This window comes from Leucoraja erinacea, chromosome 8, assembly GCF_028641065.1.
Source record: "Leucoraja erinacea ecotype New England chromosome 8, Leri_hhj_1, whole genome shotgun sequence".
In the NCBI taxonomy this organism is placed as follows: domain Eukaryota; kingdom Metazoa; phylum Chordata; class Chondrichthyes; order Rajiformes; family Rajidae; genus Leucoraja; species Leucoraja erinaceus.
Genome location: NC_073384.1, coordinates 38,520,285 through 38,664,463, shown reverse-complemented (window position 1 = coordinate 38,664,463; position 144,179 = coordinate 38,520,285). Strand labels below are relative to the sequence as shown.

The window sequence follows — 144,179 nt, the reverse complement described above, 5'->3', positions numbered from 1 at the left end:
TCCTGCACCCTCCTCTACCACCCCCTGGAAGCTTGTTCCAAGTACCCACAACAAAAACTTGCCTTTCAGATCCTCTCTAAATCTTTCCCCTCTCTCCATAATCAATGTCCACTAGTTTTGACTCGATTACCCTGGGAATTAGATTGACAACCAACCTCTCATGTTTTATTAATACACTTCTACAAGGTCACTCTGGGTTTCTTCAAGTCCAACCTAACCACTCTCTCCTGATAAATGCAAGCCCGCCTGTCCCGGCTACGTCCTTGTTAAAACAAATGTTTCACCCGTCTCCTCTTGTCTCAATGATGTCCTTCCTGTAGAAAGGCGACCAGGACTCAGCGGACGATATATTCCAGGAGCGTTCTCACCAAAGTCCTAAACAACTGTAAAACTTGAGGTGCCAACTCTTGTACGATTATCGCTGCTCCTCGGTTCTATATTTGCAAGTAAAGTGAAGCTTAGTAAAAATCAATGAGTTATTTATACCACTTGTTCTGACAGCATTAACCTCAAATTATTTTCAGAAACAAACCCTTCTTGTTAAAAATAAAAAGGCCGTCCTGCCCGCGATGTTCCAAAGACGTTGAGTGTAGAATGCTCTAGGTGATCTCACTGTCTCCCTGAATCTTAGCCACTTGGACTGCAACACCGCAATCACAATTGTAAATAATTTATTGATTTGAAATGTCCCTACGCAATTTTTATGCTTTCAGAGGCCGTTTGAAAAATCTCCAGCTCCGTGCAGGAGCAATCCGGTTATTTCTCAGCCGTCCGTTTCATTTACTTGGAGAAACAAGGAATTGCAGATGTTGGTTTACTAAAATGGGCACAAAGTGCTGGAACAATTTAGCGGGCCAGGCAGCATCTCTGGAGGACATGGATGGATAGGTGACGGTTCGGGTCTGAAGAAGGGTCTCGGTCCGAAATGTTGCCTATCCGTGTTGTCTTGAGATGCTGCCTGACTCGTTGGGGTACTCTAGCATTTCTTTTCAATTACTGGTATCTTTGCTTTGCATTGGAGGGGGTGGGATGGTTGAGATTCGATGCCAATTAAGCTATTTATGAAAAGGGAAGCGTTTTATATTACTGGAGTAATCTTGACCCGAAACGCCACCCATTCCTCTTCTATCTAGAGATGCTGCCTGTCCCGCGGAGTTATTCCAGCATTCTGTGTCTATCTTCGGTATAGAAACATAGAAACATAGACAACAGGTGCAGGAGTAGGCCATTCGGCCCTTCGAGCCTGCACCGCCATTTAATATGATCATGGCTGATCATCCAACTCAGTATCCCATCCCCGCCTTCTCTCCATACCCCCTGATCCGTTTAGCCATAAGGACCACATCCAACTCCCTCTTAAATATAGCTAATATAAACCAGCATCTGCAGTTCCTTCTTGCATATTTTATATCAGGCTGTTCGTGGAAGGGTGACACATGGCGATTATTAAAGCGTTCGGCGAGAGAGTGGGATTGTCAATATTGCTAGCGGAGGGCAAGAGATTCGTGTTTTAATAGTCTTGTTAAGAGAAGAGATAGCAGCTATTTAGCCACAAGGAACTGTTGATCTGATGATAGGAATCAGGCAACGCAGCTATGAATCAGTCAAAACAAACAGCAATATATATATTTGTAACATACAATCACGCGTTGACGCGCGGCTTTCCCGGAGCTGGTGTTTAGTTTACCTTGGAGATTCAGCGTGGAAACAGCCGCTTCGGCCCATCGAGTCCGCGCTGACCAGCGACCACCCGTTCACATTAGTTCTATCCTACACACTAGGGGGCAATTTGCAGAAGCCATTTAACCGACAAACCTGCACGCCTTGGGATGTGAGAGGAAACCAGAGCACTCGGAGAAAACCCTCGCGGTCACAGAGAGAACGTGCAAACTCCACACGGGCAGCGCCCAAGGTCAGGGTGGAACCCGGGTCTCTGGCGCTGTGAGGCCGCAGCTCTCCCACTGCGCCATTGTGCCGCACATTTGTTTGGGCACCATGAATATCCGCATTCCCACTCTGGATTCGGGAAGATTGTTGCCATGGCGAGCAGGGTTGGCATCTGAAAGTAGACTTGCTGCCGGGAACCCTTTGACAATAGACAATAGGTGCAGGAGTAGGCCATTCGTCCCTTCGAGCCAGCACCGCCATTCAATGTGATCATGGCTGATCATCCTCAATCAGTACCCCGTTCCTGCCTTCTCCCCATATCCCCTGACTCCGCTATCTTTAAGAGCCATTTCCAGCCCTCTCTTGAAGGTATCTAGTGAACCCGCCTCCACCGCCCCCTGAGGCAGAGAATTCCACAGACTCACAACTCTCCGTGAAAAAAGTGTGTCCTCATCTCCGTTCTAAATAGCCTACCTTTTATTCTTTGCTTTTGAAGCAAGTCTTTGCTACTACTTGAAGATTTGCATGAAGAGGGAGTAAAATGCAAAGGGCCACCTATACCGCGTGCAGGTTCGGAAGCTGCTGTTTCAACTGAAGTGAAAAAAGTTCCATATAACATAGACGCTGCCTCACCCATTGAGTTACTCCAACATGTTGTGTCTTTCCCCTTTAGGCCATAATGGTGCTGACATTAGCCAGATAAACTGATTCATTATAGGCCACAATTACAGCACGGAAACAGGCCCTCTCGGCCCTACCTGTCCGTGCCGAACAACTTTTTTCCCCTTAGTCCCACCTGCCTGCACTCATACCATAACCCTCCATTCCCTTCTCATCCATATGCCTATCCAATTTATTTTTAAATGATGCCTGCCTAAACTGGAAGCTCATTCCACACAGCTACCACTCTCTGAGTAAAGAAGTTCCCCCTCATGTTAACCCCTAAACTTCAGTCCCTTAATTCTCATGTCATGTCCCCTTGTCATGTCATTTATGCTTTCACACAATCCATATCCCTCCATTCCATGCATGTTTGTGTGCCTGTCTAAAAGCCTCTTAAACGCCACTCTCCAACTGCCTCTCTCCCACCACCCCTGGCAGCGCGTTGCCCACTCTGTGCATAGAACGTGCCCCGCATATCTCCTTTAAACTTTTCCACTCTCACCTTGAAGCTATGTCCTCTGCGGTTTGACATCTCCACCCTGGAATGCCTACTTCCAGCTGGGCGTTGCTGGGGCTCCCGTGGCTTTAATGTGTTCTGGAAATCGAAAGACAGCTCAAGCAAGTTTCTTCAGCGTTTTTTTAACGGTTGGTTAAATCCTTCCCTAGTATTGGAGTTAGGGACTTATCGCTCAGTCTGTCCAACCGTCCCGCTATAAACAGCTTGGGCACATTCAGAGCCGTTCCATTTTGAGATGAAGAGGTTTAAAAAAATATTAATCCTCGATATATCAAGAGTTAAGGGTGTTTAATTGTCACATGTGTCAACAGCGGAACCATGAAATTCTTACGCAACAGCTTAGCAGGGCCTTGAACATTTTTTAAAAAGGGGGTATTTTAAAGCGTGACAGCTTATTTGACAGAATATTGATTAATACGGGTGTCAGGATCTATCTGGAGAAGGCGGGGGAACGAGGTTGAGAGGGAAAGCAGGTCGCCATGATTGAATGGCCGAGTTGACATAATGGGCCGGATAACCCAATTCTGCTCCTTTGGACGTGTGTAAACGCAATAGCACACACATAATATATAATAATTTCTAAATACTCAATAAATTAATAATCATAATCCCAGTGCAAACAAAATGAAGTCCTTAGTGCAACCACAGACACAGTCCATCGAAGTTCATAGTAGCTATGGTTAGTGATTTGTAGGAAAGGAACGGCAGATGCTGGTTTATACCGAAGATAGACAGCGTGCCGGAGTAACTCAGCGGGTCAGGCAGCATCACTGAAGTATATGAATAGGTGACGTTTCGAGTCGGAATCCCTCTTCTTGGGTCGTGTTGTGCAGCGTTCAAGAGCTTGCTGGTTGTTGGGGAAAGGTTTTTCTTGGACTTGCTGGTCTCTCTCCAGCCCAAGTATGAAGGTGGTGTCAACAATGAAGAGTTAATGGTGTTTGATTGTCACAAGTCTCGAAACGGGACAATGAAATTCTTACTTGCAGCACCACAATAGGTTTGTAAACACCGTGCTCAATAGATAATATCACAACCAATCAAACAAACTAAGTGCGGGGTCGGCGGGTTATGGTTCAATATTTTCACTTCACTGGGGATTCACAGCCCTTGATCCCAACGCACGGACCACAAGGCCCACAGAGCTGATCTCGGTCTGCAAACCTACAGCACCCTTCAGTGTGCACCTATGACTTTTGTTTTATTGTGCTAACGCTGTGTTATAGTGCTACAGCCATACAGCATGAAAACAGGCATTTCGGCCCAACTTGCCCACGCCGACCATTGTATCCCATCTACACTAGACCCGCCTGCCAGCGTTTGGCCCCGTATCTTTCTAACCCTTTTCTATCCGTGTCCACCTGTCCAATTGCCTTTTAAATGTTGTTATTGTACCTGCCTCAACTACCATCTCTGGCAGCTGGTTCCATAGACCCACCACCCTTTGTGTGAAAAAGCTGCCCCTCAGGATCTTATTAACCCCCCGACCCCTCTTCTCCTTAAACCTATGTTCTCTGGTTCTTGATTCCACAACTCTGTGCATTTACCATATCTACATGATTAATGGTTATTAATTTATTAGTTTGTTTTGTTTATTATATATTACTTATGTGCTTTGTGTTTCTTGCATGTTAAGTTTGCTGCAAGTAAGAATTTCATTGTTCCGTTGTCGGTACATCTGACATTTAAGCACATTTAACTATTAACTCTATGTAACCTAAGGGGCTTTAACGAGTATGTGAGTCCACAGTTCCCACAGGTTTGTTTTCAGTGTATGGATCAACAGCTTTAACGCGCACCCCCATGTCCCGAATCTCTTCCCGGCCCGTTTGACCAAACCACCCGCGAACTGTTTGAACAACAGCAAACCTTGCATTTGCCTCTGACGCTCCCTATGTTGTGGACTCTCTCTTCTTGCAGGTGAATTCGGACCTGTTTTCCCTCATTAATCCTCTACTGACGTTGAAAAATTAACGTCGTTAACAGGTTCTTCAATCTGAAGAAAGGCCCCGACCCCAAGCGTAATTCAAATTCAAGAGTGTTTTGTTATATTTCCCGATAGAACAATGAAATTCTTACTTGCAGCAGCACAACAGTATACGTAAACATAGCACACTGTAAACAATATAATAAACGAGAGAGAAAAAAAACAGTGTGTATAGTAGACGGACAGGACCTTTTTTGACTTCAGGATGGAAAAATCAAATACTTGAGGGCGTAGCTTTAAGGTGAGAGTAGCAAAGTTTAGGGGAGATGCGCTCCCACTATCGTTTTGTCTCCACCATCACACCTGGAAGCGCTGCCGGGGGTGACGGTGGAGGCAAATACGATAGCGGCGTTTAAAATACTTTTGGATCGGCATATGGATATGCACGAAATGGAGGGAAATGGATTATGTGCACTAAGGGCCACGGAGTGTTGGAGTAACTCAGCGGGACGGGGAGATATGTGTTGGTCTTGGCATCATATTCAGTACAGACATTGTGGGCCGAAGGGGATGTTCTTGTGCTGCTCTGTCTATGTTCTCTGTTCCATTTCAACGTTATGTTCTATGTTCTGTTCCATGTTTGACACTCTATGTTCTATGTTCCACGTTCCATGATCTATGATGTATGTTCTGCGTTCTACATTCTATGTTCTATATTCTACATTCTATATTTTACGTTCCAAGTTCTATGTTCTATAATCTACGTTCTATGTTCTATGTTCTATAATCTACGTTCTATGTTCTATGTTCTATATTCTACGTTCTATGTTCTACGTTCTACGTTCTACGTTCTATGTCCTACGTTCTATATTCTACGTTCTCCATTCTATATTCTATGTTCTATATTCCATATTCTATGTTCTATGTCGCCTGTCCATTCCCTCCACCGACGCTGCTGATCCGCTGGTCACTACAGCACGTTGTGTTTTGAGCAGACCATTCGACTTCACCGTTCAATCAGGTCAGGGCTGGTCTACATGGCTCCAGGCTGTGGCCTGGTCTCCCTCAAACCCACCCACACAAGAATTCTGCCACCAGGCTCCGTCTCGGCAGCTTTGATTGTCCCCGGATATGGAGGAGATTTCTATTGTTATGGAAAGGAACTGCGGATGCTGGTTTACACCGAAGACTAAGAGAGACACAAAATGCTAGAGTAAAGACGGGTCTCGTCGCGAAACGTCACTTAGTCATTTTCTCCAGAGATGTTGCCAGTGCCGCTGAGTTATTCCAGCATTTTGTGACTATCTTCTATTTATAGGATTTCGTTCACCACCCATCCCCAACGCACTATCATCTTCTCCGCGGTTCTCGATGCGCCCCCAGCTCTAGGGATAATTCCCCACTCTCTGGCTATCCAACCCTTTAGCATTTCGAACAGATCCAACCAACTCAAATATATATAAACCTGCAATCTCTCGCTCTGAATTTAGCGTCCCTGTTTTCATATTATATAAATGGCTTAATATCAAATATTTGCAATATTTTTAAGTGCACTCAAACGAGTCGATCTCGAACAAAAAATATGGTGGAGAAGGAGGTAATAATTTTAGAGATTTTGTTGATATTACGACAAAAGTATGTACTGAGAGTTATTTAACAGAAGGTGACGAATGAAGACGGGATTATATTATCTGAAGCACGGTTTCGACCCGTTGCCTGTCCATTTCCCTCCACAGATGCTGCCTGCCCCCCTGAGTTCCTCCAGCGCTTTAGCTTTTGCACAGGATTCCAGCATCTGCAGTTCCTTATGTCTCCCATATTATTTATCACCCTGGCTTTCCTTTCCTTAATTACAGTGTTACTTTCCCCGGCAGTCTGGGTTCGCTTTTTTATCTGTGAAGTAGACCCATAACCATATCTGTTGGCGTGAATGAGCGCGATGTGTTCCCTGGCATTTGTGGGGACGACTCTCACCAAACTCGGCCGAGTCAATATCTTGGCGCTTCACGCTGCTTAAAATGTCCACAGCGTACACACACATTCTAATAACGAATTGTAAACCAAACCGATATGCCAACTACAAATTTCAAATTAATGGTTTGGTCCAATATTATCTCAAATTACTCTAGCTTTAAAACACATCAAGATTTATTTCCAAATCGTTTATTCTAGTTTATCTCCGTTTAGATTTATAAATCTAACGAGAAAATGTGGGGATCGATTCGACAGCAGCGTGGGGTTAGTGGGGTTAGTGTCAATAGGCGCGGTTATAAATGATAAACGTCCGCTTATTTTAGGAACACGCTCTGACTCAGCCTCTGAGTATATACCTCTATGACTGGATAAACATTGAGCGTTGGAAAACCTAGTTTAAGGGGCTTTTGGATAGGCATATGCATATGCTGGGAATGGAGAATTGTGGATTGTGCGCAGGTAGATAAGAGATGGTCTCTGCATCATGTTCGGCACAGACATTGTGGGCCGAAGGGCCCGTTCTAATGCTGTACTGTTCTATGTTCACGCAATTCCAGGTACTGACCATCAATTGTGACAACTGTCCGTTTGAGGATAATTATTGCGACAGGAAAGAGGAAGAGTAAGAAGAGATTAGCTTGAAGTCCACTTTAGCAGCGGGACTTGCTCCACCTTTTCATTATTTCTGGTACCCAGGCGATACATTCCCCACTCAGGAAGCGCCAGAAGCCAGCGCTCGACTCCCTGTCTCAAGATACGTGGACGTTCAGTCTAGGCATTCACCACTGTTAATTGGAATGATTCAACGTCATTAAAAACATGACATTACAAAATGATGATTCATAGGAAGCATATTAAAGATTATTTCGGCGTATTTGGAAAGTATTGGATCGATAATAAATAGCCGGACAAAGCAGTGTCAGAATGATTCTGAATCAAAATGGAAGAGAGCAGGAAATTGGGCCAGAATGATATCTCTCTGTGTGTGGCGAATTATTTAGCCAGGGCCTGTTCGACTGTCAATAACCGGTGAAAAGTTTATGTTCAACAAAAGAAAAGCATCTTTAGCAAGAAATTAGCTCGGCTTATTTAAAGAAACACCACTTTTTTTCCTGTTGGACCCATTTAATATAGATTATGAACATGTATATAATTAATGTCAGGGACGCAATCTGGCTTTAATTATAGCCAGATAATTGGAAAAATAGGTAAAAAAGATCATCTCAGTAGAAAATTGAACTGAGTGTGAAAATTGACCACCGGCAGTATTTCATTTGAACACAATCAGAAGATAAAATATCGTAAAGCGGGTTTGCGGTTTTAAAATTCCTTAATATAGGCGCTAATACACAGAATCAAATGTTTTCATTCTTTGATGATATCCCTCTCATTTTGCGACTTACTCGTCAAAAAACAACATGATTCATGAATTTTGAAAGGCGCGGAATTTTGAAAAACATTGAATGCTGCTGACATTAAATGTTTGTTCCATTTCTGCTACATTACAAGCAGGTAGATCAGAAGGGCTATTTATTCTGTGTAGGAAGGAACTGCAGATGCTGCTTCAAACCGAAGATAGACACAAAAAGCGAGAGTTTATAAGCGGGTCAGGGAGCATCTCTAGAGAAAAGAAGGTGACGTTCCGGGTCGAGACCCTTCTTCGGACTCAGGCTATTTATTCTGCTGTGTGTTTGGATTTTACAATTATTAAAGGGTGGAGGAAGGACTTTTATGAGACTGTTTTATGTATAGTTATAACCCCAGAATGATCAGCAATTATCCAAGTTCCGAATTTATCTGTGGAGAGCGGAACAGAAAAAAAATAAGAGAATGCTCCAATTTCTGTTATTTAACAACAAAAAAATCTTCTCCAGTGATTGCATTAGAATGAATAGAATGTGTAGGGAAGATATCCTGAACATATTTGGGAAGAGGTGAATTACAGCCCATATCCCACTCCAATGGGGGGGGGGGGGGGGGGGTACAGGGGCGGACAGGGAGCGGACCTCGGTTGCATTGAATATAACAGGATTTTTAAATATGGTTTTTAAATATGATTTAAACATTTAAAACTGTCGTTCGCTTAATGTTGCTGCCAGTGCTCTATGCAATGCCCACAATGAGGCGCGTTAATGTATTCAATGGCCTACAGCAAGGATTCATCCAAAAACAGACACAGACAGCAAATGCATTTCCACCGTCGTTTTTTAAAGTAATTCTTCCTATTGGGTAATGAACATGTCAATTTATATTTCAATATTTCAAAGTTGCAAAATTACTGCAAATCTGTACACCTAGGTTTTGTTATTACACACACAACCCCTTACGTTTTAATTGATCATCTAATTCTACCAATACCCCAAATGCGTTGTTCTAAGTGCTGTATCTTTTAAAAATACTCAAAATAAAGCCCACAAATGTAAAAAATCTATCTAGTGTAGTAAGTATGCGAGGTAAATTGGTACGGATGCGGACAAAAGAACACGATAGTCCCTTAAAATAACCCGGCAGTCTGGCGTGTGTATGTGTTGCATTAAACTTGTCAGAGTGGTGTAGGAAAAGTCCAAAGACGGATTAATGTTTTGGTTTGGACTAGGCACATCGAGACTTGAAATGAAGACTGAAAGAAAACGATTAAAAAAGATTTCTGGGGGGGAAAAAAACTTGTTTTTTAAAATTGCTCTCCGTTTAGTGTTGACACTAACTCTGTTAGTTTAAGGACATGACTCAAAATTACACAGTATTGAGCCTCGGGCTTTCAGTCAGATTTCTATAAATAAGTAAACACTCTCAGTTGCTCATATTATGACGGGGGGTAAAAAACAAGTCAAGTCTATTCCCTTTCCCTCTCGTGGACAGACAATAAAACAATGTTTTGAAAGCTGATTGTAAATCTGCATTTTAATGTGACTGTGTGTGATGCAATCTCGCCACCGACATTGCAGGGAGTCTGAAAGCGGGAATGCTCTCCCTCGGATTGCCCTGTCAACAACGTTTTCCATCACATCCCATGTTTACGAGGCTCAATGCACCGTGGATGGGAATGTGGGTTAGCGGGTGCGGCGGGGCGCCCTCCATGGCAGTCCGCTCGGACCCGCGAAGCAAACCGCTGAGACCTCCAGCGACAAGAACAAAACACATATCTAACGGCAGTAAGCGGAGGTCGAGACTGCGGTAGGATCATTTCCACCTCATGCATTTTCCAAGATTCAGTGTGTGGGGACCTCGATCACAATTCCCAAAGTTTACCCCCAAATATTCCCTGGCTTGCATTTATATATTTACGATAGCCAGAGCTCTGATTTCAATTATGACTGAGGGAAAAACCACAAACCTCGTTAAAATAATTCTCCTTTGATATGAAGATTGTGCCAACACCGTAGTCATGTCGACACGTGATCCTTTGGACAAAATATGCGGAATATTATTGGCCATTTGACCGGGGCTTCCGCCATTCCCCGGTTGGGGCTAATTTTAATTCCTTGCATTTTCACACTTTAAACAAAATCATCACAAAGGCCACCGCTGGAAAGCATGCTAACCCGGGTCAAGGGACACGCTCCATTGCAACAAAAATATTTATGTTTTAAGCCATTCGTTATAAATCAACAGATTTTGACCTCTTCAAAGGCCGTGCGAGGCTCTGCGCACCCACGAAAATGTTTTGTATTTGCAATTTTGTTTCTTGCATCAAATCCAAAGCACTTTTCAATTGTGTTGGAGACTTTGCAATACACCCACACACAACACACATACAGGCACACGAAAAAAAAACGATGTACAAATAACGTGAAATGTATATGATTTATCTGTTTTTTTTCTGTTGCAATAAACCCGCGGCAGAACCCTGAGCAATGCAAACATGGTTTCGGCAATTTCAGATTGTACCAAAGCAAAGAAGAAATAAATATTTGCACAGCGGCCCAAGTTGTACAGAAACCCTGTTTGACTGTGTTTATTAAGGCGCTTTTATAGTGAGTAACGAAGCAAATGATGCAACCATTTTAGGCAGGAACACAAAAAAAGTCACCATATATTTTGCTTACTACTTCCAATATCATTAATTAGCTTAAAATAATTAACCTAAAATGGTCTGGAGAGATATTGTGTACCATATTAAATTATGAATACATATATGTACATTTTTTTAAATAAATAATAAATATTGTGGATCACTCAAAAAAGAAAAAAAAACAACAAAACAACATCCAACCGTTTCGGATATTTTGGATTATACGTTAGTGTTACCTTTGGTTAAAGAGAAATCCAGATTTCAGACTAAAGATAACGGTTTCCCTTTTTTGCTGAGTTTATATTACAAAGCAAACCGGTTGCAATGTTTTTTTTGCTCTCCATTTAAATTAGAAAAAGGCAGACTTTTTTTTGCCGATCGCAGTAGAAGCTGTGCAAGGTATCTTCGACTTTAATATTGTTACGTTTACACGATGAGACTACAGCCTGGAGTTTCTTTCTTTCAATCATTGTTTTTTCCCCCAGAACATGAATTTAAAGTCAATTTTCGGCTATCACCAGAAATAATAATCTAGCAAATGTATCAGCCCGGGCTTGTTGAAGCAAGGTGCAGCTGTGGTTTTTGCATAGCGTTTTTTGTTTTGCTCGGCAGGGGCCTAGATCAGTGCAAAAACGCGTTGTTGGGGGCTCCTGCGTTCTGCTGCGACAGGTAGCTGGTAAATCCAGCGGCCAGTCCGGATGGGAAGGTGGAAAGGGACGGCCTGAGGGTCTCGGAGAGAAGGGAAGTGGCTAGTGGAGGTGAGCTGGAGGGTGCACCCGGATTCCCCATCCCGGGTCCGTTCTGCTGCTGCACCGCCTGCGTGTGATGCAAGGATGGGAAGAAGTAGCCGGCTTGCCCCGCCAGCAAGCTGACGGAGCAAGGATTCACCGTGTACCCGCACTGTACAGATCCCCTCAATAACGGGTGAGAGATATCCGCGCTCGCCATCTGCTCCACCCCGGATCCGCAACCGCTGAGCAACGAGCTGTAACTGGGAGCCTGGTTCAAAAAACTGGAGGCGGCGCTGGAGTAATTGAGAGTGTTGTGCGGATGGTGCAAGGAAAGGAAGGGTGACAGCGGCCAATACAGGGGGTTGCTGCGTTCCACCAAGCCCAATCCAGTCGTCGAAAGGCGAAGCCCCCTCTTGAAAGCCAATTTGCCCCGAGACGTGACCGACCTCCGGCGAAGTTTGCCCGTCGTCCCGCCGATGAACACGTCGTCGCTGGACGGGTCCAGCATCCAGTAATTCCCCTTGCCAGGGTCGTCGTAATGCCGGGGCACTTTGACGAAACACTTATTGAGGCTGAGGTTGTGGCGGATGGAGTTCTGCCAGCCTTGCTTGTTCTCTCGGTAGTAGGGGAAATTCCTCATGATGAACTCGTAGATCCCGTTGAGTGTCAGGCGCTTCTCGGCGCTCTGCCGGATTGCCATCATGATCAGGGCGTTGTAACTAAAGGGCGGCTTGTCATATTTCCCCTGTTTCTTCTCCTCCTTCTTCTGGTCGCCCCCCTCGCTGACGACCTGTGTCTCCGGACGCTCCTGATACTTGAAGTCAGCTTTGACTGCCCCGCTCTCGGTCTCGCCGCCTTTCCCGCTCGAGAAGTCGCTTCTATGGGTGCTCTCGTTCTGATGAAAATCTTCGGGGAGCAAAAGGTTCTTAATGCTGAAGGAGGTGGATTTGGGAACCATTTTCGGCTGCTCCTCATCTCCCATCCTCGGGATGACGCCGTGCTATCCCCTCTCTCTCTCTCTCACTCTCTTCCTCCCCCTCTCTCTCCCTTCCTCTCTCACTCTCTCGATTCCAATCGCCGTTTCAGACAATTAAAGGCAAGGTCAAGAGGAGCAGAGGAGCGCGGAGGAGCGACCGGAACGCGACAGGCAGCGAGGAATAACGTGGGGCAACCTCCATCAAAACAGGTAATTAACTGAGGGGAGGGAGGGGGGGGGGTAGTAACGCCTCCATCAATGTTACTTTAAACATATTACACCCCCCTCCCCTAGACATGTCCAATCAGGTGTGAGTGGAAGGCGCTCTAACCCGCCTCCTTCTGGCCAATCAGCTTAAAGATGTATGTGTTTGGGTCGTGAAACTGATTTGAAATTGACCAACGCGGTCTGGAGCAAAGATGTCTGGAGGGTGAAGCGGCGAGGGGAGGAAAGCACCGGATCACACAGGTATTGGATCGATTACCCTCTTGTCATGTATTGAAGATGGTTTTTGTTGCGGGGTTTTTAACTGTATTTGTGTTTCTGGCCCTGGCTGGACCGAGTCGGAGGAGAGACAATCAAATGATGTCCTGGTATATGTAAATACAAGGAGCTACAGATGTTGGTTAATACACACAGCCAGAGTTACTCAGCGGGCCAGGCAGCACCTCTGGAGAACACGGATAGGTGACGTTTCAGGTCAGGGCCCATCTTCACTCTGATGGTAAAGTTGGGGTGGGGGCTGGAAGAGAGGTGGGGGCAGGACAAAGCCTGGCAAGTGATAGATGGAAAGAAGGAACTGGTGTTTTGTAAACCAGATGTTGGGTTACAAAATAAAAAAACACAAAGGGCTGTTGTAATTAAACGGGGCAGGCAGCATCCCTGGAGAACACGGGTCGGTGACGTTTCGGACCGGGGCCTTTCTTTAGATATTTTAGGAGGATAATGGGAGCTGGGAGAGAGGAGAGGCAGGACAAAGCGTGGCAGGTAATAGGTTCTGGGAGAGATGTTCTCCAGAGATGGTGTGTGAACAGCTGAGTAACTCCGGCACTTTCGGTGTTTTTTTTAATCCTGCTTCTGCAGTTCCTCATATCTAATGTTCTGAGAACATGAATTTATGTTTTTCTAAACGTACTAAGTTCTTTAGTTGAACAATCAACTTTCTATGTTAAAATGCATCCGTTAATGGTTGTGCCGCGCTATTAACGTGAGCGCGCCCGCAAGGCTTAACAATTAATCTCGGGGAGATCAACAAAGCCTCTCAAATTAGACAGTGCAAGGAATTACAGTTTTTTTTAAGAGGGGCCTTTTGTCTGGTGCTAATTGGGGCGAGGAACACTCGGTCGTGGGTCAGTGCTGCTGATGTTGCTGCAGGAACCCTTGATTCGGCAAAGGCCTCTGCCTTTGTGTGTGTGTGTGTGTGTGTGTGTGTGTGTGTGTGTGTGTGTGTGTGTGTGTGTGTGTGTGTGTGTGTGTGTGTGTGTGTGTGTGTGTGTGTGTGTGTGTCTGTGTGTGTCTGTGTGTGTGTGTGTCTGTGTGTGTGTGTGTGTGTGTGCGTGGGCGTGTGTGTGTGTGTGTGTGTGTGTGTGTGTGTGTGTGTGTCCGGTGTTCATTTCCCAATCCCACCGAAGCAGCAGATACTTAAAGTAGATGCAAGGAAATGCAGGCACATAAAAAATGGCGAAGTGTTGGTGTAACTCAGCGGGCCAGGCAGCGTCTCTGGAGAACATGGATAGATGAGGTTTCGGGTTGCGACCTTTCTGGCTTAAAGTAACAAGACGGGCCACTGTGATTGAGTAAGACATAGAGCCATGCACAAGATGAGAAAAATCGCGTGGAAATAAATCTCCCGTACTCCGGGTTCTCAATTTGCTGCTAAAGTCTAAAAATATAAAAATCGAATAAATTGCAACGGTGACCAAGAAGGTGTCTGTGTGTGTATGTGTATATATATACATGTGCATATATATACATGTGCATATATACCTATGTGCACAAAAAATTGCGGATGCTGGAATCTTGAGTAAAACGCAAAGTGCTGGGGTAACTCAGCAGGTCAGGCAGCCTCTGTGGAGGGGATGGACAGGCGATGTCGGGATCCTTTTTCAGAGTGGTAATAGTGCACCTGTTCTGTAATGATTCCGGTTTGGAATCATTTCATGTTTTATGGGGAGGGCGAATAACTGAAAACTTATTAGAACAAGAAACAAGAGAATAATTGACGGGAAGTAAGGAAGAGCATTAATTTCGATTATCTCATATGTGACAATCGGAGATAGGCAGAAACGCGGCAGTCATGTTTACTGCTACAGCTGCAGCATAGTCGCCTTCTATCGATCTCGAAGCAATGGGAACGCGACCCTGTTAAAAAAACGTGTAGAGAGGAACTGCAGATGCTTGTTTAAACCGCAGACACAAAAGGCTGGTGTAAATCAGCGGATCAGGCAGCATCTCTGGTTAAAAGGTGACGTTTCGGGTCGAGACCCTTCTTCAGACTGAGAGTCAGGAGAAAGGGGAAGGAGAGATATGCACCTAGGAGAAATTATGCAAAAAAAGCAGCGACAATCAAGGACATGTGGGGCACACAATAGGCCATTGTTGGTTGTGGGACAGGTGACAACGAGTAAAAACGCGACGGCATCGTTTAAGAGAGTAGCGAGTGTTATATATTGCAGCTGCTACAGTATGATTCCGATATACGCGTGACGATTTACAGATTATTTTTTAAAGTCAAAATGAGGCTGGAATTAAGGCCTACATATCTCTAGACGTTCAGAAAGCGAAGCGCCGTTTATCATTCGACAATAGGTAGGAGCCTGCGATTGAAGTTCTTAGATGATAAAATAGAAGGGACAACATATTGCACCAAAATCTTCAAATTTAGAAATCCCATCTCCTAATTATTTTCCAAATTAAAAAAAAATAACCCATTTGCTCTTCCCCTTCCCATCTAAACCTTGATCAGGAACAGTTCAAAAACATTTCCAACATTAACCCAATTTAAAATGCTTGGGATATTGCTTGATATTTCCGTTCAAGAAACTCTGGAAAATTAATCATAACTAAATACTTTATGTTTATAGCGAACAGCTACGATTGAGACTAGCCAATTCAGACGAGTAAAGTGCGAGTTGGTATAAACATATTTAGATGCGTTCTACCCCATAGCTAATGGCGATTAAGTGAAAACATTAATATTTTCTTAAGCATCTTCAAACAATTCAAGTCAAATTTCAATATTTTCAAAGAAGTTTTAAAGTCAATTTCAAATTACATTTATAATTGTTAGTAGGCATTTTGAATATTTAGTCGAAAGTTTATTTTATCGGGGTGTATCTTAAAACAATCCATTCCAACATATTCAACCTGAACTTTACAACCATAGGGTCCTGAAACAATGTTTTTTGAGGCAGTCGCTGCCTCAAAAAGGCTGGCAGTATCATCAAAGACCCACACCATCCTGGCCACACACTCATCTCCCTGCTACCTTCAGGTAGAAGGTACAGGAGCCTGAAGACTGCAACAACCAGGTTCAGGAATAGCTACTTCCCCTCAGCCATCAGGCTATTAAACCTGGCTCGGACAAAACTCTGATTATTAACAACCACTTTCTGTTATTTGCACTTTACCAGTTATTTATTCATGTGTGTATATATTTAGATCAGGGTATATGGACACATTTATCTGTTTTGTAGTAAATGCCTACTATTTTCTGTGTGCTTATGCAAAGCAAGAATTTCATTGTCCTATACAGGGACACATGGCAATAAACTCACTTGACTTGACCAGAAAGTGACTTCAATCGGCTATTAATTCTAACACTCTGATAAGAGAACGAAAAAGCAATTGAATTGTTTATAACCACGTTAGCACTGAACTATACGGAATATAGCATTCGCCAATGCGCCAAATTCTGGCGAATGTAGCATATGGACTGAGTGGGCTGTTTCCATGCATGGGGATTGTCTTTATGTATGGCAATAATCTCACTGATCAATGTATGTTTCACTGTACCTTGGTTTCTTCTACGAAATGTATATGAATATTATTAAAATCAGGTAGAATTTGCAACAGCTCATTGAAGTGAAATGAAACATGAAATATTTGTGTTTGAGTGAGTTTATTTCATTCCACTGTTAAGGTTCGGATGGAAGTTCTATTTTTAATTTGCTTGCTTGCTCGCTCGCTGATCTTCAGAGTTCTTTCGTTGTAAACCCTGTCGCCTCGCTTGTCCTCCTCTGTGCCATTTATCTTTCTCGGTATCTGTCTGTCGCTTTCTAACTGTATACACGCCCGTGCATCCAGAAAGTCTTCCAAGTGCATGTTTCTCAGTGTGTTGCAAGAATATAAAGAGTCAGGTGTATAGCAATCCGCTGAAGTTCCAGTCTAGCCGACACCACACTCCGTCCCTCGCCATTTGCTGAATGGACAAGATTATAGCACTCCTGTTCGTTACATTTGTTTCAATCATATCGTTATTTTGAAGTGAAAACTTGCCTCTTCGATTTGTATTTTTAAAACTCTGCTTTGTAGAACCCCTTATTAAAACAAACAGTGTTCTGGCAGTAAATTTGACCAGTGCGATTGGGTAATTAAGAGGCGAACTAGTTCCAGGGAACAGAGTGTAGAGGGATAAATAGACTGGTGTTTTTGGGACGAGGTACACAGAAATAAATGATCAACTCCGCCGTCCCGAATCGTTTGAGTGAGAATGTGTTAAGATTAGCTGAACATTTCTTCATTTGAGACCTGACCCGCTGAATTACTCCAGCATTTGAGTCTATCTTTAAATCCTCACCGTTAGCGGCGTGCACACTCGCTTAAAGATTCAGATGTGATCCTGGGTCAGACAGATAAAGGCAAAACATATGCAAGAGAGATAAGAGTCTGCAGATACAGGGATATTGAGCAAAACACAAAGAGCTAGAGAAATCCGAGAACCAGCGGACACAGGTATCAGGTGGGGGGCTAATACGAACCTGAGGGGTAACTTTTTTACGCAAAGAGTATTGGGTGTATGGAACGAGCTGCCGAAGGTAGTAGAGGCAGGTACTTTCGCAACGTTTAAGAAACAGTTAGGCAGGTACATGGATAGGATAGGTTTAGAGGGCAGGCAGGTGGGACTAGTGTAGGTGGGACATTTTGGTCGGTGCGGGCGAGTTGGGCCGAATGGCCTGTTTTCACGCCGTATGACTGTGACTCTATGACAATATCTCAGCCGGTCGGGCAGCATCTGTGGGGAGAATGGACAGACGACTTTTCGGGTCGGGATCCTTCTTCGTTCCTGGCTTGGAAGGTCACCTGTCCATTCCCTCCACAGATGCTGCCCGAACCGCTGAGTTCCTCCCGCGCTTAATGTTTTGCTCATAATCTTATGACATATATATTCACTCAGATTAATATAATACGCACGCTTCGCTCTCCCCTAGATCGCCAGAGGTGGGTGAAGATGCGTGTAGTATTTATATTCTCATTGCCGCCTGATCTATGGATTTTAAACCAACCCTTATCGAAATGGTATTCAATGTTTTTTAAATCGGTGTGTGCGCTCCTAATGACGCACAGAAATCTCGTTGTACATGGATTCAGGGAATTGTCAGCCTTTCCACCCAACTATCAAATTACGGCCTTACGGGGACCCGTGTACCAAATGAGAATTCATTTCGAGATATGTTTTTACGTTAGCGCGGCCTCGTTGTTAAATCCTGGCCACGACACTCTCTCGGATCAGCTCATTGAACTGTTTTGACCGGTGGCGTTTGTAAGAAGGGTCCCGACCCCCAAACATCCTCTATTCCTTTTCTCCAGAGATGCTGTTTGACCCGCTGGGATACTCCAGCTTCCTGTGTGTGTCTATCTTCGGTTTAAACCAGCATCTGCAGTTCCTTCCTAACGCCCATGCAAATCCTCCAGAGATGCTGCTGGACCCGCTGAGCTCGACCCGGCACTTTTGTGTCTTTTTATTGTAGATTTTTCACACACAGAGTTGTGAGTTTGTGGAATTCTCTGCCTCAGTATTCTCTGGATAATTTCAAGAGAGAGCTAGATAGGACTCTTAAAGATAGTCAGATGATAGATAGCAAGGGACGACAGATAGCACAATGGGCTAAGAGTTCGGCTGGCGACCGGAAGGTAGCCGGTTCAAATCCCGCTTGGAGTGCATACTGTCGTTGTGTCCTTGGGCAAGACACTTCACCCACCTTTGCCTGTAATGGAATGTACGGCGGCAGGCGCGGGCACACCGCGACGCCCTGTGTCTCCCTTTCAAGGGAGATGCTAAAAATGCATTTCGTTGTCTCTGTACTGTACACTGACAATGGCAATAAATTGAATCATCAATCAATCATCATATGGGGAGAAGGCAGGAACGGGGTACTGATTGGGGATGATCTGCCATGATCACATTGAATGGCGGTGCTGGCTCGAAGGGTCGAATGGCCTACTCCTGCACCTATTGTCTATTGTCTATTGTCTATTGTAGATTGACTAATTTCCCTCAACCTCCGGCCACAGCCCAGGAAGATCCCAACCCCTCTCTTTCCAGCTTTCTCCACATTTCCGCCCCTACTCAAATCAGTCTGAAGTTGAGTCCCGAAGATAGACACAAAGTGCTGGCGTAACTCAGTAGGTCAGGCAGCATCTCTGGAGAAAAATAACGGGTGACGTTTCGGGTCGGGACTCTTCTTCAGACTGAAATTACTGTGGAGGGACCTGGAGGTAAGAAAAGGCCAGAAGAAATCAAGTCCGGCAACAGATGACTAAGGAAGGGTGGAGCCCACAATGGGCCATTGTTGGCTGGGGAAGAGGTGAAAACGAAGGGATACAAGGATGCCAACAGTGAAACTAGTAGGATGACTAGGGTGGGGGAGGGAGGAAGGAAAGAAATGCAGGAGTCACTTGAAATTAAATAAATCAATATTCATAGGGCTGGGTTGTCAACTGCCCAAGTGAAATATGTGGTGCTGTTCCTCCAATCTATTTGTGGCCCCACTCTGACAGTGGAGAAGGCCCAGGACAGAAAGGTCAGTATGGGAATGGGGATAGGAGTTTAAATGTTTGGCAACCAGGGGATCACATAGGTCAAGGCGGACTGAGTGTAAGTGATCAGCAAACCAATCGCCTAATCTACACTCAATCTACCCAACCGGATAGGTCACCCATCCATTGCCTTCCCAGAAGCTGCTAACCTTTTTTAAGTGTATCGCTGCTGGCAAATTCATTTCACTGCAGCTTGGGGTGCATGTGACGAATAAATTTGACTGACTTCTGTGTTTGTCATATAACCATATAACATATAACCATATAACAATTACAGCACGGAAACAGGCCATCTCGGCCCTACAAGTCCGTGCCGAACAACTTTTTTCCCTTAGTCCCACCTGCCTGCACTCATACCATAACCCTCCATTCCCTTCTCATCCATATGCCTATCCAATTTATTTTTAAATTATACCAACGAACCTGCCTCCACCACTTCCACTGGAAGCTCATTCCACACCACTACCACTCTCTGAGTAAAGAAGTTCCCCCTCATGTTACCCCTAAACTTCTGTCCCTTAATTCTGAAGTCATGTCCTCTTGTTTGAATCTTCCCTATTCTCAAACGGAAAAGCTGATCCACATCAACTCTGTCTATCCCTCTCATCATTTTAAAGACCTCTACCAAGTCCCCCCTTAACTTTCTGCGCTCCAGAGAATAAAGACCTAACTTATTCAACCTTTCTCTGTAACTTAGTTGTTGAAACCCAGGCAACATTCTAGTAAATCTCCTCTGTACTATCTCTATTTTGTTGACATTCTTCCTATAATTGGGCGACCAAAATTGTACACCACACTCCAGATTTGGTCTCACCAATGCCTCGTACAATTTTAACATTACATCCCAGCTTCTATACTCAATGCTCTGATTTATAAAGGCTAGCATACCAAAAGCTTTCTTTACCACCCTATCTATATGAGATTCCACCTTCAAGGAACTATGCACGGTTATTCCCAGATCCCTCTGTTCAACTGTATTCTTCAATTCCCTACCATTTACCATGTACGTCCTATTTTGATTTGTCCTGCCAAGGTGTAGCACCTCACATTTATCAGCATTAAACTCCATCTGCCATCTTTCAGCCCATTCTTCCAAATGGCCTAAATCACTCTGTAGACTTTGGAAATCCTCTTCATTATCCACAACACCCCCTATCTTGGTATCATCTGCATACTTACTAATCCAATTTACCACACCTTCATCCAGATCATTGATGTACATGACAAACAACAAAGGACCCAACACCGATCCCTGAGGCACCCCACTAGTCACCTGCCTCCAACCCGACAAACAACCATCCACCATTACCCTCTGGCTTCTCCCATTCAGCCACTGTTGAATCCATCTTGCTACTCCTGCATTTGTACCCAACAGCTGAACCTTCTTAACCAAATTAAGTCCTTTGATCCTTCATGCCTGCTCCACCTTGTAGAGGGATTGTGGCTGGTCACCCATCTGAAGCAATTTGTCCAACCATTTCCTCTCTTTCTCTCCGTCCCACCCCCACCCTCATCTTCCTGCTGGTTTCACGGTTCGGTATCACCTCTTCCACAGCCAGCAATGGACCATTGTGGACTTCACCATTCCTTGGTCATCAGTGCCAGCTCTGATTTGTTCTGAACCTGTTCATACCTCTAGTTTCCCTCTTCCCTGACTCTGAAGTAGGGTCTCGACCTGAAATGTCACCTACTCCTTTACTCCAGAGGTGCTGCCTGATCCGTCGAGTTACTCCGGCATTTTTGGTCCATTATCTATATCCCATAGAAATATAGAAAATAGGTGCAGGAGGAGGCCATTCAGCCCTTTGAGCCATTCATTCTGATCATGGCTGATCGTCCCTTATTAATAACCCGTGCCTGCCTTCTCCCCATATCCCTTGACTCCACTAGCCCCTAGAGCTCTATCTAACTCTCTCTTAAATCCATCCAGTGACTTGGCCTCCACTGCCCTCTGTGGCAGGGAATTCCATACATTCACAACTCTCTGGGTGAAAAAGTTTTTTCTCACCTCAGTCTTAAATGGCCTCCCCTTTATTTTAAGACTGTGGCCCTTGGTTCTGGACTCGCACAACATTGGGAATTTTTTTTCTGTATCTAGCTTGTAATGTCCGGAAATCTTTCTATCCTTTAGCAAGTCATCACCAACCTTACCGGCAGAGTCATCTCGACCACCAACACCTTCATTTATAATCAAAAAACCGTTTCCTTTAGATCCAATGGACATTTACTGCGCTATCTGCCTCATCAAAGGCCTTGGTAAAATCTGCACCTACTGTACCAAATGCAGATACAAGGAACTACACAGATGCTGGTTTACAAAAGAGGACACAAAGTGCTGGTGTAACATCTCTGGACAACATGATAGATGATGCATTACCTAATTCACTGCTCCCCCTTCTCTTACATTCCTTCCTCTGGCCTCACCATTCGCAATATTCAATCCTGTCTCACACCCTCTGGCCTTTGTTCCAACTATCTGCCTATCAAAACCCGCTTGCCTGTGTTCACTATTGCTTGCCTCTCCTCACTCCTAGCTTTCTCCCACCCATTTCAAATCATAGATCTTATAGCTCTGCTATATAGCTTATAGCTCTGCTATAAGATCTTTGCTTCAAATCAGTCTGACCCAAAACATCACCTATCCATGTTCTTTTGAGATGCTCCCTGACACACTGAGTTACTCCAGTACCTTGTGTCCTTTTTTTGTGTAAACCAGCATCTTCAGTTCCTTGTTTCTATATTTCCAGATAAATCTATGTCTGTGGTTTTGGAGTCAGTGTATGTCCTATAATCAATTAACCCATCAATTGCAGGGTGGGAGACAAGTGTCAATGTTTTGAAATGCAGACTAAGGAACTACAGAGGCTGGTTTACAAAACAAAAGACAGAAACCTTCTCCCATCAGACAAGAGGTACAGAATTTTGAAAACGCATACCTCCAAATTCAGGGGCAGTTGCTTCACAGCTGTTATCTGGCAACTGAACCATGTTCTCACCAGCTAGAGTGCAGTCCTGACCTACCATTCACCTCTTTGGAAAGCTTTGAACTATCTTTAATCAGACGTCATCTTGCACAAAACATCATATTCTTTATCCTTTATCTGTACACTGTGGATGGCTTGATTATAAATATGCACAGTCTTTTCTTTGACCAGAAAGCACAAAACAAAAGCTTTTCTCTGTACCTTGTTACACAAGACTATAATAAACCAAACCAAACTAAACTAACTAAAGGGGTCAGGCAGCATCCCTGGAGAACATGGATAAGAGACTGACACGAAATGCTGGAGTAACTCAGCGGGTCAGGTAGTATCTCAGGAGAAAAAGAGTAGGTAACATCTCAGGTCGAGCCATTCTTCAGATCCAAAGTGTCACCTATTCCTTTACTCAAGAGATTCTGCCTGACCCATTGAGTTACACCAGCATTTTGTGTCTACCTTCGGTGTAAACCAACATCTGCAGTTCCTTCCTACACATGGATAGGAGACTTTTCAGGTCAGGACCCTTCTTCAGACTTGGAAGATTTTAGAAACTGCTTGCTGGAACTGTAATGAGCCTTTTCTCTCTCCTTATTGAAACATTTTTAATGTTTTAGTACAACAGCGCAAGAAGCATTAGCTCACTGCCGGATCAATATCACTGCTGTTATTGGCAATCACAATGTTATAAAACCCTGCTGCACTTACTCAGTGCACTGATCTATATTCCGTTTGCAGAATGTGGAACTCTATCAGAGGGATTAGTGACTAGTGGCTGGAAAGCAGATCAGATGATTTCAAGAAACGTTCTAGTGCAGGGTAATTAATAACACGGACCTCTGCACAAAGAGAAACAAGGTCATCTTGGATGCTGCCTTTAACCAAGAAATGTGTTACCACCAAAATATATTTTAAGGGCACATTTACTGATCATTTTGATGTAGAGTTGACAGATGAACTACAAATGCAGATAAAGACACAGAGTGCTAGAGAATTTCAGCGAGTCAGGCAGCATCCCTGGAGAACATGGATACCTGTATGAACCTATCACTTGGCAGGCTTTGTCCTGCTCCCACCTCTCTTCCAGGTTTCGGCCTGCTCCCACACAATGTCTAAAGCAGGGTCTTGACTCAAAACGTCACCTACCCATGTTCCCCAGAGATGCTGCCTGATCTGCAGAATTAAGGGCCTGTCCTACCGCATGCGGCAAGCACGACCAAACCAGAAGCGGGGTCCGCGCGGAGGTCAAGTAATCCCGTACGAGTTGACGTGAAATTCGAGCGAAGGCGTACACCGTCCAGACGCTGCATACGGTGTCGAGATGCTGCGCACGCCCGTCGTGGCGGTGCGTACGGCCTCAATGTGGCGGCAGGCCGTTGCCGAGCGGGATTTTTGGACAGTGTCAGTTTTTCGGAGCCCCACGCGATGTCAGGACCAGCTCCGCACAACTCCATACGGCTCCGGCGATCGAAGTGGGACCGGCCCCGCGAGGCCGTATGGCTCAGGCGACCACGTTGGGTCGCGCTTGCTGCATGCAGTCGCATGCTCGTGGGACAGGCCCTTTACTGCAGCACTTTGTGTCCTTTTTATATCAATAACTATTGTAAGTGAAAGGAGTAGACAGACCATTTGGCCCATCAAGTCTACTCCACCGTTCAATCGTGACTAATCGATCTTCCCCTCAACCCCATGCTCCTGCCTTCTCCCCATACCATCTGACACCTGACACCTAATCAAGAATCTATCTATCTCTGTCTTAAAAAATATCTACTGACTTGGCCTCCACAGCCTTCTGTGTCAAAGAATTCTACAGATTCACCACCCTCTGACTAAAGAAATTTCACCTCATCTCCTTCCTAAAACGACGTCCTTTAATTCTGAGGCTTTGACCTCTAGTCCTACCCTCTCCCACCAGTGGAAAAATTGTAAAGATGAGTCATAACACACTGTGTCTTTACTACTGTTTATTCATGATACACATACGTTGCTGCCCTAGCTGTTCGTGGTCTGTCACCGGAACAAGAGAGAGGGATCAATGGGTGGGAAGGTTGTAATTATACTTGTGATGTGGGGAGTGGTTAGTAGTGGTGAGGTCACTATGTCAAAGGTACATGCACATGTCATCTACAAAAATCCTCTCCACATCAACTCAATCCAAGCCTTTCACTATTCTGTATGTTTCAATGAGGTCCCCCCTCATTCTTCTAAACTCCAGCGAGTACAGGCCCAGTTCTGACAAACGCTCATCATGGGTTAACCTATTCATTCCTGGGATCATTCTTGTAAACCACCCTGGACCCTCTCCAGAGCCAGCATATCCTTGCACAGATATGGCGCCCAAAATGGCTCACAAATATCTCTGATGAATATGAAAGTGGGAACCACAATTGTGTTCAAGGAAAGGTAAAACTCCTGTGACCTTGTAATGAAGGGGAGCATGATTGTCCAGTTTGACCCAAAACATCATCTATCCCTTTTCTCCAGAGATGCTGCCATTTTGTGAGAATGCCCCATTCATGTTTTCCTTTCTAATAACTGTTGAAGATTAATTTTACTTTTTATTTTCAGATTCTAATCTGAGCATGAGTAAAAGATTTGAGAGTGGTGCTAGCAAGCGCAAGAGAAAGAGACTTGAAAATGATAAGGTAAAGAAGTTAAGACCAATCACGGCTTCCTTGCATCAGCCACTGACAGAGGCAACAAGTGCCAGCGGTGAAGCAGATACATTGATACTAACACAAGGAAATCAGTGTGGTGGAGCCATCCAGCCAACCACTAGCATTCAACCAGAAGAAAACCTCTCTGAAACAGAAACAGTGAAGCAGGATGTGGAACAGCAAGCTGAATATGAGTAAACAGCGATGATGCCGGCTCAAAATGAAAATATAGAACTAATTCAGGAGTCACTTAATGGACATGGAGAGGCTAAAGAGAGACAAGAAAATAATGTGGATAGTCAGAATTTTCCGCTCACACCTGGTAAGGGAGGTCAAGTCCAAGGTATTCCAAACTCAGATATAGATGATGCTAAACATAGATCTACTGTAACAGAGGTAGACAAAAGTGCTGGAGAAACTCAGCGGGTGCAGCAGCATCTATGGAACAAAGGAAATAGGCAGCGTTTCGGGCTGAAACCCTTCAATTGTAACAGACGTTGGTTTGTGGACAGAATTATCACATGAGGACGTATCCTATTGGGTAGAAAGGGGCCCATCTCAAGTTCAGCATCGTTGTGGACCATTTTCAAATTCCAAGCGAGTATATAAAAAGCAGTCTAGGTTTTACCGTGAAGGGTCTTTTTTATTCACAAAAGTTAATGGAGAAACATATAGCCAAGAGTGGCTTGTGTATTCTCCCTCAAAAGGCCAGATATATTGCTTTGTTTGTAAACTCTTTCCAAACATTTCATCTTCTGCAACATCTTTAGCTTCAGAAGGGTTTGATGACTGGCAAACCCCGGTCTTATCCAAACTCATGAAAACTCAGAGAAGCACAGGAATGCCAAGTTGACCTCCTTAACAAGAAAGCGAGGGCAAACGTTAACTTCAAAGCTGGGATGGGGGATTGGGAGGGGCTTCACAAGTGGAATAGCCTAGGGCCTGTCCATCTAAATCCGGCACTGGTTGGTTGGTGTGGGCAAGTTGGGCCGAATGGCCTGTTTCCATGCTGTATGGAGATTGCATACTGATTGCTAAATGTGTGAGTTTGATACATTCAAAGCATTCTCTTTGATTTACATTCTGATCTCGCAGTGTGACTATGTGAGTCTGAACACTGGAAAGAGATAATGAATCCTATGAATGATGAATTGGGGCAGCACAGTGGTGCAGCGGTAGAGATGCTGCCTTACAGCACCAGAGACCCAGGTTCAATCCTGACTACGGGTGCTGTCTGTACGGAGTTTGTACGTTTGCCCCCGTATGACCATGTGGGTTTGCTCTGAGTGCTCCTGTTTCCTCACACTTTCGAAAGATGTGTAGATTTGTAGGTTAATTGGCTGCTGTAAATTGCCCCTCGTATGTGGGGAGTGGATGTGAAACTGGGATAATTCACCCAGTGAACAGTTGATCGATGGCCGGTGCAGACCTGGTGGGCCGAAGGGCCTGTTGCCATGCTGTATCGATAAACTAAACTATGCTGTATTTTCTGGAACACGTTACTAGTCTGAAGAAGGGTACCGACCCGAAACATCATCTATCCATGTTCTCTGGGGATGCTTCCTGACCTATTGAGTTACCCAATGAGTTACTACAGCATTTCGTGTCTTTACTAAGAACTTCAGATGTTTTTTTAAAGCGCTATGTAGGAACATCAGATTCAGATTCAAATTAGTGTCACATCAAGGGGCGATTCATTAGTCACATGAAGCACACAAAGTAAACAGTACTCAGAGAACAGTGTAATGAATGCAATGAGTGCAAAACAGCAGAATGGAAAAAAATTGTAGTACAATGCAAGGTAGACAAAAAAGCTGGAGAAACTCAACGGGTGCAGCAGCATCTATGGAGCGAAGGAAGGCTGGAGTAATTCTGCGGGTTAGCAAGCATCTCTGGAGGACGTTGTCAGGTAATGTTTTGGGTCGGAACCGTTCTTCAGAATGCTAGCAAACCTAGACTGAAGGTGAGATGTAATATGCACAGGGCCATACAAAGTAAGCCATGAGTTCTTAAAAATGTTGCTTCAAACTTCTACAATGCTGTTAAAATAAACATAAAACTGCAGATGTTATTAAGATTCCCTGTGACAATCTGATCTGACTGCCTATTGAACACTACGGACTCCAACTAAGCTCTGATCTCCAAACTGCCTGAGTTGCACTAGGGACTTCGGGCTTTGTTTTGTTTTTTGTATTATATGGGCCTGTTTTTTTAGTTGTTGAACTCCCTTTTTTAACATTTATTTATTATATCATTTATTGAGTACTGTGTTTACAATCCTGGTGTGCTGCTGCAAGAGAGAATGTTGTTGCTCTGTTTCAGTATGTATGACAATAAAATGCTCTTGACTCACTTGCCTTGACTCGTAATATTACACAAACAGAAGTTGATTCTTGTACTGCCAGAGTGAAGATTATTTCTGGATTATTTTTTCATTTATTTTGATAAATTAAACCAGCTATTTCCAAGCATGAGTCATTCTTGAAGGAGGACCAGGTCTACATTGTCCCAGGAGAGCTCGTTGCTGGTCATTTCTAGGGGAAACCAGGAGAATGATGGACTGTGACACAATCAAATAAATCAGATACTTGTCATCATGAGGATATTGCCAGGACTCGAGGGCCTGAGCTATAAGGAGAGGTTGTACAGGTTAGGACTTTGGAGGATGAGGGGTGATCTTTTAGAGGTGTATAAGATCATGAGAGGATTAGATCGGGTAAATGCACAGATTATTTTACCTAGAGTTGGGGAATCAACAACTAGAGGACATAGATTTAAGGTGAGAAGGGAAAGACTTAAGGGCCTGTCCCACTTGGTGATTTTTTCGGCGACTGCTGGCGTCATATCAGTGTCGCCAAAAGATTTTGAACGTTTCAAAATCCAGCAGCGACAAATAAAATGTTGCCACACATGAAAAACAACCGCGCGTCATACATCGTCACGCCGCGTTACGCCGCATCACGCCGCAAATGTTTTGGGTGACCTGATACGTCAGTCAATGATGCCGGCAGTCGTCGGAAAAATCACCAAGTCAGACAAGCACTTAAATTGGAACATTTTTTACACAAAGGGTGGTTGGTGTATGGAAGGAGTTGCCAGAGGAGGTATTTGACGCAGGTAATTTCACAATGTTTAAATAACATTTGGACAGGTACGTGAAAGGATAGGTTTAGGGGGATGTGGGCCAAACACAGGCCGGTGGGACTAGCATAGATGAGGCGTGTTAGGCGGCGTGGGCAAGTTGAGCCGAACAACTATATTTGAAATACGGCGTTTACAGACCTGCGATACTGCTGCAAGTAGGGATATCATTGTCTCTTTTCAGTACATATAACAATTGTATGACAATTATATGACAAGGGTAGCATGGTGGCACAGCGGTAGAGTTGCTGCCTTACAGCGCCAGTGACCTGGGTTCGATCCCGTCTACGGGTGCTGTCTGTACGGAGTTTTGTACGTTCTCTCCGTGACCACGTGGGTTTTCTCTGAGATCTTCGGTTTCCTCCCACATTTTAAAAATGTACAGGTTTATAGGTTAATTAGCTAGGGTTTTGTATACTTGGTATTAGTGTAAGTTGTCCCTGGTGTGTGTAAGTTTGTGTTAATCGTTTGGGGATCGTTGGTCGGTGCAGACTCAGGGGGCCAAAGGGCCTGTTCCCACGCTGTATCTCTAAACTAAACTAAATTAGACACCCTTGAACTCTTGAACATTCTTAACCTCAACTATGAATTTCTATGGACTTATTTCATAAGTTATAGGAGAAGAATGAGGCCATTCGGCCCATCGCATCTACTCTGCCATTCATTCATGGTTGATTTATCCTTCTTCTCAACCCTATTCTCCTGCCTTCTCCCCATAACCCCTGATACCCGTACTAATCAAGGATCAGTCAATCTGCAGCTTAACTATCCACTGAAGCCTACACAGCAATAATTTTCCACGGATTCATCACCCTCTGACTGAAGAAATTCCTCCTTCTCTCCTTTCTAAAGGTACGTCCTTTTATTCTGAGACTATGGCGTCTGGTCCTAGACTCTCCCACTAACGGAAGCATCCCTTTTTTCTCACTAGTGGAAACATCCTCTTCACTTCACTTTATCCAGGCCTAGGATAGGAAAGGTTTATAGCCAAACACAGGCAGGTGGGACTAGTGTAGATGGCCAGCATGGGCCTGTTGGGCTGAAGGGCCCGTTTCCATGCTGAATGACTCTACCTGAAGATGCCAAGCAAAGCTGGGATGTCCATTTTACAGTTGTGGATGTGAGCTTCATTAACCTGTTAACAGTTGACAATTGGACTATGATCAAGCAATATGAACAGTTGTACTTTCCTGCAGGGGTCATTGGATGGTCACTAGGATAGGAACCTGGATGGGGTAGCCCTGTCCTTAGGCTGAGGAAGGTGAGGCCAGTTTTAGTATCATCTCAACCAGTCTTTCCTGAGACAGCCCCAAGCCATATTTAATGCATTACCTTGACTTCTTTTATTTTGAAAGTCACAGGATCCAGTACCTTTATTTAACTGAGATTAATGACACTTTGATCAGGATCTTATTGCTTATTTACTAAGTTGCCCCATCTGTCTTTCTATAAGTATCACTGTTCCTCCAGTAGTGTCAAATAACTTGCATATTAAATAAAGAATTGGCTTGCAAAGCCAGCCCAGCAAGGGTTACACAAAATAAAAGTCTGCTGTTTATTTTGCCTCTTCACTGTTTTCAACCTACAAAGCGTAAAGTTTCAGCTCCTTGTAAATGATCACAGCGGCTGTGGTGGGAGCTGGAGTCGACATTTATATGGGGATATAACGAGCCATCCACCCATCACCCCTTCCGTCAATAACACAACCTAGGCTATGTAGTTGAACACTTAACTCAATTAATCCTAAGAAGCAATTCTGAGCAGTTTTTTTCCCCTTCAAATATAGGCACAGTGCGCAGCAGTAAGAGTCACTGCCTTAATGCACCAACGACCTGGGTTTGATCCTGACTATGGGTGCTGTCTGTACGGAGTTTGTGCGTTCCCCCTGTGACCTCATGGGTTTTCTCCCGGTGCTTCGGCTTGCTCCCACATTACGTAGACATACAGGTTTGTAGGTTAATGAGCTTCTTTGAGTTTGAATTTGAGTTTAGCTTATTGTCACGTGTACCGTGGTATAGTGAAAAGCTTTTGTTGCGTGCTAACCAGTCAGCGGAAAGACAATCCCATCCGTCTGAAGAAGGGTTTCGGCCCTAAACGTTGCCTATTTCCTTCGCTCCATAGATGCTGCTGCACCCGCTGAGTTTCTCCAGCATTTTTGTCTACCAGCGGAAAGACAATGCCTGATTACAATTGAGCCGTCCACTTTGTACAGTTACATGATAAAGGGAATAACGTGAATAACATTCAGAGCAAGATAATGCAAGTAAAGTCCGATCAAAGACAGTCCCAGGCTCTCCAATGAGGTAGGTAGTAGTTCAGGACTGCCCTCTAGTTGTAACTGTTGTGGTTGTTCTGCAATTGTCCCTAAGGTGTAGGATAGAACTACAGTGTATGAGTGATCACTGGTCGGCATTAGCCCGGTGGGCCGAAGGGCCTGTTTTCACGCTGCATCTCTAAAACTAAACCAAAATTCTAAACGTAAAACATAGAACAGTATAGTAAAAGAACACATCCTTTAGCCCACAATGTCTGTGCGCACATGATACCGAGCTAAGCTAATCTACCTGCCTGCACATGATCCCTATCCCTCCATTCCCTGCATATCCATGAGCCTTTCCAAAAAACCCTCAAATGGTTGCAATGTGTCTCCATCCACCACTGCCCCTAGCAGCCCATTCTCAGCTCCCACCCCTTATAAACAAAACTTGCCCCACACATCGCCATTAATCTAGGTCTTTTTCACCGTAAAGCTATACATTGAGAAAGCCTGTAAACTTTAGTTTGAAGTCCTCCTTACTGTGATCTTTCATTGACTGGTATTTTTAGTCTTGATACTTGGACGCAATGGATCAGAGGAATTCAGTCATGAGTTCAGAAGTTTATGTCATAGGAGCATTCGGCCCATCAAGTCTACTCCACCATTCAATCATGGCTGATCTATCGTTCCCTCTCAACCCCATTCTCCTGCCTTCTCCCCATAACCCCTGACACCCTTACTAATGAAGAATCTGTCAATCTCTGCCTTGAAAATACCTAATACAGCCGTCTGTGGCATTCAATTCCACAGATTCACCATCCTCTGACTAAAGAAATTCCTCCTCACCTTTCTAAAGGCAGGTCCTTTTATTCTGCTATGGCCTCTGGTCCTAGACTCGTAGACATTGCTGAACTCGGAGTCCCGCCGATAGATTTCTCCGGTCCCTCCGTCCCCATTGTTTAATTATACTGTATTTTTTTATTATTCTGTATCTTCTCTCTTTCTATTTTTTTTTATTTCTTTATGGACAACTACTACGGACTGACGCAAAACTGCATTTCGTTGTACTCATACTTGTATTTGTGCGATGACATTAAAGTTGAATTTAATTGAATTGAGACTCTCCCACTAGTTGACACGTCCTCTCTGCATCTACTCTATCCAGGCCTTTCACTATTCGGTAAGTTTCAATGTTAAATTGCCCTAGAGCGAAAATGGGATAACATAGAACTAGTGTGTGGGTGATCGATGGTCGACGTGGACTGGGTGGGCCGAAGGACCTGTTGCCACGCTGTGTCTGCAAACTAAACTAAACCAGAAACGGCCTACAGCCTAACCCATCCATGCTGACCAAGATGTCCCAACCACACTTGTCCTATTTGCCCCAGTTTTGCACAAATCCCTCTAAATCTTTCCCATCCATGCACCTGTCCAAGTATCTTTTTAATGCTGTCACAGTACCTGCCTCAACTACTTTCTCAGGCAGCTCATTCCATGTATCTATGACCATCTGAGTGAAAATAGATTTTAAAAAAACAATCGGATAGTGTTGGATAAATTGGTGTGTTGGGGAAATGATTAACCAAACGACAGCAGCATACAGAGAATAGCTCATTCACTTGTGGCTACTGGGCTTCGTCAAGGGATTGACAAGGTGAGGGCAATGCAGCATGCAAATGCTAATCCGAGGCAGCAGTCTCAAAGGTCAAACATTCTATCTTTTTTATGTTAATTACTCATTAGTTTGTAAAATCGGTAGTTTGTAATCATAACAAACAGGTGCAATTAATCTATACTCCTTATTCTCACAGGTCCTAGTTTGTTGCCAAACAAGTTTATGACCACACTGAGATGACCTACGGCCCTAGTGTGCTTCATGTTTCTTCATTCACCAGGTTTAGGACTGAGATGAGAAAAACATTTTTCACACAGAGAGTGGTGAATCTCTGGAACTCTCTGCCACAGAAGGTAGTTGAAGCCAGTTCATTGGCTATATTTAAGAGGGAGTTAGATGTGGCCCTTGTGGCTAAAGGGATCAGGGGGTATGGAGAGAAGGCAGGTACAGGATACTGAGCTCAGCCATGATCACATTGAATGGCGGTTCAGGCTCGAAGGACCGAATGGCCTACTCCTGTGCCTATTTCCTATGTTTCTATGTTAACTTTGGCGGAATAGTCCACAGCCCTAAACGGCGCAGTAGAGCTGCTGCCTCACAGCGCCAGAGACCTAGTTTCGGTCCTGATCTTGGTGCTGGCTGTATGTGTGGAGTTTGCATGTTCTCCCTGTGCTTGGGTGCACCAGTTTCCTCCCACATCCCAAAGACGTGCAGGTTTGTAGGTTTCATGTCCCGAAGTGTGCAGGGAGTGGATGAGAAAGTGGGATAACGTAGAACTAATGTGAAAATGTCGGCGTGGACTCAGTGGAACAAAGGGCCTGTTTCCATGCTGTATCTTTAATCTAAGAGTTGGGACATCATACTGCAGATGTGTACAAAACATTAATTAGACTGCACTTGGAGTATTAGGTACAGTTCTGGTCACCACATTACAGGAAGGATATGGTGGCAATAGAGAGAGAGAGAGAGAGAGAGAGAGTAGAGGAGAGATTCACCAGGATATTACCCTGAATGGAAGGCTATAGTTATACGGGTAGATTGGATAAGATGGGGTTTATTGTCAATAGAGCATAAAATGATGAGAAAACAATGCAAAACCTCATTTGCAGAACTATTGTGGTTTATCTTCTATTAATAAAATGATATTGGAAAACAAAGATGAACGAGTGGATATGAAGGGCTTCACGTTTTCTGCTTTAAACATTATCAAACTAAACTAAACTAAACTACCTAAAATATCTAAATAATTGGCCAGCCATAAGCCTCAACAAAATGAGTACCACAAGAGGCACTTTGGTGCCATATGACTGTACTTACTTCTAATAAAATAAAATATTTTTTTTAAAAAACATGGTGGTGCAGTGGTAGAGTTGCTGCCTTGCAGCGCTTACAATGCCAGAGACCCTGGTTCGATCACGACTACAGGTGCTGTCTGTATGGTTTGTACGTTCTCCCCGTGACCGCGTGGATTTTCTCTGTGATCTTTGGTTTCCTCCCACACTACAGGTTTATATGTTAATTGGTTTGGTAGAAGTGTAAACTGTCCCCCGTGTGTGTAGGATATTGTTAATGTGTGGGAATCGCTGGTCAGTGCGGACTCAGTGGGCTGAAGGACCTGTTTCCGCATTTAGCTCTAAAACAAAACACCTAAAACAGTTGAAAAATATACAAATTATATGGATAGGAAAGATTCAGAGGGATATGGGCCAAATGGAGGCAAATGGGAGTGGCATAAATAGGGTATCTTGGTTGACGGATGACTGGGGCCAAAGGGCCTGTTTCCTCCTTGCAATAATTCAATAGAAGATATAAATAGGGCAATGATACAATTCTGTAGAACATTATTTTATAATTTAAATTAAAAGAATATGACATTTATATTTTCTGTCTATGTTCTGTATTTCAATAAAAATACAAAGGCAGACAGCATCGGTGGAGTGTGAACTGAATTAAAAGTTTCAAGTCCTATCGGAAACAGTCAGGACCATTTTCCCGTTTGTCAAGTACAAGAGTGCATAAGTTTTACATTAGTCTAAAGTTTAAAGGAGATGCATGGGCCGTTTTTTTACACAGAGGGTTGTGGGTGCCTGGTACATGCTTCCAGTGGTGGTGGTGAAGGCAGATACGATATCCTTTTAGATATGCAAAAAATTGAGGGATATGGATCACGAGCAGGCAGCGGAGATTAGTGCGCACGCTGACATCGTGTTCAGCATGGACATTGTGGGCAAGGAGTTTGCTTCCTGTGTTGTACTGTTCCATGTTCCATTAGCCATCATCAGAACTGGGAAAACTGCGCGAACATGCGTTAATATTTTCCCTTACCCTGCCCCATAACCGCTTTATTATTAATGGTTTACCTTTTGGAGATTTAGAGAGTTTTGGGAACAGGCACTTGAGTCCGCGTCGACCAACGATCACCCGTGTACCAGTTCAATGTTATCACAGTTTTGCATCCACTCATTGGGGTCAATTACAGGAGCCAATTAACCTACAAACCTGAACATCTTTGGAAAGTGGGAGGAAACCGGGGAAACCAGAGAAAATTCACACGGTCACTAGGAGAACGTACAAACTCCATAAGTCACACCCGTTGGTCAGGATCGAACCCGAGTCTCTGATGTTGTGAGGCAGCAACTCTATCCCACTGTGCCACCATTGTTTAATTCCTAAGCAAGTACAAGACCGGGGAAGAGACTAGAAAAAAAAAGCAATAGAGAAGGCAGGGAAGTTTAATTGGTGAAAAATAAAGACATTGAGATAAATGAAGAAACATGTAATGATCCTTTGAGGAGATGCCATCAGCATTGCAGGCCAATCACCAAACTTCTTTGATTTTTGGTCTACACACTTTGGAAAACAAATTGAAACCCAACTGAGGTTTATCAATATGCAATAGTTGAGGACAGTTCCAATTAAATTTGATGGATCTTCTTCCTGATCGGGATCCAACAACCTGTCTCTGCGACCGGAATTTCAATAAGAGCTTTGTACAGGGTTTCCAAGTGGGTGGAGATGCAATTTCCATTCACCATATTATATGTCTGCATTTTCTACAACAACATTTAAAAGACACTTGGACAGGTACAAGGAAAGGAAAGGTTTAGAGGGATATGGGCCAAACACGGGCAAGTTGGGCCGAAGGGCCTGTTTCTGTGCTGTGTGCATCTATTACTCTATTTACCTGCACAATATATTTCATAATTCTATTCTAGTATAGGAGAGCTTCAACTGCCGGCTCTGTGGTCTGCGGTGCTTCTGGCTGCGGCGCGAACTTTAAATCGTCGACCGCCGGCCTGCGGCCTACACCAGCCTGAAGCCGCGGTCTTCGGTGGGGAAGAGCCAATTCATGACATACCTGGACTTACCTTGTCTGAACATCTGGACACCCACAGCGGCGACTGCGGAGGGTTGAGGTCCCGACCACGGGGGAAAATGGAGGAGGACTGACCACATTTTTGTACCTTCCACCACAGTGATGAATGCTGTGGTGGATGTTTGTGTTAAATTTTATTGTGTGTGTTTTGTGTGTTCTTTATCATTGTACCGCTGCTGGCAAATTCATTTCACTTGCACTTTATGTGCAATGTGATGAATAAAACCGTATTGTATTGTATTGCTTCAGTATGTTGGGCACTTAGGCGTCACGACCATTTGTTGTCACGACTATTAACTTGAATACTTTATGGGCTCACAATCCCAGCCTTCAGTTTTTTTTACTATCTAATGTCAAGTTGGATCATTCCAGAAACCAGGGGAAAAGTATTTCAAGGCCATGTACGTGCAGAACGGACGCAGCCTGCTGCGGACTGAGCGGAAGCAAAGCGAGGAGATAGAAACATAGAAATGCTGCGGAGTAGGCCATGAGCGGCGAAGCACCGCATTCAATATGTCATGGCTGATCATCGAGTATCACCTGTTCTCTCCATGGCCCCCCCTTAGCCACAAGGGCGACATCTAACTCCCTCTTAAATATAGCCAATGAACTGGCCTCAACTACCCTCTGTGGCAGAGAGTGCCAGAGATCACCACTCTCTGTGAAAAAGTGGGACCCCCTTATCCTTATGGCCAAGCAATCTTCGTGCATCTAGCCTGTCCAACCCCCTAAGACTTTTGTAAGTTTCAAGATCATTTTTTATAAAGTCTATCCAGTATAAGACAACATCCCAGAATCAGTCTGGTGAACCTTCTCTGCACCTATGGCAAATGTGATTTGGAGAACAAAACTGTACGCAATACTCCAGGTGTGACCAAGACCCTCAGAGTCCTATAGCATGTCTCAAGGCATAGGGCGATCGTGGACACCAGGCCCAAACATTTTTTATAAAGGGTACGGGCACCAACTTGCTCACACCCACCACCAACATGTCCCATCTACACTAGTCCCACCTGCCTGTGTTTGGCCCATGTTGCTCCAAACCTGTCCTATCCATGTACCTGCCTAAATGTTTCTTAAACATTGCGATAGTACCTGCCTCATCTCCCTCTACCGGCAGCTCGTTCCGTACATCCACAACCCTTTGTGTGAAAAAGTTACCTCTCAGGTTCCTATTTAATCTGGGAGCAATTTACAAATATGAATTAACTTACAAAATTGCATGTCTTTGGGATGTGGGAGGAATCTGGAACACCTGGAGGAAATCCATGCGGGAACAGGGAGAAGGTGGAAACCTCATTCAGTTAGCATCTGAGGTCAGATTCGAACCCGGGTCTCTGGCACTGTGAGGCAGCAGCTCTACCAGCTGCGTCACTGTGCCGCCCCTTGTTCTTTCAGGAAAATGTGATACTTTTCTCCAGTATTGCATGGAACTAGGTCATGTTTTCACTTCGGAAAACCACCATTACATCTCTATTGGGTTTTTATGTATTTCCCTAAAGCTATTGGCGATAAAACTGTCCCTAGTCACGGCCTGACAGCTTACATTACAGTTTCTAGTCAAGTACATTAGCGAATGTGGCCTGAAGCTATTGTGGCTAGTGTACTTTAAACATACCCGACGATGTCTGTTGACTCTTGACACGGGGTTCCTTTTTTGTGCACCAAATGTCACAACCATTGACATCAGACAGCCAATTTGTTAAACATTTGTGACGCTTGTGTTGATGTCTAATTACATGCGTCTGAGTACATTCTGAAGAAGAGTCTCGACCCAAAACGTCACCCATTCCTTCTCTCCAGAGATGCTGCCTGTCCTGCTGAGTTACTCCAGCATTTTGTGTCTACCTTTGGCCTACAGTTCTTTCCTATACATTTTGTACTTACGTATTTCGTTAATCCCTCGTGTGTGTGTGTGTGTGTGTCATGCTGAGGTCTATGCGTAACCATCAACCATGGGTAATATTGATGGTACGATCCAGAAATCCACATGCTCTTGGAACCGGAGAATGAAAACGGTGTCAAAATCAGCCAAAGGGCCAAATGTAGGCAAATGAGAACAGCTTAGATGTGATACCTTGGTCAACATGGACGAGTGGGCCCGAAGAGCCTGTCTCCTTGCTGCATTAATTCAAAGAAGGATATAAATAAGGCAGCAATGCAATGCTGTAGAGCATTATTTTATACTTTATATTGAAAGAATATGATATTTATATTTTCTGTCTGTGTTCAGTACAGGTATTGCAATGAAAATACAAAGGCAGGCAGCATCGGTGGAGGGTGAATGGAGTAAAAGTTTCAAGTCCTATCAGACCTGTCAGGACCTGCGTGCATGGAAATCCAATTCTTCTGGTAAAAATGAGAGGTTGACACCTCCCCTGGATGGACAGGCTTCGTAGCAGAGAGGAGGAGCTAGAGCAGTTTACAAGGTTGTAAGGACTTCCGCTTTAGCAGGAAACTAGTGGCCTTACCGAGGCAGCGTTGTGTAGATTAAGTTAATGGAAGGGAGGTTGGTTTTTGTGATGGTCTGGGCTGTGTCCACAATTCTCTGTAATTTCTTGCGGTCTTGGAAAGAGCTGTTACCAAAACATGCTGTGATGCATCCTGATAAAATGCTTCCTATGGTGCATCTGTAGAAGTTGATGCGAGTTGTTGGGGACGTGCTGAACCTCTTACAATACAATACAACAATACAGTTTTATTTGTCATGTTGCACATAAAGTGCAAGTGAAATGAATTTGCCAGCAGCGGTACAATGATAAAGAACACACAAAACACACTAAAAATTTAACACAAACATCCACCACAGCATTCAACGCTGTGGTGGAAGACACAAAATTGGGCCAGTCCTCCTCCGCTTTCCCCCGTGGTCGGGACCTCAACCCTCCGCAGCCATCGCTGCGGGCGTCCAGATGGTAAACGGACAAGGTAAAAAGTCCAGGTAAGTCTAGAGTCGGTTCTTCCCCACCGGAGACCGTGGCTTTAGGTTGGTGTAGGCCGCAGGCCGGCGGTCGAAGATTTAAAATCCCCGCCGCGCCGCAGCCAGAAGCATCGCAGACCGCAGGGTAGGCGGTCGAAGCTCCCCTCCAGGGGTGATGGTAAGTCCACGCCAGGCCCGCGGTAGAAGTAGGTCGCAGGCCGGCAGTGGTGGCTTCTTCTCCTCCCGGATCCCCCACGAGGGATCTCAGGCTGCGGACGCCGCGCCAGCTGGAACTCTGCAGACTGCGGCTTCAGGCTGCCGGCTGCCGCGGGCCAGCGAAACGGAGCACTCCCCTCCGGTGAGCCCCAGCGAGTGCTCGCCCGCTCCATGCCGAGAGTCCGCGCTGCGCCCGCCACTGGAGCCCCGGGCGCGTCTCTGGGAAAGGCCGCCCAATCCTCGATATTAGGCCACGGGGGAGGCAACCTGGAAAAAGTCGCCTCGCCACACCAACGCCTTCCAAGGAAGTAGAGGCGTTGGCATGCTTTCTTAGTCTATGCTTCAACATGGCTGGCACAGGACAGGTTGCTCGTGTTATTTACTCCTAGGAAGAAGCTTTCAACCATCTCTACTTCTGCGCCGCTAATGCAAACTGGGGCAAACAACATCGCTTCCTGAAGTCAATCACTATCTCTTTTGTCTTGCTGACATTGAGGGAAAGTTTGTTGTCTTGGCACCAGGTTACGAGATTCCCAATCTCCATTCCATCATTATTTGAAATCCGGCCCACTACGGTGAGTGACATCTGCAAAATTGTAAACTGAGTTGGATTTGTATTTGACTGCACAGTCGTGGGTGTATAAGGAGTAAAGAAGGGGGCTGAGAATGCATCTTTGCAGGGCACCAGTGTTGAGGAACATTTGTCCTTTATTCTCACTGATTGTGGTCTGTTGGTCAGTAAGTCGAGGATCCAGTTGCAGAGGTGAGTGCGGAATCCAAGTTCCATGAATTTGGAGATGAGCTTGGATGGGATAATGGTAATTGAAAGCATCATCGTCATCGGCGGTCACTCGAAACGAGTATGACTGTCCTCTCCTCTTAGGTGGATTCCCTATAGGGAGGACACCTGTGCGTGACTTTGTTTAACATGGGGAGCCACCCCACGGTCCTTGACAGATCTGAGTCAGGATGCAGTGACATGGAGTCCAAGACGACCCAGGACCCTTTTCTGCTGCAACCTTCATCCGCCTTCTCAGCCATTGTGATGCTCCACTAAAGTCAGCCATCATCCTCCACCATTGAGGTCTTAGTTGGATTGCTCTTTGTCAGAGACCTCCCCCTCGACCTTACCGCCATGGGTGACCCTTCCAGGAGCATAGCTCCAAACGGCATCGCTCTCAGGATCTCAGGACCACACAAGCTTGTCCACCACAACAAGGTGACAATACACGGAGAAGGGTATTGAAAGCAGTGCTGTAGTCTCTGAATAGAATTCTGACGTAGGTGCTAATCTGCTTTTGTTGTTTATTTTGGTGTTTACAGAATACTATGTTTACATATCTGTTGTGCTGCTGCAGGCACAAATTTCTTTGTTCTTTTTTGGGGCCAATAAAATATTCTTAACTCTTGACTCTTGACTTGGAGTGGTTACTCCTCCTGTCAGATGTGGGAGACCAGGGATCATACTGCCCATTACATTTGCAGGAAGTGTGTTCAGCTGCAGCTCTGCTCAGACCACATGGTCCGATTGGAGCATTTGAACACACTGTGGAGCAGACAGAGGGCAGAGAGGGCTATAAGCAGAAGCTACAGGAGATGGCCACAATAAAGGTTCAGCCAGATAGATGGGTGACCACCAGGGGAGGCGGGTCGTGCAGAATTCTCTTGTGGCTGTCTCCCCCTCAAACAATTACACCATTTTGGATACTATTGGTGGTGAAGGCCTCTCAATGGCAATTAGTGTCTGCATCCAACATTGTGGCTTCATATCTGGCTCTGTTGAATAGCAAGATAGGTGTCAGTCCAGGAGTCAAAAGTGTTTTATTGTCACATGTCCCAAACAGAACAATGAAATTCTTACTTGCAGCAGCACAACAGAATATGAAAACATTATAATAAATAAATAAAAAGTATATCTATACACATAACTCTACATACATACATAAAACAAACAAACAATAATAGTGCAAAACCAATGCCCCCCAAGTCTATGTGGTTGAGAGCTTATTTGTAGATTGTAGAGTTTAATGGCCCGATGACTGTAAGGAAAAAGTTGTTCCGAAACCTGGACGTCACAGTTTTCAGGCTCCTATCTCTTCTTCCTGAAATAAGTGTGTGGCTTGGGTGGTGTGGGTCTCAGATATGTAATGATAGAGAACTCCATAGTCAGGGGCACAGACAGGTGCTTCCATGGTCACAACGAAACTCCAGGATGGTCTGTTGCCTCCCTGCATATCAGGGTCGAGGATGTCCCTGAGCAAGCTCAGGACACTCTGAGAGGCAAGAATGAGCAGCCAGAGGTTGTGATCCATATTGGTACCAATGATGTAGGTAGGAAGGCAGATGGAGTCCTGCAAAGAGGATTTAGGGAGTTAGATAATAAGTAAAAAAAAAAAGAATTCCAATGTTGTGATCTCATGCTAACTGTGTGCCACGTGCTAGTGAGACAAGGAATAGATATATTGTAGATACGTAGAATTTAGACTTAGACATATGGCGCAGAAACTGGCCCGTCATCCCACAGTGTCCGCACCAACCAGTCATCATCCCATACACTAACACTATCCTACACATTACGGACAATTTACAATTTTCTACCAAAGCAAATTAACCTCCCAACTTCTACGTCTTTGGAGTATGGGAGGAAACCGGAGCACCCAGAGCAAACCCACAAGGTCAGATGGAGAATGTACAAACTTTACACAGACTGCACCCGTAATCAGGATCGAACCAGGGTCTCTGGTGCTGTAAGGCAGCAATTCTACCACTATGCCACTGTGCCCTAAAGGAACTGCAGCTGCTGGTTTATAAACAAAGACACAAAGTGCTGGAGTAACTCAGGGGGTCAGGTGGTATCTCTGGAGAACCACTGGGCAAGAGAATCAGTGCATTTACCCAATCTATTCCACTCATGATTTTGTACACGTTATGAGGTAACCCCTCATCCTCCTGCGCCCCAAGGAATAGAGTCCTAGCCTGCTCAACTACTCCCTATAGCTCAGGCCCTTGAGTCCTAGAAGCATCCGCATAAATCCTCTCTGCACCCTTTTCAGCTTGATAGTGCAGTTTTAACATGTGGCTTAGGAGCTGGTGCAGGAGGGAGGGTTTTAGATGTATGGGATCATTGTGCTCTCTTCCAGGGTAGGTGGGACCTGAACAAGAGGGACTGTAAAGCTACAATTGGCAGAGAGGTTCGCTGGGTCAACCCAGGAGGTTTAAAATGGGAGGGGGGGCACCTGAGTAGCAGGTTAATGTGGAAAGATTGATTGGAAGATAGAATTCAGGGCCAGTAAGTCTCAAAGGTAAGACAGGCAAGGTGAAGTTAAATAGGTTTAGCTTTATTATTGTCACATGTACCGAGGTACAGTTAAAAGCATTTTATACTGTATTTTAAATACAGTCAAGTCAAACTCAGGTACAATAGGTAGAGCAAATGCAAAGGTACAGAATGCAGAATATATTTCTCAGCATTGCAGTGCACCAGTTCCAGACACAAAATAAATGAACGATCTAATCAAATCTAATCTAAAAGTCCAATGTTCACAATGGGGTCAAGGTGAATCAGACAGTACCCTAGCTTATGGAAGGACTGTTCAGAAGCCTGATATCGGAGGGAAAGGAGCTGCTCCTGTGTCTGGTGATGTGCGCTTTCAAGCTTCTGTATTTTCTGGCAGATGGGAGCAGGGAGAAGGAGAAATGTTTACTCCAGCCTCTCTTCCAGATTCCCCCCACTACACTCAGTCTGAAGAAGGGTCTCGACACAAAACATCACCTATCCATTATCTCCAGAGATGCTGCCTGACCCGCTGAGTTACTCCAGTACTTTGTGCCTATCTTTGGTATAAACCAGCATTTATTTTCCGTCCATGCAGGTTGTTGAGCTCGTCCAATTTGTCTGCATTTGGCCCATATCCTTCTAAGCCTTTACTGTCCGTGTACTTGTCTAAATGTTTTTTAAACATTGCAATTATACCATGCTGTGTCAATAGACATTGTTGTTGTTGTGGAGATAGTTTCTGTGACTTAATGATATTGTTTGAGTGATAGATGTTAGTTGGTTACCAGGGGAAATACTATTCACCTCTTCAAATAAACACCATGGGATGGTTAATGACCACTCAAGAGTGCAGGCAGGTTCAACATCTCAATCAAAAGGTAATCAGTTCCAACAGTGCCCCCTCCCTCTATATAATGCAAGTTTCCAGAGTTGTTGGTGGAGAAATGCTTCCAATAGGCCAAGGCTGACACCTGCTGACGAGTTAGTTGATATCTGAAGATAGACATAAAAAAGCTGAAGTAACTCAGCGGGACAGACAGCATCTCTGGAGAAAAGGGAATAGTTTTCGGGTTGAAACTCTTCTTGAGACTGTTCAACGAGGAGGATTAAAGATTGAATTTGGATCTGTTTTGTGCAGTTCTGGTCTCAACTAACTCAGCCTGCAAATACTTGTTCTTGAGATCATCCTCCTGGAGATAAAATAATTCAGATTGCTGAATTTTACTTTGGTTTACTTTACTTTAGTAATTTTACAGTGTGGAAACAGACCCTTCGGTCCACCATGTCCGCGTGACTGTCGATCAGCCGTTCACACTAGTTCTATCCTACACTCTAGAGAGAATTCACAATTTACAGAAATTAATTAACCTACAAACCTGCACATCTTTGGAGCATGGGAGGAAACCGTAGCACCCGGAAGAAACCCACACAGTCACAGGAATAACGTACAAACTCAGTACAGACAGCACCCGTAGTCAGGATCGAAGTGGTCAGGCAGCCACTGTGCCACCCCAATGTAAGTATTGAGGAAGAACGAACATTGAAATGAATTATTTGTTTAAGAAGGAACTGCAGATGCTGGTAAATCGAAGGTAGACAAAAGTGCTGGAAGTCTGAAGAAGGGTTTCGGCCCGAAACGTTGCCTATTTCCTTCGCTCTATAGATGCTGCCGCACCTGCTGAGTTTCTCCAGCACTTTTGTCTATCATTGAAATGAATAAATTATAATTGAAAGCAATGTCATAGATTCACGTTCTAAACACATGATTCATGTTCTAAAAACAAAAATGCTGGAAATAGTTAGGAGATCAGGCAATATCCATGGAGAGAGAAACAGAGACATAAGGAACTGCAGATGCTGGAAGCTTGAGCAACACCGAAGAACGGTGCTGACCCGAAACATCACCTGTCCATTTCCTCCACAGATGCTGACTGACCCACTGAGTTCCCTGTGGCAGGTCATGCTTTGTCCTTTCTACAAAAGAAAAAGTTCAATTAGTTAAAATCATGTACAGACACAAAATGCTGGAGTGGGTCAGACAGCATCTTTTCAGAAAATGGATAGGATAAAAATCGTGGACATCTAAAGGGATAGGAAAAGTTTATAGGGATATGGACCAAATGCAGGCGAATGGGACTAACTTGGATGGGGTATCTTGGTCGGCAGAGGTGAGTTGGGCCGAATGGCCTGTTTCTGTGCTGTATGAGTCTGTGACTCCACACAGAGAGTGGTGAATCTCTGGAACTCTCTGCCACAGAAGGTAATTGAGGCCAGTTCATTGGCTATATTTAAGAGGGAGTTAGATGTGGCCCTTGTGGCTAAAGGGATCAGGGGGTATGGAGAGAAGGCAGGTACAGGATACTGCGTTGGATGATCAGCCGTGATCATATTGAATGACAGTGCAGGCTCGAAGGGCCGAATGGCCTACTCCTGCACCTATTTTCTATGTTTCTATGATGGTGTTACAATTGTAACCTGAACGTTCCTCAAAGGAATAGTTGGTTCCGTGTCAATTCCCCATCCGCCGTTAGGGGGAACTGTGGCGGCCTGACGTCATCAGCTTGCCCACTAACAAGATGGCAGCGGCGCGGCTTCAGGGCGCGCTATTCAAGCGTGAGTTTGCCAGCACGGGATTTCACGTGTTTAACCTCGCGAGGTTTGCAACCTGCTTGCCGGTCGGTCAGCATGGCGGAGTGACGGTGGCGCCGCCGCAGGCCATGAGGATATAGGGGTTGCGGGGCCGTGGCAAGGACGCTGATGCTGATGGCCGCGTTGCTGCGCGTCTGCCGCCCGGGCTGTGCTCGGGATTTCGGGTCGAGGGTAAGGGCGGCCCAGGCGGGGAATAGGTCAAAATGCGGACACGACCAACTGCTGATTTACAACAAAAACGACACCAAGTGCTGGAGTAACTCAGTGGGTCAGGCAGCATCTGTGGAGAAACAGCACCTATCCATGTTCTCCAGAGATGCTGCCTGCCTGACCCGCTGAGTTACTCCGGCACTTTGTGTCCTTTTGTAGAAAGATGGTGTAGTTTAAAAATGTGGCTAAGGAGCTGGTGCAAGAGGGAGGGCTCCAGTGTTGTGGATCTTTGGACACTCTACCAGGGTAGGTGGGACCTGTACAGGAGGGACCGGTCTCACATGGACTGGAGGGGAATCAATATCCTTGCAGGGATATTTCAAGTACGCTCTCGTAATTTTGTCCAGGTTAAAGTAGTTGCCGGACTATCAGTTGCTGGAAAATCGACGATGGACCTGTATTCCACTGTAAATTGCATGGATTATAGGGACTTCAAGAGAAGTAAATATCAGGCAAATTACTTTTTTGGAGATTTTGTATCTCTACAGTTAATGCATTATGTATTACTTTTATTATATTATGTATTACTGTATTGTGAAGAAAGCAAATGGCATGTTGGCTTTTATAACAAGAGGAGTCGAGTATAGGAGCAAAGAGGTCCTTCTGCAGTTGTATAGGGCCCTAGTGAAACTGCACCTGGAGTATTGTGTGCAGTTTTGGTCCCCTAATTTGAGGAAGGACATTCTTGCTATTGAGGGAATGCAGGGTAGGTTTACAAGGTTAATTCCCGGGATGGAGGGACTGTCATATACTGAGAGAATGGAGCGGCTGGGCTTGTACACTCTGGAGTTTAGAAGGATGAGAGGTCACCTTATTGAAACGTATAAGATTATTAAGGGTTTGGACACTCTAGAGGCAGGAAACGTGTTCCCGATGTTGGGGGAGTCCAGAACCAGGGGCCACAGTTTACGAATAAGTGGTAAGCCATTTAGAACGGAGACGAGGAAACACTTTATCTCACAGAGAGTTGTGAGTCTGTGGAATTTTCTGCCTCAGAGGGCAGTAGAGGCCGGTTCTCTGGATGCTTTTAGGAGAGAGCAAGATAGGGCTCATAATGATAGTGGAGTCAGGGGATATGGGAAGAAGGCAGAAACGGGGTACTGATTGGGGATGATCAGCCATGATCACATTGAATGGTGGTGCTGTCTCGAAGGGCCGAATGGCCTACTCCTGCACCTTTTGTCTATTGTCAATTTGTGCATCGTGTCAAGTATGCCTATATTTCAACTTGTTCTGTTTTCATGAATTGAATTTCTAATTTACTCCCTTTGTATCCAACAATTTTTGTTTGTTTTCCATTTTATCTTTCCTCCTATCTAAACTATCTGTCATTCGTGGCGTTTTTAGAATATTTTGAGTCGTACAGCAGGGAAACGGGCCCTCAGCCCAAGATGCCCATCTACACTAGTCCCACGTGCCTGAGCTTGGCCCATATCCCTTTATACCTTTCCTATCAATGTATCATGCAAGTGTTGTTTCAATGTTGTTATAGTATCTGCCTCAACTACCTCCTCTGTCTGCTCGTTCCATAGAATAAACTCCTCGCCTGCTCAACCTCTCCTTATGCCTCTGGCCCTCAAATCTGTGTTCCTGGCAATATCCTTGCAAATCTTCTCTGCACTCTTTCCAGCTTGACACTATCTTTCTTAAACTGAATACAATGCTCCAAATGCGGCCTTACCAACGTTTTGTATTTGTTAATTATTTTTTCCTGACTTCACAATGATAGCTGCAATTTCTTGGTAAGTAATTTTTAATAAAGAGTGACTTTTTGTAAGAAAGGCCTATATTTATCGGATATCATTCATGATTCCTCAATTTGCAGTAACAGTATTTTTCTAAAGTAAACACAGTTGTAATTGGGAAATTGCCAATCACTTTGCACAAAAATCTCTCAAATGACAAGGTAATATTGACCTGTTAATTTGTCTTGACGATGGCTAAGGGTTGTCATCCGGAATGTTTATGAGGACTTCTCTGCTTTTCAGGTCTCAAAGGATCTTTTACATTCACCTGAGAGGTATCTAGGAGTACACGTGCATAGTTCTTTCAAAGTGGTATCACAGGTGGATAGGGTGGTCAAGAATGCTTGCGGCACATTGGCCTTCTTCAGTCGTAGTATTGAGTAAAGAAGTTGGGAGGTCATGTTACAGTTTTATACAAGATGTTGGTGAGGCCACATTTAGCTGGAAAGGATATTGACTCAACGTTACCCATTCCTTCCCTCCAGAGATGCTGCCTGTCCCAGAGATACTCCAGCATTTTGTGTCTATTGAGGCCGCATTTAGAATATTGGGTTCAGTTTTGGTCGCCATGTTGTAGGATAGATGTCAAGCTTGAAAGTGTTCAGAGAAGATCTACCAGAATGTTGCCAGGACTCGAGGGACTGAGCTATAGGGAAAGGTTGAGCAGGTTGGGGCTTTATTTCTTGCAGTGCTGGAGGATGAGGGGTGATGTTATAGAGGTGTACAAAATCTTGAGAGGAGTGGATCGGGTTAACAAAGTGTTTGCCAGGAGTAGGGGAATCGAGAACCGGGGACATGGGTTTAAGGTGAGGGGGGAAAGATTTAATGAAAACCTGAGGGGTATCTTTTTTACACAAAGGGTAGTAGATGTATGAAACAAGCTGGAAGTATGGAGGTGGTAGTTAAGGTAGGTACTATTGCAACGTTTAAGAAATATTTAGGTAAGTATATGGATAGAATAAGTTTAGAGGGATATATGGGCTAAAAGCAGATGGGACTAGTGTAGAAGGGGCAAGTTGGTCTGCGTGGGTCGCAGGGCCTGTTTTCACTCTGCATGACGGTAGCACTCGTGAGTACAAGAAAGCTTGGTTCAAGATGCATCTCTGCCAGAGCAATAATTTCCCGAGAATGCATTTTAACATTAGAGTCTCAACGTTGAAATGTAACCAACTGTATTCTGATCCTGGAGAAATATGCTACCTTTGGGCCAGAGATGACATTTCTCACCACATATCTGATGATATTGTTAATAATATTTCCAAGTCTCTTTTCCTGGATAATTAACCCATCCATCATATTGCAGAGAAAATATCTTGAGGCAGAGGATAAGATCTGTGCTTATGCAAGCACAATTGGCTGTCTAGACCACTGAAATTTTGTCTCTCTTATCACTGTCAGACATTCTGACCGCATCTGATAATCTGCACAAAGTATGTCAGTTAGAAATGTATAAATTAACACATCCATTGACTGCAGTCTCTCCCTTTCCCTCTAGTGAGTCCCAATTTTTTTTGGGGGGGAACCTTTCCCTGCCCACTCTCACTGTCCTGCAAAAAAACATCCTTTAGAGGTACAGTGTGGAGACGGGTCCTTCGACCCACCGAGTCTGCTCCAACCAGCGATCACCCATACACCGGTTCTATCCTATACACTGGGGACAATTTATAGAGGCCAATTAACATACAAACCTGCATGTCTTTGGAATGTGGGAGGAAACCAAAGCACCTTGAGGAAACCTACATAGTCACGGAGAACATACAGGCAGCACCCATAGACAGGATGGAATCCGGGTCTCTGGCGCTGTAAGGCAGCAGCTCTACCTCCGCCACTAATCAAATAGTTAGTGATAAAAGAATCCAGTGCTGGAGCAACTCATTGGGTTAGGCAGCATCTCTGGTGAACATGGATAGGTAATGTTTCAGGTTGGGACCCTTCTTCAGACTAGTTATTCAGTTAAATAGAGAATGTGTGTCTGAAGATAGTGGGACTGTGCACATTTTACTGTTGCATTGATTGAACATGTTCTTTTGTGCTCTTGAAATAGTTGGTGTCCGTTCTATCAGGAGGAAATGAGTTGCCAGCAAATCTCCTGCTCCAAACAAACATAATTAAGAAAGAAAGGAAAGGTATGCTATTCAGTATTGTTTAAGCTAATATAACTCTTAAGTGCATGTTTGGATCAATATAAAAAGTAAAATACCACTGGAAGAATCTCTGCCTTTTTGTTTCTGAGTTTGTAAGTCACAGGAAGACACAGGAAATTGCAAAACATTGAGCAAATCACAAAGTGGTGGAGGAACTGAGTGGGTCAGGCAGCATCTGTGTGGAGGGAATGGACAAAGTGACAAATAAAATTGGCTTCTTGAAGGGGGCTTAAAAACAAAACAATCTATCTTTTCTCCAAAGGATTCTGATTTCAGTAACTTGGTTCTTGGTCATTAACTGTTGCTAAAGGTTCAAAAGGCTGAAGCTTACTTACTAGGATACCCGTTCAGCATGAAGTAATGTGCATTGTTATGTCTTTTTAAAAAATCTTACAAAGTACATAGGTGGTATTGCTTTCAAGAACAGCTGTTATAGAGAGAGAGTCATTCAGCATAGAAACAGGCAAAGGGTCTTGACCCGAAACATCACCCTTTCCTTCTCTCCAGAGATATTGCCTGTCCTGCTGAGTTACTCCAATATTTTGTGTCTACCTTCAGCTCACCTTATCCATGCTGACTAAGATGCCCCATTGTTTGCCCCAAGATGTCCCATTTGCCTGTATTTGGCCAACCGTCCATTGATCCCTTCCCATCCACGTACCTGTTAACTGCCTTTTAATTGCTGTTATAGTACCTGCCTCAGATGAGTACCTGCCTCAGATGTCTCCTCTGGCAGCTTGGTCCATATATCCATTCACCCTCTGAGTGGAAATGTTGCCGCTCGGGTTCCTATTAAATCTTGCCCCTCTCACACTAAACCCATGTCGTCTGGTTCTTGATTTACATACTCTGGGTAAATAATTCTGTGCATTTATCCTATCTGTTCAATATATTTCAGGACCCGCCCCAATTGACGCTGGACAGCCTGTCTTGAGAAAGTGTGAGATTGCTATTCCTTCACATCTCAAGCCCAGACAAGCTTGGCTGGAGTCTCTACAGGAGTTTGATGAGAAATTGGGTGTCGTTGAATTACATCCTGATGTCTTTGCAGTCCCTCCAAGGTATTTATTACATTTTAAGATTAAAATTGAAATACAAACTAAATTGTTTAAGATTATCTTCGTGACTTTCCTTCATCTTTTTATTGGTTTGGCAATACTGGGTTATTGCCGAGATTCAAAAGTTTGACCCAATATGACAAGTTTGTTACCCAACAAAATCAGGTTTGTGTCGGTTACACAAATAAATGTGAAAGCAAATGAAGACAATGTTTGATTAATACGACCACTCTAAAGCAATTAGAACATTAAAAAAAATTTGGAGATACATTTGGAAACAGTCACTTCGGCCCACTGAGTCCACACTGATCATAGTTCCCCCGTTCACACTAGTTCTATGTTATTCCACTTTTGCACGCACTCCCTACACACTAGCGGAGATTTAGAGGCCAATTAATCTACAAATTTGCTCATCTTTTGGATGTGGGAGGAAACCCATTCCATCGCAGGGAGAAAGTGCAAACTCCGCACAGACAGCACCCGAGGTCAAGATGGAACTCTGGCCTCTGGTGCTATGAGCCAGCAGCTCTACCAGCTGTACCACCCTGCATCATGTTGAATTCATAAATTAGTCCCTGTCTAGAGTACAAATAAATTGAGCACACAAGCTGTAAAAAGACTTTAAATTTAATAATTGAAAGGGCCTGGGGTAATGGGAGATTTCAAAAGTACAGCGGCACATAGCATTCGGTGGTACTGCTGGTATAGCCTTTGCTTCGCAGCGCTAGAGATCCAGGTTCGATCCTGACCTCTGGTGCTATGTTTGTGGAGTTTGCACCAGATGTTCAGGTTTCATCACACATCCCAAAGATGATTGGGTTTGTAGTTGAATTGGTTTCTGTAAATAGCCCCAATTGTATAGGGAAAGTGGGATAACATAGAACTAATGTGAATGGGTGGTCAATGGTCGGCATGGTCCGAAGGTCCTGTTTCCATGTCGTTCATCTAAACTAAACGAAGTGGGTGAAATTTAAGACTCTGTATCTGAATGTTTGAAGCGATATTAAATAAATTGGTCATTGATACAAACACAGCTAAATTATCTAATACCCTCTGCAGTGATATGGTTGAATGGTATTAGAGGGTACAAGATAAAGTAGGCCATAAAAAATCCCCTCAACTTGCATCTTCTGAAGAGAAGTGGCTACATTAGTTGTGATTTTCCAGAATTCATCTTCTGGTCATGTCTGAGCAGATTAGCTAACCAAGCGCAGGCTCGGTGAATGTTTCGCTGAACACTTCCGCTTAGTCCATCGTAACCTACTGAGAAGGTCATCCTTCTCGGCCCCTCGGACTCAATCAAAACGATAGCAGGCAGCCTTGGTAGCCTTACCCCATTACTCAAACCTCACGTCAAAAACCTTGGCATGATATTTGACTCAGCATTGAAATTTGACAAACAAGTCTATGCCGTGGTAAAAGCTAGCTTCGTCCAGCTTCGGACGATAGCTAAAATAAAACAATTCCTCCAGTTTGATAACCTCGAAAAGATCATTCACACATTTATCTCCTCCCGCCTCGATTACTGCAACTCCCTTTACACAGGCATCAGCCAATCTTCCCTGTCCCGCCTGCAACTGGTCCAAAACGCCACAGCGAGACTCCTGACGGGCACCCAAAAAAGGGACCACATCACCCCGATTCTGGCCTCTCTCCACTGGCTCCCTGTGCGGTTCCGAATAAATTTTAAGATCCTTCTTTATGTTTACAAAGCCCTTAACGGGCTTGCCCCCACCTACATCAAAAGTCTGCTTACCCACCACACCACCTCCAGGTCCCTCAGATCGGCCAACTTGGGGTTACTGAACATCCCGCGGTCTAGGCATAAGCTCAGGGGCGACCGCGCCTTTGCGGTTGCAGCTCCTAGACTGTGGAACAGCATCCCTCTTCCCATCAGAACTGCCCCCTCCATCGACTCATTTAAATCGAGACTTAAAACTCATCTTTACTCTCAAGCCTTTCTTGACGTCCTCTGAGGGAGGGCTATGTGTATGTATTTATGTATGTACTTAATCTATGAACCACTGTTGTATAACGTTAGTACCTCCACCAATGTAAAGCACTTTGGTCAACGAGAGTTGTTTTTTAAATGTGCTATAGAAATACAAGTGACTTGACTTGTGGGTCAAGTCAATATGAATTCCATAGTTTGCGACTTTCATTTCGCATCATATTTTTAATGTGCACAGTCAAACAGTAACGCAATCAAATCAACACACAAAACATTTTCTAAAAAAAGGTTTTATTTACTGCAAAAACTTACAGTATTTTATTTGCAGTGTTTGCATTCTCCTTTATAACATTTTACATTTTACAGTACAACTTGATTATTAAAACAAGGACGGTTTCAATTCTTGATTTTTAAAAATGTATACAACAATGACTCCAATCATCCCATTCCAACCACTCATTACGCTTGACTAAACCAAAATTATTTCTGAAATATTGGTCATAAATTTGGTGCAAAAATGCTCCAAAATAAGGCTCAGAATGCACCAGAGAGCATCTAAAACCCCAGAGCTTCTGGACCCCGGCCACAAGGGTCTTTGAGCTTCGCGCGTGCATTTCTTTCACATAAAATGTTTGTAATCATGCCATGCCACCCCTCTTTTTGTAAAGCTTAATACACGCCTGGTGTATAATATTTTTGACACTGTCATAGGCCTTTCTTACATGTGCTGTCACAACGCACTGTAGTCTCTAAACAACAATTCAGTAATTTTCCATGCCCAACATTTCAGAATATTCCCTTCCCAGTTCCCCGACTAGTCCTATTGTCTCAGCCTACTTTCTATCTTTGTCCCACCCTTTCCCCGACATCAGTCTGAAGAAGGGTCTCGACCTGAAACGTTACCCATTCCATCTCTCCACAGCTGCCTCACCCGCTGACTTACTCCAGCTTTTTGTGTCTACCTTAGGAATATTATTTTTGCTATTTTAAAAAAGTGAGTAAGAAATCTGAGAGTAGCAGATGAGGAAAGCTTGGTCAGTTATTGAGAAATGCTGAAATCAAGGTTATCAAGGAATAACTGAGCACATACAAAATCATAGCATGATTTATGCTGAGTCAGTGTGGATTTCTGAAAGGAAAATGATGCTTCACAATTTATTAGAGTGCCATAAAGTCAGGTCTCACAGATCTGCTCAGCTTGACCCAGCCCGATTGTTGGAGCTAGCAGGAGAGAAAACTCGTGGAAATGCCCTGTTTTTCCTCCACCCCACCCCCAGTAAATTTGAATAAGTGATTTCCCAAACACTTATTCATGTGTAGGAGTCCATATTCGGGTGTAGGTAATCCCGATAAGATCTGATCTCATTAAAATAGAAGATTCTTGGAGCTTGATACGGTGAGCACTATGAGGAAATTTCTCCTGTCAATGACTCCAGAGTCTATATTTACTCTTTGGCTCATTACTGAGGGGTGAAAGAGAATTAATGATTATATTCAGTCTTGGAAAATCCAAGGCTTGCATTTGGTTTGTTTTGACAGTCTCCTTTATTTTCCTTGAACGATGAGGTTGCGTGTTGGGGCATGATGCCAAAAGTGGCTTAATGAGTTGCTGCAGTGGATCTTGGAATTTGCTTACACTGTAGAGGTGATTTACTGATGTCAGAGGAATGTAGATGCTTGGACTCATGGATGAGGCGCTGATCAATCTTTGGAGTTTGAGGGGAGGGGGATGATGCCGAAATTGGCCAAGGCAATTCTATAAAAAGTAATATGCTAGAATACAATTCTTGGAAAATATCTTGCATATTTTATCCAACGCAATGCTATTGTTATTATGTGAAATTATGTTGGGCAACATTTTTATTGACTGATGCTTTTTAAAAGATTTTTAATTTGCTTTTAAACAGAATTGATATTCTACACGAAGTTGCAATTTGGCAGAAAAACTTTAAAAGAATAGTAAGTAGTCTTTCTTTAATTATTTGTCCAGGATGCAGGCAGTTGTGCTCAGAACTAAATTTGGTCTTGAGTCGGAGTGTTCTAGAAATACAGGAAAGCAAAATAGCTAAAGTATAGAAACAAAACTGCGGATGCTGGTTTATACCAAAGATAGATGCTAAGTGCTGGAATAACTCAACCGGTCAGGCAGCATCTCTGGGGGGAAAAAGGATGGGTGATGTCTCCAGTGGTGCTGCCTGACCTGCTGAGATACTCCAGCACTTTGTGTCAATGTTAGGCAACATGGCTGCTTGAATCTGTTTTGGAATTTAGTCAAATCATAGCTGATCTGTGCCTTAATGTTACTTTATCTCCTTTGCTCCATACAAAATGTAACCACCTCAGTCTTTAAAGATTCAGTCGATCTAAATCCACATCCTTGAATTCCTAAGATTTACTACATTTTGAGGAAATAATTTATCTGCATCTAATCTGTTCCAAATGTAATTTTAAATTCAAGAGATTGCAAGATGCCATCGACATTTAACGTTGAAGTAAATGAGTAGACTAAATTTCAAAGGGAGAAGAAATATGGTTCTTTCATGTTTTAATATTTGTAGAGTCATGCCAGAGTGAAGACTCGAGCTGAAGTAAGAGGAGGAGGCAGAAAGCCCTGGAAACAGAAAGGAAGTGGTAGGGCTCGGCAAGGAAGTATCCGGTCACCAGTATGGAGAGGAGGTAACCATCTATTGTTTAAATAATCCATATTCATCGCAGTAATTCTGTTGAATTGCATAAACTTTACCTTGTGTTCATTTTGGGATCTTACATTCCAATGATTTACTATTTTGTACTGAAATATAAGTAGTTATAAAATGAACATGTAATTTTACTCAAAATAACATCCTTCTTCACCTCTCTGATCACCTTCAGCACCATTACCAAATCAGATGGGACACCTCCCCTAGACGAGTCACTCAATCCAATTGATCTTGCAAAGTCAGTCATAAGGACTTGTCTAAACTGAAATACAGGGATGAGGCTGGCAATTTATAATGAGATTATGACCTTTTCAGCACTGATTGCTTTCAAGCGAGTGTTGGAAACATATTTTGAGTGCTAAGTGAGGAATGGACATAAAAGCTGGCATTGCCCATCTTTATTAATTCCCGGGATGGCAGGACTGTCGTCTGCTGAGAGAATGGAGCGGCTGGGCTTTGTATACTCTGGAGTTTAGAAGGATGAGAGGGAGTCTTATTGAAACGTATAAGATTATTAAGCGCTTGGACATGCTAGAGGAATGTTCCCGATGTTGGGAAAGTCCAGAACCAGGGGCCACTGTTTAAGAATAAGGGGTAAACCATTTAGAACGGAGATGAGGAAATGCATTTTCACTCAGAGAGTTGTAAGTCTGTGGAATTCTCTGCCTTGGAGGGCGGTGGAGGCCGGTTCTCTGGATACTTTCAAGAGAGAGCTAGATAGGGCTCTTAATGATAGAGGAGTCAGGGGATATGGGGAGGTGGCAGGAACGGGGTACTGACTGGGGATGATCAGTCATGATCACATTGAATGGGGTGGAAGATTGCAACCTTCACTTGGTCCACCCTGTTTCGACGAATGCAATCAACCCGGTGTGCACAATCAAATAGATCAAAACAAATTGTCCTACAACTTTAGGCTGTGCACGCCTATAGGGGGGTGCCGTCGAGTATGGCTGCCCTGCCAGCAGCTGTTAGTCTTTTGACCCTTAAAAAAAAAAATTTTAGTTAGTTAAAAGTGTTTGTGTTGGATGTCTTTTAGTCTTTTTATGTGGGGGGTGGGGAAAGGGGGAAGCTATTTTTCTCAGCCCCTACCTGGTTGGTGATGCGGCTTTTCTCCGAGCCGTGTTTTCGCCCCTTCCTCGCGGCCTATGGGCAGACTGGAGCGACGTTTCCTGCCAGGACTGGCCCGGACTTCAGCTTCGGCGGCGGCTCAGCGCTGAGGCACCATCGTGGAGCGAGCGATGCCTTACCTGAGTCGCCGTGCAGTAAGCTCCGGAGTGCTGGGATCTGTGATCTGCGGTTTGCGGAGCTTCCAGCCGCGGGCGGCACTGAACTTTAAACACCTCGTAGCCTGGGATCTCACAACGAGATCTCCAGGGTCGGAGCTCCGACCATCGTGGCCCGTGGACTCCGGGAGCTGCAGTCTCCGGGGAGGAAGCGGCTGCGCCAGACACTCCAAGCCGCTGAGTGTTCACCCGACGCCAGAACTCCATCATCCGGCGAGAGGGCCTGAAGCATCGGGCTGCCGTATAGGCAACTGCAGAGGCCTCAATAGGCCCGACTATGGGTGAAGAGGGGACGGGACTGGACTTTTGCTGCCTTCAATGTTTTTATGTTTACTGTTAAATTCTTTGATGTTGTGTCTTATCTTTATTTGTGTGCTGCAATGGAAAGTCAAATTTCACTACACCAATTGGTGTATGTGATAATAAATGTCCTTTGTATCCATAAGCAAGATCACATTGAATGGCGGTGCTGGCTCGAAGGGCCAAATGGCCTACTCCTGCACCTATTGTATATTGAATAAATAAAAGGCAATTTTTAAAACTGCTTTAAAAAATATGATTCTTTTAACCATTGTTTTCAAAGAAGCCCATCTTTTTTCCCTCCTGTTTTATCCCTAGAAGAGTGCGCAAGCTACAATTCCTTAAAAAATACGGATTAAATTAACAGAAGATTTTTTAATGATTGGAGAAAACCAGGCTTTTAAAATTTGAATAATGTTATTATTTAGATTAATGCACCATTTTGGGATGAGTGCAGATTTTATATTTTTTAAAGTAGCAGTGCTTTTACCATTTTCATGTAAATTCCTTTGTCTTAAAATGTAAAATCATTTTTGCTATTGAAACAATTGTTGCAAGGCATTTTTAGAGCACAGGGTGGAGGAAGAATTCAGCCAGTGATATGCTGGGCAAAGATCTGTTCCAAGCATAAAATATATTTTGTTTCACAGGCGGTATTTCCCATGGTCCTCGAGGACCAACAAGCTACTATTATATGTTACCCATGAAAGTTCGTGTAATGGGTCTGAAAGTAGCTCTCACCATGAAGTTTGCTCAGGTAAGTACATTTACCCTGATTTACAAATTTAACATCTGCTTTTTCACTTGTGTGGCTGCATGCCTGGTATGCTTTTCTTAGTTGTGACTAGGAATTATATTCTTCATTGCTCCTCTTCTTGTATCCGGTCCACTAACTTCTTAAGCATATTGTACAGATTCCTCAAGAAAGCATGATCCAAATTTACTTGATATGTGATTGAATTTTTTAGTAAAGAGCAAAGTGCAGTTTGAAAGAAATATCTTTGGTACAAGTAGTATTTTAATCAAACTTTTTTAATATATGTAATCAGATTCTGCATATTACCGTGTTATATACAAAATAGAACTGTTTTATGCTGTGATTTGAGCTGCGAATCATCTATATTATAATTGCATACAGAATTTTTTTTATTTAATAACCACATGGCATCTGCTTGGTGTAATGTCCTTCAGTTGTGATGGGTTGAAGGGTGGCACAATGGCTAAGTTGCTGCCTTGCAGCACCAGACCTGGTTTAAATCCTGACTACAGGTGTTGTCAATAGAGTGGTACGTTCTCTCTGGTCATGTGGGTTTTCTCTGGGTGCTCTGGTTTCCTCCCATTTCAAAGATGTGTTAATTAATTGGCTTCTGTAACTTGCCCCTAGTGTATGGAGTGCAAAACTAGGATAGCATAGATCTAGTGGCTGCAAGATCATTGGTCGGCGCAGACTCGGTGGGCCAAGGGCCTGTTTACATGCTGTAGCTCTAATCTAATAATCTGCGTAATCTGTTATATTGACTGATTTATATTGGTGGCTCATGTTGAATAAATGGTGTGCAAGGTAGTTATAAATATTTACGTTTTTTGCCAGTGTAACTATTGGATATGCAACATATTGTAAGGATGTTCCATCACTGCCTTTTGACTTTTAAAACATCATGTAGTGTTGCAATTCCCATTAATGTGATGGCTTGCTTCTCAGGATTACCTTCATATTATTGATTCCTTGGAGATGCCCAGTCCAGACCCTGAATATCTTCGTGACCTGGCATTACATAGGCACTGGGGAGACTCTGTTCTTATTGTTGATGTGTGAGTACTTTTTTTTTGTTGTTCTTGCTACAAAGTGTGAATCATTTACAACCTGTAGTTATTGGATACAACTGGCTTGAGAATTAGTAAAAGCCATTTAATCCCATCAGAATTTAAAATTAACTCTTGTCTCTATACATATTAACCAAAAAATCTTTCAAAACAAGAGGAAACAATTAAATGGCCTCCACATCATGAAATGGAATAACACTTTTTTATTCCTTTTAGTAATGAAGACATGCCAGAAAATATATTGGCAGCAACAAAAAATTCCAAAACAATAACAGTGATTCCTGTTTTAGGTAAGTATTTATTTTATTTAATTTATTCATATTGATTGGTCAGAGTAGTCAATGTTCAGTGAAGAGGGAAGAAAAGCAAATAGCAACTACCACCTTCTTTCAAGTCTCTCCACATCAAAACACTCTTAAAGGAGAACAGTAGATTGCAATTTGCCATATGTTTTCTCACAATTGATATAGATTTTAGATGTGCGAAGGCTTTATCTCGCTTTAATAGATTCGTCATTCATAGATTAGCCTTTATTTCTATTCCAGGACAATGTGTTATATGGGAAAATAAGATGCAGAACCTGTGTATATAAATTCCTGTCTGTAAAAGGTCAGAATTCCCTATTTATTCAAAAATAATACCATTTATTCAGTAATGCAAGTTGGGCCAGGGGTGTGTTTCCATGCCAACCAAGATGTCCCGTCTATAATTTGTCCCATTGCCTGCATTTGGCCCACATCCCTCAACCTTTTGTCTGAAGCTTAAATTATAGTAGTGTGGACTTGTACTTTATGCTAACTTGATATAACTACAAGTTAAATTATTTTTTGCTGCATAAGTTTTCTGAAATGTTGCTGTTTTCTCTTTCAGGGCTGAATGTGCATAGCATGCTGAAACATGAGACCCTGGTTCTTACGTTGGATGCAGTCAATCTTCTAGAGAAAAAACTCTTGTGGCATGATACCAGATTCTCCCCCCTTTATCCATTCAAACTACCTTATAGAGACTTTCCTTAAAAATAAATGTAAAGGTGTTAAAAAGACCTTTTATTTTCTTATTTCATTAAAATCACAGGCATATAGTTTGTACTGCTACAATGCGCAGAAAAACTTCTGTGGAACAGTTCCATGTGCTAACTCGTGTCTTATTTGCCATCGTAAAGCAGATCTTTTCTTCTCCGTTGGTACAACATAATTATTTGGAACGTAAATATGTTGAGGTTTCTGAACGGAAAAATTATTGTTGTTATTGTTATTGTTGAAGTTATTGCTGATAAAGTACTTATCTAGAAACTTATTTAATACCCAGATTGTCAATTCAAAATGGAAATCATTTTTCAGTAAGCGATTTCAATTAATTAACTCATTGCTCTTGGCAAAGTTTGCAATTAGAAATACTGTAGATACTAAAACAATATGGATTAGAACTCATTACTTTTTTGGAAAGTGCTTAAATTTTGTAAATCTAATTAAAGCGACAAACACTGTTCTGCAGTGCTTGTGCTGCAGAAAAGATTGCAGGAAAACAAAGATTACTTACCAGAGGTAGTTGACTTTTATAAAGCATTTGTTCCTGATAAAACAGTGATGATTGAGAGGTTAGTCCAAGAATTTAAAATGTTTTAGAAATTGTAGCTTTCCTTATGAAATAGTTGCATACATACCCTTATCCCCCATCGTAATTCTTTCCTATCTTTTTCTCCAGGTGTTTTGAAAGTTTCCCAGTTTCGTTTGTATTCAAAATATCTGAAAATAAAAATAAAATCTATGCCCGGAATACTATAAACATTAACATTTGCGCTGATAAATTTGTCCAAATTTATTTAAGGGCCTGTCCCACTGTACAAGGTAATTCAAGAGTTCTCCGAGTTCTCCCCTGATTCGAGCTCGTGGATGTCTCGTAGCGGCTCGTTCGAGTAAAAAGTAACAATTTTTTTAATCACGTATTTTTTTACTCGTGGACATTTTTCAGTGTTGAAAAAACGTCACGAGTTTACTGGATTTCCAGAGTACCTGCCGTTACTCGTACGAGCCGCTACGTGACATCCATAAGCTCCTACGTACATGACACGAGCTCGAATCGGGGGAGAACGCGGGAGAATTCTTAAATTACCTCATACAGTGTGACAGGCCTTAACTTAACTGCAGCATGAGATGCAGAAAAAAAAATGAATTAAAGCTTGAATTTGTATTGGTAAAAATGAACAGGATTAAATAATTTAAACATCTCCAGTAAATGCTAGTTCTTTTGTTGCATACATTGATTCAAGATGAGGTACAAAAACTAACTTTAAATTTAAAGTATAAATACTGTGGAGTGGAAAAAAGATTGGCTGCACAGTTAACAAATGGAAAGAAAACTGATCTATTTTCCTTCTCCCTCATCAAACTGCTAGTCTCCTCCATGCCCAAGAAAATGAAAATGCCAGATGCCGCTTGCACCAATAGATAATCAAACCCACCGACAAGAGAGGTGCCGTGGTAGTCTGGCACACAGACCCCTACCGGGCTGAGGACAGGTGACAACTCTCAGACACCTTCTCCTTATCCTTGGACCGTAATCCCACAAACGAGCATCAGACCTTAATATCACACCATTTCTGATTTAATTACTTCTGGCTGTCTGCTCTCCAACCTTATCGTTCCCCAGCCCCGCACGGCCCGATTTTTTTTATTCTCCCCAAAATCCACAAACAGAACTGCCCTGGCAAACCCATTGCTTCTGCTTGTTCATGCCCCAAAGAATTAATTTGTAAATACCTCGACTACGTCCAATCCGTCCCTACCTATGTCCAAGACACAGCACACGCCCTTCGTCTCTTCAATGACTTCCTTTTTCCAGGCCCCACTCCCTCATCTTTAATATGGATGTCCAGTTACTCTACAGAAAGGTCTTAAAGCCCTCAGTTTCTTCCTCAACCAGTACCAGCTGATTCTAACACTGCTCCGCCTAGCAGAGCTGGCCCTCACCCGTAACAACATTTCCTTCGACTACTCCCACTTCCTCCAAATTCAAGGCGTAGCTATGGGCACTCGCATGGGCCCCAGCTATGCCTACCTCTTTGTTGGGTACCTCAAACAATCACTGTTCCAGGTGTACACTGGCACCATCCCTGAACTCTACCTTCATTGCATTGACGACTGCTTTGGTGCTACCTCCTGCACCCATGCAGAACTCACTGACTTCATCAACTTCACAACTAATTTATATCCTGCACTCAAATTCATTTGGACCATCTACGATATCTCCCTACCGTTTTAGGATCTCACCGTCTCCAACACAGGAGACAGACTTTTTCCCGAACATCTACTACAAACCTACTGACTCCCATAGCTATCTCGACTACTCTTTTTCCCACCCTGCTTCCTGTAGACTATCCCCTACTCCCAATTCCTCCATCTACGCGCATCTGCGCCCAAGATTAGGTTTTTCATACCAGGTCATCGGAGATGTCCTCATTCTTCAGGGAACAGGGGTTCCACTTCTTCCATTATAAATTAGGTTCTCACCAGGGTCTCCTCGATATCCAGCAGCTCCGCTCCCCCTCCCCCCATTCGTAACAAGGACAGAGTCCCCCTTGTCCTCACCTTCCACCCCATCGCACAGCATATAATACTCCAACAATACTCAAATCGCCAACGGGATCCCACTACTGGCCACATCTTCCCATCTCCACCCCTCTCTGCTTTCTGCAGAGACCGTTCCCTCTGCAACTCCCTGGTCAACTTCCCATCCCACCGAAAACGGCCCCTCCCCGGGTACTTCTCCAGCAACTGCGGGAGATGCAATACCTGTCCCTTTACCTCCCCCCTCGATTCCGTCCAAGGACTCCAACAGTCTTTTCAGGTGAGGCAGATGTTCACTTGCAACTCCTCCAACCTCATCTACTGTATCCACTGTTCCAGGTGTCAACTCCTGTATAACTCAGTCCACCAAAACGTTCCTGATCTCCCGGTTGCTCAGCATTTTAATTCCCAATCTGACCTTGCTGTCCTGGGCCTCCTCCATTGTCAGTGAGGCCTAGCGCAAATTGGAGGAACAGCACCTCATATTTCCTTGGGTAGCTGACACCCCAGCGGTATGAACATGGACTTCTCTAACTTCAAGTAGCCCTTGCTTTCCGTTTCCTCCCACTTCCCAGTTCTCCCACCGGTCTTGCCGTCTCCAACTATTTTATCTCCACCGTCCACTCCCCTGACATAGTTTGAAGATGGGACTCGACCTGAAACGTCACCCATTTCTTCTCTCAAAAGATGCTGCCTGTCCCTCTGAGTTACTCCAGCATTCTGTGTCTACCTTTGATTTAAACCAGCATCTCCAGTTCTTTCCTACAGCACCAATTATCAATCTGAATCAATAAATGCAACTCAAGTTGTGTTTTCAACTGCAGAATTTCGGGTCGGGGCCAAAGTTGTTTGAACGAAAGGGTGATGCAGAATGCTGCTGCTCAATTTGATCTTGGCTGCCATTCGGGGCCAAAGTTGGGACTCCGGTCCTAAAAAGTAAGTAGGCAAACATACTACACTCATTTGGTCACAGGAAAAACAGAAGAGATTCAGTACAAACTTCCATGTACAGACAACGGAATCAGAAAGTTCCTGATTGTTAATTTTGGATAGTAGTTTTAGAGAGGTTCTACTCTTCCGTCCACCAAGTCCATGCCGACCAGCAATCTGCCTACACTAATTCTATCCTACACAGGGTCTTGGTGAGACCACACCTGGAGTATTGCGTACAGTTTTGGTCTCCTAATCTGAGGAAGGACATTCTTGCCATAGAGGGAGTACAGAGAAGGTTCACCAGACTGATTCCTGGGATGTCAGGATGTTCAGATGAAGAAAGAATGGATAGACTGGGTTTGTACTCGCTAGAATTTAGAAGGTTGAGACGGGATCTTATAGAAACATACAAAATTCTTAAGGGGTTGGACAGGCTAGATGCAGGAAGATCGTTCCCGATGTTGGGGAAGTCCAGAACAAGGGGTCACAGTTTAAGGATAAAGGGGAAATCTTTTATGACCGAGATGAGGAAAACTTTTTTCACACAGAGTGGTGAATCTCTGGAATTTTCTGCCGCAGAAGGTAGTTGAGGCCAGTTCATTGGCTATATTTAAGAGGGAGTTAGATATGGCCCTTGTGGCTAAAGGGATCAGGGGGGTATGGAGAGAAGGCAGGAACAGGATACCGAGTTGGATGATCAGCCATGATCATATTGAATGGCGGTGCAGGCTCGAAGGGCCGAATGGCCTACTCCTGCACCTATTTTCTATGTTTCTACGTCAGGATTGAACCCTAGTCTCTGGCATTGTAAGGCAGCAACTCTACTGCTGCGCCACTGTATAACCCTCAATTGAGCACTGAATATACCTAAATTGATTCATGAAATTGTAAATGAACAAGTTGCAGAGTGAAGTTCATGGGAGGATCAGATCAGTTCCAAGGTAGCATGGTTGAAAGCAAATTTACGATTTGTATATGAAATTGAAATAATTATGAATTCAGCACTCACTTTGCCACAGGATCAGTTTTCTTTAAGTTTCTTGTATGAGGATGATCCATTACCGGTCTAATAACTGCCACACATAGATTTGAAAAAGTTAATAACAATGAGCAAATTTGGTTCGAAAGTGTAAACTTCCATCACATTAAAATATCTTAAAGCATAGTTAATTTAAAGCTTAGTTTTATAAACGACCAGGATGAATGCCCAGTTAAGCTGTCTTTGAGGAATCAAGAGAAATTTCCAAAAAATCCATGGTGTTACAGGATTTTATGCCCAATTTGTCATGCATTTGTCTCAGTACAATTTCTTAGGGAAAATAGCACCACTGGCATTACTGAAGAGTACCTGCTACGAGTTGAAGTGCAAAAGCTTTTTATACAAACCACCGTTATAGTTTCTATACTATTTCCATGGGTCAATAAACACACTACACAATCAATAGCCAGTTCCAGAGTGCAAACAAAAGCACCATCATTCTGTAAGCAAAACTAAAAACAAACATATGAAACTGGTTTAATTTTTGGTCTTTGATTTCTAATAATACTTAATTAGAATACATCTTTTGGATATTATTATATTTGTACAAAAATGTGGTGTTAAATTAGAAGCTAATACATGTTAAAAAAAATTAATCACTTACATGACTTTGGAGCATTTGAGGGACAACTGTACCCTTCACCTCCCAAAAGATTTTCGTTCCACTGCAGTTGAGAGGGAAATATTTCTAAATTATCATATTGTCTTATTCATATGTTCTCGACAAACCAGGGAATAATCACCTGGTTTCATCAGTACAAGATCCCTTTACCATGCATATTAGTGCTGAATGCACACAAGATTAATTGAGATTAGTCAATGCACTCCATAAGGTCTCTCTCATCTCAAAATGTGATTAACCAAAAATCAATTGTGTTTAGTTCTGTAATCTAAAAAATAAAGATTAATTCCACATTTTAAAATTACAATAAGAATTTGATCTTGCATGCCAACGAAATGAAGGTTCAATATCGTTGTCCCAAATGGCAACAATAAGACAGTGTTAGGAATATTTACCAGATTTTTGGCAAAGAAAGTTTGGGTGGAATTTGGTCGCCTTCCAAGTAGACCGAAGAATTCTTCACTTTCTGTGTCAGATTCTGCTTTATTGCGAAGGACATCAAATTTGCTGATCTTCTGTCCCAATTCACTGCCTGCATCTTTTAAAGTTGCCAATCAAAAGAGTTACATTTACAAAATAATACAAAAGGCCTCCAGCATTTCTTGTACAAGTACAATTGGCTTTAAGCAATAAGGAAGAACTCATTTCTCCAAGTGCATGAATAAGCAGTAGATAGACTAACAATCTTCCTAAATTTTGCCTACTCCATCTGAAGTGAGAAGGTTAAGAAATTCTTTACAATTTTAACTAGCTGTAGAACTTTCATGAAGGATCATCATTATAGTGCTATCAGTCTGTACAACTTGGTGACTCAATTATACGTGTTAAGATAGAGCTTGCTTACTTACTACTTAGAATAGAAACATAGAAAAATACGTGCAGAAGTAGGCCATTCGGCCCTTCGAGCCAGCGCCGCCATTCAATATGATCATGGCTGATCGTCTAAAATCAGTACCCCGTTCCTGCTTTTTCCCCCATATCCCTCGATTCCATTAGCCCCAAGAGCTAAATCTAACCCTATCTTGAAAACATCCAGTGAATTGTCCTCTGCAGCTCACACAACTCTCTGGGTGAAGAAGTTTTTCCTCATCTCAGTCCTAAATGGCCTACTGTGACCCCTGGTTCTGGACTCCCCTAACATCGGGAACATTTTTCCGGCATCTAGCCTGTCCAATCCTTTAAGAATTTTATATTTCGATAAGATTCCCTCCCATCGTTCTAAATTCCAGTGAATACAAGCCCAGTCGATCCATTCTTTCATCATATGTCAGTCCCGCCAATCCGGGAATTAACCTGGTGAACCTATGCTACACTCCCTCAATAGCAATAATTTCCTTCCTCAAATTAGGAGACCAAAATTGCAAACAATACTCCAGGTGCGGTCTCACCAGGGCCTTGTGCAATTGCAGTAGGACCTCCTTGTTCCTAAACTCAAATCCTCTTGCAATGAAGGCCAACATGCCATTAGTGTTCTTCACTGCCTGCTGTACCCGTTTGCTTACTTTCAGTGACTGATGTATAAGCACATGCAGGTCTTGTTGCACGTCCTTTTCCTAAACTGACACCATTCAGATAATAATTTGCCTTCTTGTACTTGCCACCAAAGTGGATCTCACATTTATCCACATTATACTGCATCTGCCCACTCACCCAACCTATCCAGGTCACCCTGCAAACTCATAGCATCCTCATTGCAGCTAACACTGCCACCCAGCTTTGTGTCATCTGCAAACTTAGAGATGTCACATTTAATTCCCTCATCTAAATCATTAATATATATTGTAAATAACTGGGGCCCCAGCACCGAGCCTTGCGGCATCCCACTAGTCACTGCCTGCCATTCTGAAAAGGACCAATTAATTCCTACTCTTTGTTTCCTGTCTGCCAACCAGTTCTCAATCCATGTCAATCCCCAACCTCCACTATCATGTGCTCTAATGTTGCACACTAATCTCTTGTGTGGGACCTTGGCTCTCCCAATGAATGGACCATATTCTACTTGTTACATCCTCAAAGAATTCCAGGAGATTAGTCAAGCATGATTTCCCCTTCATAAATCCATGCCGAACTTTGACCGACTATGTCACTACTTTTCAAATGCGCTGCTATAACATCTTTAACAATCGACTCAAGCATCTTCCCCACTACCGAAGGCTAACTGGTCTATAATTTCCCATTTTCTCTCTTCCTCCTTTCTTAAAAAGTGGGGTTACATTGGCTACTCTCCAGTCCACAGGAACCGATCCAGAGACAAGAGAACATTGGAATATGATCATCAATGCAGCCACGATTTCTAGGGCCAACTACTTGAATACTCTGGGATGCAGACCATCAGGCCCTGGGGATTTATCTGCCTTTAGTCCCAACAGTTTACCGAACACCATTTCCAGACTAATGTAGATTTCCTTCAGTTCCTCCTTCCCACTAGATCCTTGGTTCCCTAGTATTTCTGGAAGATTGTGTCTTCCTTAGTGAAGACAGAACCAAACAAAGTACTCATTTAACTGTTCTGCCATTTCCTTGTTGTCCATTATAAATTCACCCGTCTCTGATTGCCATTTGTCTTCACTAATCTTTTCCTTTTTACGTATTTAAAGAAGCTTTTGGAGTGTTTTTATATTTCCCGCAAGCTTTCTTTCATGCTCTTTACCCCCCCCCTCTTAATTAACCCCTTTGTCCTCCTCTATTGAGTTCCAAATTTCTCCCAGTCCCAGTTTGTAAATGAAGTTGAATAAATTCAAAATAGATTTGTGAAAAATATTTAAATGAAAGAGTGAAAAACCAGTTGTAAGTCACTTAAGGGCAATGGTGGCATCAGACAGAGCTGATTCATTCCAATATTGTGTTGCATAAAAACACTACCAGTTATAACACTGCCATGCAGTAGAATTGATCTACAACTTGGTGCTTTACACATTTGCGGGTTTTTCTTGCCTCATATCATATTTGATAGGAAACTAAATAGTTTATTTATTGTCACATGGACCGAGGTACAGTGAAGAATTTTTGATGCATGCTAACCAGTCAGCGGACAGTGTACAGATACATGATAAAGGGGATAACGTGAGGAACATTTAGTGCAGGATAAAGCCAGTAAAGTCAGATCAAAGATAGTCTGAGGGTCTCCAATGAGGTAGATAGTAATTCAGGACTGCTCTATAACTGTGGTAGGATAATTCAGTCACCTGATAACAGCTAGGAAGAAACTGTCCCTGAATCTGAATGTGTGCTTTTTCACCTGTTGCCCGAAGATAGAGGGGAGAAGAGGGAGTGGTCAGGTTGGGACTCATCCTTGGTTGTGCTGCTGGCCTTGCTGAGGCAGCATGAGCTATACATGGGGATAATGGTTGGGAGGTTAGTTTGTGTGATGGCTTGTGCTGCATCCAAAATTCTATGCAATTTCTTGCCATCTTGGATGGAGCTGTTCCCAAGCCATGTTGTGATGCTTCCCGATAAAATGCTTTCTAAGGCACATCTGTAGAAGTTGGTAAGAGTTGTTGGGTTCATGCCAAACTGCCTAGGCCTGCTAAGGAAGTAGAGGCATTGGTGTGCTTTCGTGGCCGCTGTTTCAATATGGGTGGTCCCCTAGGTTGTTGGTGAAGTAGTTCTGTAGCTTGTAGAATAGTTAAACTCAGATTGTTTTAACATGTAATGCCTATTGTATCTTTCACTTCAGAATGAAGCACATTTCAGCATTAGTCACTAAGTTTTTGGAGAATGAAGCAGATATACTTTGATCTAAACATTGTGCCTATACGTGTGTGACCTGGCAGTCCCTAATGCCAATAAACAAAATGGACACCATTGCACTCCATAGCACTTGAAGTCCCTTCCCTCATCTGGAATACAAAACTGGAAACAAATCTGGCCACGTGGTTTTATATTTAGTATCCATATGTCATGACCTTAGACGGGGCACAAAGGTTCCAAACTTGTCATTGCAATGCATTGACCTTCCCATCTTACACTTTTAACCACTAAAAACATAAATAGTTTTCATAAATATAACCCAGAAGCTCTGAACATTGCATTTTACATGCATTTGAACCAAAGAAATCAAGTATGTGTAATTAAGCTATCAAGCCACCTCCCCCCCCCCCCCAATAAATTATCATCATATGTTCCCAAAATACAGTTGAAAAAAGATTCATGTTTACTGGGAATGCAATGATGGCTGAATAAATCTGTGTTCGAGGACAAACTTTTCAATTCCATTCAGTGCAAGTAGGGATCTCTGGTTAACGTATAGTTGGTTTAAGCCTGTGAATCTATCTTGTTTTGACTCAATGATGGTCTAGGAAGCCTCTTCCTTCGACATCTCCAAAGGCTGGGGAGTATAATCAATTACTACAAATTGTTTATTCGAAAGCAGGTTCATTTTTTTTTTTTTTTAATTATCACTGCCATTGTATTGATTTATACACGATTTCTTAATTAACAACCAGTCTATCTTTCTATTTCACAGTAAGCAACACATTTCAGCAGATGGACAGGCTTACTAGCTCTTTCACAAGGAAAATAACAGAGTAAGAGGCTTAGAGGAGGATTTGAAGGATTCAATTACTGTAGAACCAATACTTGAACAGAGAAGCAAATCTTATTTTAGGCAATCTTCCTAATGGAATAATCTGTACTGCAATAACTCATAATAACGTGGGTGCCCCAAAGACTGAGAAGGCAGCCAGACCGTGGTATTTACCAGAATCAGTTTCAGTGAAGGTTGATTCATCACAAACATGCAACTGTCCATTCTTCTTCCTGCAATATAGAGCAATGCATTAAAAAAAAAAACATCACAAAAGTAATCAAATTTGCATCCAATACATGCACGACACAAACTAGAAATTGAATGCAAAATATGAGAAAGTAATCAGCTTCCAAATTCTAATACCATTTTCATAGGAACAGAATACTTCATCTTAATCTCTTATTTTGCAATTTAAAAAAAAAATGGTAATAATAGGGCAGAGTCTAAAAAATGTGATAATGGAGAAAACAGATCTCTCAACCATTTAAAATCATACAACATTGGGTATTTGTAACTTTTGTTCCTGTGTATAAACATGAAATATGTTTTGAAATATTTCCACGTAACAGCAAAAAAAAAATGTAGGTTCCTCCTGTATTTTAAGAGTTCTCTGTAGCTGTACCTGGAATCACAAATAAAACCACAGAGCTACAAAAGTCTAGAATTGTGTTGGAGACACCAGAAACTGCAAATGCTGGAATCCAGAGCAAGAGACAAAATGCTGTAGAAAAGCAGTGGGTCAGGCATCATCCTGTCCAACTGAGTTCCTGCAGCAGTTTTTTTTCCCTCTAGAATTGTGTTGATGCTTAATTATCTTCAAGAGCGGTAAGGAAAAATCAAACAGTCCCAACAGGAGAAAATCGCTGATAATCAAACAGGATTAATGTTAGTCTAAATTTACTAAATTAAACAGGATTAATGTTGGTCTAAATTTACAAAAGCAAAAAATTGACATTTACAAAAAGCATTATAAATTCAAAAATTCAAATAAATATTTACCAAGGATATAATATGCAACATGTTTTTAATTTGTTTACAGGAAACAAAGAAAAATGTAGGGACTTAAGAATCCTCAATTTCATTACAGGTTATTCAGAACAGCATGCTTAAAAATATTTTGGGACATTGAAATTCAGGATTAAAGGATTATTTCAACACTTCAATTTAGTTAGAAAATGTGGTTAACATATTTAGTCTTCATACAAAATCATTGTCAGCTTACATACCTTAACACTTTTCTCTTAATAATCGGTTTCCTAGTGTTTTCAGGGAACGTTTCAGGGCTGCTCGTCCCACTGTTCTCAGATTGCATCTGACTGATATCACTCTCTTGATCAGGGCTATTCTGAAGAATTAACTTTGACGGTGCTGATGTGCTTCTGAACAGGTTTGGTGCCACTGTATATCTGCTGTATGTGTCACACTGATGAAATCCTGTAGGAACACCTTGGAAAATCTCTCTCGTATATGAAATCTATAAACATTAAAGAATATACCAATTAAAATGATAGTTTATGCACAACCATTTCATAGGCAAGTCATTGAACTCGGGTTCCGTGGATTAGTTTAGATCTCAGGGGATAATCTCAACAAGCTGACTAATTTTGACTGTGTTAAGATACAAGTAACAGTGAGGTTACCGAGTCTGGAGATTTTGAGTTATAAAGAGAGGCTCGATAAGCTTGGACCTTTTTCCTAGATGCATAGGTGGCCAAGGGGTATAGTAGGCCCTCCTCGGTCATGACTGACCATGGTGGTGCAAGCCTAGGCAATGTCAAATGGAGGACAGGCTGTTGCTCATGCAGCACGTCCCCCCTCTCCACGTCGCTGATCGATCCAAAGGAACAGCAGGGCCGTTACAGTTTGGCACCAGCGCCGTCGCAGAAGCTGCCAGAACGAGGTTGTAAACAACGACGAACTGCCTGAGAGGCTCCAAGTACGGATTTTCTTGAGGTTTACTCCTGGAGCCTTTTCCATGACTAACTATGGCCACAAGGCAGTGGAGGTTTTAAATCGGAGTTCTCCCTCTCCTAGATGGACTGCCTCAGGCTGACGAATCCCATCTGCCAGAGACTCGTGGGGGCGGGAGCGTCTACCTTCCCGTGCAGGTCTACAGCACCTGCCCACTGCCCAGAAGCCAAGCCAACCTTATAAATTTTTATAAAATCATGAGAGACAAAGAGAAAGTGAGTAGCGAGACCCCCAGGCTGCTCCCACCCACCCACCATGGTAGGGAAGGCTAAACTAGAGGGCATCGGTGAGAGGTAAAAGACTTAAGAGACCATGCTGACGTCAGCCTATTTTATCGTGTACTTCTAGGTACTCCTTAACCTCACCCTTTATAGTGGACTCTAAAATCTTACCAACCACTGAAGTCAGACGAATAGTTCCCACTATTCTGCTTTGCTCCATTCTTGTACAACGGGGTAATAATGGCAATTTTCCAATCGTCCAGAACCACTCCTGACTCTAGTGATTCCTAAAATATTATTATTAATGCCGTCACAATCTCTGAAGCCACCTCTTTCAGAACCCTAGGGTGCTGTCTATCCAATCCAGATGACTTATCCACTTTCAGCTTACCCAAGCACCTTCTCCTTAGTAATAGTCACTCTACTAACTTCCACCCCGACTCTCTTGAATTTCAGGCACATTGCTGGTGTCTTCCACTGTGAAGACTGATGGAAAAAGGTTATTCAACTCTTTTGCCATTTCTTTATTCCCCATTATCACTTCTCCTGCATCATTTTCTAGCGATCCAACGTCCACTCTTGCCTCTTTATACAACTGAAGAAACTCTTGCTCTCCTCTTCTATATTATTAGCTAGCTTACCTTCGTATTTCATCTTTTCTCCCCATATTGACTTTTTAGTTACCTTCTGTTCTTTAAACGCCTCCCAATCCTCTGGCTTCCCACTAATCTTTGCAATGCTATATGCCTTCTCTTTTAGTTTTATACTGTACTTGATATCTCTTGTCAGCCATGGTCACCTCATTCTCCCCCTAGAATCTTTCTTCCTCTTTGGAATGAAAAGACCCTGCATCTTCCAAATTCTTCCCAGATATTCTTCCCATTGCTGGTCCATGTATAGGAAAGGTTTGGAGGAATATAGGCCAGACCCAAGCAAGGGGGACTAGCTTAGTTAAGCAACTTGGATGGCAAGGCCAAGTTGGGCCAAAGGGCATGTTTCTGTGCTGTATATCGCCATGACTAAGTAGTAGATCATCTGGGTCTAAAGCCCTCTATTTAACAAGATCATGGGTGACCTGACTGTAACCTCAACTGTACCACCCTGCTCTAAACAATCATTTATCAAAGAAACAATATTATTCAAAAATACTCAACATTTCTGCTTCTATTGCACTTTCATGAAGTTCCAATGACTTGTGACACTTTAGAGAAACTTGTTTTACCTAATTTCCCTTAAATGGTCTCCTTTTCAAAAACGGCCAAATTATATCGAAATTCAGTTTTTATATTTTCAGTTATTCAATTTTCTATATTTTTTCAACAGTTTCAATACAGGTGCACAACCTTTTATCCGACGATCCAAATAACGAAAACCTCCGAATAGCGATATTTTTTCGGTCCTTGAAGAAAGGTCCTTGAAAACATTCACCGAGGGCGGCCCGCAGAGGTGACAGCGGAACCTCCGGTCGGTCCTCGAAGAAAGGGGAACTAAATCCCCATTCATAAAAGAGAAGATGAGGGTATATTGCGCGGGAGGGTTAATAATTGACAATATGCTGCTACCTGCCAGCTGAGTTAGAAAGTTCCCACGGTAGACTCACGATACACAGTGTATCGTGAGTCTTGCGTGGGAACTTTTTAACAGCGTGCAGGCAGCAGTAGATTGTCGCTCCCTTCAGTTTCACCCCACCTACACCCCTCTGCTTCCCGGCCATGTGTGTGACCCCTTCCCTCCCCTCTCCAGCTCCCCGCTCATTGCTCCGGCGCGGGGGCTTTGTACTGTCTTCACGTCGCGATGCTAGCAGCACAGTGCCAGTCACCGGAGACGTCAGGACCAACGGAACACCGACCCCCAGGCCCACTGCAAGCACGGAGATCCCAGATCAGCAACTCCAGCCCAGCCCCGTTCCAACTCCAGAGGAACACGCTCCCCGTATGGGCAGAAGCTGATGGTGTGCAAGAATAACGTCTTGTTCTTGGGGTGGCGCAGCTCGGGCTGTGAGCGAATTGCCACTTGTCGCCATAGCGGCCCATCGGGGAGCGGATTCCTCTGGAGTTGGAGGGGGAGGGGGGTATTGTGCTGTTTGATCGCCCCCTACTATTCCAGGGACAGGGAGACAGGACGTTCACCGAGGGCGGCCCGCAGAGGTGACAGCGGAACCTCCGGTCGGTCCTGGAAGAAAGGGGAACTAAATCCCCATCCATAAAAGAGAAGGTGAGAGTATATTGCGCGGGAGGGTTAATAATTGACAATATGCTGCTGCCTGCCCGCTAAGTTAAAAAGTTCCCACGGTAGACACGATACACAGTGTGGGCAGCAGCAGATTGCCGCTCCCTTCCGTTTCACACCACCTACACCCCTCTGCTCCCCGGCCATGTGTGTGACCCCTTCCCTCCCCTCTCCATTGCACCGGCGCGGGGGCTTTGCACTGTCTTCAAGTCGGCGATGGCTGCCAGCAGGTCAGTGCAGTCACCGGAGACGTCAGGACCAATTGGACGTCGACCCCCAGGCCCACCACAAGCACGGAGAACCCAGAGACCCACAGCCAACAGCAGCCCAGCCCAGCCCCGCTCCAACTACAGAGGAACCTGGGTTGCGGATGACGGGGCGCAGCTCGGGGCGTCGTAGGGGCCCATCGGGGAGCGGGTTCCTGTTGGTCCTGACGTCTCCGGCCACCTGCCATCCTCCGGGAACTGTACCGCCCTTGCAGGAGAGTGGGGTTGTTTGCAGTTGCAGAGGGAGGGGGCAAGGGCGGTACAGTTCCCAGTCTCAGCTCCAGTCCAGGGGGGTGGCCGGAGACGTCAGGACCAACGGGACAGCGACCCCCAGGCCCACTGCAAGCACAGAGAACCCAGAGACGCACAGCCAGCAGCAACTCCAGCCCAGCCCCGCTCCAACTCCAGAGGAACACATAGGGGCAGAAGCTGATGGTGTGCAAGGTGTTCTTGGGGTGGCGCAGCTCGGGCTGTGGGCAAACTGCCACTTGTTGCCGTAGCGGCCCATCGGGGAGCGGATTCCTCTGGAGTTGGAGGGGGAGGGGGGTATTGTGCTGTTTGATCGCCCCCTGCTATCCCAGGGACAGGGAGACACGGCGGCTTTTTAGACTGGTGGGCAATCACTTCCAAAGTTCTGCCCACACAGTCAGTACACCTCTCCTACACTGCATTTCATACAAACATTTATTCTGCAAGAAAAAACGACATTGAAGACTCAAACTCGCGACCGAGTAACTGCCGGGATCAAGGCGCAAACTCGCGACCTTGCGGATATGAGCCGAGCACTCTACCACTGAGCCAGCCATTAAAGTCTATGCTAAAAAATTTCCATTCCCAAGACCGACAAATTCTGAATTACGAAAAGTGTCTGGTCCCAAGGCTTTCGGATAAAAGGTTGTGCACCTGTATTCAGTTTTTTTGACCGTGACAAAATCTTTAGCTATAGCCTCTCTCCAGTTCTCCATCATTTAAAAAACAATATTCTACTCACCCGATTCTCTTTTTCAGAGTTGAACTCTCGTCGATCATTAGGTTGGGTTGCTAAAATGGGCTGTTGTGTGGAACTATTTTTCATCTGTATATCTTGATAGGAAAATACCATATCACATTTTCAAAAAAAAGCAGCATCCTTCACAAACATTTACCACTTAGTGAATTTAAATACAGCAAATCCTGATACGTTCTAATCTTCAAACAATAGAGGGAAACTTCAGAAGAGTACAAATTTTGTAGCAATGGAAAAACGAATTATTTGTTGGAAGGAATATAACATTTTACAGGTAAAATTAATCGATACTTTGCTTCAAACTTGCTTTTTCTGGCCCAATAATAATTGTAATTAACATGCTTTTATTGGTTTAATTGTATTCTGTGTAGCTACAACAGATCAATAATTCCATTTACTTTTTTTGTGAAATGTATGTGAATTACTATAGTATTGATGAAATTAAGCTATTCACATGAAGTGAATTTGGCTGAGACAAGAAATAATGGTCACAAATGAATATCCCAAAGAATAATTTTTAAAAAGTTGGTGAACTACTGACATTTCTTTACCAACAACAATGTATTTTTGTATGTATGGTACATAAGATAATTATTCAGCAATGTGGCACATGGTGCAATTCCATTCATTTTATGGAAAGGAATGTCTGCCAGGGACTGGGGTTTGCAATAATAAATTAAGATTTTTTAATTTTTTTTAATTGAGCATGTTCATAAGTGATATCAGCAGAATTCAGCCCATCAAATCTACTTGATTGATTCACCATTCATATCTCCCCAAAGCCACAAATGTTGATGGCTCAAAGAAGTCCTCCCAACTTTTGATTCTCCCACAGAGTTGAGATTTAAAATGCAGATTGAGACCGTTTCACTGCTTATATTTGACTTGCTTTATCCCACTTTGATTGACAAGTTGTTTTATCAAAAAATATTGCAAAAATAATTTAACGGCTTTACAGTACCACATGATTCTGAACTGGCTTTACTGGAGCCTTGACTCTTTGAACTCTCATGCTTGATCAGTTCTTCCAGATCTGGAAAAACAAAACAGCATTAATGCATTTAACCATGGTCATTATTCGACTGAACTATTCATTAGATATTACTATGTTGTCTTAATAGCCATTAGTTTATCTTAAAGCAATAATAAATCAATAGTAATAAAGCAAGATGTTCGAGAATTTGCTGAAGGAGAAAGACTTAGGAATGTTGATATTGAACTTGGATGTTCTTCATTAAGTAAGATATCCTGATAGCTGTTACGTTCCATTACTTTCTTAGAAGATGCACTACATCGTGCTCAATCTTAGGAACAGGCAATCGTATGTTCTTCTACCTCAACTTCTTCAGCCTGGTTTAAACAGGGTTGGTCAGTTCAAAATGGTCCACTTGGTCAAGATTATATAATTTGCAATATACCATTAATTATCTCCTTCAGGAAAGAATTAAAAGTAAAAACCCATCCAGTAGCAGTGAATCTCTAAGGGTGTAAAACAGTTTGCTCATGGAATACATTGTTATTTAATACAAATACATATCAGTGTAATGCAACTTCTTACCTTTTCTGAACTCACAAAGTTGATGTTGTGGGACATTGTGGTAGCCCAACAAACTCAACTGCTCTTGAATATCTTGATCAGTGAAATTAAGTCCTGCCATTACTGAAGAAAAAAAAATGTTTGTTTAGACTGTTGCCAAATTTTACTGATGTATTTTCAGAGAATATAGACCAAGGGCAATTATTGTGAAAACATTTTAAATAAATTTAAAACAGAAAACAGTGGTTACATCTCCAGTAAGAAACAGCTGACATATCAGGACACTGATAAAATAATGTATAAATACTGATTACATTTTGAGTAGCCACAGAAGCTGCAGCAAATCTTTTAAATCCTCATTTCAAATTAAATGCTTTTAAATGCCTTGATTGCCCCAAAAACGCAACTCTATTCATTTTATGGAAATAATATTGTACATTGTTATGATCTTTAGAATCCTTTATACATCCCAAAACGTATTAATGTCTGAAATATTCTTACTATAAATGGCACCTCCCTTTTCACCCCCAATGACAATACTGGGATTGTCAGTGAAAGAGCAGAGCTGCACGTTCGAAATGTGCGAGATTAGGGGTGGGTAAGGGGGCAGTTAGAGAGGAAAAGATCGAGAGAGGGTAGAAGGCAGGCAATGGGAGTACAAGAGGAGGACAGTTAGATGCGGGAGAAAGGGGGCTCCTTGTCGGAGAAATATGCCCCGAAGCGACAGAAAAAGCTTGACATCATGCCTAGCTTGAAACTCGTTGAAGTGTGGCACAGGTGTATGAAGGCAAGACCTCTGCTGAAGACTGATTGTTCAATATTGGAGATGGGGAGGGAAGGTTGTGGTGAAAACAACGAAGAAGGATCTCGACCCAAATCGTCAATCCTTTTCCTCCACACATTGCGAAACAAGGAACTACAGATGCTGGAATCTTGAGCAAAACACAAAGTGCTGGAGTACCTCAGCGGGCCAGATAGCGTCTCTGGAGGGAATGAATAGGCGACCTTTCAGGTTGGGACCCTTCTGCAGACGCTGGTATTTTGTGCTTCTCTCCACGGATGCTGCCTGACCAGCTGAGAACCTCCAGCAAAAAGGAAAGATAAGGACTTCTGCAGCACTTTCCTTTTCATTTTTAATAAATTATCGCCATTACAACCTCACTGTCACTGCCATGACAACCGACACCTAGTCATAACCACCTCCTAAAATATAAAGACACAAAGTGCTCGAGTAGCTCACGCCTGCAGAGAACATTTGCAGTGCTATCCAAATTCTTCAGACCCACTGAACTTCTCCAGCACTTTGTGTCCTTTTATGTATTAAGGTTCTGCAACGCCCTATCTCACTGCACCTCCTCTGTGTTCTGTCTATTTGCATATCTTTCATTAATTTATTCTATGTAGCTTTTCATATCTCTCAGTTCCCTCTCCACTGACTCTCAGTCTGAAGAAGGGTTTCCACCCGAATCATCACCTATTCCTTCTCTCCAGTTATGCTGCCCGAGTTGCTCCAGCACTTTGTGTCTATCTTCGGCATAAACCAGAATCCGTCGTTAGAGTCATAGAGTGATACAGTGTGGAAACAGGCCCACACCAGCCAACAATGTCCTAGGTACACTAGTCCCACTTGCCTGCGCTTGGTCCATATCCCTCCAAACCTGTCCAATCCAAGTACCTGTCCAACTGTTTCTTAAACAATGGGATAGTCCCAGCCTCAACGACCTCCTCTGGCAGCTTGTTCCATACACCCACCACCCTTTGTGTGAAAAAGTTACATCTCAGATTCCTATTAATCTTTCCCCTTCACCTTGAACCTACGTCCTCTGGTCCTCGATTCCCCTACTCTGGGCAAGACTCTGTGTATCTACCTGAACTATTCCTCTCATGATTTTGTATACCGCTATAAGATCTCCCCTCAACATCCTGCGCTCCATGGAATAGAGATCCATACTAATCTTGCCCTGCATGTTCTCATCCAAATCATTGATCTGGATGACAAATAGTAACGGGCCCCGTTCCGAACCCTGAAGCACACCACTAGGCACAGGCATCCAGTCTGAGACACAATCTTCCGCCGTTACCATGCGCTTCCTTCCATGGATCCAATTTGCTATGCATTCAGCTATCTCTCTCTCTCTCTCCTTGGATCCCATGAGATCTAACCTTCCAGAGCAGCCTACCATGCAGAACCTTGTCAAACGCCTTAATGAAGTCCATGTACACATCTACAGCTCTGCCTTCGGTACTTCTTCAACAGTAACCTTGACTGCTCTCAAGACACTTCCAGTGATTGCTCCAATTTCCTCCATACTATTGTCTTTCTCCTCAATAAACACAGAGGAGAAATATTCATTTAGGAGCCATCTCTTCTGGCTCCACACAGAGGTGATCGCTTTGATTCCTGAGGTCCCACTCTCTCTCTAATTAACCTTTTCCACATGTATTTATAAAATATTTTGGGATTGTCCTTAATGCTATCCACCAGAGCTATCTCCTGGCCCCTCTTTGCCCATCTGATTTCCTTTTTTAGTTTACTCCTGAGTTCCCGAAACTCCTCCAGGGATGCACTTGATCCCTACTGCCTATACCTGTCCCATGCATCCTTCTTGTTTTTGACCAACGTCTCAATCTCCCTCGTCAGCCAAGCTTCCTTACGTGTGCCTGCTTTGTCCTTCACTATAACGGAGACGTACACATCCCAAGCTTGCTCCAGTCAACTTGAGCGAGACCTTCTCTCATACCCTCAAAGTTGGCTTTACCCCAGTTGAGCATTTTAACACGTGGTCCCTCTCCGTCCCTATCCATAACTATCTTAAACCTAGTCACTGGTCCCAAAAAGCACCTCCACACACACTTCATTAACTTGCCCTTCCCGATTTCCCAATACTCTCACGTGCGGGGGCCTCCACATACTGCTTAAGAAAACTCTCCTGAACACTTTTGAGGAATTGCACCCCATCTGAACCCTCCACACTATGATTTTCCCAGTCTATATTGGAAAAGTTTAAATCCCCTACTACAACAACCTTATTTGATCAGCAGCTGTCTGCAATCTCCCATCACATTCGTTCTAATTCCCGCTGTCTGTAGTACACCCGCAACAAGGTGATCATCCCGTTTTTGTTCCTCAGCTTCACCCATATAGCCTCACTAGACCAATCATCCACAATGTCACCTCTGACCACAGCAGTGACATCCTCCTTAACCAACAACACAACCCCCCCACCTCCTCTTTTTCCCTCACCCCTGTCTCACCTGAAGTTCCTGTACCCTTCCTATACAACCAGTATCTGTAGTCCTCAGTGAAATTCTTACTTGCAGCAGCACAACTGAAACATAGTACTTGTATCGGCGACCTTTCCGGTCGGGGCGTTTCTACAGACTTAAATATTTGTGTTTCTCTCCATAGATGCTGCATGACCAGCTGAGCTCCTCCAGCACGTTTATTTTCCTTTTAATTATCGCCATTGCATCCTCTCCCCAGCCGCCGTGACTACCGATACTCAGCTACAAACACCTGCACTCCACCATAACCACCTTCTAATACCAAACACACGGTGCTAAGATCTCACCCGAGCCCCAGCCCGGTGCAACACACGGTGCCGTGCCGTGCCGTCCTTCTTTTCCCCGACCGACAGCTGTCGACCTCCTCCTTCTCTCCGCGCGCGGGCCGAGCTATAATCTTTGGGCCGAGCCGCTTTGGCCACCACCCGCCGCGCGCTCTCTCCCTCTCTCTCCGCGCGCGGGCCCACCCGCGGGAAGGAACCGACGGTTCAAACACCGACCGTTAAAATGAGCCGAACCCGCGCTACTGCGCCTGCGCCAGCTGTGGGCGGAAACAGCGAGTGATGTCGCGTCGCCGTCTCTAGGCAAGTCTCATAGAGTCATACAGAGTGAAACTTGCCCACACCCTCCAATACGCCCCATCTGCTTGCATTTGGCCCTATACTGCTAAACCTTTCCTATCAATGTACCTGTCCGAATGTCACGGGATTTACAAGAGTCGTTGCTTCAAAAAGGCAGCCGCATCATCAGACACCCAGACCATCACACTCATTTCACCCCTGCCATCGGGAAGAATGTACAGTAACCTGAAAACTAACGTCAAGGTTCATGAACAGCTTCATCCCTACAGCCATCAGGCTATTAAACACGACAACCTCCAAATAAGCTCTGAACTACATAGACTTGGGGGCATTGGTTTTGTCTTTTTGCATTATTATTGTTAGTTTGTTGTTTTATATGTATGGATGTATATGTGTGCATATGTAGGATATAAAAACATAGAAAATAGGCGCGGGAGTAGGCCATTCGGCCCTTCGAGCCTGCACCGCCATTCAATATGATCATGGCTGATCATCCAAGTCAGTATCCTGTACCTGCCTTCCCTCCATATCCCCTGATCCCTTTAGCCACAAGGTCCACATCTAACTCCCTCTTAAATATAGCCAATGAACTGGCCTCAACTACCTTCTGTGGCAGAGAATTCCAGAGATTCACCACTCTCTAGGTGAAAAATGTTTTCATCATCTCGGTCCTAAAAGATATCCCCCTTATCCTTAAACATATACTGAACTTTTTTTCTCGTTTATTATATTGTTTACTATGTTTGCATATTCTGTTATGCTGCTGCAGGTAAGAATTTAATTGTTCTATATGGGACATATGACAATAAAACACTCTTGACTCTTGACCTCAACTACCTCCTCTGGCAGCTCGTTCCATATACCAACCACCCTTTGTGTGAAATAGTTGCCCTTCGGGTTCCTATTAAATTGTTCCCCTCTCTATGTCCTCTGGTTCTTGATTCCCCTACTCTGGGTAAAATACACTATCCAATTACCTTATCTATTCCATGGTTAATGGTTATTAATGTACTGTTTTTATTTGTTTAATATATATTACCCATGATGAGTGCATTCCCGTAGTTTAGAAGTCTCAATAAGGGTTCCAACCCAAAAAGTCATCTATTCCCTTTCTCCAGAGATGCTACCTGACCCACTGAGTTGCTCCAGCACTTTGTGTCTATCAACTTGTTTTGTTTAGTTTAATTTATTGTAACATTTACCGAGGTACAGTGAAAAGCTTTTTTGTTGTGAGCTATCCAGTCAGCAGAAGGACTACACATGATTACAATCAAGTTGTCCACAGTGTACAGATACAGGATAAATGAAATATAATTTAGTGCAAGATAAAGTCCAGTAAATACAGCTCATTCAATACACCTACCACCCTTTGTGTAAAAAAAGTTACCCCTCAGGTTCCTATTGATCACACTAGTTCTATGTTATATCACCTTTGCTTCCACTCCCTACACACGAGGGGCAATTTACAGAGGCCAACTAATCTACAAACATCATAAGGTCGTAAGTGATAGTAGAATTAGGCCATTCAGCCCATCAAGTCTACTCCACCATTCAATCATGGCTGATCTATCACTCCCTCCTAACCCCATTCTCCTGCCTTCTCCCCCATAATCTCTGACACCTGTTCTAATCAATAATCTATCTATCTCTGCCTCAAAAATATCCATTGACTTGGCCACCACACCCTTCTGTGGCAAAGAATTCTACAGATTCACCACCCTCTAACAAATATATTTCTCCTCATCTCCTTCCTAAAAGAACATCCTTTAATTCTGAGGCTATGACCTCTAGTCCTATATATATAAGATCACGAGCGGAATAGATAGGGTAAATGCACAGTCTTTTACCCAGAGTACAGGAATCTAGAACCAGACGACATATGTTGATGGCTAGAGGGAGAGGGGAAAGATTTAATAGGAACCTGAGGTGAGAAAGAGAAAGCAGGTAACTTCTGACCTGTTAGCCTTTTATTGACACCGATAAAATGCTGAAATCTGTAAAAAGAAGCATAAAATTACAGAATGCCTTGAAGAAAATACAGGACTGAGCAAAGTCCATCTAGATTCATGTAAAGGAATATCACATTTGACTAATCCACTGGTATTCTATTTTAGATGTGACTAGCAAAGTAAGGGTGAGCTACTGGGTGTGTTGTGTACAAATCTTGAGATTTAGAAAGGCTCTGCATTTTACAGAAGGGCATTGTGAATCTGTGGGCAGCTTGTAAGAGGACATTTGTCTTCAAGATTCATCCTTTCCGAAGCTTTAGTGAACAAGTTCAGTTCCAAATTTGCAAAAACAATGTCATTCGCACACTGCAGTACTGGATCACTGGATTTCCGCGCGGTTTCATAATTCAGGTTAATGCAACAACAAAATAACATAAACTGTTGGAGTTACTACAGCATTTTGTGTCCTTTTGTGTAAACCAGCATATGTGGTTGCTTGTTTCTACTTAATGCAATAGCATTTCAACTTGGTCGCCTCATTCTCCACAGCTGAGTGACATACCTATAGAGAGCGCGCGTCCACCTCTCAAGAACACACTGTGCACCGCGCCTTCCATTCCCAGGAAGTGGTGCCCCAATACTGTCCGCACTGTTGCACACCCTCCACTCTCGCTTCAGTTCATTTACAGCTGCTCTCCCGACCGGCCTCACCAGACTGCTCGCATGGCGACCCTTGATCCACTGGACGGCCAATTGCCTGAAGGTAATGTAAACCTGTGCTGCAGCTGTTGCTCCGTCTGTTTGATTTTACCTTATTCCCTCAGGGTCTTTTTTTTTAATAATAAAGGCAAGACAATGCGCTCGCCACGTTTTGATGCTTGTGGTTTTACAGTAAGTCTGTCATTTCGATTGCTCTCTTTTGCAATGCATTGATTGGGGCATATTGATTCCGAAGAATATAAGCAATCGAATATCGTATATGATCAGTTTTAATTTGTACAAGGGCTTCACGTCAGTAATATATTAGGTAGCTCAAGTCGTGTAATGGTGAATGATTGCAGAACATTCATTCGTGTTTGATTTGATATTTTAGTTTGTCTTGAATCCAAATTTTAAAATAAATTACCATACATTTAAAAAATACTCATTATTATCTTTCCTTGCAAAGAATTGTTCAGAATTTCCCTTGCTGTCCAGAACGCTTCCGATTGTAACTATATTGCTCTGATAAGTTAGGAATGAATCGTACTTTTCTGCCAATTGCTCAATGGAAATGTCCTTTTACATTTAGTGACTTCCACTTGTATTCCAGTGCAGGTAGCTTGGTAGATAAAGAATCATACTTTTAAACTCCCGGTGACTTACACCAGGATAAAACAAATGTAGGTGTTTCCCTGGCCAACTGTTTTGGGTGGACTAACGCACAATGTTTATTGCAATTAGATTGTTCGAAACAAGTCTGATTATAGCACGTGATTATAGCAAAGGTCTCGACCCGAAACGTCACCCATTCCTTCTATCCAGAGATGCTGCCTGTCCCGCTAAGTTACTCCAGCATTTCGTGTCTATCTTCTGATTATAGCACAATAGAAAGGCCAAAAAGAGGGTGCAGGAATGATTTAGTAGACTGCACTAAGGGATAAGGGACAGGATACATTGGGATTATTCACTTTAGAGCAGAGAAACTGTCACAAGGAAAATGGTGTGTCAGCCTGCGGGGAGTAGATTTAATTGTCACTTTCAAACGGAAATAGATATTTGTGGAAGAAGTAATAGCAAAGCTATCAGAGAAAAGCTATTGAATAAAGTGAAAGGAGTGCTCTTGCAGGATCATGGCATGGGCTTGATGAAACAAGTGGCGTTTAGTGCAGTTTTAATTAGTGGGACCGTGGTGGAGGGATTCCTGGCCACTAACACCTCAGATGACCTGTCCTAAGCCCAGTACATAGATGTAATAATGAAGAAGTGTGTATATGGTAAAATACCAAACTTGATTTGACTTGACTCGACACAACTTGACTTCTGGAACTGGATCTGGATGTAGTACGCTGAAAAGCTCTAGGTAGAGCATCACGCAGCACTGGAAGTTGGACAATTTTTTGTACTGGACAACTTTTACATTTTTTATCAAGTCAATTAGCCTACAAACCTGTATGTCTTTGGAGTGTGGGAGGAAACCAAAGATCTTGGATAAAACCCACGCAGATCACAGAGAGAACGTACAAACTCCATACAGACAGCACCTGTTGTCGGGATCGGACCCAGGTCTCTGGCGCTGCATTTTGCTGTAAGGCAGCAACTCTACTGCTGCACGACCGTGACTGCCCTTGATCCCACTTGGCATGTTTGAGACCTTACAAGTATCCTAGCTTTCTCTTGTAGATTTCAGTTTGTAGTTCTTTTTACGACTGTATTATGTGAAAATGATCATTTCAACTTTCAGTTTCAACTTAACGAAACATCATAACAGTGTTGGCCTATCTTGACATTTTTGTTTCCCACTTCCAAATCCATAATATCTTTACGGTGGATGTGGCAAACCTCCTTCTGCCCTACTTGTGAAAGTGGAATATACGCAACAGCATGTGAGGACAAAGGGAATAGGGAAGCTTAGCAGAAGAAAATAGCACACCATAGTATTGTTTACTTCGGTTTTTTTAAAGGAATGATTAGAGAGTAGAAATAAGGAACTGCAGATGCTGGTGTGAAAAAAAAGACACAAAGTCTGGAGTAATGTAGGAGGTCAGATGGCATCTCGAGAACATGGAGAAGTGAGCTTTCAGGTCAGGACCCTTCTTCAGACTGATTGTGGGGAGCTGGGGAAAGAAAGCTGGAAGGGGCAGGGGTTGACAAATGAAAGGTGTATACAGGTTAGGGGGGTTATTATTAGCAAAGGCCAGATATGAAAAGACAGAAGTGTGAGACAAAAGGATTAGTGTTGTAAATTGTGAAACTAGAGGAAGGTATGTAGGTGGAAGGGGAGGGAAGAAATAGATGTGACCGGGTGGGGCACAGGACAGAGGGGCAGAAAAGAACGGGGTGGTAGCGGGAGAGGGTATGTAGTTGCTAAACATTGAAGAATTAAATGTTCTCACCATTGGCTACTATTCAAGTGGAATATGAGGTGCTGTTCCTCCAATTTGCATATAGTCTCACTCTGGTAATAGAGGGGGCCCAGGACAGAAAAGTCAGTTTGGGAAGGGGAGTTAAAATGGTTTGCCACCAGGAGATCAAGTAGGCCTTGGCAGACTGAGCGTAAGTGTTTGGCAAAATTGTTGCTGAGTCTACACTTGGTCTCGCCGATGTAAAGTAGATGAGGTGCATGTGAATCTGACCTGGAAGGACTGCTGGATGGAGGTATAGGGGGACAGGTGTTACATCTCATCAGTTGCAGGGGGAAATACCGGGGCAGGGGGTGGTTTGGGTGGGAAGGAATGAGTGAACCAAGCAGTTGTGGATGCAATAGTCTCTGCAATCCATCTATGATAGCAGGGGAGAAACCACATTTACAAAAGAAAGAGGAAATCTCAAATGTCATATAATGGAAAACCTCATCTTGGGAGGTGATTTAACAGAGACGGAAAAATTGAGAACCGAGGATAGCATCTTTGCAAGATGCAGGGTGGGAGGACATATATTCCAGATAATTGTGGGAATTGGTGGGTTAGTAGTTGATGCCAGTTGATAGTCTGTCCTCTGTGATGGAGACAGAAAGATCAAGAAAGGGGAGAGAGGTGTCCGAGATAGTCCAATTGAATTTGTGAGCAGGGAGAAAGTTGGTGGTAAAGTTAATAAAATCATTGTTCTGATCAGGTGCAGGAGACAGCCCCAATGCAGTTGGTCTACGTAGTGGAGAAAGAATTGGCGATGGAACAATTACTATTTGACGTAACCAACAAAAAGACTGGCATGGCTGGGTCTCATGCGAGTGCCCATGGGTGATTCACTTGAAGAAAGTTGGAGGAGTCAAAAGAGAAGGTGTTGAGGGTGGGAATAAGTTCCATCAGGTGGAGGAGGATGTTAGTAGAGGGAAATTGATTGTGTCTCTGTCCATGGCAGAACTGGAGGCACTTGAGACCGTCTAAATGGGGGATGGAGGTGTAACCTACCATCAATAGACAATAGATGCAGGAGTAGGCCATTCAGCCCTTCGAGCCAGCACCGCCATTTAATGTGATCATGGCTGATCATCCCCAATCAGTACCCCATTCCTGCCTTCTCCCCATATCCCCTGACTGCTATTTTTAAGAGCCCTATCTAGCTCTCTCTTGAAAGCATCCAGAGAACCTGCCTCCACCCCCCTCTGAGGCAGAGAATTCCACAGACTCACAACTCTCTGTGAGAAAAAGTGTTTCCTCGTCTCCGTTCTAAATGGCTTACTCCGTATTCGTAAACTGTGGACCCTGGTTCTGGACTCCCCCAACATCGGGAACATGTTTCCTGCCTCTAGCGTGTCCAAACCTTTAATAATCTTATATGTTTCAATGAGATCCCCTCTCATCCTTCTAAACTCCAGAGTGTACAAGCCCAGCCGCTCCATTCTCTCAGCATATGACAGTCCTGCCATCCCAGGAATTAACCTTGTAAACCTACGCTGCACTCCCTCAATAGCAAGAATGTTCTTCCTCAAATTAGGGGACCAAATCTGCACACAATACTCCAGGTTTGGTCTCACTAGAGCTGTACAATATATGTGTAAATTTCTACATGAAAAAAGGCAGACTCGTTTCACTCCCAGGACAGTTCTGTCTGTAACTAATACAATGATTAAAGACGTTGGATATTAGTGCTTTATAAGGAATAACATTTTGGAAGTATTCAGTGTTTCACCATGGCGCAGCTAGTAGAGCTGCTGGCTCGCAGTTCCTTGGGTTCAATCTTGTCTATGCAGTTTTTACAGTCTCCTTTTGACAATATGGATTTCCTGTGTGTTCTGACTTGTTCTCACAACTTATGGGTAGGTTAATTATCCATTGTAAGTTACCCCCAGAATGTAGGTGAATGGTAGAATCTAGGGATGGGATTTGATGGGAATGTGTGGAGAAAAGATATGGAATATAATGTGAGATGGCCAGATTGTACTGAATGGACTGAAAAGACTGTTCTGTATGACTCTATGAGCCCATAATGTTTTAACAATGAGTATTTCTAGCATCTTCTACCTGTATTTCATATTTCCAGTAAACACACTATTTTGTTTCAAATATGTTGTCATATTGTCCTGATTTTTCTTTGCCCTGAATCCTTTCGTCAGGAGATTGGTGTAACATAGCCAGGTGCAGTTAGCGGACAACTTTGTGACAGAGAACTAACATGCTCTTAGACTGATAATCAAATTGCCAAAATGGTCAGGCAGCATTGAGTCATGGTAGGTAAATGGGATTAGGATAAAATAAAACAGCTAAATTTGATTTGAATAAACATGTCTGAGGGTAAGATGGTTCTCTTTCTGCTACGTTCATATTCTGTGCTATATACATCTCTGCACCAGAAACGTCTAAAAAGTTATATAGATGACAATGAGACGGTGGTACAAAGAAAGGAAAATACAAACTCCAATTTAGCAGGAGTATGAGCTAAGAGTAATGACAACCGCAAAACCCACCTGAAGTTTATATGACAGTAAGATGCTGCACCTTTATCTCCTTCCTTGCCAATTGTCAGAAGTGATTTTCCTTTGAACTATTAGCTACTGTAGAACAGGAATGCTGAGCAAGCATTTGTTGTCTCAACAGGATTTTACCAGTATTTGTCAACTGTGCATAGAAACTCTCACAGAATCCATATCTAAATTATTTACAATCATATCTCTGTTATCTTTGAACTGTGCTTTGTTCATGTGTTTTATCATGGCTATTTGCTACAATTCAATTACATTTCTCCCTGTGTCACTATTTGTCTGGAAAATAATAGAAAATTTGAATCTTTAATATTACTATGAGAGAAGGCCATTTGACTCTGAAGCCTGTTAATTTAATTAGATTATATGTCTTGTATTTTAGCCCTAGTTATCTAACTTGATTCCACGCCTTATAAATGCTCTAATGCTTGACTGGTTATGGCAAATTTGATTAACTATCAATTTAGCATTGATAGCTAGAGAAGTCCTTTGCATTGCTTTGAGTTGATTCAATATTCATACAATCTGCTCTTCAAAGAGTAGCAGTGGTCTGGACAGGACTGCCGAGTTTTACCTGGTTAAGTGGAAGCAAATCCAGGACTTCCTTGTGTTTATAGTCAAATGCGGAAGTCCAGACTACTGAGCAGTATCTTTCGAGATGTTCCACAGCAGGACTTCCCATAGAATCCAGTGGCAACGGCTCAATTTTATGGAGGTTCCCCAGGGTTTACAGTGAAGAATTGGCTCTTGGATCCAGGATTAGACATACTTCAAAGCAAAAAAATGTGCCAGTTCTTATTCTAAATTACAAATTAGACGGATTAAGATTTGCACCTTCATTGATATAATGGATAGTTAGGTTTAGGTTTATTGCACAGTGAAAAGCTTTGTTTTGCCTGCTATCCAATAAAATCAGATAACACTATACTTAAATACAATCGTCAAGCTCAAACACACTAGGTAGAGCTAAGAGGAATATACAGTGTACAGAATATTGTTTCAGCATTGTAGTACACCTATTCCATAGATAAAGTTCAATGTCCGTAATGAGGTAGAGGTGAATTAGACAGTACCGTAGCTTATGGTAGGATTGTTCAGAAGCCTGATAACAGAATGGGAGAAGCTGTTTTTGAGACTGGTGGTGCACACTTTTAAGTTTCTGTATCTTCTGCGTGATGGGAGTGGGAAGAAGGAATGACTTCTTCTTTCTTGTCCATCTTCTATATTTCAAATGTTGACATTGTCCGTCCTGAAAAGGACGCAAGCTGTCGGCGACAATCAGTGGGAGCCTTCACTTCTTGCAATAGATGATGGCGGTAGCAGAATTAGGTTGGGATACTTCCAGTTTCCAGCCCCGCAACATGGACACTTCTGCTATGGGGCCAAGGAATGACTGGGATGGGCAAGACTGATTATGTTGGTTGCTTTTCTGAGGCATTGTGAAGTGTAGGTAGAGTCAATGTTGGGGAGTCTGGTCTGCATGATGGAAAGGGCTACATCCACAACTCTCAACAATTAATTTTTTTAACTTAGTCACTTAATATTTCCTGGATAGTACAGTGGCGAACCTAATGCCCCTGTCCCACTTAGGAAACCTGAACGGAAATCTTTGGAGGTTCCCGGAGGTTTTTGTCAGTCTCCCTAATGGTCGAAAATGGTTTCCTCTTCTTCTATGTTCCGGCGATTATTTCAACAAAAGCAAAAACGCTGCGACTAAAAATAGGTTGCTTTTTTAAAAATCGATAATTTTTTAGTCAAAGCCGGTTGCGATGCTAGTTGAAGGTGGTTGCCTTCATGTAACCTCCGACAACCACCTTCATAACAGTTTTCTGTTATTCAGATTCTTTACCATCCTGTGGAGCTGAGATGTCACAGGATCAGAAGCCATTCATTTGATTTAATTTTAAAGATAGTTCTTATGAGACCATCATGTTGATAGCTTACCACCTTCATATGGCACATCCAAGCCTTACAATATAAAATTCTCAACATTAGTCCAAGGGTTGTGGTCTTGAATATCTTTCAGTTGCTACCACATTAATTTGGACAATTTTGCATCTTCTATTTTAAGGTTAAACATTAATATTTTGTGGTTACTCCTCCTAGTTAATTTACAAACACTTAATTCCTCAAATAGATTTATGTTGTGTCCAACAAGCAGTGCCTCTATCCTCGCAGAATTACAACTCAATAATTGATGAAGGAGTCCTAGATAGGTTAGGATCTTCATTTTATTTTCTCCATCTCTGTGAAAGGGAGAATGACAGTACATTTGAATGGAGAGGAGAATGTTAAAGGACTTCAGTTGTTTGCAATTATAGTCGACATGGGGAATACTTGGATTGGAGTTTACTGGAGAGAGTTCAAGGGAACTGTTGGTGTTCCTAAATCAAATTATTTGTAAAGACTGTTGAAAGGTGTGTTAAGTAATGAGTTACTAATGGCTGTAAAGCTGTATAATGTATCAGCAGTGCAATTACTAGCCCTTTCTCTATAATACCCTCTTATATATTTTGGAATGTATTTTATATAATATTTTGAAAATAGCTTTGAAATGGAACACTTACTCATATTTTTCATCTTTAAGTGTTCATAAAGGTAGCTTACAGCTGAAAAATTACAGCATATTTTAATAGTGTCGAACCAGCAGAATGATCTGGCTCTGAGGCAATGAACATATTTGGCTTCTACCAACGTGAGGGTTTAGGCCTAACAGCAGTGTGCTTTACCTTCAGGGCAGTGAATTAAAACCTCTTTTCATTACAATGTTCCTTGAACATGAGGCACAAAGGTTCATTTGTTTATATCACAGCATTGCACCATTTATACTCCATTTAAAGCTGCTTTAATTTTTCTTAAATAGTACTCCGTCCAGTGCTAGAAGAGTAATGTATGTACACGTGTACATTTTACTATTGTTCGGGCTTCCACATGTGTAATTATGCGTATAAACTGTCAAGTAGTTCAGAGTTAAATACTTTGGAGTAATTCCCACGAGGACTGGTTCAAAACAGCTCGGCTATTATTTACTGGTATATATTGTGCAAGAATATGTCTATTTTCTCTATTATGTGGCTGGCATGGAAATGACAACATCACAAAAATAGTAGGGAGCGTGGTAAGCTGAGAAAGATACGGATCAGGGAAGAAGACAAATACATGGACAGAACAAGTTTTGCAAAATACACAATGATGGAGGAAAATTTAAAAATAGGAAATACGCTTCAATTCAAGAATTTAAGGTCTCTTCTCTTCAGAAAATATTTCCTAACAGCTCGAATTCACCAATTAACAAGACTAATTGGCCACTGTAAATTACCTGTAATGTGGAGATATGTGATAACATTTAGTTGTCAATGGGAATGTGGAGGAATAAAATGGGTTTGGATAGGATTGGTGCAAAAATGTGTTTGTGATGGCCAGCATGCACCTGGTGGGCTGAAAGGTCTGTTTTCGGGCTGTAATTTACATGACTATAATTACCTCATATATTTAGCTAAAATCAACGTACATTTCAAATAAAAACAGCGTACCTTTGCAAATTATCTTTGTGTAGCTAAATGTAATATTTACCTTGTGGATGAAGAAAATTAGTTTTACACTTTTTAAAGTTATAAAGAGTTGTGTTTCTATGAACCTGGGTCTATTCCAACATAGAAATGTTTAACACAAACCCAACTTACCAGGTCAGAACTGATTTGGGAATGGAATATGTGATTAAATTCATTAAATACTCATAAGTTCTTGCTAAGGATGGGGGAAATATTTTCTATAAAGTTTAACTTATCATCTTAGAGTAAATAATATTAAGGTCTGGATTTTCCATCTTGTTGAGCCTTCTGTTAGTGCAATATACATGAAATGATATATATTTCATGTACTGTATATGGACATATATCGCCCTGCAGGTGCAAGTTAAGACACACTGAACTGACCCATCAGGAATACAATGATACTTGACTGCATGATCTCTGATGATGAGTCTTCAATTAGTGTACTGCTCATCCTGCCCCTTCCCCTGCACATCTCCCTCCCTCAAAAAGGTTGGATAAAAATTGTCAGGAGGCACCTTTTTGTATCTTATTAAAGCCAGTCAATCTTTTTAAACAAAACACACAATGCTGGAGGATCCATGGAGTGAAATGGGTCGATGACATTTTGGCCTGGGACCTTATTTCAGGCTTTTTATAAACTCTTTTATTTAAAAATATAAATGCAAGTGACAAATAATGAACAAAATTGTTTTAAAGTAACTAAAGAAAGAATATTAAAACACATTTTACAGAAATATTAAAATAAAATAATTTAATATGATCAGCCAAGAATTTTCCTTGAAGAGACATGCAATTCTATGCAAGGCCTGACTGGATTGGAAAGGTAGAGACCCCAGTGGAATGCTATGTTATGCATTGGCATCAGTCTCTTGAATCTGGAACCTGTACAGGAATGGTAGAACATTGATGGTTCTTCTCAACCCTGTCGCTGTATCAGTTTTTGTTGTCATCCTTTTTAGGTCAGATTGTTGACAGCAATAATGTGTTGATCTGTTTGTACTATTCCTGTCGCATGTGTTTGCCTGGAAATTGAATGACATAAAATTCTTCAATATAGAGAGACATCAGCCAATTCTGGTATTTAGTGCTTCACGTTGGACGTGTTGTTTTCTCTTTATCAATGTGTTTGTGTACATATTGTGATCCTTAGTGTAGAGAGAAGTGAGATGGTGTTCTCATTGTTTACATCACAAATATTTGGTCTGCCAGATTAAAATCTCAACATGGAAATGAAAGCCAATAAATCCCAATATCTTTTGACACATTATGCCTCTCGGAGGACATCATAAATTGACAAAGGGAACAGTGTATTTCCTTTTATTAAATTTTCATTTATTGCCTATCCCTAACTGTCTTTGAGAAGGTGGTCATGTTTCACCTCTTGAACTGCAACTATCATTCTTATGATGCAAAGTGAATTATATAATTGTAAATGTTGTAAAGTAATTGGAAGATTTTGATCCAAAAAAAAACGCTGAATGATTACTCTTATAGTAATTAAGGAAAAGGATAAGATTGGTCCAAATGTTGAAGTCCTATTTGGGAGCAAAGCCAATTTTGCCTGTATTAAACATGAATTATCAAAGGTTGATTTGGGATGCTGTTTGCAGATACAAAGATGGCTGGTTAGTGGGAGGTGTTTAAATGTGAGATAGAGAGAGCTCAGGACCAGCGTGTTCCTGTTAGAGTGAATGCCAAGATTGGCAAGAGTGGGGATCCCAAAAGATATTGAGGCTCAGGCCAAATAAGAGAAGCATGGCATATGCCACGTATACACAGTTGGGATCCAGTGAATCTCTTGGGGAGTATGGAGGGTTTAGGAGTGCGCTTAAGAGCGAAATCAGGAGGACCAAAAGGGGACATGAGATAGCTTTGGCAAATAAGATACCAGCAAAATTGGTTTATCTGAATGTTGGGTTTTGCTTGAAGAGATTGTTTCTGACAATCTACTCTTTTCACAAACTTTATGAAACTATGTGGTATGAAATATATTCTCATACCTTCTTGTCATCAGGCTTCAACTCGAGAAGCCAAGAGATCAGTTTGAATGGTTATGCTGTCAAGAAGCAAGAATATATATCTCAGCATTAAACAATGTTTGGCCAATTTGTTGCAGAAATACAGAACAATTCATGCAGAAATCTTGACAAGGTGAGGATTTTTAATATACTTGAGCCTTGTCCAACTAAATTTGGTTTCAAGAATTAAACAGAAATATTCTAGTCAAAAATAACACTACAATGTCATCTGGAAATAATTCAGTTTCAAATAAAGTCATTGAGGTCGTGCAAGTGGGGCATATGAGCAATGTCAGAGGTTTATGGATTCAAGAAAGACGATTGAAATTGCTGACAAAATCTAAAAATCCTTGAGAGTTTCCTTCACAATTCCAGCAGAATACTTGGTATCTCCATTAGAAGCCAGATGATAATTGATGTTAGCAATTAACCAAGCATGGACATTATTCAGAATAAGGGGTAAGTCATTTAGAACGAAGATGAGGAACTTTTTCACACAGAAAGTTGTGAGTCTGGAATCCTCTGTCTCAGAGGGCAGTGAAGGCCGATTCTCTAGACACTTTCAAGAGAGATAGGGCTCTTGAAGATAGCTGAGTCAGGGGATATGGGGAGAAGCCAGTAACGGGATACTGATTATGGATAATCAGCCATGAACACATTGAATAGTGGTGCTGGCTTAAAGGGCCGAATGGCCTACTGCTGCACCTATTGTCTACTGAACCACTCATGGAGTCACACAGTACAGAAACAGGCCCTCCTGCCCAACAAGACCACACCAATTTATCATCAAGCATCCATTTGCATTAGTCCTGCAGTCATTTCATTTTATTCTCCCCACAGTCCCATTTGCCCATCTTCATTCTAACACTCATTTACGTGCCAGAAACAATATACAGCATCTAGTCAACCTATTAACCTGCATTTCATTTGGAATGTGGGGGGAAACAGGAGGGAGAAAGTGCAAACTCCTCACACCAGCACTGGAGGTTTGGATCAAACCTAGTTTGCTGGATCTCTGAGGCAGCAGATATACTCAGTCAAAAAATGGTGGCCAAGTTGGATCTGGGATAAACCTAAGGAAGTAAAATGCAAATCCAAAAAAATCTGCTAAAGAAATGAATACATATCCGGAAATGAATAGTCCAAATGTTGATTTGACATCAAACCTTCTGTTGGATCAGGAAGACATTGATGTTTAAGAACATTCTACAATACTCCCTCCTTGGTGCTACCTCAGCCCAGTACTATCTGCTTGTCCTTCCCTATCCTAATGAATAGTTCCAGATGCTAGGCCCAGATTTAACTCCCTTCATGGCAATATCAGGTAATATTCCTATTAGCTGAATTCCTCGAACATAAGCAAGGTACTCTTTATTTCCACTTACCTACATTACTTGGTCTTGAGAAAACATTGGGAACAACATGACTTTGGTGACATAAAAATAATTTAATCATTTATTGCTACCCTGCTTGAAGAATTCTGGGACATCAATTTAACTTGAATAAGACCATCCTAAATCATTATGAACATTAAGATACTGCTAATATAGCCAGAAATCAGAATCAGAATCAGAATGCGTTATTGTCATTGCATGTGTCACATACAACGAGATTACTGTGTCTCTCCACTTAAAAGAACTTCAAACATTCACACTCATACTTTTTACACACCCTCCCTCCCCTAACCCACCCATGGATTCACATTTACATAAATGAACACTGTCTCCCACCCCTCCTCCTTCCCCATAACCCGCTCCCGAGACAGAGTTCGGTTCCAAGATTGCTGATGGGTAAAAGGTGTTCTTGAGTCTGGCAGTGCTTGACTTTAGCGACCTGTTCCTTTTTCCTGAGGGCAGCAGTGTGAAAAGGTGGTGACAAGGATGTGTAATGTCTTTCACGATATTACAGGTTCTGCTGCGGCATCTGGAGTGGTAAATGTCCTCCAGAGGGGGCAGGGGGAGTCCAATGATACCCTGGGCAGTTTTTATCACCCTCTGGAGAGCTGCTCTGTCAGCTGCTGAACAGTTCCCAAACCAGGCAGTTATACAGTAAGTCAGTATGATTTCTACCGAACAGCGGTAGAAAGACTCCAGCAGTTTAGCAGACAAATGGGCCTTCCTCAGTGTTCTGAGGAAGTAAAGTCTCTGTTGCGCCTTTTTTACAACTACAGCAGAGTTCACAGACCACTTAAGATCCTCACTGATATTGATCCCCAGAAATTTAAAACTAATCACCCTCTCCACCTTCTCGCCCCCTATCTCCAGTGGCCTGAGCTCCGCTCTATATCGCCTGAAATCAGTGATGATCTCCTTTGTCTTTTTAGTGTTCAGAGAGAGATTGTTATGAGCACACCACTCAGAAAGTCTGTGCACCTCCTCTCTATAGGCGACCTCGTTCCCATTTGAGATGAGCTCCACCACGGTTGTATCATCCGCAAATTTTATGATCCTATTTGCGGGGTGATGGGGCAAGCAGTCATGTGTGTATCGGGCGTAGAGGAGCGGACTAAGCACACAGCCCTGCGGTGCTCCTGTGCTGAGGGTCAGGGATGTCGAGGTGTAGGGTCCAAGTCTCACCGTCTGTGGGCGATCACTGAGAAAGTCCAATATCCACCGACTCAGTTGACTGCTGAGGCCAAGGTCTCATTAGAATCCATTAGATATTTATGAATATTATATAATTTGTAACAATATTTTTATAATATTTTATAATCTACAGCACATAGTTTTCTGTGCCACACGTTTTATGTTTTGATATTGTAAAGATGATACATTATTTGAGGAGTTAACCAATTATTTACGTTCTACAGATAATTAAAAAAATAAGGCAACCTTCTTCACAGCTCATGTTCCTCACTTCAAAGATTTTGGCATGTGGAAACATGTAAAGCGAAACCTTTCAACTGCAACATGTTAATCCAAAGAGCGCAGTTAGAACACGAGTAAGACTAGAAATACCTTACTTTTCCTTTTATGAGGGCATTCATACAACCAATTTTAATTGATGGCGAGGAATATGTTTCATGATCAAAGATAATGTAGTTTCTTCTTATCTCTAGTCTTCATCAATGGCACTAACCCTACAAGATTCTGCAACATTTATGTTACAGTTTCCTTTCTTGATACTTTCCTAAAGTGTGGATTCTTATTGGGTCAAATGTAGGAACCCTATATCTATTGGAAAAATTGTTTACATGTTAGGTAAAGAGGTTTAGCCATCACTATGATGTCTTTTCTGTTTACATGGGTAATACATGCGTAATAGACACTTAGGCAAGCTGCTGCAAGGTGAAGCATCATGAAACTCATAGTCCAATAATGTTCATATGTACAGAAGGAAAAGAAGGCAAGATTTGTGGGGAAGTAATGCACCAGCAAAAACCTTGATTTTACAATGAAAGTGACCAGCAATCTGTTGCCATCTCGTGAACAATAATTTAACAATGGTATAAAAGTTTATTTATTTGCCTTAGTGTGCAATGTACCCCAGGACACTTTTCAGAAAAAGATCGGATCAGGCACTGACTTACTTTGCAAGCATTAATGAAAAATAGCTCTACCACTCTGCAAAATATAAACAACAATGTTACAACAAATACCAAAATAGTTGATGAATTGTCAATCTTTACATAGAAGGAGACATTCATAAATAAATATTAAAATCAGAAAATGCTGGAAACACTTCAGGTCAAACAGCATCAGTGGAAACATAAACATACTGTATTTTACTTCAGATCATTGCACTCATTGAAGTACAGGCCATACCGGGTTAAAAAGGAGTTCAATTTTTCCAGACATCCATGTTGATTTTGTCTGTAAGACGGAAAAAACACAAATATCTTTCAATATGTTAACCATACCTCTACAGTATTTATACTAATGGCATCAAAAGCATATATGACTAGAAGAAAGAACGATGACTAAAAATGAAGAATGAAAGGAAGGAAATTAGTCTTGTGGACATAGAACTTATCATTTGTATATTTGTCACAATTTTGAATAATAATATGAGAGCTTGTTCATACGTAGGGGTGTACTTAAGTTAGACATTTGTGATCTAGGGACGGCCTGTATAGAAGAATGAAAAATCGATCTTATGGAATCAGACAAGAATCTAAGGAGGATTAACTGGGTTGATACTGAGAGGGTATTAACCGGGGATATTTAGAACTAGGGGTGCCCATATCAGATGAAGATGGGGGTAAATTTATTTTATCAGAGTCATGAATACCCCAAATGGTAGAGGAAGAATTTCAAAAAGTGATGTTGAGGCCAAGAATGTGATAGGTGAAACGCCATGACCTTCTAGGATAGGCTGGGTAATTTACCCAGCCTCTTGTAAAGTCTCCATCCCCTACTCCCAATTCCTCTATCTCCGCCATATCTGTTTCCAAGATGAGGTGTTCCATACTAGGACATCCAAGATGTGCTTATTCTTTAGGGAACGTGGGTTCCCCCATTCTATCATAGATTAGGTCCTCACACGTGCTTTTTCTGTACCGTGTAGTTCCGCTCTTGCTCCAGCTCCCCACAGTCACAACAGGGGCAGCCCCCCAACTCCTCATCTTTCACCCCCTCAGCTGTCATACACAACACATCATCCTCCGACATTTTCGTCACCGCCAATGAGATCTCACCAGTAGTCACATCTTCCCATCCTCATCCCTTTCTACTTTCCACAGAGACAGTTCCCTCTGCAACAAATTGGAGGAACAGCACCTCATATTTTGCTTGGACAACTAAAAATCAAGCGGTATGAACATTGACTTCTCTATTTCGAGTAACCCCTACATTATACCCCCCCCCCCCCCCACCCCCCCCACACACACACAAACCACTCCCTCATTACATACACTCCCTCATAGACCCAGTCTCTGTCCCAGACATTGCTTGGTCTATATTATGTAAGGGAAAGAGTTCAAAGATTACATGGTGGCAGCCACAAACCCATGATCTAAAGAACGTCAGCGATGTGCCTCACTCTTGCATCACCCATTGCTTCCCCAACTGGTCACAACTCCAACCATTCCCCACTTACCACTCCTTAAACCTGACCAATCCTATAAGAATGAAAGATTTAAAAGCACATTACATTTCTCACTGTTCTCACATGGCAAAATTTATCCGACATTCTCCGCGGCTACACATACATTCGTTAGCGTTATATTTTGTAGTGTTCCCAAAAACCATAACTATACCCTTGCCACTCATGTGGCCCCCTGGGGTGAGATTCCTTCCTTTGTTTGAGGGGTGGCTCCACCACTCCCTGCCCCCCAATGTGCAGCAGCGGAAGAAACCAAGATTGTCCACAGAGCCTTGGCGTTGGATGCACCGAGCTTCAGCACGTACTCCTGCAGTCTGTGGAGGGGGCCAGTCAGCCACATTACTTGACGGACATCTCGTTCTGCTTGGAGGTTAATAAGGTTCGGGCCAACCAAGGAGTGTCTTTCACCGTTGATGACCTTCCAGCAGCACTTGATGTCCGTCTCATACTGTGTCCCTGAGATCAGTCCATAAATCAGAGAGTTCTCTGTTACGGAATTGTTCGGGCTATGTCTCCACATCCTTATGACTTACACTACCTTCTGATTCTAGAAACTGGTGTAATGATTCAATTCTAATGTCCCACCTAAAATATCTTTCTTGTCAGGGTGACTGGCCTTGCATTATAACCGTTACAGATCCAACCTTTGTGTCCTTTATTAATTCATTTAGAAAGTGATAACTCCTGATGAGGCAAATCTTGATGATTCAGAAGTTTTTAACTGCATGCATACTCTGACATGCTGCACAGAAGTGTCCAAATCCCATGGTAGCTACGCTTATACTGTTGTTAGCAGACTATTCACTCTCAAATGTCTTGCCCTGAAGGCTTAATTCTTCACTCTATCAGACAGCAGAGTACAACATCAATCATCAAGCAGATTTACAAAATAACTCTGTGGAACAGTTCCATACACTTTAACAACTTTCCAATTTCAGAAAATGAAACATCAAACCATCAGTATTGCCTTAGGGTAAGCATTAATCATACTGCCTTTTTACAAACTCCAAAACCCTTATATAAAAATTAAGCAACAGATCATTAGTCCAAGGAGCAAAAATATATTTGTAGACACAAGGAACTGCAGATGTTGGTTTACAGAAAAAGACGAAAGTGCTGGAGTAATTCAGTGGGTGAGGCAACATTTCTGGAGTACATGGATAGGCCTCGTTTCGGGTCGGAACCCTTCATCAGACTGATTGTAGAAGTGAGTGAGGAAGTTGAAAGAGAGGTGGGGATGGAAGTGTGGCAAGTGATAGGTCAATACTGGTGGGTGCGGGTTTGATCGGCAGAAGAAAGGACAAAGCCATTTATTTAAAAATATATTTGTAATAATTTTATGGTCATTGCTGAGTTTAGTTTAGAGATTCAGCGCGGAAACAAGCTCTTCGGCCCACTGAGTTCACGCAGACCAGCGATTCCCACACTTTAACCACTATCTTACACACACTAGGGACAATTTACACTTATACCAAACCAATTTACCTACAAACCTGTACGACTATGGAGTGTGGAAGGAAACCGAAGATCTCGGAGAAAACCCACAAGGTCACGGGGGAAACGTACAAACTTCGTCCAGACAGCACCCGTAGTCGGGATCGAACCCGGGTCTCTGGCGCTGCAAGCGCTGTAAGGCAGCAACTCTACAGCTGCTCCACCGTGCCGCCTTAATTGTTTTTGCGTGAACGTAGTCCCCCACTACCACAAATTTTGCAGTCGAGTATCCCGCATTTGGGGACATCGCAGGCGTCAGCCCACCTGAAGAGCAATGGGAGCGCCTCGTCCTGGGAGAACCACTTTTCTGATCACGGTCTCTTCCCTGCCAAGTAAGTATTGGTTCAGACTTTGGAGATACAGTACAGAATCAGGCCCTTCGGTCCACAGCATCCACACTGACCAGTGATCCCCATTCACTAACGCTATCATACACACTCGGGACAATATATAATTTTACCAAAGCTAATTAACCTACAAAATGAATGTCTGAAAATATAATGTGAGGACAACGCTTCAATTTGTTGAGAGTATTTTAGAGGCCTCACTGTATGCATATGTGCTCGCTGCTCTTTAATTTAATTTGACTCTTTAATAAATGGGGCTCAGAAGATAATTTTGAAAAGACCTATGAATTTTAAATTAGACTTTTGAGCTCAACATTATGTTATATCATAGTTTACAAGAAGTTATGCCGAAAGCAAAACAAGTCAAATATAAAGTTTATCAGTACTCTCCAACTGTAAGGAGAAAATCTCATGGTATTTAAACGTAAAGCCAAATATCAAAGACTAACATTTCATAGGTACACAAAAATGCTGGAGAAACTCAGCGGGTGCAGCAGCATCTATGGAGCAAAGGAAATAGGTGACGTTTTGGGCCGAAACCCTTCTTCAGACTGATGGGGGGTGGGGGGGAGAAGGAAGGAAAAAGGGAGGAGGAGGAGCCCTGAGGGCGGGGGGATGGGAGGAGACAGCTCGAGGGTTAAGGAAGGGGAGGAGACAGCAAGGGCTAGCAAAATTGGGAGAATTCAATGTTCATGCCATCCGGACGCAAGCTACCCAGGCGGAATATGAGGTGCTGTTCCTCCAATTTCCGGTGTTGCTCACTCTGGCAATGGAGGAGACCCAGGACAGAGAGGTCGGATTGGGAATGGGAGGGGGAGTTGAAGTGCTGAGCCACCGGGAGTTCAGGTAGATTATTGCGGACTGAGCGGAGGTGTTCGGCGAAACGATCGCCCAACCTCCGCTTAGTCTCACCGATGTAAATCAGCTGGCAGCGGATGCAGTAGATGAGGTTGGAGGAGATACAGGTGAACCTTTGTTGCACCTGGAACGACTGCTTGGGTCCTTGAATGGAGTCGAGGGGGGAGGTGAAGGGACAGGTGTTGCATTTCTTGCGGTTGCAACGGAAAGTGCCTGGGGAGGGGGTGGTACGGGAGGGAAGGGAAGAATTGACAAGGGAGTTGCGGAGGGAGTGGTCTTTGTGGAAGGCAGACATGGGGGGAGATGGGAAGATGTGGCGAGTGGTGGGGTCATGTTGGAGGTGGCAGAAATGGCGGAGGATGATTTGTTGTATTTGCTGGATGGTGGGGTGAAAGGTGAGGACTAGGGGGACTCTGCCCTTGTTGCGAGTGCGGGGATGGGGAGGGAGAGCAGTGTTGCAGGGTATGGAAGAGACCCTGGTGCAAGCCTCATCTATGGTGGAGGAGGGGAATCCCCGTTCCCTGAAGAGCAAGGACATTTCCGATTTGGTGTGGCAATGAACACAATCATTCAATGTTATACAATAACTAGGATTGATCAGCAGTCCGAATGCCCCATTGCCAATGATAAATATAGGCCAACATATGTACAATCATATTTAAAGAAGCAATCATATATTCATCTCGCAAAATGTTAACTACACTACATAATAAGAGACAATAAGATGACAAATGAGAGTGTGCAGAGCTACTTCAGGGAAGTCCAAGCAATGGAAGTAGAAGGGTTTTGGCCCAAAACGTTGCCTATCTCCTTCGCTCCATAGATGCTGCTGCACCCGCTGAGTTTCTCCAGCATTTTTGTGTACCGAAGTAATTACTCATCCTAGTGTTGGCCTGCTGTTGGGTAATGGTATGGTTTGATATGAAATATAGTGATCAGTCACATCAGGGATAGATCAAAAGTAGGCAATTTGCACCGATTCCTGTTTCCCTGCTATATACCTCAATTACTCCATCTTTCCAGAACAGGTGTTCTTACATTTCTTAATGATTTTTATTTAAATTATTTTTTTCCTTTTCTCCTTTTCTATTGCTTCCTACATCAGATGCCAGACTTACTTGGTCAGATGTTCTACCTTCATACCATGACCAATGTTGCTGAATTATGGTCAATAAAACATATGTCTGTTGATTCAAAGGAATCCTTTCTGTATAATGTCCTATTCCTACTTCTGTGTGAAGATCTCTAGTTCTCTTCACTACTTTCTATAAGTGAGTGTCTGGGATTAATAGCAAACTGAAGCACAATTTCAACACGTTGCCTTGAAGAAAAGCTTGCAAATGCATGTGCTTAATTTGTTACAACGTTCATAGTTATGTTGTCTTGCATTTATGACATTCGTTATCATTGACGTTTGTTATTTTATTTTTTAATAGAGGTTGCCCGAGTCGCTGTTGAGGACACTGATCCTAGTGTCCCTTCAGAAAAGGTACGGCTAATGTACACTTAGTGAACCTTTTCAGAACATGCTCATTTATAACATATGGATTCTGCTTAATGCACTTACTTGCTTTGATGTTGAATGATAATTTTTAGTAATGCTTGTGAAATAACAAAGCATCCTTCTGGATGAATGAAATTTGCACAAAAGTTATTGATCCTATTCACAAATCCTGAAGCCTCCAAATTCAGGTGATGATCATGTTTACCCAGATCATAGAACCATATCAGGCTATACATGATGGACACAAGCCCTTGAAATTATGTCTAGCACTTACTCCTTGTATTTAGGGAATTTATAGATTGAGGTGTATAGAACTTATGTTCTTGAAATATTTTCTTTCACAGGCTATGTTGCATATATCTGCTATTTTGAGCTCTGTACCAAGCTCATATTGTGACAGAGACCCGTAGTTTATTAATAACTAGACCAAGTGTACCTGGTGGGTCCCTGTCACATGGGAGGGCTGGTCCCCCCAACGCAATATTCCACCACTCACCCATGGCCCCCAACTGCGCAGGAGTGGCTTATGGGTTCCCGTTGTGATGCCAGAGATCCCCGTTGTGACCCGAGTCACGGCAACCCTCCCCAAGTGCACCTCGCCATCCCTCTTCCTCCCCCTATCCTCCTCCATTCCCCCTCATCCCCAGCACTCCCCCCCTCATCTTCACCCTCCCTCTTCTTTCCCCTCTCCTCCTCCTCTCCCCCACTTCCTTCCTCACCTCTCCCTCCCTCTCCTTTCCCCTACCCTCAGTCACGCTCTCCCTCCTTCCATAACCCCATTCCCCTCCCTACCCCCTTGATGTCATTGTGAGGTGGAATGCTACTGTGTTTTTTTAAACTGAACTTTTGACGTAAAGAGATCCCATTGTGATGTCATTGTGGGGTGGAACACTGCTCACAGGCAGGGCAAGTGGAAAATAAATGTTTTTTCTAAAGTTTAAAATGTCAATGACTTGTAAAATATACCATCAATGTGAACAAAACTTGTTTAATTGACATCACAGGGCAATGGTGAGTAAGGTGGTGCAAAAATTATAGCGTTATCGTGTACCGCTTTTGTGTAAATATAGGTACATATAAACCGACAAACAAACAAACAAGATGAGAGTTTTAGTAACACATATATAGATGGCAATGCAAGAAGTGAATACTAATGATATTCACCTGTAAAAACCTTTGCCACCCTTTTTCATCGATATAGTGTACACTCCTTTTACAGATAGGAAGGTTGAATATTGGTAGAATTAAATTGCCTTTAATTCATATTTATCCCTCAAAAGAACTTAGTATTTTGATGGTGAGTGAGTTTTGGGATGATCACATTTTTATCTGAACTTTACTCCCTCAGTGTAGAATGTTTTATTCTCTAACACAAGCGATGGGAACATGGGATTAGAGGCAAGCCATTTAACCTCTGTGGCTTATTTGTGTTCTTCAACAAGGTGATGATGACTGACCCATGATGCAATCCAATTGTCCTCTATCCATTTCCATGCAACTCATGCCTCTATATCATATATCTTTATATTCTTGCTCTGCAGAAATACATAAATCTCAGGTTTAAAAGAAACAGTTGGCACAAACGACAAATCAACCACCATTTGTGGAAGGAAGTGTCAAACATAGCACTCTTTGCATGTCGAAAACTGTCCAGAGCACTTTGGAATTCACTCTTTTTGTTGATCCAAATCTGTTCAAAAGTTTAAATTCTCTATTAAGACTAGTTTGTTTTTACTGCATGCTTGTCTAATCTCATGATTAATAAAATCTGACACTTTACAACCTTTTCTATTTCTCGATTCTACTCATACATATTTCTGCTGAATCTTCCTTCTTGTTCTATCATCTATAACTGTTGAAGTAAACACTGGTGGTATAAAGGGGAAATCCTTTAAAACCGAGATGAGAATAACTTTTTTCACACAGAGAGTGGTGAATCTCTGGAACTCTCTGCCACAGAGGGTAGTTGAGGCCAGTTCATTGGCTATATTTAAGAGGGAGTTAGATGTGGCCCTTGTGGCTAAGGGGATCAGGGGGTATGGAGAGAAGGCAGGTACGGGATACTGAGTTGGATGATCAGCCATGATCATATTGAATGGCGGTGCAGGCTCGAAGGGTCGAATGGCCTACTCCTGCACCTAATTTCTATGTTTCTATGTTTCTATTTGTTCCCCTTAGCCAGATCCTCTATACTTTCAGTGGGACATGATTAAATTAGGATGTTCATCTTCTATCCAAATCTCATTAATGTAAATTATTATATCAACTCAGTTGAATGTGCACCCAAGATTAATTTGTCTTTTCTCTACATCTCCATGCACTTGAAGAATGGTCTTCTTTTGGGCCACATACAAGTAGCATGTTACTTTGCGCTGATAAAACCAATGCGAGGATTTGTACATAGTCACCAATTAAAAGAAAGACTATAAGTATATGTAAAGTAATACATATCTTTCTCTATCCGCAGATTGAAAAATATCCTATTCAAGCTACAGATTGCAGTGTTTCCATTAAAGGTATCAATATTCTTGACCCAAGAACATATGGTAGACAGAATTTTCATCTAACAGAATGAAGCAGTTGCAATGTGTTTTATAGGGAATAAAAGCTGTCATTTTGTTGTAGGGTCAGAGTTTATGGATGGCGCAATGGTAGGTGGTAAACCTCCTGCCTCACGGCACCAGAGAACCAGGTTCGATCCTGACCTCAGGTGCTGTCTGTGTGGAGTTTGCATGTTCTCTCTGTGACTGCTTAGTTTCCTCCAGGTGGTCTGGCTTCCTCTCAATCCCAAAGATGCGCAGATTTTAAGTAATTGGCTTCGGGAAATTGCCCCTAGTATATAGGAAGTAGAGGTGGCAATTTTACAATTTAGCAAAGCCAATTAACCTACAAACCTGTAATTTGCTAAATAAATATGTTGGAATAAATGAACCAGTGCATTGTTAAAGGAACAAAGAAATTTCATATGGTTACAGTAATTAGCATTTTTAAAAGAGTGCTGATTCAGTTCTGCTTGATTTTCTATCAATGCACATTTGTTGCAGGGACTTCCTTTCATGATGCATCCTTGGGGAAATTACTAATAATAGTCTGTGATGACATTTGAAAGTTTTCCAGTTTCTCTGCGGAAACATGAGCCCTGCGTTCCATGCTTCTCTCATGACGTGAAACTGGAGCAAGAACCTTATACAGAATCTAAACGCAGATCACCTAGAGAACTAACAGAATTCAATTTTTCATAAGGGAAAGTCAACCTGTACATTTACAATGGAAATTTTGAAATGTATGCTTCAATTTGAATTGTTTTGGAATTGTTGGAATAACCCAAACATCTTTTTGGAGGTAAACCCTACATAAAGCTAATATAAAGAGATTCTGAGGACACAGTGAAAGAAAGCTCATTCATTTTGAACGCTTGTGACTCCAGAACTGCTTAGTGTAGGTAATGTGGCAGCAAATGTGCTTAGAACAATTATGACAACTAATAAAATAATAACGGCAAGCAAAGCTATTTTATTTTTCCATGTTGATTGAGTAATAAATGCTGGAAAATATATCAGGAATGACTTCCCTGTACTTCACCAAAATTATTCCAATATCTTTCATGTCCTTCTGAAAGGAAAGGCTAAACCTCAATTACTTGTTTCATTCAAATGACATCATGCCCAACAATGAAGCACTACTTTGTTAATTTGAAATCAACAAAGCAGGCGGTGGATTTTCTTTTAAGCGATCATTGATGCTAATATAGAGCTCCAGAATACTGAAGAAACATGACTGCCGCAAAACATTTCTTCCTTTCTTACCTGTGATGAGACATCATTAATTATCTTTCATGAACAGTATTTCTGCTGTTTTCCGTTGTGCAGAACTGCATGCATTAACCTGTAAGATGTCACATTATACTGCAGAGTATTGGAGCCCCAAGCTCCACAATGCTCTATCACCATATGGTCTGTTAAGCAGAAAAGTGTAAGATGTGGTTCACAAATGTTGTGATGGTGTCATTAACATGTGTCTATATTTTATCAGGATCGGCCTGTCAAGAATTATTCACTCCCTGTATAATATAGCTAAAGTTGGGAGATGTTGAGGGGCTGAGGGGGTGGGGCTGGTATATTTCATACTGGTTATTATAGCTTTTGAATACTGCCTCCTATCAGTATCTATTAAAGCTCAATTAATATTGCTGACAGGTTCTTCAGATCTCCCGGTACAAGATACAGCAACAGTTAACCTGGAGCGTTTAATTGCACAGCCTTGGACGACAAGACGGGTAGGGACAAGTTTATCTCTTTTTTATTCCTTTCCTTGGTTATGAGCTTATGTAGAGATTAAGTTTCAAAGTATTCTGCCCTAACTTTAGCCAGCATGTTGAAAAGATGCTTTCATTTCTCTCTTCTTCCCACAATCTGCCCAAGGGTCTTGAGGCAATACTACTACCTCCTTCACCCTCTGAAGTGAGATATCAAAATAAGGTGGTTTCAAAGTAATATGAGCAACAAGATGGCAATGTCAGCTTGTGCTGACAATTTTCTGGAACAGCCTGCAGTGCACCTGACAGCACATCTGTGTACAATGTCATAGGAGGAGAAAATGAAAAATGAATGACAAGCATCTCCTCATCTTTGCATTGAATAGCCTTTGGGAATCCCATCTACTGCCTGGGGTAAGGAATGATTAAGGAAGAAAGTGGTTCCACTTTAAGAGGATTGAAAAATCAAATGGCCCGTGGTACTTCTTGTAGAATGTTATTGATGAATTGTGGTGAATTCTTCCATCTGAGGTACATGCCAATTACAACCAAAGGCAGCTTTCCCATTAGGCAATCATTGCTGCTAATATATGCTCCAGTATATTGAAGAAACATGAGAGTTGCAAATCAGTTCTATTAGTTTTCAGATGTTTTTCCCTTCTATTCTTAATCCATACATTAAAAATATTTATTTATTAACGGCTGTTTATCAACTTTCTTTTTGGCATATTTCTCATCTTCTTCAGTGCATAGCATCTATTGTGGTCTCAGGCCCAAGCTGAACATCAGAAATTACACAAAATACATTCTGGAATTTAGGGGATTTCAAGTGCTTGCCCAGCATAATACCAATGGATCAGCAATAATTTAATAAAATATGTAATATCTATTCAGTGCAATCTCATCATATGTTTAGTTTTTAGCTTGGTTTAGTTCAGAGATACTGCGTGGAAACAGGCCCACCAAGTCCACGCCGACCCACAATCACCCATACACTTGTTCTATGTCCTCCCACTGTTTTATTGTACTTTACTTTAGACTTTCAGGACTTTAGAGAAACTGTGCAGAAACAGGCCCTTCGAGCCACCAAATCCATGCCAACCAGTGATCACCCGTATACTAGCACTATCTTACACACTAGGAACAATTTACAATTTCACCAAAACGAATTAACCTACAATCATGTACATCTTTGGAGTCTGGGAGGAAACCGGAGCACCTGAAGAAAACCCATACAGTCACATGGAGAACGTACAAACTCCGTACAGACAGCAGCTGAAGTCAGGATTGAACCACGGTTTATGGCGCTGTAGAGCAGCAACTCTGCCGTTGCACCACTGTGCAGCCTCATAGAATGTATGCCCTTATCACTATCATAAATAATGTACCAATTTCCACTCATTAGCATTTCATACTCTCTTCTATACCATTTTGAATTTGTCAAAGCCTCAGTGTTCCTTTTGAACATAGAACAATGAACCGTACAGCACAGGAAGAGACACTTCAGTCCACAATGTCCATACCGAACATGATGCCAAGTTAAACTATCCTAGTCTGCCTGCAGGTGATCCATATCCCTAAAAATCCTGCATATCCATGTGTCTATCCAAAAGCCTCTTAAATGCTACTTTGGTATCTGTCTCCATCCCCACCCTGGCAATACATTCCAGGCATCCACCACCCTATGTGAGTAAGAAATTGCCCTGCACATCTCCTTTAAACTTTGTCCATCTCAGTTTAAAGCTATGCCCTCCGGTCTTTGACGTCTGCACCTGAGCCCACATCAACCATCATGCTTTTCACTTTACAATTTTTCCCTGAATATGAAACATTCCTTTTGTAAATCAAGGAATGCCTGCATTTATTTTATAAGCAGCCACCGGGTGGCGCCGTACGATGGCAGCCTCGCCAACTGTCTGTCTCGTCTTCTTCTTTTGTTGTTTTTAGTCTGCTGTTAAATGTATGTTTTAGTTTTGTATTATGTGGGGGGTGGGTGAAACTTTATTTTAATCTCTTTCCTCGATGGAGATGCTACTTTTTCCTTATGGTGGAGCTGGCGTTGGCTTTGTTAGGGATCGACTTTGGGAGCTCCAACCGCGGGGAGCCTGCGGACTTAACATCGTGGAGTTAGCGATCGACTTCAAAAGCTTCGACCGCCCTGATCGTGGGAGCTTCGATCGCCGGCTGTGGGAGCTTTGATGGTCCCGACTGAGGATGGTTCGACTGCCCCAACCGTGGGAGCAAAGGAGAGAAGAAGATAATACATTATTGCCTTCCGTCACAATCCGCTGTGGTGGATGTTTATGTTGATTTTGATGTAGCTGAGTGTCTTGGTGCTTTTTTGGTATGACTGTATGGCAAATCCTTGAATGTTTTTACATATTTGGCTAATAAATTAATTACCATTACAATTACACGAAACAATGGTTCAATGGTTTAAGGAAGGTAAATTAAAATTTCTCTCTTGTGATATATTAAGAATTAATATTAATGTCAGCAGATAATTGGAAAACAACAAAGAAAAAGATCATTGCCCATAAATATGTCTTTGCCACTTTTCTAACATTAAAATAGCATTCAGCAATCTCCCTAATGCTGCTTCAGATTTTTTCAAATGGCGTACTTTATTAGCACATAATTCCACAACAATGTTAGAATGTAACACCACCCTGTTTCAGGAAAAACAGGAATTAGAGGTCAAATTTATCGAATTAGTAACATTTTTCATCATAGCTCAGACATTAGAAAATACTTCTTAACATATAACATATAACAATCACAGCACGGAAACAGGCCACCTCGGCCCTACAAGTCAGTGCCGAACAACTTTTTTCCCTTAGTCCCACCTGCCTGCACTCGTACCATAACCCTCCATTCCCTTCTCATCCATATGCCTATCCAATTTATTTTTAAATGATACCAACGAACCTGCCTCCACCACTTCCACTGGAAGCTCATTCCACACCGCCACCACTCTCTGAGTAAAGAAGTTCCCCCTCATGTTACCCCTAAACTTCTGTCCCTTAATTCTGAAGTCATGTCCTCTTGTTTGAATCTTCCCTATTCTCAAAGGGAAAAGCTGATCCACATCAACTCTGTCTATCCCTCTCATCATTTTAAAGACCTCTATCAAGTCCCCCCTTAAACGTCTGCGCTCCAGAGAATAAAGACCTAACTTATTCAACCTTTCTCTGTAACTTAGTTGTTTAAACCCAGGCAACATTCTAGTAAATCTCCTCTGTACTCTCTCTATTTTGTTGACATCCTTCCTATAATTGGGCGACCAAAATTGTACACCATACTCCAGATTTGGTCTCACCAATGCCTTGTACAATTTTAACATTCCATCCCAGCTTCTATACTCAATGCTCTGATTTATAAAGGGTCACCACAGAAAACAATCAGTTCTCTGTCAGTTTCCAGGGAGTTATCCTCCATTCATTGAAGGACGTCTTTCAATAATTGGAAGGGGGTTGGCAATATCATCACAGAGGAGCAGAGGAACCTATCCAGGTATCTGCGGAACCATGTACAGAGAAACAGCTTTCTCGCACAAACATCTAGTAGCAAACAAGGATTAACAAGGAGGAAGATGATTGAACTTTATTACCTTCCATCCCAGTGAGGAATGTGGATTCCGCTGTGGTGGATGTTTATATTAAATTTTACTTTATGTGGCTGTGTGTCTTGTTGCTTTTCACTTTGTATGGTTGTATGGTAACTCAAATATCACTGTACGTTTTGGTGCATGTGACAATAAATTCAAACTTGAACTTGAACTTGAAGTGTTTGCATTGCTCTAACAGTGGAATTAAAAGTCAATCACACCTCAGAATCCTTACATTGCAGAAGTCAAGAAAAGCTACAACAGAAAAGTGAGAGACCTTCCAGTTTGATACTGTAAATGCAACTTTTCCATTCACACGGGGGTGGCATGTTGGCGTAGTGGTAGAATTGCCTTACAGTGGCAGGCACCCAGATTTGATCATGACTACGGGTGCTGTCTGTATGGGGTTTATACGTGAACTGCGTGGGTTTTCTCTAGGTGTTCTGGATTCAAAGACGTACAGGTTCATAGGTTAATTGGCTTGCTAAAATTGTAAATTGTCTCTTGTGTGTGTAGACATAGACAATAGGTGCAGGAGTATGCAAGCACCGCCATTTAATGTGATCATGGCTGATCATCCCCAATCAGTACGCTGTTCCTACCTTCTCCCCATATCCCCTGACTCCCGCTATCTTTAAGAGCCCTATCTAGCTCTCTCTTGAAAGTATCCAGAGAACCGGCCTCCACCAGTCTGAGGCCTTCCACAGACTCAACAACTGTCTGTGAGAAAAAGCGTTTCCTCGTCTTTGTTCTAAATGGCTTAAACTGTGGTCAACTTAAACTGTTCTTCTTAAACTGTAGGATAGGGATGGTGTGCGAAGATCACTGGTCGGTGCAGACTTGTTTCTTTATTTCTTTCTATTTAATTTTATTTAAATTTTATTCTACTTAATTCTACTTTGATGAAGAACGAACTATTTTGCTTTGTATGGTGTTTTTTGATGACATTTATGATGATTCGTTTTAACTGGGAATGTAAGGGCTTGTGATTGATCGGATCAACATTTGGCTCAATCATGTTGAGGTTTGTTTGGCAGGAGGTTGTGCGGCACTATGCCAATCACTGAAGGTCTGATCCTTTCATTTGCACATTGGCATTCAATGCGATTAGAAACTGCATTCAGACATGTGTGGTTGAAAATCTTATCAAAATCCAACGTTTGGCTTTGTGCAACTCAGAAAAACTCCACTGCATAAGCAAAATGCATGCACCAAAACGTCTATGTGTTATTAATATGTGGTGTTAGTTCATTCAAAAATGTCCCCCTTGAAAAATATTAATTTAGTTGTCATTTGTACAGTCAGTCTTTGAGTGCTGCACAAAATAACTTTTCAGCCAATAATATGTTGAATTTGAGGTGAAAGTGATTGAAATGAGGTTGCTTGTGGAATAGGTTGAAGAGTAAAAAAGTTATAAGAAGCAATTGAAGGCATCCACATCTTTTTGTATACATTGTACAGTATTTATTTAGGTTGACTTGAACAGCATGAAGGAATCCCCAGTAAACCCAGGGCATTATTGGAAATGGCCATTGCATTTTTTAAGGTTTAATCAGAGTTGACTGTTTGTTTGCAGTGATTTGGATGCATTGGATCTTGTATATCAATAAAGTACGGCTGGTCTGATATCATCGCAAGCATGTTGAAAGCATGCATGTGAAACCATGCTTTTGTATTTCATGTTTAACTATTCTTCTCCAAACTACAAATAAATATTGCAAGTTTAAGAACATAATACTAACTCCTTTGTTGTGTAATTTCATGCAGCCAGGAGATAACGAGAGTCAACACATTGAAGGAAATTGTTTATCAGAAGAAGGTAAAATGAACCATTTCTATCATTCCACGTCATGACCATAAAATCTATTTTTATTTGGATTGAAGTAAAATGCTACATGATCAATTGTAATTTAGGTGTATATGGAATCGTACATTGAAAAGCTTTGTTTTGTGTGCTTTCTAATCAAATCAGATAATACGATAAGGAATAAAATCAACCCAAACATAAGGACAAAAGTTAGATTGGAGATTAAAATACCAGAGTGCAGAATATAGGTGCTCAGAATTGTAGTGTATTTCTCAAAACAAGTCAATTGTCCGCAATGAGGAAGGACCGTTCAGAAGTTTGATACTTTGACAAATATTGCACGAAAAGTATACACACAGTTTTGTTTAAACCAGCCATTTATACTGCAGTCTCAGTTTTTTGATCTTTTATTTTTAGGTACTAATCCTTAGGTAGCTTGCATTACTTTTCTGCATCTTTCTCTGGATCGGAAATTCGGGGAAACTATCTAGAACCATAGATTGAGTCTTATTCCCTTTATAAATTTGATGAATTATTTCTAGGATTTCTTTGCATGCTGCTGACTATAAGCATAGCTGATGAAACCCCCGCACACTGCTTTTGAGTTGATACTTTGAGTCACCCACAAATAAGGCAGCTGGAAGGTGTGTTCTCAGAAAACTGAAGTTCTGGATCTCTGCAGCGATCTTCTCCCTTGATCAGTGACTCTAGATTCTCACGGGCAATAGCAATAAATACTGATGTTCCTGGGATCTTTTTATATCTGCTCCCCAAGAGCTTTCATTCTTCAATAGCCAAAGGTGTGTATACCCTAGCATTGGTAGCACATACAAGGTCACCCACTGATTTCATGCAGTTATCCATACTCCTCTCAATGTCAGACCTCCATGCACCAAATAGAAGCCATGATGAAGTCTTGCGTAACTTGCGGATGATCAACCATGATCACATAGGGGATATGGGGAGAAGGCAGGAACGGGGTACTGATTGGGGATGATCAGCCATGATCACATTGAACGGCTGACTAGAAAGGCCGAATGGCCTACTCCTGCACCTATTGTCTATTGTCTATTGGCCCGAGGCTCTTGAAAGCTAGTAATGTTCGTGTTCACGGAAAATTCCAGGATTGCAATTGGTCTACGAAGCAAGTGATGCATTTTGGTTTATCGTGGGGTGGGAATAATCAGATCTAGAATTTTGGTTACTATTGTTGCCACTGATGAAACATTCTGACTCATTCATCTTTCTTGTCACAAAAAGGTGGATGAGTACTAAAAATGTTGGTCTCGGATTGTTGGATTTGTTTTGGATTGTTTTCTTTGAACATCAGGGGTTGAGGGGAATCCTGATAGAAGAATGTAAAATGATAAGAGGCATAGACGAGGTAGATAGTCAGAACCTTTTTCCCAGGGTGGAATGTCAAGGAACTAAGGGTATGGCTTTAAAGTGGGAGGAGCAATGTTTAAAGAAAATGCGTGGGGTAAGTTCTTTTACACCGCGAGTGATGAGTGCCAGGATCACGCTGCCATGGGTGGTGGTGGAGGCAGATACGATAGTGGCATTTAAGAGGCTTTTAGATAGACACATGTAAATGCAGGGAATGGAGGGATATGGATCATGTGCAGCCAGAGTTTAACTTGTCATCATGTTTGGCATTGGCATTGTGGGCCGTAGGTCATGTTCCTGTGCTGTACTGTTCATGTTCTATTATATTTTTACTTTCCGTATGATTGATTTTTGCATTCTTCTCAATCAGTGAAGCTTTGTTCCGATAGTTTTTTGGTGTGTTGCTTCAGAGTATAATAGATGGAAATATATTGAAATATTTTAGAATTATGGGAAGGAGGGCATTTGTCACATCTATTGATGAGATATTGCTGAGGAATATGGGCTAAGGGAAGAAAGGCAGGAACTTGGGAAAAATCCAGACCTGGCAAGCTCTCCATCTAGTCCTGCTGCAATTTCAGGTATATTCAAGGAATATGAGTGCAAGCAGGTTATGCAGGAATTGCAAAGAACACTTGTAAGACAACAATTCAAGCACTGCATATAATTCTGGTCACTGTATTTATTACAAGATAGATGTGATTTTACTGGAATGATTGCTCTATTTTGGAAGATTTAGGAAGGTGTTGCCAGATCTAGTAAATTGTAGCTATGAGGAATGATTGGATAAGGCTTGAGCAGAGCGAAAGAAAACTTTGTCCATCTGGTGAATGATATGGATCTGAAATTCACTGCATCAAAGGGTAGTAGTGGCAGAAACCCATCACATTTAAACTTTTAGTGAATGACTATGTGTACATTTTCCAGCAGAGCCTTGGAATGTTATTTCAAATATGGCATTTTCAGTGATAAATGCAAAGAAATGTTAAGTGATGAGCAGTTTCTTAAACCTATTCTCCACTTCTCATTTGCAGATGCGAAAAAAACATTAATTCATGCGCATATTGTTTAGAAACCACATGCAGAAAGTCATTGTTAACTTCAACATGCATCACTCCATCTCCTTGCATTGGTGACATGATGAACGATGAAGATCTGTTGTACACACTGAGGTTAAAGCTGGATCCACTGCACCCAACCATCAAAAACTGGAGGAACTTTGCCAGCAAATGGGGCATGACCTATGACGAACTCTGCTTTTTGGAACAGAAACAGCAAAGTCCAACCTTAGAGTTTTTGCTGAAGAACAGTGACCGAACTGTAGCACAGCTAATTGACCTGTGCAAGTTTTACAAAAGGGTGGATATTCTGAAAGTGCTGGAAGCGTGGGTAGAGAAAGAGTGGCCTAAACAGTGGCATTCAAAATAAACAAAGTTAAAAGAAGTTCAGAATGTATATTCATAATTTCCTGTTGTAATCATTTTACTTCGGGAAAGATCCATTTTTTCTTCTGTCATTTTGTGTCAAACACTTAGAGATCGAGCTTAGATGTCTTGGTGTTTACTCTTTACTGTCCAGTGCTAAACATTTAAAGGAAATATATAAAGTAATAGGAAGCAATAGGAAAGCTGAAAGAATTGTGATAACTTGTGTGTCTATTTATTCCTCTGCCTTTCTATTCTATGCCTGTTAAAAAATGTAGCTCATTTTAAATTGGAAACATCAGGACAATCCAAACCTACTGAATTTGTGGTAAGACTGAATGTATTTGTTTGTTCGGGTCTTAGAAACTTTAGGAATATTTTTAAATCTTAATAGATTCAAGTATTATTTTTCCAGTTATAACTTTGTTTTGCTGCTCGTTTCAAACTGTAATGTAAAAGACTGGGAGTAAATATTTGCTTGTATTTTGCATCAATGCATAGTGATTTTGGAGTGCATCAAGACAATTCGTTAACACAAAGTTAAAAGCCATCAGAGGGATTCTTGATACATCTACACATTTTACATCTGAATTCACTGAAAGCAGGATGGTTGCGAAGATTCTGTGTACTCGTTGCAAAAAGTATAGCAGAACTCCGTAATGTGTAGTAGCCCTTCAATACTTTCAATTTTTAGTTATCATGAATCACCTGGTTGGTTTAGGAAACATATCGCAACTCATATTTTCAGAAACATTTATGTGAAATCGTAAATCAATGAGGCAGAACAAATGTTGAAGAAGAAAGCATTATATTATCCACATAAGAATGTACAGGTAAAGTGCAGTCATCATATTAAAACTATTACAAAATATGATAATCAAAGATCCAATTTCAAGCAAATTATCCCAATACAGAGTTAATATATTCCCATAAATATCCTTGTAACGTGGTTCCTTCAATAAAACAGGAGTCTTTTATGTTAGAATAAAACAATAACATTTAATACATAGGCTTGACTATTCAAGAATCACAATATTTCAAATTTACATTCAAATTTCAAAGAAACTATTTTATACATTGAATTTGATATTGAAGAATTAAGAAAACCCTGTACAATCCTGATCTATAAATATATACATCTATTTTAAGTAAATATCTTTAGCTTATCCCTATGTATTACTACCTGGTATGAACATTTCCATTACATGTAAGTTTGAAGTGAAGCTTTATTCAAAGATGACAATTAAATATGAGGCGTATAATTTTGGATTCTTGAGTCATGATAATGAAATAACTTGGAAGATTTTATGAATATGAAAGTTGAAATCAGGTTCCTAGTTAGAGATGCCACTTTCAAAGAAGATCAGAATTGAGTTGAATGTTTTGCCAATTTAGGTTTTAGGAAATAGGGAACCCTGCTTCAGACTGATGTAGGGTGGGGGGGGGGGGAAGAAGAAGGGAAGAGAAGGAGCCAGAGGGCTGAGGGGGAGCTGAGAAGAGGAGGAGACAATAAGGGCTACTGGAAATTAGAGAAGTCAATGTTCATGCCGTTGGGGTGTAAACTGCCCAAGCGGAATATGAAGTGCTCCTCCAATTTCCGGTGGTGTTCACTCTGGCCATGGAGGAGGCCCAGGACAGAAAGGTCGGATTCGGAATGGGAGGGGGAGTTGAAGTGCTGAGCCACAGGGAGATCAAGTTGGTTAATGCGGACCGAGCGGAGGTGTTCGGCGAAACGATCGGCAAGCCTACACTTGGTCTCACCGATGTAGATTGTCTACCTATTTCTTCAGGTTGTTAACTTTACATTTAGGTTCATTAAGTAAACATCCTTTCATGTGAGTCCCACACGACAAACCATCAAAAGGCTAGAAATAGTTATAGAATTAGTCAGCATGGAATGAGATGCCTTGACCTACAGAGTACACACTAATCACAGAACATGCATTTACACCAATCCTACATTAATCCTATTTCTTTTATTCTTGCACATTCCCATCAACTCGCTCACCTACACTCTGGGGAAAATATAAAAGGACCAATCGATCTACCCAACCTACACGTCTTTGGATGTGGGAGGAAACCTGAGCCCCTGGAGGAAACCTGCGTGGTCACAGGGGGAACTTGCAAAGTCTACACAGTCAGCAGTGAAGGTCAGGTTTGAACCCGGACTTATTTTTGCAGTGGGGAAGCAGGTCTACTAGCCTCGACAATCTTAAATGTCTTTAAATGTGTATCCATAAAAATATAGTATTCCAGAGTAGCCCAATTTACTGCCTTGGGCCAGCCATTTTGAATTTAATATTCTTTTTGTTTTTACTAAATAAGGCCAAATAAAATGTTATTGTAGAAATACACCAATGATTATTTATATTTATTGAGGCTAATTTAGGAGAATTGTATATCAGTTGCTGGAATAAATCATGTCTTAATAGCAGCAAATGCAATTTATCGTTAATCTTTAGACACAGCAAACTCAACCTGTGGGAATAGAGAGTTTGATTTAAATGTTCCAGGTGATGTTGCTGTCTGAGCCTTTGTGAAATCAACTGATCCCTTTGATTTATGATTAAAATTGAATAATTTTGACAAATTGAACTTATTTTTTTTACTCACGGAGGGATCATTGACATTTATAGAACTAGATGTTCTTGGTTGTAAATTGGTATTGTATTTTCCTTGTGCAGTTACATCATCTAGATCAGATGCAGAGGATGATCTTAATTTAAATGTTTCTCTTGAAAAATTATTCGGCATGTTGATATTTTCATCTGTGCTTGCTTTTAATTTGGGAGAATACAGTTGAGCAGAAGGATTTGGGGAGCTCACGTCAACACCAACTTCACGAAATTCGCCATTCAGATTTGGAGAACTAACACTGAAATTTGTATCTTTAACACCTATGTTTGCACCCTGCATGTTTCTTTTGTTTAATCCAGACATGTCAATACCTGCACCTCCTTTTATATTTCCTGTTGGTAGATTGAGGTCCACATTTCCCGGAGACACATTAGGAACATCGATCCCAAAGTCAGGGGATTTATAATTCCCCTTAATAGAAGGACCTGCCACATCAACGCTAGGCATTTTTACTGAAGAATTAACACCCAGATCTGGTGTTTTAGGTCCAGACATTCGGATGGAAGGCAATTCGACCTTTGGCATTTGAAACTTCGATTTTGGTTCAGAAACACTCAAATGTGGTGTTTTCATGTCAATGCTGGGACCTCTGATATCTCCTTGAATGTCAGGACCAGAAAGATCTACCTGACCGTTCGGTAGGTTCATTCCATTATCAGGTCCTGACAATGGCAATTTATTACCTGGCCAATTTACTCCTGGTAACTTAAACTTCCCTCCTTTAAGTTCTGCTTCTGGCAAATTTGCATCAATTTTTCCCTTTGGAAGTTTCAAATCAACATTTGGAGATTCAAAATTCCCCTCAAGATTTGGAGCTGACACATCAACACTGGGTGCTTTTACTGAACCATCAAAATCCACACCTGGTCCTTTGGGTCCAGAAAACCCAAATGAAGGCATCGTTAAATTTGGCATTTTGAATTTTCCATTTGCATCAGGCATATTAACACTTGGAGCATTGATGTCCATATTTGGGCCTTTGAGATCGAGACCGGGACCTTTAATATCCCCCTTAATGTCAGGAGCAGAAAAATCTACCTGACCTTTTGGTAGGTTCAATTCTTTTTCAGGACCTGACAATGACAATTTATTACTTGGCCAATTTACTCCTGGTAACTTAAACTTCCCTCCTGTAAGTTCTGTTTCTGGCAAGTTTGCATCAATTTTTCCCTTTGGAAATTTCAAGTCAACATCTGGAGAGTCAAAATTCCCATTAAGATTTGGAGCTGACACATCAATACCAGGAGTTTTTATTGAGCCATCAAAATCCACATCTGGTCCTTTGGGTCCAGATGATCCAAAGGAGGGCAGATGCAACTTCGGCATTTTCCATTTCCCCTTTGCTTCCGGGAGATCCACTCCTCCATTAAGGTCCATATCAGGAGTATTTATATCTGCCTTCACATCTGGCACAGACAGATTCAAATCAGGCACTTTTGGTTTATTTCCAGATAGTGAAAAAGTAGGTTTTTTAAATTTTGGGAGCTTAAAATTTCCGTCTGCACCAATGCCATCCACCTTCGGAGCATTTAAGTCAATGTTTGGCCCTTTGAAATCACCTTGTAATTTTGGGGAAGCAAGGTCCACATTTGGTGCTGCTAAGTTTAGGTCCACATCTGGAGCTGAAATCTTTCCTGCAGACATGTTGAGTGAAGGTTTCTTTATGCCTTTGCCTTTCAGTTTGACGTCAGGGACTTCAAGGTTCATGTCAGGCATATCGTAATCTGCATTGATTTTGGGCTTTTTAAAATCTATTCCAGCAGTTCCGAATCCCGCTTTAACGTCAGGATCCGGAATTTTAAGATTACCACCAAAGTTCATATCAGGTCCCTTAATTCTAGGAATGTCTAAGTTAGGTTTATTCAATTTTGCATCAAAATCACCTGTCACCCCTGGTGCTTTTAAATTCAAGCTGGTGCCTGGAGTTGACAAGTTTGCACTTGGCATGCTAAAGTTAGGCATTGTAAATTTTGGTTTCCTAATTTCTGCACTGGGCATGTTGATATCAAGGTCCCCCTTTGGAGTATTTAGGTCAACATTTGGGGACTCAAAATTCCCTTTAATCTTTGGACCTGACACGTCAATATCGGGGACGTTCACAGAACCATCCAGCCCTGGTGCTTTTGGTCCTGCCAGACCAAAGGAAGGCATATGTAAATTTGGCATTTTGAACCTTGCCTTTGCATCAGGAACGTCAATACTTGGAGCATTGTGGTCAATATTTGGGCCTTTGACATCGAGGCTGGGACCTTTGATGCCCCCCCGGATGTCAGGAGCAGAAAGATCTATCTGACCTTTTGGTAGCTTCAGATCTTTATCAGGACCTGATAATGACAGTTTATTATGTGGCCACTTTACACCTGGCAACTTAAACTTTCCTCCATTAAGTTCTGCATCTGGCAAGTTTGTATCTAATTCTCCTTTTGGAAGTTTCAAATCAATATCTGGAGATTCAAAATTCCCCTTAAGATTTGGGGCTGACACATCAACACCGGGTGCTTTAAATGAACCATCAAAATCCCCATCTGGTCCTTTGGATCCAAATCCTCCAAAGGAGGGCAGATGTAAGTTTGGCGCTTTCCATTTCCCCTTTGCTTCAGGGAGATCTACTCCTCCGTCAAGGTCCACATCAGGAGACTTTATATCTGCCTTTACATTTGGCACAGACACGTCTAGTTTAGGTTTCTTTCTGTTGAGGGTAAAATTAGGTTTTTTAAATTTTGGGAACTTAAATTTTCCTTCTGCATCGATCTTTGGAGATTTTATATCAATGTTTGGCCCTTTGAAATCGCCTTGTAATTTTGGGGCAGCGAGGTCTACATTTGGAGCTGCTAAGTTTAGGTTCCCATCAGGAACTGAAATCTTTCCTGCAGACATGTTGAGTGAAGGTTTCTTTATGCTTTTGCCTTTCAGTTTTACGTCAGGAACATCAAGATTCATGTCAGGCATATCGTAATCTGCTTTGATTTTGGGCTTTTGAAAACCTATTCCAGCAGATCCGAATCCCGCTTTAAGGTCAGGAGATGAAATATCAGCATCCGGAATTTTAAGATTACCGCCTAAGTTCATATCAGGTCCCTTAATTCCAGAAATGTCTAAGTTGGGTTTCTTCAGTTTTGCATCAAAATCGCTTGTCACTGTCGGTGCTTTTAAGTTCAGGCTGGTGTCTGGAACGGACATATTTGTGCTTGGCATGTTAAATTTTGGCATTATAAATTTTGGTTTCTTAATGTCACCATAGGGCATGTTGATATCAAGGTCGCCCTTTGGAAGTTTTATGTCCACATCTGAAGATTCAAAATTTCCTTTAATATTTGGAGCCGACAAGTCAATACCAGGGGGTTTCACAGAACCATCAACATTCAGATCAGGGGCTTTTGGTCCTGACATACCAAAGGAAGTCATAGGTGAACTTGGCATTTTAAACTTTGTCTTTGCATCAGGAATGCCAACACTCGGAGCATTAAGGTCAACATTTGGTCCTTTGAGACCGAGGCTCGGACCTTTGATATCTCCCGTAAGGTTTGGAGCAGAAAGATCTACTTGACCTTTTGGTAGCTTCAGTCCATTATCAGGACCGGACAATGACAATTTATTGGCAGGCCATTTTACTCCTGGTAACTTAAACTTTCCTCCATTAAGTTCTGCATCTGGCAAGTTTGCATCTAATTCCCCTTTTGGAAGTTTCAAATCAATATCTGGAGATTGAAAATTTCCCTTAATATTTGGACTTGACACATCAACACCAGGTGCTTTTACTGAACCATCAAAATCCACACCTGGTCCTTTGGGTCCAGAAAATCCAAATGGAGGCATCTTTATATTTGGCATTTTTAATGTTCCATTTGCATCAGGCATATTAACTCTTGGAGCATTGATGTCCATATTTGGGCCTTTGAGATCGAGGCTGGGACCTTTGATATCCCCCTTAATGTCAGGAGCAGAAAGATCTATCTGACCACCGGGTGCTTTTAATGAACCATCAAAATCCACATCTGGTCCCTTGGGTCCAGATGATCCAAAGGAGGGCAGATGGAAGTTCGGCATTTTCCATTTCCCCTTTGCCTCGGGGAGATCTACTCCTCCGTCAAGGTCCACATCAGGAGTCTTTATATCAGCCTTTACATTTGGCACAGATACATCCAGTTCAGGCCCTTTTGGTTTATTTCCGGAAAGTGAAAAATTAGGCTTTTTAAATTTCGGGAACTTAAATTTTCCTTCTGTGTCAATACCATCCACCTTTGGAGCATTAATGTCAATTTTTGGCCCTTTGAAATCTCCTTGTAATTTTGGGGAAGCAAGGTCCACATTGGGTGCTGACAGGTTGAGGTCCACATCTGGAGCTGAAATCTTTCCTGCAGACATATTGAGTGAAGGTTTCTTTATGCCTTTGCCTTTCAGATTTACCTCAGGAACATCAAGCTTCATGTCAGGCATATCGTAAGCTGCATTAATTTTGGGCTTTTTAAAACCTAGTCCAGCAGATCCGAATCCCGCGTTAAGGTCAGGAGATGAAATATCAGCATCCGGAATTTTAAGATTACCGCCTAAGTTCATATCAGGTCCCTTAATTCCAGAAATGTCTAAGTTGGGTTTCTTCAGTTTTGCATCAAAATCGCCCGTCACTGTCGGTGCTTTTAAGTTCAGGCTGGTGTCTGGAATGGACATATTTGTGCTTGGCTTACTAAATTTTGGCATTTTAAATTTGGCATCTGGCAAGCTTGCATCTATATCTCCTTTTGGAAGTTTCAAGTCAACATTTGGAGATTCGAAATTCCCCTTAAGATCTGGACCTGACACATCAACACCGGGTGCTTTTAATGAACCATTAAAATCCACATCTGGTCCCTTGGGTCCAGATGATCCAAAGGAGGGCAGATGGAAGTTCGGCATTTTCCATTTCCCCTTTGCTTCAGGGAGATCTACTCCTCCGTCAAGGTCCACATCAGGAGTCTTTATATCAGCCTTTACATTTGGCACAGATACATCCAGATCAGGCCCTTTTGGTTTATTTCCGGAAAGTGAAAAATTAGGCTTTTTAAATTTTGGTAACTTAAATTTTCCTTCTGTGTCAATGCCATCCACCTTTGGAGCATTAATGTCAATTTTTGGCCCTTTGAAATCTCCTTGTAATTTTGGGGAAGCAAGGTCCACATTTGGTGCTGACAGGTTGAGGTCCACATCTGGAGCTGAAAGCTTTCCTGCAGACATATTGAGTGAAGGTTTCTTTATGCCTTTGCCTTTCAGATTTACCTCAGGAACATCAAGGTTCATGTCAGGCATATCGTAAGCTGCATTGATTTTGGGCTTTTTAAAACCTATTCCAGCAGATCCGAATCCCGCGTTAAGGTCAGGAGATGAAATATCAGCATCCGGAATTTTAAGATTACCGCCTAAGTTCATATCAGGTCCCTTAATTCCAGAAATGTCTAAGTTGGGTTTCTTCAGTTTTGCATCAAAATCGCCCGTCACTGTCGGTGCTTTTAAGTTCAGGCTGGTGTCTGGAATGGACATATTTGTGCTTGGCTTACTAAATTTTGGCATTTTAAATTTGGCATCTGGCAAGCTTGCATCTATATCTCCTTTTGGAAGTTTCAAGTCAACATTTGGAGATTCAAAATTCCCCTTAAGATCTGGACCTGACACATCAACACCGGGTGCTTTTAATGAACCATTAAAATCCACATCTGGTCCTTTGGGTTTAGAGAATCCAAAGGAGGGCATTTTTGGCATTTTCCAATTCCCCGTTGCATCAGGGAGATCTACTCCTCCATTGAGGTCCATATCAGGAGTCTTTATATCTGTCTTCACCCCTGGTATAGACAAATCTAGTTCAGGCCCTTTTGGATCATTTCCAGTGAGTGAAAAAGCAGGTTTTTTAAATTTTGGGATCCTTATTCCTTCTGCACGAACCTTCGGAGCACTTACATCAATGTTTGAAGTTTGAAAGTTTGGAGCTTCAAGATCTATATTTGGTGACGATAAATCGAGGCCGACATCTGAAATGGAAACATTTTTTTATCATGTTAATGAAGAGCATTTTTAATATTATGGCTTTATTTCGCAGTTAAAACATGTTCTAAACCATTATTTTGCAATTTGCCCACCCATGGTTATTTAAATGATACAATTTCTCTGCTGTATCACCTGCAGCTAAGGACCAGCCATTAGATATTTGTACTGTATCTAATTTGGTGTTCATTTTATCCTGACGTTAAATTTAGAACCTTCAAATTGCACCTTCTGCTGAAAATAACGATTAGGCACAATCTTATTTGTAGGGGAACATTTAATTTTGGAACTATTTAATATCGGTGTATTTATGCAACAACTAAGATCTTGATGATCATGTTCCCTAAGCTGTCTGCTGGATGGTGAAGAATGCAGCTTTGTAGAGTAGTTAATCCCTCGCATAATCACATTATATGGGTCCAGATTACTTCCCTTATAAATCATCCCGCTAATACAAATTTTTTTTAATGGGAAGATGGTATACTGATATTTCATTGTTCGACATCTCGAGTATTAATTGCTACATATACCTTAGGCCCATCTTATCAATAGCTGTTGTGTTTATGACTTTTTACATGCTCTTAAACATTGGAACTCATAAATTAGCTAGTCACTTTCAGTGTGGTATTGAAGTTCTACATGTTCCCTTGATCCTACATTTGAATGGGTAGACAATTTTTACATTCCTGAATTTCTATGTGATCAATAGTTTAGTTTAGTTTAGAGATACAGCGCAGAAACAGGTCCTTTCGGAGCCGACCAATGATCCCCGCACATTAACACTTTCCTATTCCCATTAGGGACAATTTTTACATTTACCAAGCCAATTAACCTACTTACCTGTACATCTTTGGAGTGTGGGAGTAAACTGAAGATCTCTGAGAAAACCCACGCAAGTCACGGGCAGATCGTACAAACACCGTACAGACAGCACCCGTAGTCGGGATCAAACCCGGGCTTCCTGCGCTGCATTCGCTGGAAGGCAGCAACACTACCGTTGCGCCACCGTGCGCAGATCAGCTATGGTTCAATAAAAGGCTTGGGAATTGATGTATCACGACCAACCATTGAGGGAAAGATTAATTTGGAATCTTAATGTTAACTGGTAATTAGCTTCGGCCATAATGCCAAGCTGAATTTCAGAATTTACCTCCATTCCCTGATACCTAGTTAAGTTTCTTGCTGATACAAATGAATTTTTTTTTAAATATTGACTATTCCAAATCAACAATTTCAATCTAAAAGTCTAAATTATATTCTGCGTCTTTCTTTGTTCTTTTGTAGTAATACTTTAATTATAGTATAATACATTAAGAAATAATGTTTGGAAGATTACCATCCAAATCCACATAAGGTCTTTTATTGCTGAATAGCGCTTTAAGAAGGTGTCTTCAATGCAACTAGATTTAAGATGTACAGCCAGCCTTCCTGAATGTATTGTCTATTTGGTTACGGTGACTCATGGCAAATTTCTTAGCAATTATTTTGCTATTATTCCTTCATTATATGAATTTAATACAAGATAGGAGTGTTAGGATATGTAATGTTATTTTTGAGAAAATTCATTGTTACCTTTGACATTAGGTGCTTTAAAGTTCAGGTTTGTATCCAATGCTGAAACATTTGGTCCATGTAAATCGGGTGATGACATTTGAAACTTTGGTGCACGTAGTTCTGCGCTTGGCAGATTGCCATCAAAACCCCCTTTCGGAGATGTAGACTCAATCCCAGATAAATGTGCTGATGGCATTTCAAAACCTGCACGTTTGAAGTCCATGCCTGGCATCTTAATGGCCCCTCTTGGTGATTCAACATTCGGTGTTGAAGCTTTAACATCAGGCATTTGTATTTTACCATGTGGACCATTGATATCAAAACTAGGGGTGTTCAAACCAATAGTTGGCGAATCCTTTAGGTTCGTGTCAAATTCAGAAGAAATCTTGGGACTCCTTCCATCAATTGAAGGTGCCATTCCATTAACAATCAGACTACGTGCATCCACACTTGGTTTTGCTAGTTTAAGATGGGGCTTGATCTTGCTGTTGTACAACTTTAAGTAAGTTTGATCATTGCTTCCCTGAAAGGACAGAAAGTCATTTTAATGTAAATACAGAACTTTGATTTGTTAAAGGATGTAAATAATTTGTTCCTCAACTGAAAATATGTATAAATTAGAAGTAAATAAGAATCTTTACCACATAAGAACTTTTGTATCCATAAGATGGAGTTCTGAGTTCATCTTTTGTATTCAATTTTAGACTTGTTTTGTATGGTTCTGTATATTTCAATATTTCGCCAACCTCTTTACTGTTTAGATTGTCAAAATGTATTGTTACTGCATTTAGTTGATCACCTACAAAACAATAATGGTACATTTTGGTTAAATATATTGGAATGATATTACCATGTGCTAAATTTCTTTAAATAACAAAGTCTTGAAATATATTTCAAGGAGGAAACCGGAGCACCCGGCTTATATATAATTAAGAACAATCACCTTTCTTCAGGGTGCCAACTCTTGCAACAGGGGAGTCTTCCTGTATGTCTTTAATGATAACCCTTCCACCAGGTGAATCAGTCAGGGTAAGTTCATCAGAGAGAGCCGTTTCACTGTTGGGGAGAACCACTGTCGTGTCTCTGTGCATGCTGAAATTCTAGTTTAAAAGGAAATATTGAAGTAAGTGCCTGCAATGATCCTTTTTAAAGTGAAACCATTCATCCATTCATCTTAAGAAAAATTACATATTTTTTGCAGTTCAAAAGGGAAATAATTCCTCTCTCCCACCACCCACTCACACTTCAAATCTCACTTTGGTGTGAATGATTTGGAGTGCAGGGATGAGAAGGGGAAAATTATATACAAAATGCGTACTCCTTTACCTATTCACATTACCTGTGCCTCTAGAAATAATACTTCTATTCGGACATCTCATTCTGTTTAACTTGCGAATTTGATATCAATGTTTTCAATGCCTCCTAAATGGCAACTGGATTCCTGACTCCCTGAACCATATACTATATTCCGTGAAGATAGGCTCTTCCATCTCTATACCAACGATCTCCATGCGATCTATCAACGATCCTCATGCCCTTCAATGTTTATATCAGCGATCTGCCATGCATGACCTCGTGCCAGTACGGACACGCAGATGACCTGGCCCTCCTGCATTCGGACAGGAGTTGGTCAAACGTGGAGGATGCGCTCTCGGCGGATATGCAACTTGCCGCGGGCTACCTTAAGACCTGGAGACTAAAAGTGAGTGTGGCAAAAACCACCACAACGGCCTTTCACCTGAACAACAAGGAAGTTCAACACCAGCTAACCGTCGCCCTCAATGGGTCACCCCTACCCTATAACCCATTTCCTACATACCTCGGGGTGAAACTAGATCGGCAGCTGACCTGCAAGCAACACCTTGAAGCTCTCGGTGCTAAAGTCTCGATGCGGAGCAACCTCCTGCGTTGCTTGGCTGGATTGTCATGGGGCACCAGGACATCTACTCTCCGAACCAGTGTTCTTGCACTTGTGTACAGCGCCACTGATTACACCGCCCCAGCATGGTGCCGCAGTGCTCAAACTAGCAAGCTAGACGCCATCCTCAACGACACCATGTGGATCATCACCGGCTGCCTACACCCTACCCTGGTGGATCTTCTGCTTCTCCGATTCAGATTCAATTTTAATTGTCATTGTCAGTGTACAGTACAGAGACAACGAAATGCATTTAGCATCTCCCTTGAAGAGCGACATAGCAAACGATTTGAATTTAAAAAAAAATAATAATAAGTTTCTGCACCCAAAAATTCCACCAGCCTGGCTGTGTGGTCATTAAAATACAATACCATACAATACAATATAATTATACTTGTGCATGATTTGATTGCACTCATGTATGGTCTGATTTGACTGGATAGCATGCAAACAGTGCTTTCCATGTACCTTAGTGCCTGTGACAGCAATACATCAATAATCAATTTCAAACCTATCAACCATGAAGAGGGAACAATAAACATCCAATCTAAAACGGTGAGTGATTTACAGTTGAAAAGGTCTTTAAAATGATGAGAGGGATAGACAGAGTTGACGTGGATAAGCTTTTCCCACTGAGAGTAGGGAAGATTCAAACAAGGGGACATGACTTGAGAATTAAGGGACAGAAGTTTAGGGGTAACATGAGGGGGAACTTCTTTACTCAGAGAGTGGTGGCTGTGTGGAATGAGCTTCCAGTGAAGGTGGTGGAGGCAGGTTCGTTGGTATAATTTAAAAATAAATTGGATAGTTATATGGACGGGAAAGGTATGGAGGGTTATGGTCTGAACGCAGGTGTATGGGACTAGGGGAGAATACGTGTTCGGCACGGACTAGAAGGGTCGAGATGGCCTGTTTCCGTGCTGTAATTGTTATATAGTTATTATATGGTTATAAAACAGAGGCAGTGCAGCATCCTTGCATCAACTTCCTCAATACTGTGGGAATTGTGGTCGAAACAGCCTTGAGGAGTTGCTGCAGTGGTTAAATATATAGAACAAAAATGCAGGCATAACATGCCAGTGAAGGAGGGCTCTCATTATTGTGAACATTTTGTAAGGTACATTTTTCAATCATTAATAAATAGGTGGAGATACAAATCAGAGAGACTTTTGTCAAAAAATGCAGCGAGTGAGTGTATGAATCATAGAAAGTACCAGGATTTTCAGGCAAATAACACACCAATATCATCAATAATATTTTGGTAGTTTAGTAGTGTAAACAATACATACCATTTTATTGTCTCAGTCGTTTCTTTTCCAAAATATATCCTTGAAAACAGAAATGCAGAATGAAAATCTTGTCCATATTATTTTAAAACTTTTAACACTACATCTTATTTAGTTTTGCTATCAACTTCCTTATGTTTCCAAATTCACTGATCCATTCCACAAATACCAGATGCCTGCTGGTACTTTATGTTGTTTCTTTAAAGTCTAAATGCTGATTATCAAGGAGGTATTTGCCTGTTGGGGATATCAAGATCAAGATTATTTCAAGATTATTTAATGACCACACAGTCAAACTGGTGGAATTCATGTTCAGTACAGGATTTTACACAATAAGCTGATTCCAGTCATGCAGACATACAGTTTGTGGTACAGAAGACCACAGTAAGCAGAACATAACATAACATAAAACACAGACAACATACAGTATACAGTACATGCACGGGGTGGCTTTGTGATATTGTCATAGAGTGTTCAGAGTTCGAATTGCATATGGGTAGAAACTGTTTTTGAATCGTGATGTTTTGGCTGTAGCGCCTCCCTGAGGGCAGCAGGTGGAAGATGTGGTGAGCTGGGTGGGAGGGATCAGAAATGATTTTCTTCACCCTTGACACGGACCGTTTGAGATTGAGTGATTCTATTGATGGGAGGGGGGTGCTGATGATTTTGGATGCTTTGTCGACAAAGCGCTGTAGTTTCACTTGCGAAACTGAACATGGTCTGGCAGTTTGATGCATTGTATTTGCTGTAAATCCATTGCTGTTGGATGAAACAAATTCTAGATTTCCTGCAAACATATTAATTTAACACACACTTTGGTTCTGCATCTACTGTCCCTATCAAGACACCTTTTAATATGTGAAGAAACATAGAAACATAGAAAATAGGTGCAGGAGTAGGCCATTCCGAAGTCTGAAGAAGGCTCTCAACCCAAAAACATCATGGTCTCCAGAGATGCTGTCTGACCCACTGAGTTACTCCAGCACTTTTTGTGTCCTTTTGTGTAAACCAGCATATGCAGTTCCCTGCTTCTACCTTTTATCATTGAATTCTCAATGTCCTGGATCATGTCTGCTCCACAATGCATCGTAAAAACTTTGATTCTCCCTGCATTATTGATAATTTAAACCCTACCAAATACATGTTCATAAGTCATAGGAGCAGAATTAGGCCATTCAGCCCTCAAGTCTACTCCGCCATTCAATCATGGCTGACCTGTCTTTCCCTCTCAACCCCATTCTCCTGCCTTTGCCCCAGAAAGCTCGACACCCTTACTAATCAATACACACAATTATAATTGAGGATTTCCTAAAGGAAATCTGAGATGCACCTTCACTTCCATTCACTTATCCATATATAAAGTTATGCTGTTTTTTAGTTGTCAGGTCATGCTATTTTGATAACAATGCATTCCAACATATACAGCCTGTAGAGAGAAACAATTGATGAAAAGAAATTTAATGCTATAGCTATCATTGTGGGAATGTTAATTTAGCCAGGAGCTGAGAATCCTGAAAGAATGGATAGCATCTTGGATATCTCTGTTCCAGGAAAGCAGTGTTATGCATCATTGGCCCACTGGGAGGCAGTACTACACTGACAAAGGCTTGCTGGCAATTAAATGGAAATATACAGACTCGCGGTATATTTAGAGATTAGATATTCTGGTTCTGGTAATATTTTGCACTAGACAAATACATCCTTAAATGATTTCAGAATGTAAACAATAACAGCTTTCATCTGTTCAATATACATCACCTGGAATATTCTCTGGAAAATTAGAATAGCATAGGTAGACATAGATACAGTGTCGTATGCACAATTTTCTAATTTTAAGTCTCCAAAGTCCCGATGTTCCCTTCCCATTCCCACCAGGTTCTCTGTCCCATTGTTCACTTGGATAGATTTGCAGGAGCAACAATATAGGGGCCAAAGGGCAGTGATTCATATCCTGGGAGCCCTCTCTGTACTATCCATTTTTGAATATGCTCGCAACAGGGAGAAACACTTTTTTATGCCGTGAAAGGATGTTGCACATGTGGCCATTGGGCAGACTATTGAGGGCAGAAATTGCTGCATGTGGAAGGAATGGGATGTCCAAAACCTCAGTCTCTATATTTCACGTGGGTGCTCAACAAAAAATGTTGCTGCAGATTTCTCAGGGATCATGGCCACGCCCACCCTTAGGATTCACCTTTTGCAGTCAGTGGTCAATGCACTCATCTTCATTGAGGCATTGAAGAATGTATAGTTTTAAATACAGTTCTTCTTAAATATTTAAATGATATCATGCTTCTATTTTCACAATGACTCGATACATTTGAGAACAATCATGGGAAAGGAAGGGTTATCTTAGTCGGCATGTACAAGTTAGGCCGAAGGGCCTGTTTCCACTGTATGACTCACTCACTCTCTGTCACGATGATGTGTCAGACAGAATGGAACAATTACTTAGCATAAATATGCACTATGAAAAAGAAAATTGAAAACGATTGCTAAAATGTCCTTGACCTAGAAAATGATATGCCCTCTGTACACTGTCCTTCCCCAATTTTCATTTTTCATAGCGCTCCAATCAAGAAAATATAATTATCCTATTGCAAAACCTATCAATCGGTACAATAAACACACTTGTAGACCTCCTCAATTCTATGCATCTGGTAATAAAGAAGAAGAAAAAGGATTGGCACATAATCCAGTTTTGCTGAAAGGGATATGAGGTTGTTTGTTAAAAGAGAAGAATGGGGCCTGTGTAATGGGATTTACAACATTCTTTCCCACCCTACATCAACATGCAGAGCAAGTCTTGTTTGTTTTGTTGGGAGACATCATCAAATGGCAGAGTCTGAAATAACAGATTGTACTGCACAGTGGCGTTTTGCTACTTGACTTGATTCTCCTCCGAGTTCCAATGAAGGAAGCAGACATTCATGGATGAGAGAAGACCATCCAGGCATGGAAAGTCACCTGTTCAGTAGACTAATTCTCCATCGTCGCATTTAATCAGTGTTTTTGCTTACTTCATTGCCAGATTATTGTCCTTATTGAGTAAAGACCTTTTCTCAAGCATCCCCCTAACCTTTGACACTCTTACTAATCAAGGAACTGTCAATCTCCTTTTTAAAAATACCCAATGACTTGGCCTCCACAGCAGTCTATGGCAATTAATTCCACAGATTCACCACTCTCTGACTAAAGAAATTCCTCCTCGTATCCTTTCTAAAGGTACATCCTTTTATTCTGAGACTGTGCCCTCTGGTCCTGGACTCTCCTACCAGTGGAAACATCCTTTCCACACCCACTCTATTCAGGCCTTTCACTATTCAGTGAGTAATAATTTATAGCAATGATACCTTGAGGTGGAGATTATTGACTCCCAACAACCAAAACCCTTTGTGTTGAGTCAGCGAGTAGTCTTCCACCCTCCTGCATTCCCTGCACCCTCCCCCAACAAAATTCCCATTGGTATAATTTTTACCAGGGCATCTCAAGAATACGTTCAGTCCAAGGTTTGAAATACCTGCTCTCTGAAATTCAACACTACGAACTGGCCATTCGGCCCACTGAGTCCATGCCGACCATTGATCACCTGTTCACAATAGTTGTATATTATCCCACTTTCTCATCCTCTTCCAACACACTGGGGGCAATTTGCAGAAGCCGATTAACCTACAAACCCGTGTGTCTTTGGAATGTGGGAGGAAACTGGAGCTCCCGGAGGAAACCCACGCGATCATGGGAAGAACTTGCAAACTCCGCACAGATGACACCCAAGGTCCGGATTGAGCCGAGGTCTCTACAAGCTGCACCTCCATGCCACCCTGTCTCAGAGCAAAGCTGAGCATTGGAAGTACAGTTAAATTCCATAGATGATGATCAAGATATTGAGGACAAGCAAAAATATAATGCTGATAGGAAAATCACCAAAAGATATAAATAAATATATGAAATGAAACATAATTAAATTTGGGATTCTTACATGCAGAGGCAAGAGAATTTGTAATGGGCAATAAAGAGATCAACTTAATGATTGGTAATTGCATAGTACAAGGCAGAAAAACACCTCAGAATTTGTGGAGAACCAAAAATATGCTTCAAATGAGGAACATACAGAAATTAGTGTGGGTTAGGAAATGATTCTGGAGATGTTAATGAGGCTGAAATCCACAGACCTCCCCGGAATTCCTTCATACAAGTTTTCATTAAAGGAAGTAACCACAACAATGTTGATGGATTACTTCTGATCCTGCTGGGTGTCCTACACACCTGAACAATCGCCACAGCTAGGAAGGTAGCAACATGACTTGACTTGATTACAGCCTCTCAAGAGACAGATTAGGCCAGTTGGCCAGAATCCAGAGGAAAGGTAAAATTAGTTGAATTTATAAAATGGCCAGCTAATTCCAATTAGGATGCCCAAAGAATTGACAACTAATGAGGTACTTCTGAATTGCAATCATCAAAAGGTTGATAAGGCTAGCGGAATCAAGGGGTATGGGGAGAAGACAGGGACGGGGAACTGATTGTGGATGCTCAGCCATGATCACATTGAATGGCCTACTCCTGCACTTATTGTCAATGTATCTATGTTAATGCTATAAATAACTGCTCCTGCAAATGACATTGTGATAATAAGCAAATTGAATTATTATAATATTGCCTAAAGGGTTAATCAGAGACAACTCCTCTGTTCTTCAAGCGTAAGATCATTTGCATTGATCTGAGAGATTAAACAGCACCTAATTTAATGTGGCGGCACAGCAGTAGAGTTGCTTCCTTACAGCGGCAGAAACCCGTGTTTGATCCTGGCTACTGGTGCTGGCAGTACAGAGCTTGTACGTTTCCCCTGTGACTGCCTGGGCTTTCTTCAGGTGCTCCAGTTTCCTCCCATATTGCAAAGATGTACAGTGCCCTCCATAATGTTTGGGACAGACCCATTATTTATTTATTTGCCTCTGTACTCCACAATTTGAGAATAATAGAATAATAATGATAATAATAATAATAATCAGAATAATAGAAAAAAATCACATGTGGTTAAAGTGCACATTGTCAGATTTTTATAAAGGCCATTTTTATACATTTTGGTTCCACCATGTGGAAATTACAGCAGTGTTTATACATAGTCCACCCATTTCAGGGCACATAGTGTTTGGGACACAGCAATGTCATGTAAATGAAAGTAGTCATGTTCATTTTTTTTTGCAAATCCTTTGCATGCAATGACTGCTGGAAGTTTGCGATTCACGGACATCACCAGTTGCTGGGTGTCTTATCTGGAGATGCTCTGCCAGGCCTGTATTGCAGCCATCTTGTCTTGGGGATGGTCCCCTTCAGTTTTCTCTTCAGTATATAAAAGGCATGCTCAATTGGGTTCAGATCGGGTGATTGACTTGGCCACTCAAGAATTGACCATTTTTTAGCTTTGAAAAACTCCTTGGGTGCTTTAGCAGTATGTTTGGGATCATCGTCTTACTGTAGAATGAACCACCGGCCAATGAGTTTTGAGACATTTGTTTGATCTTGTGCAGATAGGATGTGTCTATACACTTTAGAATTCATTATGCTACTACCATCAGCAGTTGTATCATCAATAAAGATAAGTGAGCCAGTACCTTCAGCAGCCATACATGCCCAGGCCATGACACCCCCACCATCGTGTTTCACAGATGAGGTGGTATGCTTTGGATCTTGGGTAGTTCCTTCTCTCCTCCATACTTTGCTCTTGCCATCACTCTGATATAAGTTAATCTTCGTCTCATCTGTGCACAAGACCTTTTTCCGGAGTTGTGGTTGCTCTTTTAAGTACTTCTTGGCAAACTATATCCTGGCCATCCTATTTTTGCGGCCAACCAGTGGTTTGCATCTTGCAGTGTAGCCTCTGTATTTCTGTTCATGAAGTCTTCTGCGGACAGTGGTCATTGACAAATCCACACCTGACTCCTGAAGAATGTTTCTGATCTGACGGACAGGTGTTTGGGGATTTTCCTTTACTATAGAGAGAATTCTTCTGTCATCAGCTGTGAAGGTCTTCCTTGGCCTGTCAGTCCCTTTGCGATTAGTAAGCTCACTAGTGCTCTCTTTCCTCTTAATGATGTTTCAAACTGTTGATTTTGGTAAGCCTGTGGCTGATGTCTCTAACAGTTTTATTCTTATTTCTCAGTCTCATAATGGCTTCTTTGACTTTCATTGGCACAACTTTGGTCCTCATGTTGATAAACAGCAATAAAAGTTTCTAAAGGTGATGGAAAGACTGGAGGTGCTGAGAGCTCTCTTATACCTGCATTAAGGAGGCAATTAAATGCACCTGAATAATTACTAATGCCTGTGAAGCCGTGTGTCCCAAACATGATGGTACCCTGAAATGGGGGCATTTGGAAATGGAAATGAGTATAAACACAGCTGTAATTTCTACATGGTGAAACCAAAATATATAAAATGGCCTTTAATAAAATCTGACAATTTGCACTTTAACCACACGTGATTTTTTTTCTATTACAAATTCTCAAATTGTGGAGTACAGAGGCAAATAAGTAAATGATGAGTCTTTGTCCCAAACATTATGGAGGGCGCTGTACAAATACATAGTTAAATTGGCTTTGATAAATTGTAAAATAAATTGTCCCTAGTTAGTATGCGTAGGTTAGTATACGCAGGTTGGGGATCTTGGTGGGCCAAAGGGCAATCACTCTATTATTCACCGGAGGGGCATCTAGATCATCATGCTCAGGGCTGGAGGTTTGGGATTTTAATGTAAAGAGCGCTTCCGAAGGGCCACAGGCCACAAAAGTCAGTGTTGGATTAAAGGCTGGAAACGTTTTGTGAGTTAAAGTAAGACTAGGTAAAGTCAACAGTGGTGAAAACATAGAAATGTACAGCAAAAGAACAGGCCCTTCAGTTGTGCCGAACGTGATCTAAGACCAACTCTTATCTGCCTGCACATAATCCATATTTCTCCATTCCCTGCATAACCATTTGCCTATCCAAAATCTCTTAAGTGCCATCAACCACCACCCCTGCAGGTAGGTGTGGGCCAGGTTGACTGCAAAAGTATCACAGGGATGGTGTATAAATGCAGGGAAATCAGGTTAATAGAGAAGGAGACTGTCAAAAGTATCAATTTATCCCTGCCTATCTAAAACTCTTGACATTGGCCTCCATCACTACCTGTCATAAGGCATTCGCCACTCTCTAGGCCCCACGAAAACTTTGCATTCTCACCTTAAAACTATGCCCTCGAATTCATTTTTCCAATAAACAGTCGAGATCAGATATACTTCTATCAGGCCTCCCCGCAACAGTCTGTCTATCCTTGCATCCAGGCACATTCAAACTTCTCTGCATCCTTTCCGAAACCTTCATTCTTCCTGTAATTGGGCCCTAGAACTTGTTTGCAATGTAGGATAAACAAAGTCCTATAAAGCTAGCGCCATAACTGGGGGCATGAGTAGCTGCCTCGGCGAGAATGGGTTTGATCCTGACTACGGGTGCTGTCTGCAATGGCCGGTTTCTTCACACACTGCAGGTTTGTACTTCTCTAAAACAAACTCGAAACACCTCTAAAACTGGATTTCTATGAAGGCACAAGAGACTGCAGATGCTGGAATCTTGAGCAAAACACAAAGTGCTGGAGGAATTCAGTGGGGTGGATTTAAATGCACAGTCAATGTTTGGGTCAGGTCTGAAGACCCAAAATGTTGCCTGTCCACTCCCTCCCCAGATGCTGCCTGACAACCGCTGAGATCCTCCACCATTTTGTGCTCTAATTTTGTGACTCTGTGAATGTGTCAGGATAAGGTAGCAATACATAGTGATGAAGAGAAATGTCTTAACTCATAGGATTGTGAATCCTTCGAATGTTTTTGTACCCCACTGTCAATTGTCAGTCATTGAGCATATTTAAGGGAGAGAGGAAGATAAATAGTAGATTATTTACTATTGTAGGATTTAATATAGGCAAACTGCGGGAAGTGGTATTGAAGTATTCTTATTGAACTGTCTTATTGAATAGAGAGCAATCGAAGGGCTAATTGGCCCACATGCTCCGATTTCTTATCTTCTTGTGGTAAGGTTCAACTTTACACAAGCCAATAGACAGAGAATTAAGGCGAGAAAGCCCAAGGTCCAAAGGTTTCCATGGTCAGGGCAAGTTTGCACGTTAGTTACAGGACCATGTCTTCCTCAGTGTTGGTTTTATGAGCTGTACTGTTGTTCCACCAGCCGCAAATCCAAACTACATACCAGGTTGAGGTGTGGACAACGGGTGGAGAAAAAGAAACATCATTTCACTGACTCACCACTCACAAATTACCATATTAATCATAACAATTATCTTTCCAAAGTCCATCCTCAATTTCCTTCATTAACAAATAATTATGTTATGACATAAGTAGAATAGTTCACAATATCAATCATGACTTGGAAATAAAAAACTCATTTTAAAAAGCACAATATAAAAGTAAGTATTGTACATGGGCTCTACAAATCCTTCAACCTTTTTATTTTGGCATTAGATTTTGGCAATGGATTGAGCATGTAAACCATACTTTCCAAATAAACTGATCCATTCTATTTATCTATTCCCCATTTCTCTTTTCTACATTTGATGTAAAAGGGAATAACGACGAGCAATCCATTTCAATTTAGAAACTGGCTACTATAATAGAGTAATAGTCATACAGTGTGAAAACAGGCCCTTCAGCCCAACGCCCACACTCACCAATGTGTCCCATCTACATTAGTCCCACCTACCTGTGTTTAGCCCGTATCCCTCTAAACCTGTCCTATCCACAATGATAACCACACTTCCAAAATTGCTGTAAAGTGCCTTGAGACAAGATCAAGATCTTGTTAAGTGCTATAAAAGATGTATCACTGTTTTCATGCCTTCACCCGCATCATTCCTTAGCGAGATCTTTGGTGAGGTCGCACATGGGAGGCCAGATCACATGGGATCCAGGGTGAGCTGACCAATTGGTTACAAAATTTGCTTGGTGGAAGGTGAAAGAGGGTGTTATTGGAGGATAGTTTTTCAGATTGTGACCAGCCTGTGACCAACGGTATGCCGCAGTAATCTGTGCTGGGTCAACTGTTGTTTTTTCACATATTGATGATTTGTAAGAGAACGTGGCTCGTATGACAAGTCCGTTTGTGAATGACACCAACATTGGAGGTGTGGTGGACATGAAGAAGTGGTCTAAGCCTACAACAGGATCAAAATCAACTGGGAAATGGGCACAAGGTTTGGCAAATGGAATTTAACTCCGACAAATGCTAAGTGATTAATTTTAGAACATTAAACCAGGACAGGACAAACTCAGTAAATGATAGGGCCCTGGCGAGTGTTGCAGAGCAGAAAGGGATACAAGTAAACAGTTCCTTGAAAATGGTGACACAAGTAGACAGAGTGACGAAGAAGGCTTATGACATGCTCGCCTTGACAGGGCATTGAGTACAAATGTTGGGACGTCATGTTACTACTGTACAAGATGTTGGTGTGACCTGGAATATTGCATACAGTTCTGGACGCCGTATTATTGGAAAGATGTGATTAACCAAGAGTGGGTGCAGAAGATATTCATAAGAATATTGCCTAGACTGGAGGGCTTAAGTTACAATGAGAGACCGGATAGGCTGGAACTGTTTTCCCTGGAGTGAAGGTGACCTTATTGAGATTTATAAAGTTATCAGTGCTATAGATCAGATTGAAGGTCACAGTTGTATTCCCCAGGGTTGGAGTTGAGACAGATACGATAGTGATATTTAAGAGACTTTTGGATAGATATATGGATATACAGGGAATGGAGTGTTATGTGCAGGCAGATAATAGTGGTCTCGGCATCATGTTCAGCACAGATATTGTGGACTAAAAGACCCGTTCTTGTGCTCTACAGTTTGATATTCTATGTTCTCGTTTTTATTGATTTATGGAATCTACCTCACATAGAAACATAGAAACATAGAAATTAGGTGCAGGAGTAGGCCATTCGGCCCTTCGAGCCTGCACCGCCATTCAATATGATCATGGCTGATCATCCAACTCAGTATCCCGTACCTGCCTTCTCTCCATACCCTCTGATCCCCTTAGCCACAAGGGCCACATCTAACTCCCTCTTAAATATAGCCAATGAACTGGCCTCGACTACCCTCTGTGGCAGAGAGTTCCAGAGATTCACCACAACTGTATGTTTCTTTATCCCAGGAACCTTCCAAGTAAATCTATTATCTGAGCACCCTTCCAGTTCTGTGAGACTAAGGAGTGCCACGTCCTACTGTTGTCTGCTAAAGTTTAATATGTGTTTTACCAATACAAATATCAGACAACATTTGTCTTATTAGTTTTTCCTATTTTGATGGCAATCTAATTGTCATCTGCCACTTTTTGTCCATTTAACAATTCTCTTATTCACATCTTCCAGTTTTCTTTGGCTTTCAAGATAATTAGAAATGACTCTCATTTTGACATTACCTGAAGTTTGGATTCCATTAGATATTATTACCAATGACACTGAAAACAGCCCTTTGTTCCAACTCGGTTTCTTCCCAACTAACCAGTTTTGGTTGCCTTCAGTGGCCAAGCGTGCTATCCAATATATTCCCTCCCACTAATTAGACAAAGGCATCAACAGTTTCTGTAGATTGATCATGTCAATGGAATTTTTTGCAAAATAAACCATCTGAAAATTATCCGCACTTACTGCCAAGAAACCACACCAATGCCTACTTTCTCAGAAGACAAAGGAAATTCAGCATCTCCAACTAATCCTACTCATTTCTACAGATGTACCAGCGGAAACAACCTGGATACATCACAGTTTGGTACAGCACTGTCCAAGATTGCAAGAAATTCGCAACGAATTGTGAAAGCAGCCACGTCCCGAATGGTCCCGTACTGAAACATCCCCTATCCATGTTCTCCTGGGATGCTTCCTGACCTGCTGAGTTACTCCAGTCTTTTCTTTAAACACACAGGGGTGGCACAGTGGCACAATGGTAGAGTTTCTGCTTTACAGCACCAGAGACCCGGGTTCGATCCTGACTATGGGTGCTCTCTGTACGTAGTTTGTACGTTCTCCATTTGACTCCATGAGTTTTCTCCAGATGCTCTGGTTTCCTCACACACTCCAAATATGTACAGGTTTGTAGGTTACTTGGCTCCTGTAAAATTGTAAATAGTCCCTAGTGTGTAGGAGAGTGCCAGTGTATGGGCTGATCGCTGGTCAGAGTGGACCCGGTGTGCCAAAGGGCCGGTTTCCACACTGTATCTCAAAAGTCTAAAGACTTCCTCTCCACTTCTTGCTGCCTCGGGAAAGCAGGCAACATAATCAAGAACCAATCCCATCCTGGTCATTGGTTCTTCTCCCCTCTCCCATTGGGCAAAAGAAACAAAAGTGTGATGACACATACCTCCAGATTCAAGAACAACTTCCTTCCCACTGTTATCAGACTCTTGAATGGGCCTTTCATAAGCTAATGCCCCTGTCCCACTTAGGAAACCTGAACGGAAACCTCTGGAGACTTTGCGCCCCACCCAAGGTTTCCGTGCGGTTTCCGGAGGTTGCAGGTGGTTGCCGGAGGTTGCAGGCAGTGGAAGCAGGTAGGGAGACTGACAAAAACCTCCGGGAACCGCACGGAAACCTTGGGGGGTGGGGGAGCAAAGTCTCCAGAGGTTTCCATTCAGGTTTCCTAAATGGGTCAGGGGCATAAGGGTGAATTCTTGACCTCCCAATCTACCTCATTACGGTGCACACACTTATTGTCACATGCACTTTTTAATCTGCATTTTCTCTGTAGGAATCTGTAGGGGTAACTTTTTCACACAAAGCATGGTGGGTGTATGGAACAAGCTGCTGGATGAGGTAGTTGAGGCAGGGACTGTTGCAATGTTTAAGCAGTATTTAGACAGGTTTAGAGGAATATGGGTCAAATGCAGACAGATGGGACTAGTGTAGATGGGGCATGTTGGTCAGTGTGGACAAGTTGGACCAAAGGGCCTATTAATAAACCAATACCAATTCCAATTAAAATACAATTATGACTTTGTTATTGTTAAAGCTAATATTGTTAGGAGGCTACAATTGTTATGAAACAAAAGATATGGAGAAGAGATTTCCTGTTGACAATAGCAGGCAATGTGCACCTATAGATATACATGTGATAGGGCACTTGAGTCAAAAACAAAGTGCTGGAGGAACTCAGCGGGTCAGCAGCGTCTGCGGAGAAAACAGGCAGGCGATGTTTCGGGTCGGGACCCTTTCACAGAAGGGTCCATTCCCTCCTCAGATGCTGCCTGGCCTGCCAAATTCATCCGCTACTTTGTGTTTTGCTCAAGTTTCCAGCATCTCCAGTCCCTTGTGCCTCCAACATGCAATTTAATAATAGCTGCACATTCTGCTCTGCTCATAATATTCAAGGGAACCAAATTGCAGAAGGGCATTCAGCACTTCAGGCAAAGGCTGTGTCCTAACCAATGCTGCTACTTGCCAAACCAGTAAGAAAACTATTTAATTATCAAAGTCATTCTCCATCTGTCCCACAAAGTGCCCTCTCTCACGTATATGTATAGTTATGTATATTCATTGGGAAGTCAGTTTGCAGGTAGCAGGGCAGACCCGAATCTGAAGAAGAGTCTCAACCCGAAACGTCACCTGTCCATTTTCTCTACAGATATTGCCTGACCTGCTGAGTTCAGTTCAGTCTAGTTTATTGTCATGTGCACCGAGGTACAGTGAAAAGCTTTTGTTGTGTGCTAACCAGTCAGCAGAAATACAATACATGATTACAATCAACCCATTTATGGTCCTTCAGCACGCTCTAGGGCTTTCCCATACTCATCCATCAAGATAATTGGCCAAAGTCCACTTAGTCCAATTCCCTTTGCTTTTATCCACTGGGGTCAGAAAGTTTATGCTAAATATCCTGTTTCATATAAGAAGCATGGATGTAGATGAAGGAGCAGTCATGCTTGGCCAGCTGGCTAAGGTACGCCCCAGGTAATGGAACAGGAATACTTGATTTAAAGAGAGAGAGTGTGAGTGTGAGAGTGTGTGTGTGTGTGTGTGTGTGCGTGTGTGTGTGTGTGTGTCTCTGTGTGTGTGTGTGTGCGTGTGTGTGTGTGTATGCGTGTGTGTGTGCGTGTGTGTGTCTGTGTGTGTGTGTGTGTGTGTGTGTGTGTGTGTGTGTGTGTGTGTGTGTGTGTGTGTGTGTGTGTGTGTGTGTGTGTGTGTGTGTGTGTGTGTGTGTGTGTGTGTGTGTGTGTGTGTGTGTGTGTGTGTGTGTGTGTGTGTGTGTGTGTGTGTGTGTGTGTGTGTGGGTCGTGCGTGTGTGTGTGTGTGTGTGTGCTTGTGCGTGCGTGCGTGTGTGTGTGTGCTTGTGCGTGCGTGTGTGTGTCTGTGTGTGCGCGTGCGTGCGTGTGTGTGTGTATGTGTGTGTGTGCGTGTGCGTGTGAGTGTGGTTTGCTTTGGGTAGGTGTGATATTGTTAAACATTAAAAGGAATGGCATGTATTGGTTGACCCTCAGGTTGGTTTTATTGTTTCCTGGCCTATTCCAGAAGTCTGAATTTTAAGTACCCCTATACTTATCCAGGTTATTTTTGGTTCGACTACATTTTATTAATGGTGCTATAACTTTTCAATCTCTCTTTGTCTCAAAACTAGCCAATTTGTACAGAAAAATGTAGAAATTAGAAACAGCAGAGGACACAAAGTGCTAGTGTAATTCAACGAGTCAGAAACGCTGTCTCAAAATGAAACGTCACCTATCCATGTTCTCCAGAGATGCTGCCAGATCCGCTGAGTTTAGTTTAAAGATATAGCGCGGAAACAGGCCCTTCTGCCTACCGAGTCCGCACCGACCAGCGATCCCCATTACATGAGCGCACACCACACATAAGGGAAACCATACAATTTTTTTACTGAAGCCAATTAACCTACGGATCTGTACGTCTTTGGAATGTGGGAGGAATCTGGAGCTCCTGGGGAAAACCTACGTGGTCACAGGGAGAATATACAAACTCCGTATAAACAGCATCCGTAGTCAGGATTGAACCTGGGTCTCCGGCACTGTGAGGAAGCAACTCTGCCGCGTTTGCCGTATGGTCTAAACTTCTGGTCATTGTTCATAATTTCATAAATTATAGGAGCAGAATTAGGCCATTCGGCCCATCGAGTCCACTCCGCCGTTCAATCATGGCTGATCTATCTTTCCCTCTCAACCCCATTCTCCTGCCTCCTCCCCATAATCTTCGACACCGATACTAATCAAGAATCTGTCAATGTGCTCATTTATGATGCCATAAAAAGTGTCACTACTTCCAAAGGTAGTAATATTCTGTCGAAATTGTAAGCTTTGTATTCTTTTGTGGTTTTACTCAAAATGAAAAGAGTGAAATTCTTTATAATGTTTTGTGTCACTAAAGGGCCTGTCCCACGAGCATGCGGCAAGCGCGACCAAACCAGAAGCGGGGGCCGCGCGGAGGTCGAGTGAGTGACATGAAGTTCGAGCGAAGTCCGCGGGAAGTTCGCGCGTGACATACGGCGTCGAGGCGGCTGCGGGCCGGCAGGCCGTTGCCGCGCGGAATTTTTAAACACGGTCAGTTTTTCGGAGCCCCGCGCGATGTCGGGACCAGCTCCGCACAACTCCAAACGGCTCCGGCGATCGAAGTGGGATCGGCCCCGCGAGGCCGTACGGCTCAAGCGACCACGTTAGGTCGCGCTTGCCGCATGGAGTCACATGCTCGTGGGACAGGCCCTTAACGCATTGATATCTAGATAACACATTTTTCATCTACCCGAGGATGCACAAGGATCAAATTGGCAGACGCAAGAGGAAACAAAAACAAAGTATCAAGTACTTGTCTTAAGTACTCAGTTGTACTAAGTAATACCAACACCTGTTAGTTTAACAATATAGTACTCGACCTCTTGCCGTGAGATTTACCCTACCATTAAACAATTTTGACAGTCTTTGGTAGTTTTGTAATGCAATCTCGATCAAAAATCTGATTGCTGAGTGAAGACATGCAGGATTATTTAGAGAAAAAAGACATAAAGTGTCGGAGTAACTCAGCGGGCAGGCAGGCAGCACCTCCAGGGTCAGAACCCTTTTTCAAGATTATTTGCTTTCTATCTAAATCGATTGACAATTAACTAATTTCTGTCTGATGAAGGATCCCGATCCGAAACATCGGCTATCCATGTTCTCCAGAGATGCTGCCTGACCTTCTGAGTTACTCCAGCATTTTGTATAATTTCTGTACAGCCAGATCGCCATTTCAATTTGCAATAATAAATCTCCATCCAAACTTTGGCAGAGGAATCATATAGATAAACCTAGGCATGTTTATAGGCATTCCACCAAATGACAAGGGGCTCAATTAGTCTGGTACTAAGCCCAAGCCAGAACTAAAACTGTCCTAAGTTAAGATTAAAAATACAATTTCTTTGCACATTCACAAGAAAACACCGCTCACCTGCCAGCTATGTCTTGATACTTTAGTAGTTACTGACTGAAGTGGAATCAATGTTTCCCTGAAGTACAAGATATCGCTCGGTGTGTTCACTCTGTATTCAGCACGGTGTTGCTTCTCCCAGTGTAGCAGGTGTACTGGAGCAGTGACGTTCTACACCCGTTGTCTCTATCAACTTCTAAAGTCATCGGACAGGTTTATCTGAAAGTACACTGGGTAGGTGTGTTTTAAAATCCCCTCGAGGAGGGGCCTGGACGCATACACCGGTTTAGTCACTGAGCAATTCAACACAACACAGGCAGCCTGGAAACACAACATAACTTTGCCTACTCCCTTCTTCGTTTCCTGAGTTCACTTTAGCGAAGCTTATTGAGCTCTGCAATAACATTGCCAAAGTGGGTCATTTACAAAGTGCCTGATAGGGGAATTTCTGTCTCGCAGCATTTGTTACTCTTAAATAAACAACTGTTTCTACACTCCCTCATGGTTAGGGTAACTGAGCCCCACAAGCTGGAACAGTTCCAGATTCTATAGGGGGAAAGGAATCAGATGGGGGCATTTCCCCTGATCATTATTTGAAATCACTGTGAGTATCAGGGGTATTTTGTTTAAAGATAAGTGTAAACAGTA

The 144,179-nt window shown here is 42.3% G+C and overlaps 5 protein-coding genes and 1 non-coding gene across 9 annotated transcripts; 2 read left to right on the top strand and 4 right to left on the bottom strand.

Moving 5' to 3' along the window:
• Positions 1-9,052: 9,052 nt before the first annotated feature.
• On the bottom strand, positions 9,053-12,898 carry LOC129699213 (forkhead box protein G1-like). Its single transcript, XM_055638831.1, has one exon. It carries the CDS (start codon positions 12,688-12,690, stop codon positions 11,599-11,601), a length of 1,092 nt encoding a protein of 363 aa, XP_055494806.1. The 5' UTR covers positions 12,691-12,898; the 3' UTR covers positions 9,053-11,598.
• A 31,919-nt stretch (positions 12,899-44,817) lies between these two features.
• On the top strand, positions 44,818-59,067 carry mrpl4 (mitochondrial ribosomal protein L4). Its single transcript, XM_055639535.1, has 9 exons — positions 44,818-44,979; positions 48,808-48,889; positions 49,806-49,968; positions 53,824-53,875; positions 54,475-54,592; positions 56,852-56,958; positions 57,904-58,013; positions 58,242-58,315; positions 58,896-59,067. Exons 1-9 carry the CDS (start codon positions 44,917-44,919, stop codon positions 59,039-59,041), a joined length of 915 nt encoding a protein of 304 aa, XP_055495510.1. The 5' UTR covers positions 44,818-44,916; the 3' UTR covers positions 59,042-59,067.
• Positions 59,054-82,390, bottom strand: hyls1 (HYLS1 centriolar and ciliogenesis associated). Of its 4 annotated transcripts, XM_055639534.1 has the most exons (13): positions 79,516-79,618; positions 76,905-77,017; positions 75,965-76,066; positions 75,368-75,439; positions 74,392-74,483; positions 69,940-70,187; positions 68,885-68,943; positions 64,581-64,723; positions 64,168-64,228; positions 63,534-63,597; positions 59,689-59,770; positions 59,565-59,597; positions 59,054-59,248 (listed from the first exon to the last, which is right to left on the bottom strand). In XM_055639534.1, the coding sequence occupies exons 3-13, from the start codon at positions 76,062-76,064 to the stop codon at positions 59,117-59,119; spliced, it is 1,086 nt and encodes a 361-aa protein (XP_055495509.1). In that variant the 5' UTR covers positions 76,065-76,066; positions 76,905-77,017; positions 79,516-79,618; the 3' UTR covers positions 59,054-59,116. The 4 variants fall into 4 exon arrangements, with proteins under 4 accessions (XP_055495509.1, XP_055495506.1, XP_055495508.1 ...); XM_055639531.1 differs by lacking the exons at positions 76,905-77,017; positions 79,516-79,618 and adding an exon at positions 82,321-82,390; XM_055639533.1 differs by lacking the exons at positions 76,905-77,017; positions 79,516-79,618 and adding an exon at positions 79,729-79,764.
• On the top strand, positions 82,388-114,990 carry edaradd (EDAR-associated death domain). Its single transcript, XM_055639536.1, is given in 6 exon segments — positions 82,388-82,521; positions 102,129-102,181; positions 104,664-104,712; positions 106,393-106,472; positions 111,826-111,877; positions 114,249-114,990. Coding segments are annotated over 6 exon segments (705 nt in total). The 5' UTR covers positions 82,388-82,481; the 3' UTR covers positions 114,680-114,990.
• Positions 99,664-99,827, bottom strand: LOC129699905 (U1 spliceosomal RNA). Its single transcript, XR_008723946.1, has one exon. It is a non-coding gene; the product is annotated as a U1 spliceosomal RNA (small nuclear RNA).
• Positions 114,991-115,466: 476 nt separating the features above from the next.
• Positions 115,467-143,717, bottom strand: LOC129699589 (neuroblast differentiation-associated protein AHNAK-like). The gene is made up of 6 exons (XM_055639530.1): positions 143,553-143,717; positions 128,086-128,124; positions 125,822-125,978; positions 125,520-125,677; positions 124,897-125,401; positions 115,467-123,311 (listed from the first exon to the last, which is right to left on the bottom strand). Exons 2-6 carry the CDS (start codon positions 128,086-128,088, stop codon positions 117,127-117,129), a joined length of 7,008 nt encoding a protein of 2,335 aa, XP_055495505.1. The 5' UTR covers positions 128,089-128,124; positions 143,553-143,717; the 3' UTR covers positions 115,467-117,126.
• Positions 143,718-144,179: the final 462 nt, after the last annotated feature.

What these genes read in the sequence shown, in the direction of transcription:
- LOC129699213 (XM_055638831.1), bottom strand. Translation starts at nt 12,690, where the DNA reads ATGGGAGATGAGGAGCAGCCGAAAATGGTTCCCAAATCCACCTCCTTC.
- mrpl4 (XM_055639535.1), top strand. Translation starts at nt 44,917, where the DNA reads ATGCTGATGGCCGCGTTGCTGCGCGTCTGCCGCCCGGGCTGTGCTCGG. An exon ending in TCACCATGAAGTTTGCTCAG is followed by an intron (nt 56,959 to 57,903) that starts GTAAGTACATTT and finishes CTTGCTTCTCAG; the next exon opens with GATTACCTTCATATTATTGA. An exon ending in AACAGTGATTCCTGTTTTAG is followed by an intron (nt 58,316 to 58,895) that starts GTAAGTATTTAT and finishes TTTCTCTTTCAG; the next exon opens with GGCTGAATGTGCATAGCATG.
- hyls1 (XM_055639531.1), bottom strand. Translation starts at nt 82,375, where the DNA reads ATGGAAGGCGCGGTGCACAGTGTGTTCTTGAGAGGTGGACGCGCGCTC. An exon ending in AGCCAGTTCAGAATCATGTG is followed by an intron (nt 74,484 to 75,367) that starts GTACTGTAAAGC and finishes TTTCCTATCAAG; the next exon opens with ATATACAGATGAAAAATAGT. An exon ending in AAAACTGATCCTGTGGCAAA is followed by an intron (nt 59,771 to 63,533) that starts GTGAGTGCTGAA and finishes TTTTATTTTCAG; the next exon opens with ATATTTTGAATACAAACGAA.
- LOC129699589 (XM_055639530.1), bottom strand. An exon ending in AGTTGGCACCCTGAAGAAAG is followed by an intron (nt 125,678 to 125,821) that starts GTGATTGTTCTT and finishes ATTGTTTTGTAG; the next exon opens with GTGATCAACTAAATGCAGTA. An exon ending in TAAAGCACCTAATGTCAAAG is followed by an intron (nt 123,312 to 124,896) that starts GTAACAATGAAT and finishes TTTCCATTTCAG; the next exon opens with ATGTCGGCCTCGATTTATCG.